Source organism: Thamnophis sirtalis, unplaced genomic scaffold (assembly GCF_051295495.1).
Source record: "Thamnophis sirtalis isolate CommonGarterSnake01/CBP01778 unplaced genomic scaffold, rThaSir2_p1.2 scaffold_1, whole genome shotgun sequence".
NCBI lineage: Eukaryota > Metazoa > Chordata > Lepidosauria > Squamata > Natricidae > Thamnophis > Thamnophis sirtalis.
In genome coordinates this window covers 148,338,234-148,450,925 of record NW_028261381.1, presented here as the reverse complement: position 1 = coordinate 148,450,925, position 112,692 = coordinate 148,338,234, and the positions used below count along the sequence as shown (strand labels likewise).

Below are 112,692 nucleotides of genomic sequence, written 5' to 3'. Positions count from 1 at the left end.
AAATCAAATAATAAATAAATATAGTAAATACATTTATCTTCCTGCACCAGAGTTATGAATGAATGGCCTGGGAATATCCCCACCAACCATTGGAAACTCTTTCAGCATTCTGAAAGGACAATAGACTTAAAGCTTCCTTGCTTCCAAAAATAAGACTGGCATCCATCATCTATGTTAATTATTTCCTTATGAATCTCATTAAGGCCACATCCCCACATTGCCCCTATTTCTGCTTAAAGATGCTCTACTAACCATTTTTAAAGGTGAAGTCTTCATGACACAACTTCTTTCCTTCCTAGCCCATAGCTGGAGGTGAATTTTTGGAATTTTTTGACTGGGGCAAAAATTCCTTGATTAGACTACTGTTTTTGTTGGGTTGCTTGCATATCAAGGGGGACTGTTTAATCCCTGCAATCTTTTTCATCTTCTCCCTTTATAAGCAGGGGTGGGCTTCAAAAATTGCAGCAATGGGTTCGCTGCCCCATTGCTGAGTGTGCACGGCCATGGTAGATATGGCATAGTTGGCTTCCTGCACCACGTCGGGGGAGTTTTGTGCCCTCCCCGGGCACTGGAGGCTTTCCTAGAGCCTCCGGAAGGGCAAAAGCTGCTTCCCCTGGGCTCCAAAGGCCCTCCGGAGTCTGGAAACAGGCCCGCTTCCAGACTCCCAGAATCCTTGGTAGACCCATTTTCTCCCCCCCCCCCAATGTCTCCGCACGGGCCCTGCACTTACCTGACATGATGACTCCTGGGAGGTGAGGGGAGGGTGGGCATGGCCATCCAGTGGTGGCATTTCAGGGGTCACCAAACTGGGCAGAATCCTAGCTAGAGGATCGCCTGAACCCGTGAAAACCCCAAGCAGCACACCCCTGATTATAAGGCTTGCTGCAAATACAATATATGATGCTTGTGGCAATCAGGGTGATGATACAGCAGGAGCTGGGATCTCTTCAATTATGACTACTTTCAGCTTGCCCATATATAAAATAAAATGACCCTGCCAACAGGCAAGCCACTTTGCAGGGCAATGCTATGATAATATATTTGCAACCTGATAATGAAAATACTGCCCAACGGCAAGCTGTCTCATATTCTGAGAAGCATAAGGCTGAATCCCCCTCTGCCAAAAGCACAGGAAAAAGAGCCACATATTTATTGCTTTAAATAACATGTGCTGGTTGTAAAGGCTCACATTTAGAAAATAAAGGTTTAAAAGGAGATCTAAATAATCATAACTCCATAACTTTCTTTCTTGGTTCTTCATTTCCAATCCTGCATGTTGCTTCTGCATCAGTCCACCTGCCATTCCATCTGCAGAAACACACAAAACACCAAACAGAAGGAGAAACTCCTGGCTGACAGCCAATTCTCAACTCAGTCATCCAACAACAGTTCAAAGTTGCATCGGTCTCGTAAAAGTGACTTATGACCGATACTCATACTTATGACTGTCACAGCACCATGGTCACATTATCACAATTCATGCACTTGGCAACCAGCTCATTTTTAGGACCGTTTGCAACCTGCAACCACATGACCATGATTTGCTACCTTTTTTGCTGGTTCCCAGCAAAAACGTCCATTGGGGAAGCTGGATTTGTTTAACAAATCATGTGATTTATTTCATGGCCAACATCATTTGTCATAAAGTCAGGTCCAACTCAACTTATTATGGAAATTCTGGTCCTAATTGTGGTCATAAGTTGAGAACTACTTGTGGGGTGGGCTTTTCTTACTTAAACGGTCCCATGTGATCCCCAAAAGGGGAGAGAAAATAACTGTGATATAAGGAGTAGTGGTTGGTAAGAGCCCTGCTTCATGGTAAAGCAGAAGTCAAAATCCCCACCAGCTGTGAACTGGCCCCTGAGAGATGGTTAAACCCATTGCTGAGGCCATCTGTCAAAGCTTGCCTTCTCCTCCAAACTCACCCCACATTACTTCAGTGGTGGGTTCCTACCAGTTCAGACTAGTTTGGCTGAACCGGTAGTGGTATGGCAGCCTGGGTCGCTGGAACCGGCAGTGATCCAGGCCTGCCACACCTCGAGCCCATTCCCAGTTCTTCTTCTGCTGTCGCTGGCATGTTCCTGTGCATGCGCAAAACAGTTTTCAGTCAAATGGGCACACACACAAGCGAAGTAAGCAGTGTGTGAGAAAAACGCCCTCTCAGCGAATCAGTAGCAAACTGGTTAGGAACGCACCACTGCCTTATTTGTTATGTCTTGCCCCATAGTAAACTGTGAGATCAGCACTATTTTGTTACTCCGACAAAATTTAAAGTGGTTATGGGGGCTGAACAAATCACTACTGGCTTAATGTCTATGGAGATTCTCAGTCATCCAGGTCATGGTTGTCCCAAAGGTGCTTTTTTCAAAGGCAACTGGTCTTTCTTTGCTTGAAGATGTTTTGCTTCTCATCCAAGAAGCAGCTGCTGCTGAAGGAGGAGGAGGAGGAGGAGGAGGAGGAGGAGGAGGAGGAGGAGGAGGAGGAGGAGGAGGAGGAGGAGGAGGAGAAGAAGAAGAAGAAGAAGAAGAAGAAGAAGAAGAAGAAGAAGAAGAAGAAGAAGAAGAAGAAGAAGAAGAAGAAGAAGAAGAAGAAGAAGAAGAAGAAGTCCAACTGCCTCTGGAAAAAGCACCTTTGGGACACCGCTGGAATACTTTGTTGCCTGGTAGACTGGAGAAAAGTCATTAAACTGGCTGTCTGGAGAAGCCCTACATCTTCAGAAGGTGCTTCCCTTTTTCCACTTTCAGTTCTCATTTCCCATCATGACTCCTTCACCATTTTCTCTCTTGAATATTACCTCCTCCTTCTTGTACATTACTTGGCCGTACAATTATTCATTCCTTTCTCTGAGAGCTTTTACTGTTCACCTTTTTACATTAACTGCTTAGTCACATCCTTGCATGATTTACACCCTTAACCTCCTAAAATAGTGGAAACAGTCGACATCGATGCTATTTTACTCAGACGATGCTGTGTACTTTATTACAGTCACCAATTGGTCTCAGGAGAATATTGAGTACTATGCTGTTAAAAATAATCTTATGATTAATTATCAAAAGACAAAGACTGTAATATTTGCAAAAGACCCTAGGGCACTATAACTGAGTAAGTTAATTGCTTGAAATATCTGGGAGTAGCATTCATGATTCAGGCAAGGAGGCTGAAAAGGTCATGGAGGCAGCATAGGGAAGGGCTACAGCAGAGGTGGTATTCAGCAGGGTCTGACAGTTCTGGAGAATTGGTAGTGGAAACTTTAAGTAGTTCGGAGAATCGGTAAATACCACCTCTGACTGGCCCCTCCCCCATCTATTGTTTGCCTCCCAAGTCCCAGCTGATTGGGAGGAAATGGGGATTTTGCAGTAACCTTCCCCTGCCATGCCTACCAAGCCACGCCCACCAAGGTCCAAGCCACACCACACCCACAAAGCCATGCCCACAGAACCAGTAGCAAAAAAAAATGAATCCCACCATTGGGCTACAGTTACGTTCAGACCATTGGTGGGTTTCAAAAAATTTTCGAACCTACTCTGTGGCCTCCTTTGTGGGAGTGGCTTGCCAGCCATGTGACCTGGTGGGAGTGGCTTGCTGGCCATGTGTTTTCTTTCTTTCTCTCTCTCTCTCTCTCTCTCTCTCTCTCTCTCCTTCATTTTGTCTCTCTGTCCCTTTTTCCTTTTTTTCTTTCATCTCTCACTTTTTCTTTTTTCTTTTTTCTTTTTTCTTTTTTTCTTTTTTTCTTTCTTCCTTTCTTTCTCTTTCTCTCTCTGTGTGAGTCTGTCTGTGTGTGTGTGTGTGTGTGTGTGCATGTGTGTGTGTGTGTGTATGTGAGTGGTGGGTTTCAAAAAAATTTGGAACCTCTTCTATAGGTGTGGCCTGCTTTCTGGTGGAATCTACCGAACTGGTGTGAACTGGTAGGAACCCACCTCTGGTTCAGACTCAAAAGAAGCCAGTTTCCTGCTTATTGTCATCTATGCTCCTTATTGTCATCAAAGCGTTTCATGCTATTTTTAAAATCATCTCTTATATGGAGTATAATTTGGTCCCTATTCAAATAATTCTTCTCTAGAAGCCATACATTCCAAATGGCAGGTTTCCACGCACCTCTTTAATGTTGCCTTTATATAAAAGGGAGACTTGGGAAGAACTTTCATTTTTTATTGAAGCTTAAATGCTCTTCCATGGAATTTCTGCTGAATTTCAATACTGCTGACTTAATTCTCACTTCAGTTGTTGTTATTTTTTTCTGTTTCTCTTAACTTTTCTCTCTCAAGACTTCATATTTTAAAAATTATGAAAGCCTCCCCCCCCAAAAAAAAAACCTATTGAGTGTATGGGTTATATTTATCAATATTTACCATATTAAAATGTTAAATTGATTCAATTGCTTCTCACAAATAATTGAAAAGATTTTAATATTACATCACTTTTCAACATAGACTGGTAAATAATTTTGATTTTGAGACTCACCCACACACTCAAGAGGGAGATCCTAGGCACATACTTTAAGAAACACTAGTTTCTTAAGAAGAAACACCAGAAACACTTTAAGAACACTATGATCAGGGGCCCTTAAATCAGGGGTCTCCAACCTTGGCAACTTTAAGCCTGGTGGACTTCAACTCCCAGAATTCCCCAGCCAGATTTGCTGGCTGGGGAATTCTGGGAGTTGAAGTCCACCAGGCTTAAAATTACCAAGGTTGGAGACCCCTGCCTTAAATTATACATTCTGGACCCTGAATGACAAAATGCTGTAAGTGAAACCTTTTCTCTAATCCTGGAGACTGAATCTAAGACTACTCCAGCTAAATATCTTACTACACTGATACTGTCTCACCATCAAGGAATCTTCTTTCAGTTTAATATTATTTCATTTGCTCTGGTAGAGGGCAAATATAATAGTACCTGCCTCCGTGGTTTAATAGGAATGAAATTGTTGGACATGCTCAGCTATATGATGGAAAAGCCGGGGTGGCGCAATGGTTAAAATGTGTTTGATCATAACTGGCTGAAGATTGACTCAGCCTTCTGTCCTTCCAAGATTGGTAAAATTGAGGACCCAGATTGTTGGGGGCAATATTCTGATTCTGTAAACTGCTTAGAGAGTGTCTGTAGCACAACAGACTTTCTATGCTCCTTTTAGTAAAATTTCCAAACCACCAAGATTGTTTCTCACTGATGTGAATGAGGACAGGCAGCCTGCTGTAATGTGATAAAATTGTGCACAATGCCACGTAGAGCATAGCAATAGATAATGAGAAAATACCAGTAAAATTTCTTTCTTTTTCCAGTTGCAGTTGCTTTTTAATATATTGTCCAAGCATGTTTTGTGCATTTTCTCCTTATGATTGCATGCATTTTGTCCAGTATAGCTTCTTAGAAGCAATATTACCTATATAATGCATTTCATATCCCAATTCCAGCACTCTTCTGTTTCTTCCTTAACATGCCTAGTTTTTTGCATATTTTTTTTATCTAAGAACTGTACCAGAAAATTTGGAGAAGTGAGTATTGGTAGTATTGGAAGATTTGCAAATATTCCCAATATATGTTACCTAACTCTACTCTAACATAGCCACCCAAAGACAGCTGACTCTGAAGCAGTTGAGAGGCTGCTCCTACAGTGAGGCGTGACTCTGGGTGCAGCTAGTGTTCCAGGGGTGAATGCTAGGGGTCTTCCACCTGGATGAGAGTTGGTGGAGTGCTGACTGAATCTGCCCTCCCTCCAGCTGTCCAATGACAGGGTTCAGTTTAGGAGGGAGGATGCATGTGTAGGAGGGGGAATGGAGGCATGGGAGACATCTTGGCACTGAGAGACAGAACTACAGAATGATACGGAATCCCTTCCTCCTTCACCTGCCGTAGCTCTGAGGAGAGTTAGGAGGAGGGGCAAGTTCACCTTGCGAGCTCTTGAGAAGACAACACATATAGAGGTGATTGTCATGGGATGTTATAGTAGTCAGAGTGCAGGCCTGTCAGGGTTCCAAGAAACACCCTCAATGAAATAAAACTCCAAGGCCTGAAGTTCCTCAAAGTTCCAATTTATTAGAGATATCATGTTGGCACATCTGGAAAAACCTGAATCTGAAAGTTTCCAGGTTTTCACCACCCTGTTGAATGTTCACATCCCTGCTCCACACCCACAAGTTCCTCACATAGTGCAATCAATTCTTCGAACTCGACTGGAGACAATCCCCAGTCATTCCCATTCAGGTGCAGGCAAATGTCCTTGACTTCCAGTGCAAGGAATGTTGTTATGGCTATGTTTCCACTAATCCAACAAAAAAAACCTCCCAATTTCCCAGGCTAAAATATGTAGCAGTCAGGAAGCAAAAAGGAAAAAATGGCTTCTAAATCTGACAAGGCCATTACAGAGGAAGAGGCCTTTGATGTGTAGTACCGGTGGCTTGTTCTGGCCCTCTTAACTCCCTCCCAGCCCTCGGACATCATATGTATTCTTTGAAGTCCTGCTTCTATGAATGCCAGATCAGGCAATAATAAGGCTCCCCTCATCCAAATCTTATTGAAGATGAGCAAGTATCACCAAGACCTGGATGACTCCAGATGAGGGGTGGGTCCCGTCTCAGAGATGTGCCCTTCTGAGTTGGTACAAACAAAGCCCTGGGTCAGGGGAAGTGGAATGACAGTAATCATCCAAGAATCTCTTCTGGCCTTTGGAGGCCTTTCTCCCCAGGTTTCCAACCATGAAACCCTGTTCCCGATCATCTAGGAGTGTTTCTACTGTACCAGCCTCCCTGTGGCATAGCAACCTCCCTGCCAGAACTGCTGGAGTCCATTTTGGGACTGGTAGTGAGGTTTCCCCAGGCTTATGGTCCTGGGGGACTTCAATCTTCCATCCCTGGGCTTGGCCTCAGAAACAGCCCAGAAGTTCATTGCAGCCACGGACCTATCCCAGATCATCTTAGGTCCAACTCTGAACTGTGTTCTGACACTAGATATGACTTGTGGAGCAATGGCAACATGATCTATTGTGGACCTTTGGTTTCCACACTGTCATGGTCAGATCATGCCCTGCTGTCCTTCATATTCTCTTATGCCACCAACCCCCTTTGGCAGGAGGTTGGGCCCATTTAGGTGGTCTGCACCCAGCGACTAATGGGCCTGATTGGGTTCCAGAGGAAATTGAAGGAAATTCTGGAGACCTTATCTGCATGGTCCTGCCAAAGATCTGTAATGTCCTGGAATCAATGGGGGTCAAGGCTTTGGACAGGATCATGTCTTTTTAGCGTCTCTTAGCCCATCACTTCTGACCAGGAGTGGGTTTCAACCGGTTTGTGGCAGTCCCCGCGAACTGGTTGGTCGGCGAACCCAGAAGTAAGTAACTTCCGGGAACGGCGAAGGGCCCGCCCGCCCGTCCGCGCTCCTTACCGGTCTTTGAAGGCTTATGCGCTTCCACGCAGGCGCATGGCACATACCTCGCCTGCACGATTCTCCACGAGCAGCTGGATGGTACAAAATTGGCCAAGTGTTCCATCTCTCAGGCTGGGGGGTCAAACAGTACGCCCCTCAGACAGGGTACGCAATTTGGGAGTCCTCCTGGACCCACAGCTGACTTTTGAACACCATTTGTCAGCTGTGACCAGGGGGGCATTTGCCCAGGTTCGCCTGGTGCACCAGTTGCGTCCCTACCTGAACCGGGAGGCCCTCACTACAGTCACTCGCGCCCTTGTGACCTCTAGACTGGACTACTGCAATGTGCTCTACATGGGGCAGCCCTTGAAGAGCATTCGGCAACTTCAGCTTGTCCAGAATGCAGCCGCGCGAGCGATCGTGGGTGCACCTCGGTTCACCCATGTAACACCTATCCTCCGCGAGCTGCACTGGCTGCCTATTGGTTTCCGGATACGCTTCAAGACGCTAGTCGTCACTTATAAAGCCCTTCATGGTATTGGACCTGGGTACTTGAGAGACCACCTGCTGCCAATTACCTCCACCAGACCGATTAGATCCCACAGAGTAGGCCTCCTCCGAATTCCATCCGCTGGCCATTGTCGACTGGCGACTACCCGGAGGAGAGCCTTCTCTGTGGCTGCTCCAACCCTCTGGAACGAACTCCCCGTGGAGATTCGCACCCTCACCACCCTCCAGGCCTTCCGCAAAGCCCTTAAAACCTGGCTGTTCCGACAGGCCTGGGGCTAAAGAACCGAGCCCCTATCTCGAATGGTATGATTGTTGCGCTTTTTAAATTATGTATTGTTTTGTGTTGTTGTCAAATTGTCTGTATCCCCCTTCCCTTGTTTGAGTTGTGAGCCGCCCTGAGTCCCCCTAGGGGGAAAAGGGCGGCATACAAATGAAATAAACATTCAAACATTCAAACATTCAAACATACAGCGCCTGCGCGAGTCTCCGTGAGCAGCTGGAGCATTGCGCAGGTGCTAAGACGCGTGCGTGAACTGCGCGCGTGCACAAGGACGCCGCCGGCCCCGTTCCAACTGAACCAGTTGGAACGGGATTAGCAACCCACCCCTGCTTCTGACCCTCCCTGTGGTTCATGGAGGAGCTTCATATTATGAAAAGGGTTAAGGGTTACTTAGTGTGCTGTTGCAGGAAAATGCGAGATGACTGACCAGATACAACTTGGTGCTGCTATTAAGGTCCACCTTGTAGCAGTAGGAGTGGCAATACATCACTATTTCTCCACTCTTGTTCCATCTGCAAAAGGTTGCCCAACTATGCAGAATATGATAGCAAGGCTGTTTTTGGGGGGCCTAGGTTGGTTCATGTTCCACCACTGTTCCTCTGCTGTTCCATTACATTGGCTTCTGGTTTACTTCTGGGTCCAATTCAAGGTGTTTGTTATCACCTTTAAAGCCCTTCATGGTATGAGTCTAGGCTATATGGACTATTTCATCCCAATGGTATTAGCCCAACCTACTTGGGCCAGCAGAAAGGGCATACCGTGGACCCTCTCAGGAATTCCACATTGCAGGATCCAGGAGAAAAGGTTCCACCACAAAACCGCGGACGACAAAATCGCGGTCGATGAAAGCGCGTATGTGACGTCATCACAACGCGACGAAAAAGATCGAAAAATGTAAAAATAAAGCGAAAACCTTACCCTAACCCCCCCAAACCTAACCCTAAACCTAACCCTAAACCTAACCGTTAACGTAACGAAAAACGTAACGCTAACCCTTAACCTAACGCTAAACATAACGGTAACGCTGTAAACCTAACCCTAACCCTTAACCTAACCCTAACCCTTAACCTAACCCTTACCTTTATGTGAATCGGCTTGCTGTAATTTAATTTTTATTAATTTTTATTTCAATTTTTCGATCTTTTTCGTTGCGTTGTGATGACGTCACATACACGATTTCGTCGACCGCGCTTTTGTGGAATGCGGTTTTGACGGGTCACGGGAGAAAAGCCTTTCTGGTCATGGCTTCTGCCCTTTGGACTATACTGAGGTGAGATCCACACTCACCCTCCTGACCTTCTGTAAGACTCTAGTGACCTAACTCTATAAGTTAGTCTGGGGTGCCAATGGGGGAGGTATCACTCTGGAGGTGGCTACTAGATTAGGAGAAGACCCCACCTCTCCCCATGATCTTCATGCTTCCTTCTCCTCCCCATCTTTTAATGATAAATTTTTATTACTATTGTTGTTGTTTATATTTATTGTTTTATCCCTTTTAATGTTTACTAGTTTTAATGTTTGTAAGCCACTCAGAGCCACCTCTAGATGAGATGGGTGGAGTGTGTGTGTGTGTGTGTATGTGTGTGTGTAAACTGTAATCACATGATCCTTATCTGGAATTAAATCCCATTACATCGAATAGACCTTTTTTTTTTCACATTAATATCTATAAAAAATTGGGTCATTTTCCTGATTACAATTTTTTTGGACCATGTTTTGCTTGCTTGCTTGCTTGCTTGCTTGCTTGCTTGCTTGCTTGCTTGTTTATTTATTTATTTATTTATTTAACATTATTTGTAATCACCACAATTGCAACCACCCAAAACAAGAAAGCAAATAATATAATCAAATATGTCTCATAAAAAGTGTCCCATGCTTTGATAGAGATCATCATCATCATCCATCTTTATATTTTACTGGCCCTAAATTGGTTTCAATTACAATATATTGTTGATAGGTTGACCTGCTATGGCAAGTGTAGAAATAGAATATTAAACCCGAAATCAAAATTGCAGATTAAGAATTGTTCTCACATCCATCAGATCCTTTTGTGGTTGAATGATGTAATTGTCTATGTCCTTTAAATATCTGGTTCTAATCAGAAGGGAGAAGCTTGAATTATTCCTTTTTTTTAAAAAATGCTCATGTAGGAATCCTTACAAAGGACTGCTTTAATAGTTTTCTATAGCAAACTATTCCCTTTATTACATGCTTCAGCAAAATTGCATCAGGTTTAATCTCATTTTCACCGATAAAATTGTTTATACATAATCCATCTGTAACCAATGACTAAATATGGTCACCTGCAAATCACAAGGCTATGCCATATTTCTAATAAAAAATAAACAATTGGAGGAGTGGGAGGAAACAAGAGTGTAGTTGATCTGTGAAAAAAAACAAGTAATAATTAGTCACAAACATGACTAGAAAATAAATATAATGTTATTACAATATCCATTACTTCAATCCTCCATTATCCATTACTTCAATCCTTTCATGCAGTTCTTGAAAATCTTGGGTATGGTCTCCAAAGCTAAGCTCTAAATTGCTGCTCAATTGTAAATTTTACTGTGACAGAAGGAAGAAAATATGTAAAACAGAGAAGAATAATCCATTAATTGAATTTAATTTTGCCCTGGTTTTGCCTTGAATATTGTGCTTAAGTGTAATACAAGGTGAATAAGGTTCTCAATCCCAAACAGGAATTTACTTCTAAAAAAGATACTTGATGAAGGAAAACAGAGCAGGTATCTGGGTGTATTCTGAATCCCTCCTTGGGAGAAGAAATGGGTAAAAAAAATAACTCTTTTTCATGAATATGCATAGAATAAGCATATATATATATATATATATATTGTCTGGAAACCATTTAAAGTTGGGGCCTATTTCTGACAATTACAAGTACGATACAAGTACATCAAACTCTCCGAGATGTCAAAAATTATGGCAAAGCCCAATCTTTGCTATAAATACATTTGGAAGCTTACTGGCAGGCAGAAGCATGAGGCTGTCTTTTTGAGATCATGACTTCCAAGAACTTCCAAGATTCTTGGAATGAGTTGCACTCTGGATTTAAAACTCTTTGGATGGAGACCTCACAGCATAAGAGTCTCTCCACAGAATATGCTTCTTTTTCTGAAACCCAGACTTAGTGCTGTGATTCCCTCTTTTGAAAACAGGAGATAATTATTTGATGCTTAGTTCAAGCTTTATTTGTAAATATTTGTAGGAAACATGCCGGGCAAGCTGTGCAAATTTGGGGGAAACCACAATTAAAACAATTCAATCATTTTTTTAAAAAAGAATGCGTACAAATGTTATTAACTATATATTACTTGGACCAATCATGTTGCTTGGCTTGTATTGTTGACTGCCCAACGTATTTCAGAATCTAATTTATGGGATGATTTCTTCTGTCTAGAAAATGTTAGCAGTAATGAGGGGTATTTTATCTTGTCAAAAAATGATTTGGCTAAAACAGCTTTAAACTACTCAATAACATCAGAAATGGAAGCAGCATAAAGTAATCCAGTTACTTGGGAAACTTCGGATTTAGTAGTAAGTGTCTTATTTTATGCTTGAATGAGTAATCAAAACTGTCTCGTTTTCTGCAGTATTGATAACAAGCATAAAGGCAAGCTCCAGCTGTATAAGAAAGGATAATAGTTTATTACTTCCCCCTTATTGTCAGAAAATCAACAGCATTTCACAGATTATCTAAGGGACAGCCTCCTTTAATTTGTTGTTTTAACACATGGTTCTTGAGCTCAGTGTTTAGGTGAAAAAAATTATACTATCTATTTTATGCACACCTAGTTTTTGATAAAAGAAAAAGTGACTGTCAACATTCTCTGAAATCACAACAGCTATATCCAAGCAATCTAAGGTAATTCAGATGTTATCTCTTTCTCAATTATTTTTTTCTATTACATGTGGATAGACAGTAACCTGCAAAAAAATATCTGACCTTAAGAATTGCAATCATGCCCGCATTGTATCTCTGCTCTTAGAACACCTCAGTCCCAGAATATATTAGCACTGGGATCATGTTGATTATGGGACGAATTTCTAAGAAAACTTGGTTTTCTTTCTTGCCTTTCTTGAAGGCACAAGACAACCGTGCCAAATATTCTCAGCCCCAATCACAAAATAGCAAGAAGACTTTGGTTCACCATTACTTCCAGGCTGGTAGAAGCTACTTTATTTGTCTTCTGGACCTTCTTATCTAAAATAATGATTATAACCATGAGAAAACCCTGCCATTACCATACTGCTTCTCTAAAGTCACCAATTTGTAAATAAACCAGCAGTAATGGTAAAAATGACACTTATCCTGATGAAACTTCCTAACCAGCGGTGGGATTCACTTACCTTCCCTACTAGTTCGCAAATGTGAGTCCATGTGCACTTTGCACCACATCTGCGCATGCACACTGCCTTCTGTGTATGCGCAGTGCTTGTGCATTATATCGAGGCGGGTGGGCAGAGCCTCCTGCAGCTGGCACTACAGGTACACCCGAACCAGAGAGAACCGGCTGAATACCAGCTCTATTCCTAACTGTAATAAGGAGTAAAGGTGATAGAATCAGGGAGAAATAGTTACGACAACTAAAGGCTCAGAAAAACATTACTTTTTTTCAGCTTTAATCCACTTTTTTTCTCTCTCTTTATTTTTTTGGTCAACTGTAGATTAGTGAAGCTGTACTTCTTGCAATGTATTTCTTCTGAAGAGTCTGCCTTTGTTCTTTTTTCTTTTCTCCCTATGCAGTTTTCAGATATCTTTAGGGTATGAATAGCTTTTTTCAGTTTGTTAAATACGGTGCCAGTCCTCAATTTCACTAAGTGTTTTTATGGAGCACTTGGTGGTTCACACTCCTTCTGTGCCCCACCCCATCTTCAAGCTGTCCCTCTGTGAGCATATTTAATTAGTTTTTAAGAGCTGCTAAAAAAAGAAGCTAATGATATACTTTGGCAGAGGAGAGAAACAGGAGCAAATGCGAAAGGAAGAAGTGTCTCTTTTCTTCGCACTCTTCCTGCTTCTTGAAGTGATATTTTCTTCTTCGGTGTGCAAAACCTATTAGTCTCCATCTGCAATATTTGATGGAACTTTTTTCTCCATATTTTAAAAGTTTTATTTTCATCAGCATAACCTGGGTTTATTACATGGCTGTTTATTGTAAATATTTATATTTACTTCTTACCCCTTACTTTAAAATTTATGAAGCAGTTTGTTAGGAATATAATCTAACGGTTGGGTTAGCAATATATAAATCATGTAACAATGCTGTACCTGTTTCTTTAAATCATACTGTAAAATGTGATTGGTTGTTGTTTCCTCAATTGGCCATAAGAAGGCGCCACAATGACTGTTAGCTCTCTATTTGTTAGATGCTGGGCTGATCTGATCTGAGTGTTTTAGAAGCTCGCTGTTAGAAAGTGCCGTGAGCTATTGTAAGTTTTGCAACTGCTAGCAAACTTTGCATACTGAACTGATTATATGATACTGGAGTCCACATACACACACACACACAAATTATTTATAAAAAAACAAATTACAATTACTTACAAATAATTTTTAATTCCTCCCCTCTGCCCCCTCCCTCCGACCCACATACCTTCCAGCTGTGTCAACTCTCCTCTTGTCCACCATGATGAAAATGTAAAAAGAAAAAGGCAAGAGCTGCTCTAGGCTAGCCAGGCTAGGATAGTTGCTGCTAGAGGCACCACGTGAATGGCTTTGCTTAACTGTTTAAAAAAAGTCTCTAAACAAAGTGCCCTCAGCAGGAGGAGGCAGGAGAATCATGTGCCTCCTTTGCATAAGGAATTTTTCGCCTTTTAACCCTTGCTTAACTCTGAGCAAGGGTTAAAAGGTGAAAAATTCCTTATGCAAAGGAGGCCCATAGTTCTCTCGCCTCCCTCTGCAGTTAGCACTAAGCAGACTCAGAGTCATCCACTGTGACTCTGGAGTCTAGCAGCAGCTACCTTAGTCTTTTTCCTTTTAATGTTTCTTTTCTTTTCCTCATGACACTGGTGAGGCCCCGCCTCCCCTGCCTCCCCTGACTGCACGTCCCTGTACTGGACTATGTTATTTGGATTATCCCTTAACTGAAAGACATTGATGACTGACTGTCTTATCCGTGTATGACTTGGACTGTTTGATGGACTCTGACACCTCTTTTTCCACGAAAGTAAAAGCCTATTTAAACTGCAGTGTCTCTTTATGCTGGTTTGTGTATTCTCCAACACAACTCTCACAACGCTTCTCTGAACGCACTTGCCCTCCCAATGGGGAGCCTACCTAACAAGGTTGATAAAATATTATATATCTTTTAGATGCATATGTATTTGGTGGTTGTGCCTGTCCTATGAAACATCACATCACTGAGCTCCAACTTACTGGCCTTGACCAAGGCTTGAAAAGCAGGTTCTTGACCCAGGTACTGGCCCAAGGTATGAATGAACCCATCCTATGAAGCTTAAGAGGATAATTGTGCCTGGCATCTCTTGTGACACTATTTTTTATGTGTAGTTTTGGTGATCTTTTGTTTACTTGTTTTTAATATAATATTAGCTGTCCAGAATTGCAAATAAGATTTATTATTAGCATTTATTATTAGCAGCATATAGATTGATTGATTAATCAAACAAACAAATAAATATATGCTTACCAAAGCATATAATAAAAACAGAATTAAAATGAAATAAAAGCAAAATGGATTCAAATAGACTACAAACATATATCGGTACTGAGATGTTAATGGTTGGGGAAGATCTCAAATGTGTAAGGGAACCTTCTCCTTGTTATATTGATTGTTGCTTGTTTATAACTTTCAGCTCCTAATATGGCATTTAAAATAATAAAAATATATAGCAATTACATAAATTATTTTTATTATTTTAAATGCCATATTTGAGTCATATAACTGAAAGATGATTCTAAGATTTGATAGATAGAGAGATAAAATAGATAAATAGTGTTTGGGTCTGGAATATCATATTTTCTATTTATTTTTCCAAGGACTCAATTTATTTACAATAGCGTCCCAGCCTGACACTTGTGAATGGGAAAATCTCCATAATGGGAGCTTCAGTCCAACACAAAGAATGGAAAAATTGAATCTACAGCTTTGTTTGAAAGGCTAAAAATGTACCTTACCATTTCTAGATTTCAACCAATAGAGAATCTGTACTTCCAATGAAATAGAACAGCTTAAAGCAGTTATAAATGAGTAAATCACATCATTCTGTTTTACCTCTATGAAGAATATTCATTATATTGTTGCCGTTTTTTATGTTACCTTTGCCTATAGGAAGAGATGTGAATCTACCCATGTGAATCTACCCATATTGTATTAATTTTAAATTGTTTCTTTATTTTAACTCCTTATTTTAACTTGTTTCTGTAAGCCACCCGGAGTCCTATGGGATTGGGCAGCATAAAAATTTATTAAAAGTTAAAGTTAAAGTTAATTGTGGTGAACACTTGGTTAAGCAATCACAATGAACAAAATGTGGTTTGCCCATAGGCCACCCTATTATTTACCATTTATTTTTCCACCCTATATTTTCCCTAATAGATTGTTGACATGGGTGTGTTCTTTTTTTGTTAGTGATGCCATCTAGTTCATTGGTTTCGTTTGTTAGCATTTGACCAGGCTGGTTGGAGACTATGAGAGCTGTTGCTCATCATATTTGAAGCATATTACTTTGGGGAAGCTACCCTATAGCTGTGCATTTGAGATTATTCAATTTTGTCTTTAAAACTTATTTCATCTTGTACCAGCTATGACTTCCACAGCTGAATGTGTAGGGATTGACAGGCACAGTTGGCTGCATGTAGTCCACTCCTGATTGCCCAAATCTTTTAATTAGGTCACTAATCCAACACTGAACATCACTGGTTCAAACACTGCAATGGGAACAGGGCTTCTTCAATCCATTTGAAAGGGCAAGGATATTAAGAATGAGCCTAGTTTCAATCAGTGAAGAATCTTTCAAATATAGGGTCTTAGCTATAGGGAGAGGAAAATCTTTATCTGTTTCAGGATGTTGTATTTTCTTGGACGACTTCCCTCCCCAGGCGGTGTATAGATGGTAAACCAACTATCTCCATGCTTTCATCTTGCATTAATACTGTTCTGGGCAGTGCCCCTTTTTAGATCTATAAAAAACTGAAATAGATTTTGGAGGAGAGCAATGAGGATATTTAGTGGTATGGAAACACAAATCTAATGAAAAAAGGAAGTGATATGTTTAGTCATGGGAAGAGAACATTGCAGGAGAGAGATTAGAGTTTACTTCAAGTAACATATATTCTATCTCTGTTTTGAAAAAAAAACTAATTTCAGGGGGTGGATTTTGGACAGAAAAAATTAAGTGATGTGTAATCCAAGCCAAACTAATGGTTATGGCAATGAAAAAAAACCACCTTAGAAGCAAGTAATAGTTACAACTTTGGATTTAATTCTTTGTTAAATTAAACAATGACTTCTTTAACCTTGATTTGTTGAATAAACTACCACAAACGGATTCACACCAGGGGTGGTATTCACTTACTTTCCCTACCAGTTCACAAATATGAGCATGCACACTTCCGTGCATGCGCACGGGCTTCTGCACATGCACTTTTGGTGGAAAAAAGGGCCTAAATGGGATACCATAGAGCTGACATAGGTAGGCGGGGCTGCCCATGATTTCCACCCACAATTTCCATTCGGGAAAACCAGTCCAAACTGGTAGAATACCACCTCTGGTTCTCACATACAGCTAATCCATAAACAATGGCTGACAAACCATAGGTGCTTGATTTACAGATCATACAGTAGTAAAACAAAGTGTAGTTTGGTTTTGGCTCAGGGATGTTAAATTAGCCCCACCCATTGGATCAACAATCCACTACTATACCACATATAAAGGAAAATGCTTGTGATGTAAATGTTTGGTTGTCTTTCCACACCGGTAAAGAAAAAAAAATTCTACACAAGAATTCATTCAGGCTGATTTAGAGGTTCATCACTTCAAGGGACAATTAAAATGGCACAGCCATACTTAATGCATGCTTCATTCTTGCATAAATTCACACAATACCCTATTTTAAACCACCATTATTCTCAGAGTTGCCTTTCTTATTGAGTTTGCTTTGCATCCGTATATATGTGTGGGTGGGTGGGTGGGAAGGGAATAGACCTATTGAAAAGAACACCAAGGCAAAGCTTTGGCCATTAAAATCTTAAATGAAACTGTTCTAATCAAATACTTGGTTCAAATTTCCTATTAGCCTGAATGGCATATAACTTCATTCTTCTGAGCCAACAGAAAAGAAAATTTGATGTTACTTGACATAAGTAAAGGCACATTTGCTTTATGATCACCAAAAGGTCAGGAACATTTTGTGATTACAAGAAATTGCATCTATTACAAGCTGTAGATTCACTAACTGCAAATGTGACATGCGCTCAGAAGATCACTAGAGGGTTTTGTTTTGAGGTTTTGTTTTTTTTTTGCTGCTGGGACTTTTTGAAGCTGGGAGCAGTAAGCTTTTCAACAGGTTTCAAGAAGTATTGAAGGACAATAATATTTGGTGAGAAAAACTATGAAGGTGCTTTTCAATGCCTTAATATATAGGAAAAAGACTTTTTAGTTTTCTCAAGGATTTGGGAGAGTAGGAAGCCATGGAGAACTGTCCCTTTGTCCATTAAGTTTATCTCATCAGAGCAGTTTTTCTCAACCTTGGTACTTGAAGACGTGTGGATTCCAACTCCCAGAATTCCTGTACCACTCGTACTAAGCTGGGGGATTCTGGGAGCTGAAGTCCACCCATCTTCAGGTTGCCAGAATTGAAGAACATTTCAACAGGGTTTAGTCTGACAATGTTGGTCCTGTATGATCACAGACAGAGGTGTCTTCCATCACCTCCTACAAGAACATAAAGATTCCAGAGACTGAATTTGGAATTGCTGCCTATTGAGCACATGTCCTCTACCACTGAGGTGAAAGTTCTAATCCAGCTCAGAACTTAGTTATTCTTTCAGTAGAGGCCTAGTACTCAAGGCTAACAAAAGTTTAAAAAATAGAATTCAAAAAAATGTCAAAAACCAAAAACAATTAAGAATTTAAAAAGCTCTGATGAAAGAGATGCATTTTTCTTTTTTTCATTCCATAGCAAGAATAGTCCAAGTCAAAGAACTTACAATGGCTAAGACAGGTTGTATCCAAGACATAATTTTAAAGCTTTTGGTAAAGAAGCAAGCATCATATAGTATTGTAGTATACTGTAGTATATTGTTATATTATTATATTATATTATTATATTCACAGAACAGCTTATATTAATTGTAGTTTTCCAAAAGATTGTTGAGTTTTTAGCTACCATTTGCTTTCTATTCTTTACAGAATTACAACTCCCACATTTTTTGAGGGGAAAAATTACTCTTGAATCAAAATGGACTTTAGCCATGTGAATAGGTCCTTGATACAGTAAGTACCTTTGGGACTGGCTCTCTTTTTCTGCTCAGATAACTTTAACAATTGCTTCCTTTCACAATTTTTGAAATAAGAAAATGACCACCAGAGCATAAGTAGGTACATCAGCATGGTGTTTATTTGCCCTCCCCACCAAAGGGGCAGAGAACAGAATCAAAAATACTGTTAAAAACCGCACTATTATTAAACAATTAAATCAGACAGTCAAACCAGATAGTCATAAATTAAAAGGTAAATCCCATAGTACTCTAGAAAGGAAACCTATTGGTGGAGGGCAGGGACTAATCTTAAAAGTTTTCACATGCATCTGATGAGTGATCCACGAAAGTTTATGCAGCAGTAAATTGATTGGTTTTTAATGTCTGTAAAACCCTTACTTCAAAAGACACATTTTCCCTGTAGAACTTTCTAAAGCTAAGCAGGACACTTTTCTCAAACATTTATTATACAGTAGCACTGGAATCAAATTCTGGGCATTGCCCTAATTTAGGTCACAGTGGGGAGATTAAATGTTGAAATGATTCCCCAAAGTTTCTCATCCCAGAAAGTAAAATTTATTTATTTCATTTGATGCTCTCTTTTCTTACATGTAGAGTTGTGTTTTCTCTCTGTTTACATGGGTCTCTTTCCACATTAAAATACATACCGATGTGCAGCCTGAATTGATAACATCCCAGAAAGGGATTGTCACTTGATTTGCAGAATATATAATCTGGTCTGTACATATTTCAATGAACCATCCGATTCACTTTCCTTTGTCATATTACAGTATTTCATCTCTTTGCATCAGCAACTTTCAATTTAGCGTCTAGGCCCAGCTCCTGTTCTCATGGAAACAGTTTTCAGCAATAGGGCTTCAAATCAAAGGCAGATTTTTTTTAAAAAAATGAAAAATGATTTAGACATTAGCGCTGGTCATCTTTTTTTGGAAATCCAACCCCTGGCAGATGTTTTCCTGACTCTCATTTATTTGCCTACTTAATTAGTGATGCAAAATTTGAAGAGAGAAGTGGGCGAGCAGAAAATAAACAGTGCAGTTCAGTATCCCTAAGCTGGCAAATCCCAATTATATCAAACTAATGTCATGTTAGCTGAGAATGACCATCCTTCTAGACCAGTACACTCAGAGTGCCCTCAGTGGAGGAAAGCTGTTCTCCTTCATATAGATCTACTACTACCCTTAAGCCATTGTTTAAAGTGATGGAGTGGTTAAGGTGTTAGAGAAGGATATGAGTAATCCAGTTCATCTTCAGCCACAGATGTTGTCTTAGTGACTTGGGACTTGTTACTCTATCAACCCAACCCACCTCACAAGATTGTGGTTGAAGGGTTAGATCTGGAAGTTGGAGTGCTGTGACCTTAAACTTTCTAAAATATGGAAGATGCATGTAAAGAAATGTTATCTGCAAAAAAATATCTTTCTGTATAATAATGTGTTACATATTTGAGCCAGTGGTGGGTTGCAAATATTTTTGCTACCGGTTCGGGCACGCTTCCGCATGCGCTCCTTTGTGCCCACAACACTTCTGCACATGCACAGAAGTGTCTGGGAGGGATGTGTCTCCCACCGCCGCTACTACCGGTTTGGCCGAACCAGGCCAAACCGGAAGCAACTCACCACTGATGTGAACATATGCATTGCAAAACATACCGTATGCTCTGTGTCATATGATCAGAAGGGCGGCTTAGCATACGACAGATAGATATATGTATGTATAACACAAGCACACACATATTACACATATACATACAAAATACATACACACAAAACACACACATACCCACACAGACATAAATGGTCCCATTCAAACTGTCCAGGTTAAAATAATAATAATTAGTATATTTTTAGAACATCTAGTTGTAAAAATAATTAAAAAATAGGTTAAAAAATTGTGGGATTTCCAAATACAAACTGAAAAATTATTGGCTCATAAACCACCAGATTTAAACTTCAGTTGAAAAAGAAAAATGTGTGGATAATTGATGTGGAAATTTCATGGGATAGTAGTATGGAATATCATGAATTGGAGAAAATTGAAAAGTATCAAGATCTGAAAATTGAAGCTGAAAAATTATGGCAAAAACCAGCCCTGGTGATCCCAGTGGTTGTGGATGCCATAGCCAAAAAGCCAGAATGGCACTGAGAAAATCTGCACATTGACAAACTTTCCATCAATCAATTGCAAAGAGCCACATTGCTTGGAACCTCAAATATACCACAGGGATAAATTGAGACATCCCAGGTTCTTGGGGATAATTTGATGCACATGAACGCCAATACCCAGGTAAAGTATTGGCAGCTGTGGCTTCACATTGTTGTGAACCAATAATAATAATAATAATAATAATAATAATAATAATAATAATAATAATAATAATTTAACTCCGCCATTGCCGGTCCCAAGCCCGGATGAGAAAGGAGGAGGGTTGGGGTTAGGTTGGCATCTGGTCCCGTAAAAACAAACCCGCCAACCCATACAATATGGTGAAAAAAACAAATAAGAATCCCATACCGCATCGGTCGTCGCGCGGGTTAACAAGGGCCGCGGCGGATGTTGGGGTCCCTGGACATCCGTCGACAAGTGGGCTACAAGTGGACCAGCCAACAAAACGACAAAAATATAGTGCAGATGAAAACCGTGCCATAATGGCCTGTTACTACAACTCAGAGCCACAAAAAAGAGGTTATTTAAAGCGAATGTATGAATTATGGAAAGAACAATATCCAGATTCAAATGTTAGTGAACAACGACTAGCAGATCAAAGGCGATTTATTATACGGAATAAAGTGTTCAGTGAAATTGAACATGAGGAAATTCTGGCAAATTGCAAAACCCAAAAAACAATATCACAAGCGGAAATAACTGATATTCAAGACACAACTAAAGACATTATAGTAGAACTCCCAGAAGAAGCCCTAGGGGAGGAAATAACATCACCACCACTAGAACCAGTTATCACTGAACCAACTGATGAACTAACTCAAAAACAAAAAGAATTGAAGGATAAGATCATGGAGCATTTTCTGCTTAATGAGGAAAGGCAACGCTTACCATCACTAAAAACTGTGCCTAAGAAAATTTTGGCCCCTATCATGAAAATGATTAATGCAGTGTTTTCAACAATTGAACCGGGATCCATCTTGGAAACAAACCAGTTAATGTACAGCGCAGCTGTAATAGTCACTAATGAACTAGGCATTAAAATCAAAGTACCTAGTCACACAACAGAAAAAGCATCAAAGCCAAAGTGGAAAATCCGATTAGCACAAAAAATCAAAAAATTAAGGGCAGATGCTAGTAACTTAAAGAACATGCATGAGCAACGGCTTAAAAACAACAAAATCATAGATCGGCTAATCAGAAGATATAGATTGGATACAAGAAACATCAATGAAGCTGTAGAGATTGTAAAACAGCAGATAACAGCAACAGCTAGAAAAATTGAAAGATATGAGGCACGAATCATCCAATATAAACAAAATCAGCAATTTCGATCAGACCAACGGCGTTTTTATCAAAGTCTTAATGTGAATGGTGACACCAAAAGTGAAAAACCAGAAAAGCAGGCCACAGTTGAATTCTGGAAAGAATTGTGGGAAAATGCAAAGGACTACAACAAGGAAGCAAAGTGGATACATGACTTTGAGAAAAGCATTGGCAACAAACAAATGCAAGTATTAGAAATAACAACTGAGATGGTCAAAAATCGAGTTAAAAAGGTAAAGAATTGGACATCACCTGGAAAGGACCAATTACATGGTTTCTGGCTCAAATATCTGACCAGTTTACATGCAATATTGGCCAGGCAACTGAATGAAATTTTACAAAAGGGCCAAATTGATGAATGGTTGACAACTGGAAAAACATACTTGATTCAGAAAGATGCAACTAAAGGAACAACACCTGAAAACTACAGACCAATAACATGCTTGCCAACAACCTTCAAATTACTCACAGGCATTATTGCAGATAACATGATGGATTATTTGGAAACAAACAACATCTTGCCAGTAGAGCAAAAAGGCAACAAAAGAAGGAGCAGGGGCACAAAAGATCAGCTTCTAATTGATAAAATGATATTAGAAAATTGTAAGAACAGAAAAACGAACTTGAATATGGTCTGGATTGATTACAAAAAGGCATTTGACTCACTGCCACATAGTTGGATCATAAAATGCTTAGAAACAACTGGCATTAGCAAAAATATTACATCCTTTACTGAAAAGACGATGAAACAATGGAGAACTGAGTTGGCAGTAGGGAATGAGATCTACGGAATGGTTAATATCAAGCGAGGAATTTTCCAGGGTGATTCACTTTCACCTCTTCTCTTCATCATCGCAATGATCCCACTATCAGTAATCTTTAAAAAAATGAAATTAGGCTACCAAACAGCCAAAGAAGCTGAAAAAATTTCGCATTTACTATATATGGATGATTTGAAACTCTATGGCAAGTCAGAAATAGAAATCCAATCATTGACAAACACAGTCCGAGTATTCAGCACCGATATTTCAATGCAGTTTGGCATGGAAAAATGCGCCACTATATCCATAAAAAGGGGCAAAATCACTGCATGTGAGGGAATTGAAATGCCCAATGGCCAATTAATTAAATGCAAAGAAAATGAAGCCTACAAATACTTAGGCATTCTGCAGTTGGATAACATCAAGCATGGAGAAGTAAAAACTATTGTCAGGCGAGAGTACACCAACAGAGTTAGGAAAATTTTGAAATCTAAATTGAATGGTGGAAATACAATCAAGGCCATAAATACCTGGGCAATACCAGTTATAAGATACACAGCTGGTATAGTTAACTGGACACAAGCTGATTTGGACCTTTTGGACCGAAAAACCAGGAAACTAATGACAATGCACTACAGTTTACACCCACGTGGTGATACTGATAGACTATATCTGCCCCGAAAATCAGGTGGCAGAGGATTATTACAAGTGAAGCAAACAGTTGAAGAAGAAAAACATGCACTGGCTGATTATTTAAAAGAAAGTCAAGAACATCTATTAATTGAAGTAAAGAACAAAAAACTACTGAAGGCCCAACAGACGAAACAAGAATACAGAAAAGATGTGATAAAATCAAGAATGGAGAGTTGGCAGAACAAAGCACTGCATGGCCAATTTCTGGAAAAAATAAAAGATAAAGTGGACAGTGAACAAACTTGGTTATGGTTAACAACAGGCACATTAAAGAAAGAAACAGAGTAATTAATCCTGGCTGCGCAAGAACAAGCTATCCGCACAAATGCCATTAAGGCCAAAATCGAAAAATCCTCTGATGATGCCAAATGCAGACTTTGCAAAGAAGCTGATGAAACTGTTGATCACATACTCAGCTGCTGTAAAAAAATCGCGCAGACTGATTATAAATTGCGGCACAATTCAGTAGCACAAATGATCCATTGGAATTTGTGCAAAAATTTTAATATTAAAACAGCAACAAACTGGTGGGAACATCAGCCTGAAAAAGTCACCGAAAATCAGATGGTCAAGATCTTGTGGGATTTCCGTATACAAACGGACAAAATACTGGCGCATAATACACCAGACATCACACTGGTTGAGAAAAACAAGGTTACAATCATAGATATTGCAATACCAGGTGATAGCAGGGTCGCCGAGAAGGAACATGAAAAAATCGCAAAATACCAGGACTTAAAAATCGAAATTCAACGACTATGGCACAAACCAGCAGTGGTAATTCCAGTGGTAATTGGCACACTGGGTGCTATTCCAAAAGCACTGGAATTACATTTAAAACAGTTAAAAATTGACAAAATCACCATCAGTCAAATGCAAAAAGCCGCACTGCTTGGATCTGCACGCATATTACGAAAATACGTTACGACATCCTAGGCCCCTGGGTGGGGCCCGACTAGTAACCAATGCCAAATCCGGCTAAACAACTGGCCGCTGTGATACAATTGTATAATAATAATATAATAATATATTCCAGGTGATGCTAGGATCAAGGGAAAAAACAATGGCATGACAAAGAAACAACAATGGCCCACCAGAATATCTGCAAGAAATATCATTTCTCTGCAAGCAAATATTGGTGGGATCACAAAATAGATAAAGTATTAGAAAATGAAGAAACTAAAGTGGTTCTGAGACTTTAGAATGCAAACAGACAACCACCTGCCACATAACATCCCAGACTTAACAACTCTTGATAAGAAAGACAAAAAGATCTGGAGTGGAGATTTCAGTAACTGAAGGCAGCAGAATAGAACTGGAGAAAATCACAAAATATGAGGAGCCAGAAATAGACGAGAATGATTGTGTGAAAGAAAGCAAAGATAATAATAACAGTAATAGGCCCTTTGGGTGCAATTGAGAATTACATGAAGTGCCACTTGAACACCATTGGCATGAATAAAATCACTATCAGTCAATTGAAAAAAACTGATTTATTTATTCCAAAGACCTGGGATATGAGATAGGCAGATGTTGTTTGATAATATTAAAGATATTGTCACAATATGTAAGCAGTTTGCTTTAATGTCATCAAACAACATCTGCTTATCCCAGGTTCTTGGAAACTCAATGGGTGGACAAAAATGCCAAATCTAATCTAATCACTTGGCAGTCTATACAACCAAACATACTAATAATAATATTCAGAAAGCTCTCCTGCAGGCAGAAGCACAAATGTGTGTGTGTGTTTTTTTTTACATAATTGCTTTCTAGTATTCTTTGGGCTGGAAAGAATAGGGTTCGTGGTACTTCTGGAAGTTCAGAATGTTCTCCATGCATTATTTTAGAAATCCTGACTATAAAGTTGTAAAGAGTTATTAGCAGATGGCACATGTGTAGACTATGGGGGTAAGATTTTATGTGAATTCCTTGAAATGTGAAATGTCAACATTGTATTCTTTGTCCCATTTCATTTGGAATAAATCCTATTGTCGTCAGTGGCACTCACTCCTATATAATCATGCCTCGGAATGTGATGTGAAACACTAGTATATCTATGCCTATTCATCCAATACAGCCAGGAGTTACCAAAAAAAAGTACATGGGGGCTACAATGCTGGTATGATTCACTCCCTCCATTGAGCAATAGATGGCTAATCAGAGAACTGTTGCTCTTTTTTAATGTGATTTTTAAACGCCCATGCAATCAATTGCTTATGACTGGACACTGATCTTAACATTTGCAGAGTATTTGCTCTGCGTATGAAGATGTTACATGGTGCAAAGCACAGTCATGCAGAGGAAATGCTAGGCATGAAAGGGTAACATAACTTTTCCCTGGCATGTGTAGGCGAATTGCATGAAGCAGTAGCCATTATGGGGGTGCATTCATGCTGCATTTCTAGTGTGCTTCTAGAGCTGCATTTAGAACTGGAAACTTTCTGAGTCCTGGAGAGCTTGCATGTGTCCAGTTCTGAATGAGTTCAATACTTGAGCTCTTTCTAAAGTAGTACTGGAAGATCCAGTGTGGCTAATAAAAGACTATATTGCTGCTGGCTTTTTTGCTTTTAATTCTTTATAATATTATTATTCATTGCACAGTCGACCAGATGTTCAGTCTGGGTTTGGCATTTTTGTCTACCTATCGTCCTTACCAAGGCTCTGGGATAGGCAAATCTGAGTGTTTGATGGTATTATTATTATTATTCAATTGTATCACAGTGGCCAGTTGTTTCACCGGATTTGGCATTGGTTACTAATCGGGCCCCACCCAGGGGCCTAGGACGTCATAACGTATTTTCGTAATATGTGTGCAGATCCAAGCAGTGCGGCTTTTTGCATTTGACTGATGGTGATTTTGTCAATTTTTAACTGTTTTAAATGTAATTCCAGTGCTTTTGGTATAGCACCCAATGTGCCAATTACCACTGGAATTACCACTGCTGGTTTGTGCCATAGTCGTTGAATTTCGATTTTTAATGGTATTTTGCAATTTTTTCATGTTCCTTCTCGGCGACCCTGCTATCACCTGGTATTGCGATGTCTATGATTGTGACCTTATTTTTTTCAACCAGTGTGATGTCTGGTGTATTATGCGCCAATATTTTGTCCGTTTGTATACGGAAATCCCACAAGATCTTGACCATCTGATTTTCGGTGACTTTTTCAGGCTGATGTTCCCACCAGTTTGTTGCTGTTTTAATATTATAATTTTTGCACAAATTCCAATGGATCATTTGCGCTACTGAATTGTGCCGCAATTTATAATCAGTCTGTGCGATTTTTTTACAGCAGCTGAGTATGTGATCAACAGTTTCATCAGCTTCTTTGCAAAGTCTGCATTTGGCATCATCAGAGGATTTTTCGATTTTGGCCTTAATGGCATTTGTGCGGATAGCTTGTTCTTGCGCAGCCAGGATTAGTGATTCTGTTTCTTTCAGTTATTTCTGCTTGTGATATTGTTTTTTTGGTTTTGCAATTTGCCTGAATTTCCTCTAGTTCAACTTCACAAAACACGTTATTCCGTATAATAAATCGCCTTTGATCTGCTAGTCGTTGTTCACTAACATTTGAATCTGGATATTGTTGTTTCCCTAATTCATACATTCGCTTTAAATAGCCTCTTTTTTCTGGCTCTGAGTTGTAGTAACAGGCCATTATGGCACGGTTTTCATCTGCACTATATTTTTGTCGTTTTGTTGGCTGGTCCACTTGTAGCCCACTTGTCGACGGATGTCCAGGGACCCCAACATCCGCCGCGGCCCTTGTTAACCCGCGCGACGACCGATGCGGTATGGAATTCTTATTCGTTTTTTTCACCATATTGTATGGGTTGGCGGGTTTTTTTTTTATGGGACCAGATGCCAACCTGACCCCAACCCTCCTCCTTTCTCATCCAGGCTTGGGACCGGCAACGGCGGAGTTTGGGACCGGCAACGGCAGAGTTTATTATTATTAATAATAATAATTATTTATTATTATTATTTATTATTATTATTATTATACAATTGTATCACAGCAGCCAGTTGTTTTATTATTATTATTATTATTATTATTATTATTATTATTATTATTATTATTATTATTATTATATAGTAAAGCTATACTCTGAATGTAATTAATAAATAGTGAACTTTCCAAGAAAGAGAATTATATGTAAAGAAAAGAAACCTGCAAGAAAATGCTTGCATTTTTTCCCTTAAGAATTCCAATCAAGCCAACTCTCCCCTCCTTTCTTTCTTTCCCTCTTGACTGCCATACTTCATCCTCACTGATGGTTCCATGGTAGTTTCCTTTTCCTTTGTTCTCCCCGCTTATATGGAGAGGCTTTCTGGAAATCTTGCTCACTAATATAGGATCAAAGATTGAATGAAAGGTGGTTTTAAAAAGTGATTGGACAACCATTTGTCTGAAATGGTATAGGTCAGGGCCTTCTGCTTAAGCAAGAGATTGGACTAAAAGACCACCAAGGTCTCTTCCAATTCTGTTATTCTGTTTTTTTCTCATGAGATCCTACAGGATTTCTCAGTTTATCGCCCCCCCTCCTCTCCCAATATTAAGGTGGAATGAAGCAAGGATTTCAATCCAACAGTGCTTAATGCTCCTTTTATCTTGCTTTCACTATATCAAATTTCTAAATGCTACTACTGGATAGAGATGCTGAGCTTTTGTTCCAGAATTCTTAGCTTTAATATTTTAGATTGTATTTCATGCAGTTATTTTAACCCTAACAACTTTGATGGCTTTGTGTAAGTTGTCTTGAAACTAAGTGAGGAAGAAAACAATACACATCTTAAAGTGACATCATGAAATGAAACCGTGGGGGTGAAATGCAGAAAACACACAGATTAGTGGATCTCAAATTAGTGGACTTCAGGAATACAAAGAATGCATGTAGAGTCCTTGGTGCTCTCTAAACCTGGTTGCTTGCTTGCAGATATTTCATTATTCAACTAGGTAACATCATCAGTGCTACCATGTTTCCCTGAAAATAAGACCAGGTCTTATATTAATTTTTGCTCCAAAAGTTGAATTAGGGCTTATTTTCTGGATAGGATTTTTTTTTCAAGGGAATACAGTACTATATGTGTCTGTTTGGCTGATGAACTTAACTAGGATTTATTGGGGGATAGGGCTTATGTTATGAGCATCCTGAAAAATCATGCTAGTGCTTATTTTCCAGTTGGGTATTATTTTAGGGGAAACACAGTGGTAAGTGTTGGATTTACTCCCTGTTTACAGTATATGCAATAGCCTGCCCTTGGTGAGGGTTTTCTCATTGGTAGTTTCTTGGTTAGGGTATTGTTTTCTGTTTGCTTGTCTGGTATTAATCTCTGCTTATGGGAGGGTGGAGTATTGGACAGAATGTATCCTGATCTTTTTCTTTCATTCCTTTATTCCTATAAATGAAAAAAAAATAGTATCAAGCAACTGGAAAGAACTGTCTGGCACTCAGGCAAATCATCCCTCAACAGACTCATAGAGACAAATCACGTTTACCAACCATTCAACCAAGCTCAGAGAACATCAAGGATCCCATCAAAAAGAGCATCTCTTTGACTGAAATCCAAAGCGGCTTATCTCAACCTGATATCCAGTGGGCATGTTGAAACACATGTTAGGCAACATGGCATTATCCAATATATCTAAAGATGTGAATGGGGAAGGAAGGGTGTGTTGGATAGTGGATATCAAATAAAACATTCAGTCTGGATTTGTTTTCCAGATTCCTGCAAGGTTATCTACGAAGTACTTGTAGACCTATTTGAACTATCATCTCTAAAATGAAGGATGGTTGCAGTTCTTCCACTGCAGCAGCCATTAGCCATGGATTTGTGAAGCCATTCCTATACCTTAATGCAGGGGTGTCCAAACTTGGGAACATTAAGACTTGTGGACTTCAACTCCCAGAATTCCCCAGCCAGCCATGCTGAGTTAAAGTCCACAAGTCTTAAAGTTCCCAGGTTTGGAAACCTTAATGAATGAAGCTAGATATTTATCCAGGAATAAAAGAAGTTTGTTTTCAATCCTGCCCTCCCTTTTCCTCCCCCCTCCACTGTTAGACAGAAGGCCAGGTGTCAGCTTGTATTTCAACCTATTTTCAGGTGCTGGGGATTTATCATAGGCTGTTCCCAAGGAACTATTTCTTTTGCGTGATTAATCACCAAGTTTATATTCTAAAGATCAAGGGCAGGAGCCCAGCCTCACCAGCTGTCCTCCGATTTCTGTTCCATGGATTATTTTGCTCAGCACTAACTATCCAAAGATAATCCCTGTCTTTCCTATTACAAGAGCACCATCTACTGTTATCACATTGACAGACTAATATTATTTCAATATTTTTTTTTAAAGTAAGATTATGTATATTCCAGAGCAACTCTCAGTTATTCAACTGTTGAAGAGGCAGGGTAGAAGTTCACAATGCCTGTCTAAAAGGTCAAAGGTAATCCTAAAAGTTCTGGGAATAAGACAGGAGGCACAATTTTCTTCCCTGTGCAGTGAAAGACTTTCTATACCATTCTGAAAAGTCAACCTTCTTTTCCTCTGTTTCATTCTGTTAGTATTCTGTCATTTTTACTGAACATCTTTATGGCTCCAATTATCTGTATATATTCTTTTTTGATGGCCTCTCTCTCTTTCTATATCTTATTATTATTTTTTAAATACTGAGAAATATGTAGGGAATTGGACTAAGGATTCCCCAAGTACCTTCCAAGATACGTGTTCCATCAGTCTATATATCTCCTGTCCCATATTGTTTTTTCCTTCAATTGGAAATTGTTCCTGGGATTGTTAATTTTATTATTTCCTTAGCTATTAGAGTTACTTGAGCTCCTTTCTTTACTAACTTCTCCTGCCATGGGTTCCTACATATGACTGCTCTGACTTTATTAATGTCTGCTTTCTTGAAGTGCAGAATATGCATTCAACTATATTCACACTGAATTTCCTTTAAAATCAAGAATATGATATTGCTCTTTTCACCCAATGTTATGCTAAATTCCACTTCCTTAAGTGGATTTTCCTTATTGGCTAGCATCTGATTAAGAACAGCTAATCCAGAATGTTACCAGCAATAAAAATTTGGAGTTTTCTGGAAAGAACATGCTTTGCAGACATTTGCTCCTGTGGGGATATTAGAATAATTAAAATCCCCTCCACCAATCAAAATGACTTCATGCCTTTTTGGAAGATATGAAGTTTTATATTATTTATTTATTTATTTATTTATTTATTTATTTATTTATTTATTTATTTATTTATTTAATCTGTACTTTTTAATTAATTTTTTATATTAATTATTTTGAAAAACATAAATCATTACTTATATTTCCACTTACTTGGGTGGGCATTAGTAGTCACCAGTACTAACCATTTTTCTTCATTCTTCTGTTTACTTTAACCCACCTGAATTCTATAACTTTCACAACCTCAACAACTTCTAAGATTGGTGGACTTCAACTCCCAGAATTCCCTGACTCTCTATCAAATGTACTATTAGTATATTTTGCAACACCATTTCCTTTCTGTTGCTTCTGTTTCTTTTGAATATAATGTATTCCTCACTTGCTACATTCTAGTTGTAGAAGTCATCCCATGAGTCTCCCTTATAGCTATCCAATTATATTTCCTTCTCGTTCTAGAGGTTGATGTTAGACAATGAGAGTGTAAACCTCCTGGACTCATGGCTTATTCTTGAAAAGCAGGTGACTGCCATGATTAAAATAGCTTTTGCACATCTTTCAGTTGTGCCCATTCCTGGCCAAGGTTACTTATGCCCACACACTCTCCTAATTCGGCTACTACAATGTGCTTTACATGAGGCTGCACTTGAATCATATGCAGAAACTGCAGCTGGTACAGAATCAGATTCACTTAACAATCATGTGCTAATTTAACAACTGCAGTGATTAACTTAACAACTCTGGCAAGAAAGGCTATAAAATGGGATAAAATGTACTTAACAAATTTCTCACTTAGCGACAGAAATTCAGGGCTCAATTGTGGTGGTAAGTCAAGGACTACTTGTAAAGGCTTCTATTTCTTCCATGTTTGTAAAGGCCCCATTTTCTATGGCAGTGATGGCTAACCTTTTCTGTGCCCAAAGCACATATCCGAACCCCCAAAATGCAATGTGCACTGCCCCCCATGCATGTGCCCCACCCCTGCATATGCACCCCCACTGCACGCATACCCCACATATGGCCCCCTGTGCATGCGTGCACCCCATATGCGCCCAGCAACCCTGCTCCTGCATGGCAGAGACCCAAAGACCAGCTGGCTGGCAGCATGTGCAGTGGAACTGAACTGGGGCAATGGCTTCCGTGCCCACGGAAGAGGTTCTATGGTATGGGAAGGTAACATTAATATCTGACCAAGCATTCTCTCTGCCTCCCAACTTTATAAATTCTTGTATTTTAAAAAATACACTACTATAATCAAAATAATTCTAATTAATTTTATTTCACAATTAATCAGCTAAACACTGTCCCAATATTAAATCAAGAAGCAAAAAGTTAACCAACAATTGGATCGATGCTTTTAAAAAGACATTGAGCTCTGCCTCTGTTTTTCTTGGCTGTGTCCCTCTTCCTCTTTTATGTTATGCAAAAACAAAACAAATGTTTAGCGACTGAATCCCTAAATCGAATGATTGCAACAATCTACTGATAATGTTGGCTATTGACCCAAAGGTATGCGTTGATAGAAACTGCTCAAAAACGTAACACGGTTGCATCAGGACATTATTTGATGACACAATATTAGATTCTAGTATCATGGGAGACTTTGCACTGTTTTTTCATGAATAGAATATAACTTACAGCTGAGGAATTTAGGGCAGTCGGACAATCAGCGCACTTGAATCAGCCTGAAATTTTGACCAAGCACACGCCTTTCTCTGCGTGAGCACAGAAGAAGTAGGAGAGCTTCCTGGGTGTGTCAGGTCTTAAGTTCCTTCCTGAAGACCAGGAGGATCAAGGCCATACAGACCTTGAGGCAGAAGTGGTATGCTGCCAGTCCCCAATGATTCAGGCAAACTGGAAGTGGCGGCTGCGCATGCCCAGATGCGTGCACGCTCCCGCTACCAAACCAGTAGTGAAGAGAAGAGGATACCATTACTGCCTTGAGGGTAATACTGTTACATAGTTGGGTAACAAGTCAACATCTTATCTGAAATTGGAGTCTTTGAAAAACACAACCTGCTGTGGTTAATTTGAAACAGAATAACAACTTTTGAAGTAAACATCACTGAGTCTGCAGTGACGGAGGAAGAATTTTGCCTGGGCTCATGTCTGTAATATAAATTATGATTTAACATTCCACCTGAAATGGTCTGTAGCGATAATTTATTTGGTGAATATTTGGCTATATCCATCCAGTAACTGATAAACACTTTTCAGCCAACTAATTTAGGTTGCCTCAAAACTACTTAACTCTTCATTGAGAACTAGATTGCACACAAACCTCCATTTCAACTGAAAACTTCTAATTATTCAAATACTCAAACCTGCCCTTTAATCATTTAGAATGGATGTCAAACTGGGGGTCCATGGGTCAGATGCATCACACACAGGCCATGCCCACCCTACCCCCACGAAGGGAAAAAAACATCACGATATGTCACATGATGACAACATGATGCTGCGAGTTTGACACCTGTGATTTAGATGGATAAGGTTGGACTAAATGGCCTCATCTATCCAATCATCACTCTAAATCAACCTGTAAAATACTGCAGTGCAGAAACAAGTAACCAGCCCTTCAAGTACCCAACTTAACTCAAATCAAATCAAGTTTATTACAGTCAAAGAGCAGCTACTCAACTATTGATATTCCTTTTCTGTTGAAATGTCGATTTGTAAACTTAACTGCTCTTTCTGAATCATTTCCAGCCCTTTAAAAGAGTCAAGATGACCTCAAACTTAGTCTCTCCTGAGATTGTTCCTGAATTGTTAAAATGCATTTGATATTAATAGATAGCTTTGTTCATTCAGCTATCCTCAGATGCTCATAGGTAAAATAATTATACTTTGCTGCATGCCTAGTCATTGTAAAGATAATTTGAGGGTGCAAAGTGGGAGAGGCAGATATGGATTTCTGACAAAGCATGGCATTTGTATCTATCGTTCATACACAATGAATATATTATATTCATGTATGACTAATCCACAGAATTCAAACATTTTGGCCCAATATTTTAGTTATATTTAGGTCTGGAATCCTTGCTTATTAGACTGTGATGTGCACATAGACCATTTGTTTATTTTCTTTTATCTCACTTTGATAAACAGATGAAAAAAATAAAATGTGAATAACTCAACATAATATTTAAGCTTTAATCCTTTTCCAAAGAAATAAGGCAGTGTTATCAAACTTTAAATCAATACTTCAATGAGTTACTTATGTAGACCTTGTTAGGCATAAGAAGACCAAGATTCTAAGTGTATCTCTGTTTTAGGCTTCCCATCCTAGTTTATTTAGCTGATCTGAATGAGCAGAAACAAGTAAAACAAATTCTTCCTCATAACGAGTTTAATAAAGCAGACTTCTTAACTTAAATATGCAAGCACGGGTTTTGTGTAATTCTGCAATAATCATTGCTGTCTAGCAGCTTTCCCCAGATTACTGCTCTACAACAGTAGTGGGATTCAAATATTTTTACTACCGGTTCTGTGGGCATGGCTTGGTGGGCATGGCTTGGTGGGCGTGGCAGAGGAAGGATACTGCAAAATCCCCATTTCCTCCCTATCAGCTGTACTCGGGAGGCAGAGAATAGAGGTGGTATTTACAGGTTCTCCGAACCACTCAAAATTTCCACTACCAGTTCTCCAGAACTGGTCAGAACCTGCTGAATACCTCCTCTGGTCTACAAGTGCTATTTTCATCATCCATATGGTCAATGGCCATTCTGTTTGGCCTGGATAGGAGTTATAAGGCAACAGCTCTAGGAAAATTATCTTTCCCTCCCATATAAATCAGTTATTAATGGGTTTACACATTTTATTAAATGACTAGGTGGCTTGTGGGATTCTTTTTTAATATGTAGCATCATATCAGCCACAGTGATTAGTAAAGTTTTGTTAACATTTGTATGGATACACTGGGGTTTATTTAATAAACCTGGTTAACCCAATTACCATTACCATATTTATGGGCTAGGCTTATTTCTCTGATCAGAGACAAGATACAATCTTCCAGTCATTGATAGAACCAAAAACAATGTATCGGAAGGCAAAGGGGGAAAAAACATCTGTGCAAGTATCAACCAAGTGAATTTTGATTCATTATTTCCCCCCTCAAATACTGGTTGAAATATCCAAAATGCCATTTAGGAACTGTGTTTCTAAAGAGAAAGGTGAAAACCTAAATAACAAATGGTAGATCCAAGGTACAGATCTGCCATCCTCCAAATAAGTTATTCTCATTTGGTAGAATAACTTCACTTATGTTTACATGCGATTAAAACCTGTTTAAAGGCCTTCCTGTGGAGTCATTATGGTTTTGTGGAAGATCCCTAAAGATTCTAACTTTCAATATTAGAATTCTGAAAATACTTGTTTGCAGAAGAGAGAACATTTTACAAACTCTGTCTTATTAGGTTCTACTTAAGGAGTTTCAGCATCAAACTAAACGAGGATGGAGCCTTCCCCATTTTGTATTTTGTCACTGCAAAAGATTTAGTTGTTACATTTCTATTTGGGAGCCTCTTAAACACAGGCTTCTAGCTCCCAAACCACTAATTAGTCCCAACCAAGGAAAATAAGAATACAGAAATGGGGGCAAAACATTCAGGGGATGTATAAGATTGTCCAATCAAGGATTGACAATAGAAACCACTGAAAGGCCAAGGGTACATATAGAGCAAGGGTGTCAAACCAGATTTCATTGAGGGCCACATCAAGGTTGTGTTTGACTTCAGGGGGCCAGGGATAGTGGCGACTACGGGGGACATGGCCAGGTTGCGCATGGCCAAGTTGATATAACTCATTTCAGGGGTGCCTGTGGCAGCCCGAATACTCTGCCAGTGAAGAGAGGCTCCCTATCTCCATTTTCAGCTGGGATGGCCTCCTGCAATCCTCTGCCAGCGAAAACAGAGCTCAAGAAGGCCACACATGGCCCTTGTGAGTTCTATTTTTGGCCAGGACGGCCTCCTGCAACCTCCTGACAGTGAAATGGAGCACTTGCAGAGGCACTGCAGGCCAGTCCTTTAATGTTTCCAGGATGGCCTGGCACAACAGGCTATAGCTAAGCATCCTGTGATCCAGATCCAGCCCGCAGGGCTTTGACATCCCTGATGTAGAGGTAGTCCTTAGCCTAAAACCATTTGTTTAGTGACCATTTGAAGTTATTCCTGCACTGGAAAAAAAGTGATTTATGGTCATTTCTCATACTTATGATTGTTGCAGTATTCCCATCATGTCACATAATCAACATTTGGATATTTGGCAACTGGCATGTATTATGATGGTTGCAGGGTCCTAGGGTAATATATCACATTTTGTGACCTTCTGAGAGGCAAAGTCAGTGAGGAAGCCAGATTCACTTAACAACCCCGTTACTAACTTAACAACTGCAGTGATTTGCTTAAAAACAGTGGCAATAACAGTCATAAATGGAGCAAAACTCACTGAATTTGCTTAGCTGAATTTGGACTCAATTGGAGTCATATGATGAAGGCTACCTGTATGTGTCCAGATCTATTGCAGCCTGATTGCTTTTAGGAAGAAACTTAACAGCCATCATCAAATTATGCTGCTGTGAGCAGTTTTCCCCCCTACAATGCAGATAGACTTGACAACTGCCATGGATACTATTATCAAATTATCAAGTGTTGATTCATGCCCAGCACTTTCCTCTTGCTTGTATCATGAAGAAATGTCAAATAGTTGCTTTAAAAAAAGCCTATCTAAGGGACCCTGACTTATCATGAAACTCTGAATAGGGTTCCACCTGCTTAATTGATTAATATCCTTAGTCTCAAGAAACTGAAAGTGATTTACACAGAGCTCTATTCTTTCTTCATTTATCCCCATAAAAGACCAGTGGTCATCAGCAGGGTGAGATGTGTGGGTCAGACAGAAAACATGACAACCATCCATCAAGGAAACTTGCTCCTTTTGTACTTGTGATGTTGCACACTTAAAGAAAAGAATGGGGGCTTCAATCTTGCTCAGTTGACCCCCACTGATACTGCTGCCTGTGGTACAGGTTAGGTGGAGAGTGTTTGTTCAGAATCACCCAGTGAAATTCCTTAGTTAAGTGCATTCAAATCTGGTTATGCCCAGTCCTGGTCCAAACACTTATCCACTACTAGAGCATAAAGTCCTGGCTTTTCTTACTGCTTAAAATGGGAGACCATTAGGAAATCAGAGAGCTGTAAACTAGACTAGGTAATTAAAAATACATACTGTACTGTAACAGCAAAAGGCACTGTAATACCAAAGCCTATGTTTGCCATTACAGTACATCCTCCTGGGATATTGCCAAAGGAAGTTATATACAGAAATCCATACCAATCACCAGTAATTAAATCAATAATTAAACTCAAAGGACGCTTTATTTAAGTGAAAGTAACTTTTCCCTAGTATTTTCAAATAACGATTACGCAGGCAGACACAAGCAGACACACTACACAGAGTGTGGGGGAGAGAGATAGACAGACAGACAGAATTCTGGGAAATTCTGAAGTCCTTTTTCTTCAAAACAAGTTGTGCAATCCGATCCCACAAGTGGTAAATTTTATGCAATCTGCTCCCGAAGAACTGAAGCCTGCCGCTTTCAAATGATGCCCCCCCCCCAAAACATCTGTAACCAGCTCGTTTACTTCTACGTTAAAAGGGGCTCAAGAGACAAACAGACTCTTCTAGGAAGAATCCGCTTCTCCTCCCTAGGCTTTTTCCTCAGCCCGCTTTTTCACGAGGGGAACGATCGCTCCACCTACTCAGGAGGAGCAGGAGGCGACGGGAATCGACTGGGGGGAGGACGACGCCTCCTGGATCGCTCGTAGAAAGGGGTGGACCGGGACCTTCGTGTGCGCGCGCGCCGGCGAAGTGAGTTCCTGCTAGTCTGGGTCCATCTCCTCCTCTTTCTCCTCCCCCTGGCGGAAGGCGGGGAGGGGGGGGGACCGCGGAGAGCGTCCCGGGTTGGCTGTCCGAGGGAAAGTCGCGCCCCGGGAGTGCAGTGCAAAGTTTGTAGCCACGTGGGTAGCACGCGGAAGGAGGAGGGTCCCGGGGGGTTTTGAACTCCTTCCTGACACCATCGGAGCCTCTTTGAGCGCAAGACCTGCTGTTATCAGGAGACTCGCCATGCCTTCCGCGGAGATCATCAGTGGGAAAACCGTTTCCGCGTAAGTTCCCTCCATCGCCTCGGTGCACAAGATTGTGGGGATGGAGATTCACGCTGATATGTGTATCTTTTTCTGCAAAAAAAAAAAAAAGGAAAGGGGGGCAGCGGGAGACTTTCCACATTCGGCAGGGCGGCAGCACAGTAAACATGACACGTGGGGTATACCTGGGCTGTTATCTAGTACATAGGTATGATGAAGAACATGCTTATCAGAACAATAAAATAAATCCTAAGAATCCTAACCTTACAGTCCAGTCTAACGCGGTGTGGATCCTATATTAATAGCAATAGCAATAGCAGTTAGGCTTATATACCGCTTCATAGGGCTTTCAGCCCTCTCTAAGCGGTTTACAGAGTCAGCATATTGCCCCCAACAACAATCCGGGTCCTCATTTTACCCACCTCGGAAGGATGGAAGGCTGAGTCAACCCTGAGCCGGTGAGATTTGAACAGCTGAACTGCAGAACTGCAGTCAGCTGAAGTAGCCTGCAGTGCTGCATTTAACCACTGCGCCACCTTGGCTCTTATATTGATCTCTACTTGGAGGTAAATCCCATTGAATTCAATGAGATTGCCTGCAGATATTTCTCAAAAAGAGGCTGTGGGGATCAGCACTTGCATTAACTCTGCTTTATCTGTTTTGCTCATCCAACAGACAAATCTGTTCGCAATATTATTTTGTGGATGACTTTCTCAAAGGCACATTAAGACATTTGTCCCTATGGAACAGTTAACTCAACTAGCCACATTTTGTGGGTGTCATGTCATTCCAGCACCCACCTAGCTATGAAATTTGTTAGAGGACGCTGACATAGTTGGCTGTGTTCTCACAAATCATTGCACCATAAACTAGCCAACCACATTTAAGTTGATCTATCAACCTAGCCTGCTTTGGATTAATGATGTATGTTGCCATTTCATAAAATTGTGTGTGTGGAGAGGGGGTCATGCATTACTCTAGTATATGGTCTATCAAAATTACAATATGCCACTTTGATTATACAAGTGACTTAGAATAGAATAAAAGAGTTGGTAGGGACTTTGGAGGTCTTCTAGTAGTCCAACCTCTTGCTCAGGCAAGAAGCCCTACACCACTTCAGACAAATGGTTGTCCAACATCTTCTTAAAAACTTCCAGTGTTGGAGCATTCATAGCTTCTGGAGGCAAGTTGTTCTACTGATTAATTGTTCTAACTCTCAGGAAATTTCTCCTTAGTTCTAAGTTGCTTCTCTCCTTGATTAGTTTCCACTCATTGCTCCTTGTCCTGCCTTTGGGTGCTTTGGAGAATAGCTTGACCCTCTTTGTGGCAATCCCTGAGATATTGGAGCACTGCTATCATGTCACCCCTAGTCCTTCTTTTCATTAAACTGGACATACCCAGTTCCTGCAACCGCCCTTCATATGTTTTAGCCTTCAGGCCTCTAATTTCTTCTGTAAGGATTCCTCCTTTTTTTCCCCCTCTGTAAAAATGCCCTAGAATGAAAGGTAACTGAAGCAGCATTAAAATTACAAGGTAGCTAATTTGCTACTCCTGTCTCTCCTGGGGGTAGAACTGTACCTCCTAACCACAGCAAGGGAGGCAAGATTTCAACAGGCACTTGAATCTTGGTATTTGGGAAAACTGCATCCAGTTCGTATTAAAGGCACACCACCTCTAATAAGAAAGGGGTGGAGTGAAAGTGTCATGGTATTAAAGGAAAAATTGGTAAAAAATCATGCCTAGATTTGCATATAACTTAAAGAGTTCTAATAAGTAAGCATGTTTTTTTTTAAATTTGTATAAGTGTGTGCTTTGTGGTTGGTGCCATCTTGGAAGAATTGTTTCCTCCTGTTTGGAAGCTGAGCGGGTTTCTTCTAGGATGGGACTTGTCAACTGTGATTGGTTGCGCGAAAGGGTTTCATAGAAAATCACAGCACAAGTTTTTAATATTACCTTATCCCTAAATCTAGAAAGTTTTGCACAGGAGATATGAACTGACAGATGACCTGCCAGGTAATGGAAACAGGCCTGTTTTTTCTTTCTCACCAGTTCCTGTGCCTTTAATGGTTGGGCAGTTAGGCATTGCCTACTTTCTCATTCCAAATTGTGATTGTGCTCCTCCTCTGTTCCTTGGAAGAGAACATCTAATTATTGTGCAAGTTTGTTCTATTACACGGATTCGGTTGGGAGGTTGCTTGCATAAGCAGCTTCTGGCAGGAGTTAACCCATATAGGTTTTGCTCTGGTGCTAAACTGCCAGGTTCACAGAATTTTGATGCTTTCCTATCATACTATAATTGCTAGAGGTCCATTAAAAAAAGAAAGCTGCAGCTGTCCAAGTTGGATGTCAGGGATATACTTGATCTTTGAATAACAAAAGGAACATACCACATTGTAGGTAGCAATTCTGGGCAGACTTTATTTGAGCTCAAAAAAACTACACTAAACAAGTTAGTATTTAGGTAGGAGAGCACCAGGAAATCCCAGGACTATGGGCTGGACTGGAAGTTGAAAAACCATCTGGAAGAAGATAATGGCAACTTCTCCTGCTTGCCAAAAAAAACCAAATGGGCATGTGAACAGGTTTTTTTTTAATTTGGTAGAATATATGCTGCTGTATGTATGCAGGTTGTTTTGTTTTTGTGCCTTTAAGTCAGTATCGATTCCTGGATGACTGCCTGAACAAGTCCATGCAGTGTTCCTGGCAAGATCTTCCAGAAATAGTTTGCCATTGTCTCCTTCCTAGGGCTGAGAGAGGAGACTGGCTCAAGGTCACCCAGCTGACCTCATGACTAAGGCAGAACTAGTTCATCCAGCTTCCTTCCTCAATTACCCACTACGCAGACTGGCTCTCAGATATGTATATAAACAAATTGGACTTTTAAGAGTATGGTTTCTGCATTCTCTCAAAATTTCTTAATAGCACACTTCTAAATAAAGCTACGCATAGTAGGTGCATCATTTTTTATTGTTTTCAAAAGACTAATGGAAGCTTTTCCAGCCCAGATCAATTCCTATATAGATGGTGCTTAATTCCTAGATAGCCATGTAATCATGCGCATCAAGAGAGGTCATCAAATGTGCTATCATTCTCATAGGTGCCATTTTGAGGGAACATCCATCCAGCTTTGGACTAAGTTTTGAAACCGTGGGAAGGCGGAACCTATCGAGTCTTTTTCTGAAGGGTATCTTTGATTTGCTATCCTTCCTTATTGCTTATGAACTCAGAGTTCTGTGATTGATTAACATTTTATATCTTGATCTTGAAATTATACATATGATACAAAATGTTTGCTGACTTTTGAAATCCGTTCACTTTTTTAATGCAGAGGTAGAGAATCTTTACTTCTTTATGTGATGTTGAACTCCCAGGTCTATTGGCTGCGTTGGCTTGGGCCAAGAGAATTTAGACCAGCAACATCAGAAAGATTGCAAATTTCAGATCTCTGCTTTTAAAATCTGTATAGGTGTCTAGTTGGCAAAGGTCCCAGTTTTGTTTTAAATAAATCACACTTAGAAATACATCAAGAGAAGCTTTATCATTTCATGCAGCACAATTTCTGCACACAACCAGAAATAGTGTTAAGAAAACCAACTCTGCTACTTTAGGGTTTCTTGGATTTTGACTACCGATAGGATTACCGAGTTTTCACGTTTTTTTTCCCTATCTTACATAAGACATATAAGGACTACAGTTTTGTACAGTTGGTAAAAAATCTATAAAGTTATCTCATTTCAGTATAATTGAAAATGGAATTACCTTTATAAGGCAGTGTACATGCCAATATGATGCTCTTTGCTGCTCTTATTTATTTGTTTGTTTGTTTATATTCTACCTTCATTATTTTTACAAATAATTCATAGTCCATGATCTTTCCTTTTCCTTACCTGGCTCCCTTGTAGATTCATTAATTCATTCAAAACTGGATGCCCCACCAGCCACATGCATACTGTCAGATATTTTCTTAGAAAACAAAAGATGATGGGTTCAATGCAGTTCAGTGTTTTGTGTAGAAGCATGCTTGCCTTTTCATTGAAAAAACAAAGATAAATTGGACTAATAAAGAACATTCTCAGAAACTGAAAAATGGTGCATTTTGCCTTCTAGTAAAGTGGGTAACTCCAGTAAAGTTGCAAATAACATATTCTCAGCATTCCAGGTATGCTCACAATCCTATAAATTGGGATTCTGTTTCCCACAATGCATCAATTATAGGAACTCCTATTGTTTTCCATTATTAGATTACTGGAAAATAAGATTGAGTCCATCTATTGTGCTAAACCAGGGGTAACCCTAATCTTAAACTATTCTTTGCAATATTTTGATTAGGCCAAATCAGTCCATAATCAGTTGACTAATAGGAAACCATTAGTCTATTGCCTTATTTGTTTGAATGGGCTTTCATAGATCAGACATATAGAGCCGAGGTGGCACAGTGGTTAAATGCAGCACTGCAGGCTACTTCAGCTGACTGCAGTTCTGCAGTTCGGCTGTTCAAATCTCACTGGCTCAGGGTTGACTCAGCCTTCCATCCTTCCGAGGTGGGTAAAATGAGGACCCGGATTGTTGTTGGGGGCAATTTGCTGACTCTGTAAACCGCTTAGAGAGGGCTGAAAGCCCTATGAAGCGGTATATAAGTCTAACTGCTATTGCTATAATCAATAGAACTTTAATATTGCTCGATGTTGCATCAAATCCAGCTGTTTTTGTCATAGGAATTGTAGGGTGAAAACATCACATATGCTCCTCTGTTGGACTATAGCTTCTTCATTCTAACTCACTGGTTCTGTTGCCTGAAGTTTATGAAAGTATGTTCGGTATCTCTGGAGGCTTTATATGGCCCATCCCTACTGTGGGGGAAAAGAGTGACCAGTAAATTATTGACAAATCCAAGAAATGCAGCTGTGTTAGTCTGTTGCAAGAAATGACTGGTTGCACCCCAAAGAGAAGCTGTTTTATTATGACAAACATTTCTGAACTGTCTATGTTGCCAGGCTACAACTTAGTAGCTATTTTTAAAGTTTCCAAATTGTGTTGATTTGGGAGTTGAACCTAAAAGAGGAAGCTGGAGAATAAAAATAAATATTCTCCTTCTTTTAGACCTCAAGAGGGTGTTGAAGAACAACAGAATTGGAAAAGTTACTGTGTGAGAATGTTTCAGATAGATTTCATAAAGGGAGGGCTGTAGATACTGATATATCTATCCCTCCCAAATTTTTTGTGGTAGGATATCACGAGTTTAGAATTCACAAGGCTCATATGCAACTGATTAAACAGCACTTAACAGTATGTATGACTAGGCTATCTGTGAAATTCAAGGGAAATTTTCTGTTCTTTACATGTTGCGTGGAATTTTCCTTTCTAGCTGAATTGGCACTTGAAGCAGAATCTGCTCTCTTACTGACCTTTGGAATTGAAAGCTGTTGCAAACATTTAACACGACCTATATTGGAAAAAACAGAATAAATTTCAGCTATTGTGGAATAGTAGATTGCTTTGTTCTTGGGCTTGGGATGAGTGGAGAGTAAATCCTTTCTCAGCCCCGGAACTCACTGGGCAATCTTCAAGCAGCATTATTTTAAGTCACAGATTGTGCTAAATCATGATTTGTTTAGCCACTGGTTTTTCAATAAGCCGCATTTGGCTACATTCTGGCATACTTTAACAGAAAAAGATATCTATGATGCTCTTTATTATAGAAAACTACACAACGCAATGAGTATTGGGTCTTTGAGAGATTTTTCATTACCTAAATAAAGCTTTTCCAATGATGTTGGCTGTAGGAAACTGGCAGGAAGCGCTGGAAATCACAAACATGTGATTGCAGCAATGTGGCAATACTTGAAGCAACCCCAAATTTGCTGTGGGTCTCAAATTTGGGACACATTTCTGTAAGTTACCCCATTTGAGGAATGTTGATTCAAAAATTATTGCCCAGTGATACACCATTGTGTCCAATTGAAGATTGCAATCAAACAAGAAATAGTAGTAGTACATAGATTGCAAGATACTATAGTAACCTAAGCCCCGTGCCCACCAGGCTCCTTATCCCAGTTAGTTTTTCTTTCTTTCCTTTTTACGTTAGGGAGGGAATCTGGCACTATTAGTGCCAGCCAACCTCTATTTTCAAGATCTCTTATGGGCACCATAGGGTTTTTTAGAACATGAAAATGATAAGTGGCTTGTAAGCATTGCTTAGTTTGGATGGGAGCCTATCTGCCCAGGAAAAGAACAAAGGTAAGCAGAATCAGGAGGGATTGTCCTAAAAGAGGAGAACTGGAGAGAATGGCAGCTAGAATTGTTAATTTCTCATTTTTAACTTCTTAGATGCCTCAGGAAAACCATGAAAGATGCTCAGCAATTATTTGGAAGAGAATTCAAAATTCTAAAAGTGTCCAGTGGTCAGAAAGTTTTGGGGTCCCCTCTTCATCAATCATATTGGCTATGTTCAAACAATTTGCTAAACTGAAATTAAACTAACCTATTGTGGCTTACTGTGGTGTGTGAATCCCATCACTGAACTCGTTAATATTCTTATAAGAAGAAAAGAATAATAATTGCAGTGTAATAAATTATTTAAATTAGGAGTTTTAAGATGTAATAAACCCATTGGGCAAAATGGCATTAACTACATTTATTTCATTGTGAATCTGGACTTCTTAAACTGAAGTCTACATATTTAAATAACTAAACAGTTTTTTATTTGCCACTTACAGGGATTCTGTGGCGAAAATCTCATACCCTTTCCCTTTTTGTTCATTTGGGAACATAAATTAGGGATGTTAAATTAATTTGCTTGATTGGCAAATTAATTTCATCAGGCCCTTAGGACTTCATTTTAAAATCTCTTTACATTTATGAAGCAGAAGGCAGTAACAGAAATGTTGCTATTTAGTACATATGAGGGGAAAAAACATTTGGGTAACAAAACCTATTTTATGATCCTCGACCACAATGAAGCCCAAACTTTCTGCTGACAAGACATTTGTTAAGTGAGTTTTGCCCCACTTTACCACCTTTCTTGCCATGGCTGTTAAATGAATCACTGCAGTTGTGAGTAACGTGTTTGTTAAGTGAATCTGGCCTCCCCATTGACTTTGCTTGTTAGAAGGTCGCAAAAGGTGATCATGTGACTCTGGGACACCACAACTGTTGTAAATATGAACCAGTTGCCAAACATTCAAACTTTGATCACGTGATCATGGGGATCCTGCAATGGTCGTAGGTGTGAAAAATGGTCATAAGTCACTTTTCTCAGTGCTGTGTAGCTTTCAACAATCACTAAATGAACAGTTGTGAGTTGTGGACTACCAATATTAGAAGTAGCTGGGAATTAGCTCTTAGCAAGCTGAAATGGATGTGATGGAATTCGTGGAGTGGGATTTGGTGAAATATTAACTGATAAAACAGATGTCCATGCTACTTAGCTCTTTTATCCAGTGGAAATTACTAAATCTATTTGGTCAGTAAGAGTTGAAACTGGTTTGATGACACATAATCAATAAACTAAATATTGTGAAATTAAAGCCAACAGAGATGTTAATTTCTTACAGGGCTATCTCAAATGTTACCTTGAAAAACAAGTATTTGTAATATTAGGAAATGTTTAAGGAGATCATGGGTAAAATACCTTCTTTTGATTCATCCAAAATCACTCCCTCTTGTCAGTTGATTCTCTCTCTCTCTCTCTCTCTCTCTCTCTCCCTCCCTCCCTCCCTCCCTCTCCCTCTGTGTGTGTGTGTGTACACGTGTACACACACTTAATTTTTAGTTTCAACAGTGAAAAGTAAGAAAATACCACAGTAAGACAAAGATAACTAGAAATCAAATACTTCCAGGAAAAAGTGAGGAAAATTTAGCTAATAGAAAAAAAAATCACTAAAAGAGTATCATGTGGAAAGATCAAGACTCAAAGAGATCTACTGTGTGAGCTCTGAACTGCTGCTTCTCACTCTCAAAGCTGAGAAAAGAATGGCCAAAAGTCCATTGACTCCAAAGGATGAAGAGGAAAAGTATAAGGAGTTCAAGCCAATCGTCCATATTGGGTTTAATTTTTGTGTTCTTGAGCAGGCAAATCTATGTATAAACATGATTTCTTTTGGGACTAATTACACAGCTTCCTTTAGTATGTCAAGTCTCTGAAATTTCTGCTTTTGAGTGCAGGATGCAACTTTACGAATGCAGAGTTGACTTATCATTGTACTTGGGTGAACTCTGACATAGGCCTTGTTTAAGCAGCATCAAACATCTCAGACCTCTTTTCCGAATCCCTGCTAGTAACATTTTATGATATTTGGAAAGCTGCTTTCTCACACCTTGACAGCTATTTAATTAAACAGTAACTTGTTTCTTTTGTTGTATACAAAGTGGTTTGGGGAGAGGGTTGATATTAGATATTAGATTTGTATTTTGCAAAACATGGTTTATGATTTTGCATCACAAATAAACTCAGCCAATTCTAGCTCAGGGAAAAATAATGGTTAAGCAGAACCTGGCTTAATGTCTGTAGCAGGTAATTTATTAAGTTCTACTGGTCTTTCAAAGAAAGTTAAGGGGAAAAAAATGTTATTTGCAGTTGCACTCTGGGTTCACCAGGTGGCACTGAAAGGTGTTAATTTTACTGGAGTAGAGTGTATGGGAGTAAATGATGTATAGTAGCAACTGGTTTGTCAGTTTCATTTTCTTCTTCAATTTGACTTTTCTCTAAACCAGACCTGGGCATTTTACAGCCCCTGGCCCTTTGGCTGCCTGGCCCTTTGGCTGTCCCTGTGCAATCAGGGCAATCAGAAATTAGAATAAGATATAACATTTATTCTTACCAGTAGCAGGTAATAAAAACCATATAGTTTGCAATTTTTTATAAAGCAATAAAATTAATATTGAGCAGAATTAAGTTCAGCATATAGGTTTGACCCTCTACAACAATCCCAGTTTTTCATGGGAAAATCAATTGCCCACCCCTGCTCTAAACTAAATATTTCCACCTAATAATTAAACGTAAGAAATACTGTTGCATAATGTTTTGTACAAGAAAAATATTGATGGTTGGCGTGTGAAACCAGTCCTGTAAGGCAGAGACTCAAACCCCAGTTGTTGTTAAAAGTTTAAAACTCATTTGGGTCTGTCAGTTACCTCTTATTGCATTGCATTACAAAGTGACAAAATTAGTGGACCAGAGGAATGTTATCAATATAATTTACTTGGACTTCAGTAAGGCATTTGATAAAGTAGACCATAACCTACTACTAGATAAAATAGGAAAATGTGGGTCCAAATGGATTCGTAACTGGCTGACCAACCACACTCAATGCGTATTCCTCAATGGAACTGCACTCATTGTGTAGTCCTCAATGGAACTGCATCTATCGTACATGGAGGGAAGTATGCAGTGGAGTACCCCAAGGCTCTGTTTTAGGGATAGATGGGGAACTCATTTGCAGATGATACCAAGCCAGCAGGAATAGCCAATACTCCGGAAGATAGGCATAACATGGCAGAGAGACTTGAATATTGGGCACTATATAACAAAATGAAATTCAATGGTGAAAAAAGTAAGGCTCTACATTTAGACAAGAAAAACGAAATGCAAAGGTACAGTATAGGTGGTACCTTGCTCAACAGTAGTAACTGTGAAAGGGATCTTGGAGTCCTAGTGGACAACCATTTAAATATGAGCCAGCAGTGTGCAGCAGCTGCCAAAAAAGCCAACACAGTTCTAGGCTGCATAAACAGAGGGATAGAATCAAGATCACGTGAAGTGCTAATACCACTTTATAATGCCTCGGTAAGGCCACATTTGGAATACTGCATCCAGTTTTGGGCGCCACGATGTAAAAAAGGTGGAGATTCTAGAAAGAGTGCAGACAAGAACAACAAAGATGATTAGGGGACTGGAGACTAAAACTTATGAAGAATGGCTGAAGGAACTGGGTATGTCTAGTTTAATGAAAAGAAGAACTAGAGGAGATAGCATGATAGCAGTGTTCCAATATCTCAGAGAAGATATAGTCAAGCTATTCTCCAAAGCAAACTGAGGGCAGAACAAGAAGCAATGGGTGGGAAGTAATCAAGGAGAAAAGCAACTTAGAATTAAGAAGAAATTTCCTGACCTTTAAAACAATTAATCAGTGGAACAGCTTGCCTCCAGAAGTTGTGAATGCTCCAACATTGGAAGTCTTTAAGAAGGTGTTGAATATCCATTTGTCTGAAGTGCTGCAGGGTTTCCTGCCTAATCAGGGGTTGGACTAGAAGACCTCCAAGGTCTCTTCCAACTCTGTTATTCTGTTATTTTCCCCATAGGATAATATGTAATTTTGTAAAATCAAGAGACATATATTGCAATCATAAATAGTGACAGTAATATTTTGTTGATGTTTCTTGTGAAACTGTCTCAGATCCAGTTCATACATTGTTCATGAAGGGTCCTTGGTGCTCTCTGAGCTTGGTTTTTTTCCTTGCAGATGTTTCATTAGCCAAACTAGGTAACATCATCAGTGCTAGTAAGGAGTGGGGTTTGCTCTCAGTTTATAGTCTACTGGCTTGTCTGGCAGAGTTGGTGGGGGTGGTCTTAAAGATTCTTTTTGCTGTTGTTTGCTGTTGACTTGTTTGGCAGTTCCTTGATTGGGGTATTGTTTACTTGATTGATGTTAATCCTGAAGTTGATCTATGCTCATCTGGGTGCTGATTGTAGATGGGGAGGTTGTGTTCCCTTTTTGGCTTGTTAATTGTCTCTCTTGACAAACCCCACTCCTTACTAGCAATGATGATATTACCTACATTACCCACATTGGGTAATGAAACATCCTCATTTCAACCCTGAGCTACAAATATTCTCCTTTATTGATACATTTGTCAGTTGGCCACTAAACACATCAGTTTTAAAAACTGCCTTTAATAATTTTCCTTGTTAGACTTCACCTCATTTTAGGCAACTGCATACCTTCACAACTGCACTGTTGACTCACACCATTGATGAGTGGCATTTCATGACATTTTATGAGCAAAGAAAAGAAAGTTGTTCAATCATCTTTACTAATTGATGGATTTCTTCTCCTTTCTTTGGTCAGCAGCACAGTCTTCCACATTTGTGGAATTGGGGATTAAAAACGGGAAAACTAAATGGTGCAAATTTAAATCTTGGGGTTATCTTTGGAACTAGATCCCACTTCCAATTAATCTACTATTAATTGTTAATGTTTACTTTCTCTTTCCCACCTGTTCTTTCTAGCCAAGTAAGGGAACGACTGAAGAACCAAGTTGCAGAAATGAAAGCAAAAGCTCCTGGTTTCAGGCCAGGCCTTGCTATTCTGCAGGTAAGGACTATATATATATATACATATTGTCAAACTGTAGAGTCAAGCCAAACATATACAGGTAGTCTTTGACTTATGACCACAATTGGCAATGGAACCTCTTCCCCTAAGTGCGGTGGTAAGTGAGTCACACCCAATATTGCAATCTTTATGTTGGAGTTGTTAAGCAGATCACTAGGGTTGTTAAGCAAACCACATGGTTGCTAGTAAGTCTGCTTTCCCCCTTAGACTTCGTTTGCCAAAACCTGGCTAGGAAAGTCACAAATGCCAATCCAGTGAACCCAGGACACTTGAACAATTGTAAATACATGCCAAGCACCTGAATTTTGATTATGTGATGATGCAACAATCATAACTGTGAGGACCAAATATAAGTTGCTTTTCTTGATTGTAACCTGGACACTAAATGAATAGTTCATGGATAAATCGAGGACTATCTGTAATAGTTTTGGTGCATTGTTGTTTTATAGCACCTTAGTTGGGGCTGTCTCATTCATTTCCATAGTCCTTACAGTCAATAATCTTTTTTGTTCTGTGAAGGGTCAACATAACAGCAAATTGTTGACAACACAATTTAACATGTATGTGAACAGTGAAAACTTTATAAGGAATGGCAGCTGCATCCAGAGAGACAATTTTTCTGGAAGTACACAAACTGAATTCAAAGGAGAAAAAGATACTGCAGAGCATGCAGGGGTTCTCATGTAGCATCTGGCAGCAACTCCTTGAACTGCTGGGATTATACTGTAGCCACAAAAACACCGACATGATTCCAGTAAAAGCTGCATCTATTTTAAAAGTTGCCAAGATATGCTACGTGAATGCTCCAAAGTGCCTTTTCCCCCTTTGAATTCAATGCTGTGCACTCCCTTAGTGCCATCTCTTGAATTTTAGATGCAGTTTAAAACAGGAGAAAGTATCCAAAAAGCCTTTCATGATGCCAAACATTTTATTTCTGTTTCTTTTATCTTGTATTTTTGTTACTTGGATGTGTCTGTAAAGTCAGAGTGAGCTTAGTTTGAGGAAGACATTGTGTTATACATTACTAGCACACTTGTAAAATTTCATATTAGCAGAAAAGGCAGATTAAATATGAATATATTCATATTTAGAGTGAAGGTTTTAAAGTCTGCCAGATTCCAGCTAAGCATACTAAAAATCTCCTCTGTTGACTGGGAGGAATTATGTAAGAAAGAACGAAGTCTGTATCTTCAGAGGCAGATACAAGATCCCAGTTGAGCTAGTGCCGCAGTGAAAATATAATTTTACATATTGAATCAGATTGAGAGAAAACTTTATGCCAGGGCTGTCAAATTTGTGGCCTTCAGGCTGGATGCGTCACACACTGGCCACACCCACACCCACACCCGGTTTAGCAAAGGGGAAAAAGTCACAATGTCAGACCTGGAAGCCATCTTTTATCTTTGGGGCTTCAGGCCTGCCACATTTTCTACTGTGGGAAAATGGGAGGGGGGATTATACAGAGTGTGGGTGATTATATAGCTATAATAACATTCTTTCTCAGAAAGTCAAGGTCATCTGGCCGTGCACCTTTGATGAAGTGATTGGGAGGCATTTCCTGTTTGGTTTGGCCTGATTGGGCCATGTGATGGACATGTGGGTGCTGGGCAGGAACCTGACCTTTCTTTTGGGCGGGGAAAACCTGGAAACTTTCAGATTCGGGTTTTCCCAGATGTGCCAATATGACACCTCTAATAAAATGAAACTTTGCGGAAACTCACGCCTCGGAGTCTTCTTTCATTAGGGGTGTTACTTGGATCCCTGATACACAATATATCACATGATGATGCCATGACAATGCAAGTTTGATACTCCTGCTTTAGGCAATATGTGTAGTGGTTGAGGCACTGGCTTATAAATCAGGAGATTGTGAGTTCTAGTCCCACTTTAGGCATGAAGACAACTGAGTGACATTGAACCACTCTTTCTCTCACTCTCACAACCCAACCCACCTCACAGGATGGTTGTTGTGTGAAAAATAGGGAGAAGAAGGAGTATTAACTATGCTCATTGCCTTGTTGCTGATAAAGTATTAAAGGTAGAATAAAAATGTAATAAAGAGATAACCAAGAAATTTGCTTAGGTAGAAACATTACCATTTTTATGAGGTTAATAACACATGTTATTCGTTACATTGTACTGTACATAAAATTGTTTTCTAGCCACCACTAAAGTAGCAGACTAAGATGAAAAAGTATTTCGGAGCAGTAAAACATATTATTAATATCATTTTGTTCTGTTTTGGTAATATCCAACTTCTTGGAAAAGTAAAAAAAAATGATCTAGGATAAAGAAATATATCTTAGAATTGTGCCAAAGATTTTAACGTCATGATCAGAACCCTTCAACTTTGAAACGCTTTCTGTAAATTTAGTCTTCAATAGCATGCATAAAAGGATGAAAGGCCTATAACAGTGGTCCCCAACTTTTGAGGCTTGGTGGCTCAGCAAGGGAGGGGGAGAACTGGCTTACGCAAATTGAGCTGCAGGCGTACACTGGCCAGCCGATCATGTGGCCCAATTCTGTTCAGGCTGGCCACAGCCTGGTAGTGGCCACGGCCCAGGGGTTGGGGAGCACTGGCCTATAAAATAATCTGATTTATTTCCCCCAAAGGTTGGTGACCGGGATGATTCAAATCTCTACATTAGCATGAAGCTGAAGGCTGCCGCTGAGGTAATTCTGCTTTTCATAGCATTAGATTCAATGAAACATTTTGTTCCTATCTGTGAACTTAACTTCAAGTAGAGAAGTTGCGATACATAGTTTCCAATTGTGAAGTGTAATGGTAACCATAACTTTTCTTGTTAGGATTAATGGATACTCAATTACAAAAGAGTAGTGGAAGATTAGTTTTATATCTGATTGCTGCTACCCACAATGGAGGAATGGTTGGTGAAGATGACAAAACTAGCAGAGATGGCAGCATTATTTGATTAGCGAAAGAGCAATAACTACATTTATTAGTGACTGGAAACCTCTTTTGCTGAAAAAAGAAGAAAAAAATTACGGGTTTGAAGACTAAAAAGGGCAGCTTATGGAAAGAAGGAAAATGTGATGTGAATTTAGATAGATGGTACATATAAAATTATAATCATTACCAAGGAGATGGGAAATTGTTCCTGTAGTAGTAGAAACTCTGCAAGTTCTTCCCTTCTGGTGGAAAGACGTTGCAACAATTGTCTTCTTCAGCTGTACAAAGTTAGGATAGGTGTATGTTATGGAGGACTGTTATGGTAACCAAGAATAATTTGCCAATTTGCACAGGGGCAAATGCTTAATTAAAGCTACAGGAAAGAAGTACACATACATATACAGGTAGATATCTATATACATATAAATATAAAAACGTGTTTTTATTTCTGTTTCAAGACCAGAATTGAACACATGATTAGTTCTTATTTTCCCCACACTGTACTGCGGTGACAGATGATGAAACTCTTGCTTTGCAGTGTGTCAAGAAAGTTGCCTGGTCGCCTAGACAACCTAGGAATACATTTTCCTGGCTTTGCCAATGAACATAATATACCTTTCTTGAACTCTGCCTAAGGAATGTTATAAAGCTTGCAAAATGAGACTGTTTAACCTTCCTCTGGCCGTGTCTCAGTTCATAAACTCTGTCATTCATTTGGAATTTTGTTTTCTCAGATCGGGATCAATGCCAATCACATCAAGCTGCCAGGCACTGCTACAGAAGCTGAGGTAATCCAGTTCATTTTAAGACATGTCTGCATCAGCTGTATGTGATCAGATCAGCCTCACCTGATATTATGTCTTCTGTTGCCCCTTGGAAATCGGTATCCTGAACCACTATTGAAATGATTGCTTTCTTTCTAACATTAGCTACCTTCGGTGTCTATAATTTAACATTTTTTAATTTGGGAATGTCTTAAAAAAATTACCAGGCAGAAACAATGACTAAAAATAGCATGTCATGTCAAATCATGGTTTTCTATTTATGTACTCTTGAATAAACCATGGTTGGCTACTGTGGACATGAACTCAATCATAAAGCTTATGTGTGCTGCTTTGTTTTTAAATGGTTCAGTTAGTTAAAAATAATACATGAAAAGATACAATACCAACCTAAAGAAACTCTAATAGATTCCAGGATTATCATTAGGTGGATGGCTACAAGTCTGGATATTGTTCAGAAGTATACTTACTGTTTTAGGGAAAGAAAAAAAAAGCAATGATAAACTTAAATGACAGAGAATACTTAATAGGCAAAAGCTGGTGGCAAGGAATAATTCATTTATAATCTCATTAATAATTCTGCTCTCCATAACAACCATATTTCAAGAGATTCCAAATGTGAGCTGGGAAGGTTGGGATCATTATTATAACCTATGAAATGTTTAAAAACCGTAGCTGGGTTGACATAACCTACTAAGTTGCACCAAAGACAAATTCCTTGTGTGTCCAATCACACTTGGCCAATAAAGAATTCTATTCTATTCTAAGTTTTTGTTTGACTTTGGTTTAGTGCAAGCACATCCAACCCATGATCCACAGGATGCCTGTGACCCTGGACAGCTAGTAATCTGGCCCCACAAAATTGTAAATGTTTAACATTATGTGATTTATATACATTAACTATGGTATATTATATATTTTATAAGAGGCCCAAGCAATTCCTCTTCATTTAATGTAGCCCAGGCAAGGCAAAAGTTTGGACACCCATGGTTTAGCACATAGGTGTCAAACTCGATTTTATTGTGGGCCTCATCAGGGTTGTGTTTGACCTCGGGGGCCAGAGTAGCATGGCCAGTTTGATGTCACTTGTGTTGGGGGTGTCTGTCATGGACCGTCTGCCAGCAAAAATGACCTTCTGATCTCTACTTTCAGCCACGATGGCCCCCTGCCATTTTCACTGGCAGAGAGTGGCAGGAGGCCATCGCAGCCAAAAACAGAGCCTGGGAGGACCACATGCTCCATTTTCACTGGCAGAGGCACCACGGGCCAGTCCTTTGCTATTTCTAGGGTGGCCCTGCAGGCCAGATCTAAGCATCCCACAGGCCGGATCAGGCCCCCGGGCCTTGAGTTTGACACCCCTGGTTTAGCAGGTTGTATAATTAGCCCTAACGCTGCATTTGGATACATTCATAATTATGAGGTAATGTTGAAAATAATTCCAGTTTGTTAGAGCTGGTAAGTATTTCTGTGCCCCTTACCCAATCACTCATGCTTGACGCCTCCTGGCAGCAGGAGTGATTGAAGAAATCAGGAAACCTCTTCTGTGGTTTATCAACATTGCCTCTGAACTGGCTTGTTTCCCATCTTTTCACCATTCCTATTAACTTGCAGGTGCTCAAATGCATTAACAATTTGAATGAAGACCCTGCCATCCATGGGTTTATAGTGCAATTGCCTCTGGATACAAATAAGCCCATCAACACAGAGAAAATAACCAATGCTGTGGCACCCGAGAAAGACGTCGATGGGTATGATTGTTTAAAAAAAAAGCATGTTAATTTACTTGGGGATAAAACTCTCTTGTTGAGAGTTATAATCCCAAAGCATCTGGAGAACAAGTTGGGCAAGGAATACATGAAAGCAGTGATTTTTCAAACTTGGCAACTTTAAGATATGTGGACTTCAACATGAAATGCCAGCTGGGAAATTCTGGGAGTTGAAGTCCTCACATCTTAAAGTGGTCAAGTTGGGAAAACATTATCCTAAAGAAAAGCAAAATAATTGTCTTTAGAAGTGGCTGCTTTTAAAAGTGTCCGTTCGCTAGTATATGTGTTAGGTTTCCATTTTGCTTTTATTCTCAAAGGAAGAAAACTTCCCTAGTATAAGTAAATATTCAGGCATAAGATCACCAAAAGTTAAGCTTTAATAACTTCTGTTTGCCATTGCCTTCTTCCTTGAGCTGAAAGAGAATGATTGGCTTTGTGACTTTGTCCTAAGATGGGACTAGAAATATCTCACCTAGTTTCTAGCCTGGTACCTTAATCATTATGGCAAACTGGCTGTTATTAAATTGCAATGGAGATAGATTTTTTTTATTAATCACCATATTTTGTTATGAACACAGAGCCAAAAAAGTTACATTAAAGTAAGTTAGACTATCAGTCTATCTAATTCAGTGATATGAGCATTTAGTATAGGAAGTCCTTGACTTACAATCACAATTGCGCCCACAATTTCTGTTGCTAAGTGAGACACTTGTTAAGTGAGTTTTGCCCCATTTTACGACCTTTCTTGCCCCTTTTGTTAAGTGAATCATTGCAGTTGTTAAGTTAGTAACATGATTTTTAAGTGAATTTGGCTTCCCCATTGATTTTGCTTGCCAGAAGGTCATATGACCTATAACTCCAAGACACTGCAACCATTATAAATACAAGTCAGTTGCCAAGTGTCTGAATTTTGATCATGGGAGCCATGGTAATGCCGCAAAGTGTGAAAAATGGTCAAAAGTCATCCTTTTCAGTGCTGTTGTAACTTGAACTAAGCGAACTATTGTAAGTCAAGGACTACCTGTAATCCACAAGGTGAAAAATGGTCAAAAGTCATCCTTTTCAGTGCTGTTGTAACTTGAACTAAGCGAACTATTGTAAGTCAAGGACTACCTGTAATCCACAAGGTTTCTTGTAGTTCCTCCCCTACAAAAGTTTAGATAGGCATAAAAAATTCAGAGCCATCTACAAAAGTTTAGACGGAAAGATAAAATTTCAAGGACTGCTGTTTTGCTTTTTCCCTCTTTAGCTTGAGCAGTATAAATGCAGGGAAGCTGTCACGTGGGGACCTCAGCAACTGCTTCATTCCTTGCACACCCAAAGGATGCATGGAACTTATCAGGCAAACAGGTGAGCAAGGAAAGGAGGGGTCTTGATTCACAAGAGACAGGGATACGCTTTAGGTACCATGAGTGATTATGGGTGGAAAAGGAATAAAACGAAACACAGACATAAACACTTGAGTGGCAACTCACTTGATGCCTTATCATAAATGGCAACTTAGCTCTAGTGAAGAGAAATATTCCCTCTTTAAATGGGATAGGCAGTTCAGAAATGTGAAAATTAAATAAAATGTTGGAAGAAGTATGTCAGAACATTCAAAGACACTCTGCCTTAATTAATTCATATAAATGGGGCTGGAAAAACTCTACTGCACTTTTCAAGGTTCTGAATTTACATCAAAGAGACCTTAGTGAAATCTCTGTAGTTCTTGTTTCTTTGATCTTGCCCAACTGCATGGAGCTTAACATATACAAGCCTTAATAAAAGCATGATTCGGGGGCTTGGGGGTTATTTTTTGTAAGCCATTGTAGGCTGAACAGAGGACAGCTTTTGTGATGTGAATGCAAATTTTGGGTTCTGCATTTCAGGTGTTCAAGTAGCAGGCAAAAAAGCAGTAGTGATTGGGCGCAGTAAGATCGTTGGGGCTCCTATGCATGACTTGCTGCTTTGGAACCATGCAACTGTGACCACTTGCCATTCCAAGACTGCATCACTGGCTGATGAAGTAAGGCAGGAAAACTGCGGCTATAATGATTCTGGGATTTAGCCTATGCAAAGTTTGTGTTCTGCCAGGGAATGCATCAATCTTCTCTCCCCATCAGGATCCTCTTTCCGGATGGTTATAGTTCAGCAAATGCACAGGATTTCTTAATAGGACAGGCGATCATGGGAAGTAAATGTAATTCCATACTAAAGTATATGCCTCTATATGAAAAATCCCAGGAAAATCTGTAATTTCCTCTTGGAAAGAATACTGGGAAGTAGCAGACCTCAATTTGCAGTATAGGATTCCTTCTTTAAAGTCTATGTTAAAGTAGGCACTTGATCAAAACTACCAGTGCTTTATATTTGGATAGTGATTTTCCAGCTCAACATAGAAACAGGAAGAAAAGTCTGCAAAAACAAATACGGCCATGTTGTATATTGGTCTGTGCAGATTCACAAGAAGCCAGTTTTGCACGAACAATTATTAAGATCTCTAGTCAAAGAAGTACAGAATTTGGGGTGGGGGGGACATGTACACTGTGTGTACAATTATTAGGCAAGTTGTATTTTGGAGGATTAATTGTATTATTGAACAACTATAGAGATCTCGGTCAATCCAAAATGTTAATAAACCTCAAACCTGAATATTTAAGAAAGTAAAAGTGAGCTTTTGGCTTTATTAGGAGAATATCTATGTGTGAACAATTATTGGGCAACTATTAGTGTGCAGAATTAGTATGCAACTAAATAAAAAATGAAAATTTGCCCATCTCACTCATTTATTTGCATCTGTTAAAGTGAGAATAATAACTCAAAATGTACAAATGAACATTTCTGACATTTCAAACAAAAAAATCTTATGGGAAGATAGCCTGTCAAAAACAATATTCAAGGATTTTCCCTGCTATACTATACTTTTTTTAGACAGGGAGGGAATGCTCTTGTTGATTTGCATGTGTGTTCTAAAAAGATGAACTTTTGCTGATAGGTGGAATATCTGATAATTGCAAAATGTTGGGGAAACGATTCCTGTATTGATGTTTATGTCTGAGAAGGAAGCCACATGTTGCTCAACACAAATACATGCATGCACGCACATGCACACACACACACATTCCTATTTTAATTAACTAAAAGGATTTATATTCATATTATAAGACATTGTTAAATAGATAAATCACTTTAAAGAGGGGAAGGCACAGCAGGAAAGAAAGAGAACAAATTTAATGATCAAAGTTTCTTCATGAAAGTAGGTTAATACAAATTGTGCTTGCAGGTCAGTAAAGCAGATATCCTGGTAGTTGCAGCTGGCAAAGCTGAGATGGTAAAAGGTGAATGGATCAAGCCAGGTTCAGTAGTGATCGACTGTGGAATCAATCACATTCCAGGTAACATTGAAAAATGACTTTGAAAAACTGTTAGTAAACATATGTTAATTAGCATAGAGGTAGGAGAAAATGATTACATTCATTAGTGGTTCAGTCAGGTAATTACAGATCTTACAGCATTTTTCAGAGTATAAGATGCTCTGAAGTATAAGACGCACCCAGCTTTTGGGGAGGAAAACAAGGGATATCTGCCTCCCAGCAATTTGCCTCCTTGCAACAAACAGCAAACAGTACAGACAATATACACTGTTTGTAGTGTTATATTTCAGACTATACTTGTACAAATGCTGTTAAAATTGATGTGCTTTCTGGAAGTATAGTTATTCTCTGCTATTTAAAAAAAGATACAATAGCACTGGGCCTCTTCAGATCAAGCATTTATTTTAAAAAGCTTCTTCATTTTGTTAAGCTGTCTAGAACAATAATAAAGCAGTGTTTAAAAAACAAGTCTACTAATTTGAACATTCTATAGGCATTTATAATTATTGATTTACCTCCTTGCAGCAAACAGCCTGATTAGCACAAGAAAAAAAAATCTGCCTCCCAGTAATTTGCTATATGGAGCAAACAGCAAGTTTCACTTTCAATTTCTCCAGATCATCAGGGGTTTCAGGCTGCAGGGATTACTATAGTTTGTTGCAGCCCCTGTTTGCTGCAAGGAGGTAAATTGCTGGGAGGCAGAAGCCAAAGGGTGGGGGATGATGGGTGGGTGGGGTTACATACAGTGTATAAGATGCACCCAAATTTTCACCCTCTGGTGTGTGTGAAAAAAGGTGTATCTTATACTCCCAAAAATATGGTAATTTGGAAGTAGATCTCACTATCTCTGAAGTCTTGGGGAGGGGGAGGTAGAATGGGGAGATTAGGGTTTAGGAAGTGAAGAAGAGGAAATAAAATAAAATTATGCTGCAGGAACCTGAAAATAGTGGTGTTTAAGTATATAGCCATTTGATCTCTTAGAGGTAGAGATTGTTATATTGGCAATTTGTCCTAATAAATATCCCTGTAGAGTTCAATTTGTTGTCTCACAGTCAAATATAGAAATACTAGGTCAGGCATAGCAATGGTGCCTTCCAGACATTGGAAGTATTCTGAACGCCAGATGGATGAGATTTTATATAAGATGTAATCGAAAACATCCAGAAGATACCAGGTTGCCAGACCTTCTACCTCATGGTACATAAAGTAGTTTAATATAATCTCTAAAGGAATTCCAACATCAATGTAGTAGCAACAATACAAGCAGCTTCATGGTCCTCTGCTTCTAAATAACAGTTATTTAAAAAGATAATAACTGCACAGCTCTTCCAGAAGAGTACCTGTCCATTTGTCCATCTATCTCCTGAAAGTCTGTTCAAAGTGTTTGTTTGTGTGTGGATGGATGGATGGATAGATAAACACAGACATGGAAGAAATGCAATGCTAGGAAGGAATGTATACCCTATTTTTCGGAGTATAAGATGCACCAGAGTATAAGATTTTGAAGAGGCAATTTTTTTAAAAAAGTTTTTGTGCACTCTGCAAACCTCCTGAAAACGGCCCCGTTTTTTTCAAAAGCTTGTAGAGTGCTCCTGGGGGTAGGGCCCCCAAAACGAGCAAAAAACAGCCCGTTCTCACTCATTTCTACCCTCCCCAGCCCAGGAGCTCTTTGAAAGCCTCCTAAAGGCTATGCATGGCCATTTTGGTGAAGGGGCGGGGTTTCGGGAGGCAAAAAAATGCTGTATTCAGTGTATAAGATGCATCCAGATTTTCAGTGTCTTTTTTGAGGGAAAAAGGTGAGTCTTATACTCCGAAAAAACTGGCACATTAATCTTTTCTGTATCATTGCAGAATGGAATCCAAGAAAGAACGAACAGCAACTTTTAGTGTGTCTCTCATAGTATTTCTATTTATGTATGATTTTTACACCCTTCCCTTTCTCCAAGGAACTCTGCAACTATATTCACAAATGGTTTGTTGAAAAATTCAGATTTGGCTAAGTTTAGACAATGCAGTAAGCAAGCCATATATCATGGTTCACGGTAGTAAGCCAAAACCAAACAAACTATGAATAACTTTTAGCCAAGGAATGGTTCAGTTGGATAGACAATCTCATTAGGATTTTGAATGAAATCATTATTTCCTTGCTGAGAAATTAATTAATAAACCAGAGATTGGTTGCATAAGGTTCCTCGTTATTAAAGTGGAGCTTCTCTACCCATCTGCTCTCCAGTTTAAGAAACTAAGGATTAGTCACACCTGTCAAACAGTTGCTATCCTCCTACTTGCTGCACTTCTATAAAGGTTGCTTTTATAAGTGATCTATCTTTTAATTGCACTTAACTAATCAAAGGGTTAAATAAAGATACTCATTTTCTTAGCAATTGCGGCTCACTTCATTATCTGCCTTTCAAGATGAGGAAAAAGTCCATAAGGTACAACACTAGCTAGCTGATTCATTTCTCAAGAAGACCCCAGTTGGCTCATTTCCATATTGGAAGGGGGGAAGATGTTGAATTTGAACTTGCAGTAAGCTAAGGCTCATGGGCCACACATGGCTCTTCATGATGATGATGAAGACCAACCTGTCTTCAAAGAAAAATCAGAAAGTCCAGTTGCTTCTTGGTTATCCCTCTTGGATAACCATTCCCTGGATGACTGAGAATCTCCATAGACATTTAAGATGTGTAAAACATTTTTTTCTTGAAAACAGGTGTAGAACAGTATTAAGGCCTTAAAAATGTACATGTTGGTTCCTCAGATCATTTTCAACCCCCCAGAATAAAGACGTAAGCCAGGAGTGAAATGCTACTGGTTTGGGTCAGTTCGCCTGAAACAATAGTAAAAAATGTTACTGGTTCACAAAACCAGTAGTAAAAAATACTAAAAAAACAAAAACCAATACCGACTATCGCACGTTGCATAGCTTTTGAACTTTTTAAAAACTTTTAAAGCATTTTTTAACTACAGGTTTTCTGGAAACGTTGGTATGTGGGAGGTCCATTTTTGCTCCCAGCAAGGTTCCCTGAGGCATCCTAGGCCAAAAATGGGGGGGGCTGCTAAGAGAGAGAGAGAGAGAAAGAAAGAAACAAAGAAAGAAAAAAGGGAGAGAGGGGGGAGGGAGGGAAAAAGGAGAGGAAGGAAGGACCACAAACCTGGCACTAGAAGCAGCTTCAGAGGATAATCCAGGGTTGGAAGGGACCTGGAGGTCATCTAGTCCAACCCTGCTCCAGCAGGACATTGTTAAAGTGAGTGTCTGTCTTTTGATCTCCCACTTACATGACTACATAACCATGCCCACCTAGTCACATGAACACACCAAGCCACGACCATCAAGCCACGCCCACAGAACCGGTAGTAAAAACAAATTAGATTTCACCACTGATGTAGGCTCTCCCCACTCCCTGGGGCACAAAGCCTTGGCCTAATGTCTGCTTCAGACTTCCCAAGGACATTTGCTGTATCTTTCAGCATTCAATGTTCCGGCAAGACATTGATGTCAAAGGAAAGTGTTTTGGTGGGAGTGATGCTGACAGGCAGAATGTCACACCAGCCATTAGGGTATTATTCTTAAATATGTGGTAAGCAGCTAGCAACCTGGTTGTGAAAAAATTGAGGCTCCCATTAAATCCCTGCCATTAGTTTGAGAACTGCTGCTATGGAGATCCAGGCTACTTTTGTGAAGCTTCAAGAGGCAGCTGTAATTATTTAGAGCCTTTTGTTTGGTGTCTTATTGAGGTAACCATATAAAAGAATCCCATGCCAGGACTGAACCATGATTAAAAACAATAGAAAAAGTGCTTTGGGGTAAAGTCATTTACATAGATCTGGTATGAAATTATGATAATATTAAAATCTATTTATTGAACAGCAGGTACTGTATGTGCTTGTGATTTTTTTTTTAGAGTAACGTGCTTTATAGTTCTCTGCTAATTAGTTTCTAAGAAAGAAGAAAATCACCTCCAACATTTTAATTTGCCTTCCCTTGCCATTAGGGACTTGTTTCTAATTTGTATTCCTTTAGTTTCTTTCAATGAAATCCAAGAATTCTGTGGAATCCAGGATATTTCATTATATGTCTTTGTAATGTGCGGTAAAGAAATGCTGCTCTCTGCTGCACAGTAGTTTTTGCAGGGTGCAATCTGAGTTGGTCATAGGGACTAAAAGTTTATTCTTGCAAGTTTTTGGACTTTTACTGAAGCCCATCCTTAAGCAACTTCTCTTTACTGGAATATGTAAGGATGGATTCCAGCATGAATACAAAAGCTCAGAAAATTTTTGGTCCTAGTGACTGACCCATATTGGATCCTGTAACATTATACTGGGACACACCTTCAGTCATGATAATTTTTTTTCTATTCTCACTTATTCTTCTTTAGCATCTGTGGCTGGTGGAACAAGTAAAAGTGCCAAGAGTATCACTTCCCATCTTAGTGCAATTACAAAACTAATTGTCTTCCAAACAATTGTGCCCAGTTGCCTGAAGCAGTAAAGATGTTTTTAATAAATGCAAAAGTTACCTTCTGTACTGTTGAAACTAAAAAGTTCCTTTTTAAAACCTTCCCAATCCTGATGAAAAAGTACCTTTAGTAAACCTGCTGAAATCTTAAGTTAAACATTATTTTGAAATGCCAATTCCACTATATTAGAACAGGATTATTGTTCCTCTCCCATCTTTTCTTTCCTACAGTAATCTGGAAACTTTTAGTTTTCTGACAGATGCTTAAGTATCTCCATTTGCAATGATGAGACATGCATGACATTGAGAGCAAATCTTGGTTCTTGAAGAAAGCTATTGTTTTTCAGAATTCTACCCTCAAGCCTGGATCAGTCATGTTTATTCACAAGCATGCTAACAAAGCAGTTTTTAAACAAATCTGAAAGAGGAGGACTAGCTGAGAATGTGTTAACCCAGCAATGCCAAGAGGAATATTGGTGTAGAGGAAGATTTTGTCATTGCAAGCTAACCCAAAGCTTTATTTTCTGTTGCCTCTCATAGGAGTGATATGTTTCCTCCAGTGTTTTCTTATCTCTCCTTCACAGATAGCACAAAGGCCAGTGGGAAAAGGGTTGTTGGAGATGTAGCTTATGCTTCAGCAAAGGAGAGAGCAGCCTATATCACCCCTGTACCTGGTGGGGTTGGACCAATGACTGTTGCAATGCTGATGCAGGTGAGTACCTCGCTTTGGGGAACAGCCTTTTTTCACTTTCCACTGAGTTTCTGTGTGCAGATGCCTAGCAGTGCTCTCTGTTTCATCCCACACAGCTTTAAATCCTCTAGTTTTCCCAGAGTTCCTTTAGATCATGGCCAATCTTTCTCCTAAGGTTCTACATGCAGTATAATTAGGGATAATAATAATCCTCCAGTGAGACATTAACTTGACATGGTTGGGCGGGCGGGGGGAGGGGGGCTTGCATACTCCAAGGAGGATGAGAGCTACGCTAGAGGTTTAACTAAACTGCACAAGTCTCATCAGAGGAGCTAGATGAAGAGTCTCTGGGTGAAAGGTGAGTGGCTGGCCGTCCCCAGCTCTCGAGGGAGCTCTCGAGGAAGGAGGTAGTGATGAGGCCCATGGCTCGCTTCCCTTCATCCTTCCTCCAAGAACTGCAGCTGAGACAGGTGATATGGTGAGACATAATTTACCAAAACCCTTATTGGATGGGTAGTCACCCAGGTCCTCAAGGACCACAGTAGATATTTCTATGTATTTCTTATTTACCTGGTGATAAATAAGCTCAGGACGCGGTGGCTCAGTGGCTAAGATGGTGAGCTTGTCAATCAGAAAGGTCGGCAATTTGGCTGTTCAAATCCCTAGTGCCGTGTAAAGGAGTGAACTCCTGTTACTTGTCCCAACTTCTGCCAACCTAACAGTTCGAAAGCATGTAAAAATGCAAGTAGAAATATAGGGACCACCTTGGTGGGAAGGTAACAGCGTTCCATGCACCTTTGGCATTTAGTTATGCCAGCCACATGACCACGGAGACGTCTTCAGACAGCAATGGCTCTTCAGCTTTGAAACGGAGATGAGCACAGCCCCCTAGAGTCGGGAACGTATGTGTGTGAGGAACCTTTACCTTTAAGCTCAGGACTGTTGCTGAACAACTAATACCAGCTCCTGCAGGACTATCCATCGCAAATAAACAAACACTGAAAACAAGAAATAATGATCTGCTACTACAAATTAAATCCAGTGAGAAAGGATATTTTAAAATAATGCACCAGTTCTGGAAAGAACAACATCCAGAATCAGAAATAAACAAACCAACTAATGTACAGCACTGCTGTAGCTATAATTGAATAGCTTTGATGCAAAATCAACAAACAAAATAAAAGCCAAACAGTGCATCACCCAAATGAAAATCAGGCTGGAAAATAAGACAGCCTGCTAAAGATCAGATGCAAGCAAGCTAGAATGGATGAAAGAAAAGTTGAAGAACATGAAGAATGAATAATACCTGATCAAGCAATATCACTTAGAAACAAGGACAATTGTGACTCATTGCACAATCAGCCAGATATTCAGACTGGAATTTGCATTTTTGTCCCTCTATCAAGTCTTTCCCAGGGACCTGGGATAGGCAAATATGAATGTTAAAAGTATCATCTCATGATGTAAAGCTGCCTTCTGCAACTGATTGATGGTGATTTTGCCAATGCTGGTGGTGTTCAGCTCAGAGATCCTATATGGAAAAACGCACCTGAAATAGAATTGCTGTTCAACACTGTCCATATAAACAGCCAAGATGATTTTGGAAAATTGAAAGAGAAGGAAGACCAACTTGCATGTAGCTTTATTGATTACAGTAAAGCTTTCAGTTCCGTGCCGCATGATTGGATAAGGCATCTGATGCCTGGCTTGCATTAATGACATCACAGGAAACTGCAGCTACAGGATCACAATTTCTGACATTCCCTGCTGGCTTTCCACAAACAAAATCAATGGAGAAGCTAGAAACTGTTCCCACTTCAGCCCTTTTTTTCCCCACTCACCTGCGCTTTTCTTTGCAATGATTGAAAAAAATACTCTCTATTTTCTGCTTTTCTTAAACAATAATTAAAGGCATCTCACTAAAACTTTAATAAGTATTATTACTCCTCTTTTTTTTCTTCCAGGTTATAAGTAGAATGCATAACATCTTCTTTGCTCATTTTATTTACAAGCCACCTTTTGAATGTATTTGGTTTTTCGGATGTGTTTGACTGATCTAAAGTTACTCAGGGAGTTTTGAGACTGAATAAGAATTTGAATCCAGATGTTCAATGCAATAATATTAAAAGAAAATAGAAACAGTGAATAATATAACCCACTATATCTCAGATGAACAATAAATAGCACTTATATGACATTAAACTGGTGCCGTCCAGATTTATTTATTTTCCAAATGTAAAATATAAACTTTTAGAGACTGGTCCTACAACACCTCAAGTTCTGTCTTCCACTAAATTTCGATTAACACCAGTTTGCTTATAGAAGCAACAGGTCGACGAGACACCATCGCCACTGCTCTACATATTGCACTGAGCCACCTTGAGAAATCTGGGAATTATGTCAGAATGCTTTTTATAGACTATAGCTCGGCCTTTAACACCATCTTACCAGGCGTTCTCATTGAAAAGCTGACTGACCTGAATTTCCCTCCCCTCACTTGTGAATGGATCAAAGACTCCCTGATGGATTGTCCACAAACAGTAAGGGTTGGGTCCTTTACATCTTCCACGCTAAAGCTCAGCACAGGCTCCACTCAGGGCTGTGTGCTCAGCCCATACCTCTACTCGCTGTATACACGTGACTGCATATCCTCTGATCTATCCAACATCATAATAAAGTTTGCAGATGACACAACTGTGCTGGGTCTCATAACTGGAGGGGACGAGTCAGCATACAGGGAAGAAGTCCAGAAGGTATCCGTATTGTGTTCAAAAAACAACTTACATCTAAATACTAGTAAGACAAAGGAGATGGTGCTAGATTTCCGGAAGCACAGAGAGTCACCTGCCCCACTGTATATTGAGGGGGGCTGTGTGGAGAGGGTTTCCTCTTTTAAATTCTTGGGAGTGCTTATTAGTCCAGATATCACCTGGAAAACAACACATTCCTGGTGATTGGCAAGGCCCAACAGTATCCTGCGAAAACATCAGGTGGAACAACGATTGATGACCTCTTTCTATCGGTCCACAATAGAAAATGTCCTCACATATTCCATTATAGTATGGTATGATGGTTTAACTACTGCGGACAGGAAGGCACTACAGAGAGTGATCAATTTGGCACAAGTAACCATTGGTTGCCCTCTAACACCACTGGATGACATCGCCAGGTCTCGCTGCTTTAGCAGAGTAAGGAAGATAGAGATGATTCACACCCTGGTCAATGTCTCTTCGCACTTCTACCATCGGGCAGAAGATGTCAAAGCAAAGCCAGCTGAACAAATAGGTTTTAAAATAGTTTCTATCCTTGGGCTGTCAGACTCTTAAACACAACCACAATCACTCCACGCACACGTGGAAACGTATGTTTAGTTTTCTCTTTTTTCTTTTCCCCTAACTTGCATTGGGATTATTCCTTTGGGATTTATGTTGTTTGTATTTGTTGTCATGGATTGCACCAGTGAGGCTAAAACCAATTTCATTGTATTTATTTTATACAATGACAGTAAAGACTATACTACTATACTATACCAGCCCCACCTGCTAAAATGCCCAGCTAGCGCAGAGCATCAAGTCTTCTTAAATCTTACCACTGTAACGCAACTGAAAAGCGCAAGTTGAGGAAGTTTGGGTTAAACTGAGAAAAAGAAGATAATAAGGCTACTTTGCAGTGTGTATCACAACAAATTAAAGCCCTGGACAAGCAATATAGTTAGAATCTTGATGTGTATTTAGGAAGTTATGCAGAAGTAGGTTTCTGAAGAGTAAATATAAATTGTGCACCAAAAATGCAAATGACTTACACATATATTTACCTAATTCTGTATTTAAAGGATATAGAGCGCTTCCTGCCTTTTACAGATTATTTTGTGCAACTTAAATTTTCTAAACAAGACAAAACAGATAGATTATTGGTTACAGTAATTAATTTTTATTTTGTTTTCTTTTTTAAAACACCAATTCAGAGTACAGTAGAAAGTGCTCAACGTTTTCTTGAGACGTATCAACCTGGCAAGTGGAATATTCAGTATAAGCTGCTCACTCCTGTAACTCCTGTTCCAAGGTAAGAAAGAAGTAATAAAATTAGTCTAGAAAGGGTATGAATGGAAGTCTATATTTGTCCCTTGCTGTGTCCCAGTGAGACAGAGAGCAGGAGAAAACTTGTATAGCCTCTATTGGAGTTTCTGCTGGTATAGAGAAAATGGACATCAGGGAAAGTAAAAGCAATAGCACATTCATTCAAGTATTATAACATAGAATATTTCTTTTCATATCATGCCTTTCTTATGTCTCCTTCAGAGCACTCTATTCTGTGCATATTTTCTTCTCTTATCCAACATACTCTCTCAAGTACTGGAAAGTTCTAGGAATGTCAGTTGTCTTTGGGTTTTTGTTTTGGTTTTTTGTGCTCTCATTTTTTTTCCTAAATGCATTTTTGTGCTTCAATTGCCACTGCTGATTATACAGCTATTGACATTTGGAGGAAGAGTAGCTGTGGATTGTGAGGCTGCAGAAGTAGAAGTAGCTGTGGGCTGCAGAAAACTGGACTTGTTTGTTGAAATGGGTAGGAAAGCAAGAACATCCTGAAGAAAGATTTTCACCCATCCTTCTTCCTGCTTTATGGTTTTCCAAACTTTGGGGAAGTTTTCACGTAGAAAAGCATTCAGAAAGCCTGCACTTTCAAGGTTCAAAGAGAAGGGGCAAATTTAGGTGTGACTTGTATATTCCCAGTACTTAATGAGAGATTGGAATGCCATCTTCTCCTTTCTCAATATAACTGTTATTTTTCAGTGACATTGAAGTTTCACGCTCATGTACTCCTAAGCCCATTGGTGAGCTGGCCAGAGAAATTGGCTTGATTTCAGATGAAGTAGAGTTGTATGGTCAATGCAAAGCCAAAATCTCACTGTCAACACTGAAGCGTCTTAAAGATCAACCAGATGGAAAATACATTGTAGTAACAGGGTAAGTTGCCTTAAATTATTTCTACACCCTGATAAACTAGCAGGGTTGGGGTCTTTCTTAACTGACTTGGGGAAAGAATAACAGGTCCCCATGAAAAGTCTATAAAAGCATTTACAATCATTGAAAGTCTTTAGCATTCAAAGATTCCTTAAATACCGTATTTTTTGGAGTATAAGTCGCACCAGAGTATAAGACGCACCAAGATTTTGAAGAGGTAAATGAAAGAAAAAAGTTTTTGCACTCTGCAGGCCTCCAAAAAATGGCCCATTTTTCATGAAAATGGGCCTGTTTGTGGTCAAAAAAAGGGCATGCATAGCCTTCAGGAGGCTTGTAGAGTGCTCCTCAGGGAGGGGGGGCAAAAATGAGCAAAACCCTCATTTTTTGCTCATTTTTGCCCTCACCAGCCCCCAGGAGCACTCTGGAAGCATGACCATTTTTGCAAGGGGGTGGGGTTTTGGGAGGCCAAAAATGCTGTATTGAGTGTATAAGACACACCCAGATTTTCACCCTATTTTTTGAGGGGAAAAGGTGTGTCTTATACTCCAAAAAATACGGTAGCTAACATAGTTTTAAAATACTATACACCAAAGCATAGCACTAGTATATACCAAGGGTGAAATTGGTCCCCAAGGAGACAAAATATTAAAAATATCAATTTGTCAAGTCCAGAATACAATCTGAACATAAATCAATGAAAATTTTCCCAAAATGTTGAGAAGGGCAAATTTAGGAGAACACTCATCTGATGTTTAATTAAACATTTATAATTATACCATTACAGAAAATGTTCTGTCCCTTTAAACTGAGCAAGCATGTACAAAAAGACCTTCTAATGGCCAAGTTACTCTCTCTTAACATATTGTAATTAAGTGAATTGTGCCTTTATCTCTTTTTTAAAGGTATTCTTATTTGTTTTTTTCTAGCATAACTCCCACACCACTGGGGGAAGGGAAGAGTACAACAACTGTAGGGCTGGTTCAAGCTTTGGGTGCACACCTTGGTCAGAATGCCTTTGCCTGTGTCCGCCAACCTTCTCAAGGGCCTACTTTTGGAATTAAAGGTACAGATTGTGTCAGCCCTTCTTCATTCAAAAATCAGGAAAGAAAACCACAGGACTCCATTGGTAGAAATCAAGTGTACTTTTACTAATTATAAATGAATAGAAACGAAGCTAAGCGAAGTCTGATTATTTAGGCGCGAAAGTGAATAATATATTGTATAATTCATTCCCCTCCCCTTGGCATCCCTGCACAGTCCAATCATAATTCTCCCAATTGTCAGGTGTGAGATAACTTCGAAAGGCATCACCAGGATGGAATGCTGGTTCCGTTGGCCTTGGCAGGAAACACTCCTCCACCTGCACAGTAAGGTGGACAGTTCAAAATCTAGAATCTTCCTCCAGCACAACAATGAGTCCCCTCCCAAATACCATGCCCCCCTCCCCATTTCAATGGCAGCCGAAGCAGCAGGCTGACAGATTGCAACATTCCACGCCAGAGGCAAAGCTGTAGCTTGCCAGTTGTATACAATTTACAATGGATTCAAATTCAGTCCAAGGCATCTCCATTGAAGTAGTTAGCAGATGATAAGAAAAACTTTGACCTGTGTTTCTGGATACCCATTGCAATGTGGCATTGTGCTAAGAGGTTAATTGGTTGAATGAAGGAAGACAAACAGCAAACGTATTCAACCTAGTGTCTCTGATATCCTGTGTTTCTACAGATTGGTAGATTTGGTTTGTTTACTCACCCCCCACTCCAAAAGCATTTGTGCTGGTAATCTCCAATCTTTGGTAAACACCAAACAAAAAGTTTGCTTACTTTTATTCTGCTGGTTGAATAAACTTTGGTAGGCTCTGAGGGAAATATTGATTATCCTTGTTTAATGACTGCCACTTTTAGAAACCATTCAGTTTGAATGCTGATATAAAAAATAACTTTGTAAGATTTAAGACCTTTGCAGGTCTGTAAAGCTGAGGAAAGCTGAAGTAAGATCATAGGCCCAGTCACAGTTTCACTTAATGACCTATTCACTTAATAGTAAATTAATAACTGAGTTACTAGTCCCAATTGTGATTGCTAAATGAGGACTACCTGTAAGAAGTTGGCTAGAATGCACAAGCAGAGGATATTAGCAGAAACATCTGTAGAATTTTCACTATCATGATAATACCCATTATTTAAGTGTAATGTTTTAGCATGGTGATATTAAGATTATAGACAAGTACTTGACCTATTTTTATTACTGTTAATAGAATGTGAGAAGGTACAATCACTTGACTTTGGTCCTTGCTAAAGATAATGTATCAATTTTAAAATAAGTAGGGTTTTTTCTTCCAATGAATAACTGTTAAACCCTTTAAAATTCACAATTTGATGCATTGCATTATGTTTTATATTCCCCATTAGGTGGTGCAGCTGGAGGTGGCTATTCTCAAGTTATTCCTATGGAAGAAGTAAACTTCAAATTTATTCCTTTATAAATACACTGGGTGTTCATCTCTTATATGTGTATTCCAGGATGTCAAAACCTATTTGTTCAGAAATTTAGAGTGATGGGAATTCTTTTCCCTGATATTATATGGAGAGAATCTGTGTGATTTGATCCTGATGTATGATTCCCAATAGTCATAGGCATTCAGCTTGGGGATAGATATTATTTCTAGTTCTTGTCAGTTCTGCATGCATTTAATCGTAGATCCATTCAACTATGAACAACATTTTTGAACTAATTGCAAAATTTAGAGAAATGTATAATCAGGATAACTGTTCCAATCTCTGTGTGCATTCAGATATTAGAAATTAAATTAGTTTGTTTAAACATGTGGAACAAATTAAATTCTCCTCATATACCAGCTTTGCTGTAGATGAACAATTTTGGGGCTTATTAGAGAAATGCTTTTTATATTAGATGTATTGTAAATTATAACATTGGAGGGTTTTCCCCCCAAAACATTTGGGCCACAAGTTAAGGAACTGCAGTAATCCTACTTTATAAAGCACTAACACTTTGTAACACTTGCCACTTAAAGTGTGGCAAGTCAAGTAAACTGATCTGGCATATTAAAGGGAAAATAATTTTTGTACACACTTATAGAATTGGCTGTCACAAGGCACCTGATTTAGAAAATTAGGCAGATTCAGGGAGTATCTTCAGGGTGTGGTCTCAAAAGTCAAAGTAGCCATCATGATGTGATTGAAGTTCTCTGCCTGTTTTTATGTACTTTGGGAGATGCTTCAACAAAATCATCACAATCATCTTAGAATTAGATTAACAGAGTTGGAAAAGACCTTGTAGGTGATCTAGTCCAATCCCCACCCCCTCCGCCCAAGCAGGAGACCCTATACCATTTCTGACAAATGGCAGTCTTCCTGAAAGCCTTCAGTGATGAACTCCCACAACTTCTTAAAGCAAGCTATTCCAGCTGCTTGATTGTTCTCACTGTCAGAAAAATTCTCCTTATTTCTAGGTTGAATCTCTCCTTGATCAGTTTCCATCCATTCCTTGTCTGGCCTTCAGGTGCCTTAGAAAATAGCTTGACCCCTTCCTCTCTGTGGCAGCCTCTCAAATATTGGAACACTGCTTTCATGGCTCCCCTGGTCCTTCTCTTCATTAGACTAGCCATATCCTGTAAACATTCTTCATATGTTTTAGTCTCCAGTCTCCTAATTATCCTGGTTGCTCTTTGAACTTTTTCTACATCTTTTTAATAGTGTGGTGACCAGTACTCTAGATGTGGTCTCACTAAGGCTTTATAGAGTGGTATTAGTACCTCCCTTGATCTTGATTGTATCCCTCTCTTAATGCAATTTAGGATTGCATTGGCTTTTTTGGCTGCCACTGTACACTGCTGGCTCATATTTAACTTGTTGTCCACTAAGACTCCAAGATCTTTCTCATAGTTACTGCTATTAAACCTGGTTTCACCCAGTCTATATGTGTACCTTTGGTTTTTCTTGCCTAAGTGTACGAATTTACTTTTCTCTACATTGATTTTCATTTTGTTAGCTAGGACTCAGTGTTCAAGTCTGTCAAGATCCATATGGATCTTGAGCCTATCTTCTAGGGTGTTAGCTATTCCTGTCAGCTTAGTATTATCTGCAAATTTGGTAAGTTCCCCTTCTATTTCCTCATCTAAGTCATTTATGAAGATATTGAAGAGTACTGGGCCTAAGACAGAATCTTGTGGTACTCCACTGCTTATTTCCCTCCATGTAGACGTAGACCTATTAAGGACTACTTCTTGAGTTCGGTTTGTCAACCAGTTACCTAATCCATCTAGTGATGATGCTATCTATCCCACTTTTTTCTAGCTTACCAAGAAGTAGGTTGTGGTTTACTTCGTTGAATGTCTTGCTGTAGTCTAAGTATACTATGTCCACAGTATTTTGCTGGTCTACTAATTTAGTTACTATGTTGAAGAATGAAATAAGATTGTTTTGGCATGATCTGTTTTTAACAAACCCTTTTCAACTTCTTTGACCATACTTTGAAGGACAATTCTGGAAAAATGAAGGGGAAAAAGGCTACCAGCCTCCTAGCTATGACAATTAAAAGAAGCATTGGCATGTCTGCTGGTTTAGGAAAGAAACCAAATTTATAACTAATTCTCTTAATGCTTTATCTATTCCTAAATAATCAAATTCCAGATGTCTTCAATAACAACTACAAGAATTTCCTGCCAGTTGCTTGGGAGGTTGACATAAGTTTTAGTGGCAACAAATTTCATTGTGTTTTATAATTTTAAACTGTTAAGTGTCTTAATTGTAATATATTTTTAATTGTAAGCTGTTCAAATTCATTAACTGAGATAGGTGGCTATAAAAATTGAATGAGTGAATGAATAAATCTCAGTAGCTTAGAAGCAACTGAAGGCTGGATATCATCCTAGGGTGGAAAAATTGTTCAGTGGCTGGGGAGAAAATTATTTTTCTCCCTTCAGAAAGTTCTACCAAAAAAAATGTAGGAGAAGGCCCCTTTTTTTCTCTGCGAAGGCATTTGTGTATCAGAGAACTACCGTCTCTCATGACTCTAGAAACAGCACTGAATCTTATAGTCTTGATTTGGTGACTTAATTAGATTTAGTCAAAGGTTTGAGATAATGGTTGGGATATTTTCCCGTGCTTTCTTTTTTCCTGCAGTTTAATCTCCATCTCACGGGTGACATCCATGCTATTACTGCTGCCAATAACTTGGTTGCTGCTGCTATTGATGCCCGCATCTTCCATGAGGCTACACAGTCCGATCAGGTAATTTGATGCAATTAATGACTCTCTCTTCTAGTGTGCTTTGTGCACAGTTTGTTTAGCTGAGATTTATTGTGTGCCGATAAATCCTTAATTACATGCTTTGTTCTTAAAGGCACTCTATTCACGATTGGTTCCTTCAGTTGACGGTGTTAGGAATTTCTCTGATGTCCAGATTCGGAGACTACAGGTGAGCTTGCTTGCAATCTCCAGTCTGTTTGTACTTCTCAGAGTATCTTCAATGCTCACAAACATAGGATTTGACATAGTAATAGCATTTAGACTTATATACCACTTCACAGTGTTTTATAGCCCTCTCTAAGCGGTTTACAGAGTCAGCATATTTCCCCCAACAATTTGGCTCCTCATTTTACCCACCTCAGAAGGATGGAAGTCTGAGTCAACCTTGAGCCTGGTGAGATTTAATCTGCCAAATTGCAGGCAGCCAGCAGGAAGCAGAAGTAGCCTGCAGTACAGCACTCTGACCATGGCTCAGTATTCAAAGGAATACTACAGCCTCTGTTGAAATAATTCAGAGTTTTATGTTTTTCAATATAGAAAAATGTGCTCTAGTTTAATATGTCTTCCTTGAGGCTGAACAAGGTCTACTCAAAGTATGATGCAAAGGCAAAGCAATGTTAAAGAATCATAATTCATATCAGACAGTAACACTGATTTCATACGAAATCAAGCTTTACAAGGATGACCCCATATTTTATCCTTCAGGTATTTCCGGGAGTTTATTTTGGTTTTGCTCATATTGTGATTGCCTGGGAAGCTATAATACTATTTTTCCCAGTGTTGCTGATTACTCCTCATAATGTTCCTCCACGTTCTTCTTGAGAAATTGATAATGATGACTTCTCCATTCCAGTTGCCCACCATAAATGGCCAAAGATTGCTACCAGTACATACCTAGTATGATGGCCAATGCCTCCGGGCTCCAATGTGGTATGATCTAAATCAGATGTGATAGATGCATAGCTACAACCCTGACCTTTTCTGGATGCTTTGCCCAGGGATACACATCCTTTCCTGGGCTAAGGGTGCATTTGGCCTTTAAATGGTATGCTGGGCATAGCTTTATAAAACATAATTGATGGGCAGGATAAAAACTAAAGCTGATTTAATTTGGTTTACATTTCATTAAAATAAATATAGTTAATGCAATTACTCTTCAGTCACTTATTTAATTCTATTCCCCTTTTCTCACATTAAAAGCTACAATTTGATAACAATTTTGAAGGTTCTATGCAGGCCATACCCAAGCCTTTTGAGTATTCAGGTTGGATTCCATTGTTGTAGCTGTTCTTCTTTTACCTTTGCACTGTGTTACAGACAGTGCAAGACACGTGCATTCATTAAAAGAATTTTAGGGGAGGGTGGGTGTTCTCTGCCTATGATTTTGCTGATACTGAGGGAGCAAAATAAAAATTGAGAATTCTGCTCATTGATCTCTTGAGGGTGATGCTGTTTTCTTAAAATTGTTGCTGATTTTAGTGAATAATTGCACTAAAGACAATTACTGAACTCTAATTTTAACCAGATAGGTTAAAACCAGATAGGTTTTTGCATTTCAGCTGCATCCCTTTATGTTATTTGCAAAAAAAGGCTTTTTAACTACTTTGCTTAAAGACTAGTTTCCTGTAACTTGTCAATGTCTTTCTCTCTCTTTCTCTCTCTTTCTCTTTCTCTCATTTCCTTCCTCAGAGATTACATATTATGAAAATGGACCCAGCAACTTTGACAAATGATGAAATAAGCAAATTTGTGAGATTGGATATCGATCCAGATAGCATAACATGGCAACGAGGTATTGCAGCACAAGTAACCTCCAGGAGAAAAGGAGAAAAGCTGTTTGGAAGAAAGATGATTCTGTCTATGGGGGATACAGATTAAAGTCTAAACAAGGAATAAATACCTGCTGAGTCCTTCGCTCTTAATTTTTAGGATCCATTTAGTCTGGGACAATTTTAATAATTAAGAGGCAGGTGCTGTGTTCACCCAGGACTGCATTGCCAGCAGTAGGGATTTCTTTCTCCAGAGTAAAAGGCTTCAGTCATTGCTTCCTCCCCATAGGTGATCTATCAGTGCCATTTTTCTCTTTGGGGCAGGAAATTCTGGTTTTTATGCATTAGTAGGAGGATTTGCATTTAGCTTAATGCAGTCAGAATTTGCTTTTGAAAGAAACCTAAGACTGTGCTGAATATTACAGCATAGAAGCAGGAGTTATGCAGTTAATTGTCTCTTTTCCTTCATTTTGTCATGTTCCTCTTAGGAGTTCATGAGTTCATTGTGTTATCTATGCTATTGTTAGAGTAGTTATCTAAATTTTCACTTGGTATGAAATATGTGTTGGCCATTTGGATTTTTGGTCAACGTGATTCTCCCTTTTCCTTTTGACAACCATTTTCCTCAAGGCATATAACTAAGGGGGTTGGTTATTTTATTTTTACTTACTGTAAGTATGTAATCTGCTTGGACAGCTTTCATTATCAGATAGATTAAAACATTAAAATATTCATAATAAATCCATTACTTAACTTATTAATCATCAGATAATTCATTTATAGACTTTCTTGTAAGTTGAACTATTACAGCATAGTAGTTCAATTTATTTGGTGTATTCCTTTTCAGGTCCCCCCAAAGAGTGTATGCTCTTTGTTCTCTGAACATGTTGAGTCTTCATTGGGCTATTTTTGGAATGTAAAATGATCTTTGACAGTCATTATCACTCAAGTTCACCTGCCCTGACCAGAATTCCACTACTGTTGCACAATGCTACAAGGTGTAGAAAATTGTGCAGATAGAGGTCTTGGTGCTCCAAGAGCTTGGCCGTTTATTTGCAGATATTTCATTCCTTAACTAGGTAACATCATCAGTGCTGCACTGATGATGTTAACTAGTTCAGTAATAAAACATTTACAAGCAAACAGTCAAGCTCAGAGAGCACCAGGTACTGCACAATTCAATCCTGAACTACATATATTCTCTTCTATTAGAACTATTCAAATTTGATCCAATTAGTCACTTCCTCTGCAGCAGAGGAGAGGAGGTTGCTATGGTCTCTCTACATGAACTCCTTCTCTGAATTTGTTCTCCAATCTTGTGTTCCTGTGGAGTTGCTACTGGGCTGATCATAGTTTTGAGGTAACTTTCAGCCTGCTGCCTTTTGTTTGGGTCACAGTAAGTGGTTCCACTTTTGAGCCACTGTACGTTATTGTTTCACAGATCAGTGTGCTAAGAGACATTATAAGAAATTAAAGTCAAGGTCTTCCTGGATTTTGCTGCTGAACGTTGCCTAGAATGTCAGGAAACAAAATAGAGTAAAGGTAGACTGGACGGGCTCTTTTGATGCCAAATTTATAGCTCTTGATTAATCTTGCAATTAGACTCTTATTAACTTGTTTTTAATCTTAACTAGTAGAGCTTTGTACTTATGGGAGTGAAGTATTTGTCTGCTATTCATTAAGGAAGTGCAAGGTTGTTGTTGTTGTTTTGATTCTGTGAGCATGAAAAATAATGATGATGGTGGTAATGATGATGATGATGCTTTATGGTAGTGTTTCATGGTTGGCTGGAGGATTCTGGGAGTTGGAAGTCCATGCATCTTAAAGATGTCATGGTGGAGAAACACTACATTAATGAATCTACTCATTAAACCTAATGTGATTCCAAAGCAGTGGCACCTTCTTTGGAGCTCTGGGATATTGTAAAGGTGGAGCTTCTTTAATAAATAGCAGAATAACATAATGCTGTTATTCCAAAGCATTTTCAAGCTTTCTTGTCTAGGAATAGTCTGTGAAGAAATGATTTAAGCAGTTCTCTATAGACGTTAACCATGCAGAGATGCACGGTAGTCCTTATTTAATCCTTACATCCATTAAAAAACTGCAGGTCATTCTGCAAGTCAATGAAACTTTCCAAATGTAGCCTATTAATCAGCATCATGTTGAGAACATATTATGGTTCTTTCCACACTTGCTCACAATCTCATGTTAGCTTACTTTTTCCCAATGTTTCCAAGGGGAATTTAATTTTATACCGTTTCCTAGTAAATGAGATATGAAACATAATCTCAAAAGACTGATTTTGGATTTTTGTTTATCCTACAACTAGTATTCCATATAAAGTTTATACATAGAAAACACTCTATAGCTATTTTCTTGGTATCAAAATTGCTTAAGCAAAAAAGTAGCTATGTATTTCCTCCTTCCTGTGGAATTCCTGCTGTCAAATAAAACGATCAGTGCAAATAGAAAAGAGCAAATTACAGAAGACTATTGACAAGTCAGTTTATCTTTCAGGCATCTTTCAATGGTCCTGAAAATATAGATCGCCCTTCTGCAATTGTGTGTGCTGAACTTCAGTTTTCATCACTCCTGGATATTAGGAGATGATGGCATTTAAAGTTCAGCATACATGAAGGCTGGTGAAGATTGATTTATGCAAATTCTGTTTCCCATTGCTTGTTTTGAGATTTTCTTGGGTGACTTGAAATAACAGTCTATAAAATCATGAGTATATTTAAAATATGAATAACCGTGGTTTGTTGCTCAAAGTGTTGGCCTATGATTGGGAGATCTAGGTTTACCTTCGGTCATAGAAGTTCACCAAGTGACTCTGCTTTAGCCCAACCAACTTCACAAGTTGCTACCTGGGGCTTAAAATCAAAGGAGATGTCAAGGGAAGTCGTGGCATGACAAAACCACGCTCGACTAAAGCGCGCCCGATTAAACCGCGTCGCTGACGTCATCAACAGGGCGACAACAGCGAGCGCGGAGAAAGAAGGGCGCTTTAAATAGCGCTTTGAAAGCAAGCCGATTCAAGTTAAGTTAAGGGTTAGGGTTAGGTTAAGGGTTAGGGTTAGGTTTAGGGTTAGGTTAAGGGTTAGGATTAGGTTTAGCATTAGGTTAAGGGTTAGGTTTAGGGTTAGGTTTAGGATTAGGTTTAGGATTAGGTTTAGGATTAGGTTTAGGGGGGTTAGGTTTAGGTTTAGGTGTTAATTTTAGGTTTAGCGTTTACAGCGTGCTTTTTTTCTCTGTGCTGTTGTCGCGCTGTGATGACGTCAGCTACGCGGTTTCATCGAGCGCCCTTTAGTCAAACGCGGTTTTGTGGTGGAACCAAGGGAAGTCACCTTAAACCTTTGGAGAAATGGCCAGACATCTATATAATAAAGAGGTTTAAAAAATCAAAATCTTGTGGGTTGCAATGTTAGCGATTTATTTCTCATAGCCTTTATTCTAATGACTTACCTTTGTGAGATAACTTGGATGGAATTAATGGTTTTAAATGTACATGTATAAAATGTTGCTAAATTCCCCATGTTCACCCTTTGTCTTCCCACCTTCTTTTATGTAGTACTGGATACAAACGACAGGTTTCTGCGAACCATTACAATTGGGCAGTCTCCATCTGAGAAGGGATACACACGCACAGTAAGTGTCCTTTCGCTCAGATTCTTTTAGAATAGCAGGCATTTTTATCCCAACTGAGGGCTGATTTTGAGCTAAGGGTTTGTGCATCTTTCTCTGTTTTCTGGATGTACCCATGCCCATATTGCCTCCGTTTTGAGGGCTGCTACTACTAATGAGAGTGATTGTGTGAAGAAACTTGGCATATCTGAGAAATTCTCTTTGAGTTTTAGCCCTTTTGTGTACAGAATGACAGCATTCTTAAAATGCCCTAACCTGACATTGCTAAAAAGGCTACCATCCGCCTGGTGCTGTTCAAATGATCAATGACTGCTGTTAGATCAGGTGAATGGATGAGGCAGACTCAGGCTTCAGTAACAACAGCTCTTTATTAAGTGACAACTATGTACAATCCAGCAAAGACTCTGTCTGGCAGCAGCCCTTTTATAGGGAGCTGTCAGACCCTTCGACCAATCAGATTTGAATACTGTTCCCGCCAGAACAGAGGACCTTGGTGGAAACTACTATACTGATTGTCAGCATATAACAACTGCTAATTAGGAGATCTGGGAAGTGTACTTTTGAACAGCCAGACAGCACCAAATTTGGAAAAGGCTACCACAGATGCTTAGACCTGATTCTGTTTCTAGATTATTGTGACTCCATAATTATGGGCATTCTGTCTTGTCTATGTCTTTTTAAATCAAATACTCCAGTCGTGTTCAGTTATGTCTATTTCTGATCTTGCTTGCTTTTTTTCTTCCTTGCAGGCCCATTTTGACATTGCAGTAGCTAGTGAGATCATGGCAGTTTTAGCACTCACAAACGGCCTGGAGGATATGAGAGAACGCCTGGGGAAAATGGTGGTCGCTTCCAGCAAGAAAGGAGTTCCAATCACCACAGAAGATCTGGTAACTGAACATGATTCTCTTTGGAAGAAAATGCAACTCTGGAAGACACAGTTCACACATTTCTGAGATTATATGTGCTTTAACTATGACAGAAGTAGACAGCTTCAGTCATATCAAGCAGTGTATGTTGATGGCCAGGATTCCTAAAAAGCTACGTTCAGTGGTCTTTGTCTGATTCAGGATTTCTAAATGTGTATCTAGTAAATAATTTTTAATATTGATCTTGAAAATTGAGACATTTTCCCAAATTTCTGGCAATAGAGTTTGAAAGCATGGAACAAACTGGATTCTAAGTAAAGCTTAAACACGACCAGCTGAATTTGCCTTTCATGACCTACTTTTAGGCAACAAAAACTGAGAAAATGGCTCGTCATGATTATAAAAAGTAGGTTTATTAGCTTGAAATGCCATAAACCTAAAAAATGTGCAAGAACTGATACTTAAATATTTTTCCTACTTATTTCCTTAGGGAGTGAGCGGTGCCCTGGCAGTTTTGATGAAAGATGCTATTAAGCCCAATCTCATGCAGACTTTGGAAGTAAGTATAGTTTGTGCAGATGCTTTTTGTTGAAAATAGGGATGTACATTAAAATACATTCCAGTGGTTCTATTCTATTCCAGTGGTTTACATGGATTACTGCATCATCACCATTGTCATTAGAGGCTTCTGCTGATTGTCAGATAAAAGGGAAAACAGCAATATGATATCTGTAGGATCTATGGCACATAAGACCTCCCCAGTAGTATCCATAGGATCCAAAACTACCATATTTTTGGAGTATAAGACGCGCCAGAGTATCAGACACGCCAAGATTTTGAAGAGGCAAATTTTTAAAAAAAGGTTTTGCACAAAAATGGGCCTGTTTTTTCTCATAAAAAGGGCATGCATAGCCTTTAGGAGGCTTATAGAGTGCTCCTGGGCAGCTTGTGGGGCAGAAAGGCCCATTTCTGCTCATTTTTACCCTCTCCAGCCCCCAGGAGCACTCTGGAAGTCTCCTAAAGGCTATGCATGGTCATTTTTGCAAAGGGGCGGGATTTCAGAAGGCCCAAAATGCTGTATTTGGTGTATAAGATGCACCCAGATTTTCAGCCTCTTTTTTGAGGGAAAAATACGGTAAATGTAAAATAATGTTGGCAATTAAATAGGCTTTTAGCTGTTTTACAAAAATGCATTTAAATTTAAAAAAAAAACTGGTAAAATTGTGACATTTTGCATAATTCTTCCTCCTAATTTCAGAGGCCAGCATCTCACACGTTTTTGAGACATGGAAGTTTATAAGATGCAGTGTTCTCCTGAGATTTGAGAATTTTTGAGAATTTATTGTACTGTTTGCTAGAATTTTGGATTAAATCATTGGTTTATTTATAACGCCAGCTATATCAGCTTCTAAGATTCTGTGTAGCATAGGGGATGATGATTTGTGTTTTGCAGCCTTCCTTTTGGACATTTCTTTGTAATTTAAGGGAATGATTTTTATCATTTATTATGAATGCTGTTCATTTTAAAGAGTAAGAGAGGTCTGTGTATCGGCTAATATTTTTTTAGATTTCTTTTTTTTACAAAATCTTCCCATGTCTCATACAATTGGCTGCTCGGTCCTGTTTCTTTACTCTTCCCACATTGCCATCCACTGTGGAATTCATTCTCCTGGATCACTAGAATGGCTTTAAAAGGGATTAGATAAATGTATGGAGGATGGGTTTTCCAAAGCTCATTTGTCTTGAAGTTTAGTGTTATTTCTGGATTGGGGTCTGTTTGCCTCCAAATACCAATTGCAGGGTGGAAATGAGATGAAAAACTTTCCTGCATCTTCTACTTCTGAGCACACCTGAGGCATTTGGTTTGCAATTTTGAGAAACAAAAGTGTGAACTAGGATTGGTGCTATTCTTGTCCTGCAGCACTTTTTTCATGTTCCTGACTGTATTACTTCATTCTGCTTAATCACCATTTTTTAGCTGTTTTCTTTCTTTCGAGTAAACTACCTTGGGAAGCATTTATTTGAGAGGCTAATACATAAAATGAGCCTGTTTTCCTCAGCTTTGTTTTTTTTCTGACTTACAAGTTCTTTCACAAAGTTGTTATCTTTGTATCAGGAATTTTTCCCACTTCCGTTAGACTTTCGGCAGCTTTTTGCATCTCCTCCTAATTTCAGGTGCCAGTGTCTTCTGTTTCTTGCACCAATAAACCAAAAAGCACCAACATCTTTTGCTTGTCAAAGAATTGCTACTTATTTTCATACGTTGGCGCCTCATAGGGCTTTTGCCCTCATTCTTTCACCCACCCCTCTAAAATTATTTATGGCACAACCCTAACACCACATTTCATCTTTCTTTCATCCCAAAAATAGTATTATTGTTTCTTCTGTCCTGCTCTCCCTCCTATGTGTTTCTTCCTGTCGGCTTTTAAATATTTTGGATGAGTAAAACTTGTATTAAAAAGAGAGTGAGCAAGCAAGAGCTCCCTATTCCTTCTCAGTGTTGGTCCATATGATTGGGTCTTGTGGTGTATAAGGTGATTACTTTTTGTATGATATGTTCTGATTTGCCTTGCAGAGTTTTAGCTAAAGGCAAAATTCAGGTATGTTTCAACACTTTCTTTTAGATATCATTGGTCTCTTTTTTTAAAAGGAAGACCATATAAATGCAGGGAGTTTATAGACTTGCAAAGTAGATACCATTTGGGGAGTCCCTGAAGACTCCCCCCCCAAACGTATTTGGGTTTTACCAGAAATGTTGGAGAACTTGTTGGAGAAATATTGGAGAAGATTCCACTAGACTGAATGTATTTTGCTACAATGTCCACATGCTATTCATGATATTAGGTTACTTCCCTTGTGATGCATTTTTTTTTGCCTTCCAGATGCTGTACAATTTTACAGTCCTGTGTATGCTTTTCTATATGAATAACTTTTACTGAGTGCAGCAATATGTCCTTCTAAATACTGGAAGGATATGTTTGTTTGGTGTAGTTTAGATGACATGCTAATTTTCCTTCCTTCTTTCCTTCCTTCCTCTTTTCTTTCTTTCTTTCTTTTTTCTTTCTTTCTTTCCTCTGTTTCTATTCATATCTCTCAGGGTAATCCAGTGTTTGTCCATGCTGGTCCATTTGCTAACATTGCTCATGGGAACTCATCTGTCCTGGCAGACAAGATTGCCCTGAAAATCGTTGGCAAGGATGGGTTTGTTGGTAAGTCTCTTTTCACCTTCAGGCCTGGGTTTTTTTATACAATACATGGTATACGATGCAGTGACTACTATTAGTTTAAAGATTGGGAAGGCAAATGCATTAGAAACTGCTCTCTCAAGAGCCATTAGTCACAAGGGTTGTAGAATTCTCTATGTTCAGAATATCTCTGAGGCACAGCAGGAAATTGCTACTCCTATATATGTCTTATTGGACTCTGTAGAAGCTGAGCACTAAGGGGGAATTGCTGGATTGCTTAATCCAGCAATCGGGCTCTTCTGATATTCTTATCACCTATTTTAAAAGAAAGAATGGGATTGGATGTGCAAAGTAACTGAATTAGAGAGTTAAAAAGAAACATTGATTTTCTCAGCTAAATAAAGTAGATGAACTACAATAGATACTGTGAATAAAAGTAAAAGAACACTCATTGTTATAAGTTAACAAAAGATTTTCTGAGAGAAAAAAAATGACATGAAGTCTGTCCTACCTTTTTTTCCTGGAATATCTGCTTTTTTAAAAAATTCCTTAGGCTGGAGAAAGTCTCATCTAATTACTGACATGTTTTGCATAATTATTACTTAGCATGATATTTGTTCAGTTACCATCTTGGAAGGGTTCTTGCTATACTATTCACTCTAAAAATACTCACAATTCAGACAAAAGGAAGTTATAGTCGTGAGATGCCTATGACAGGAGATCTGCAGAGATGTAAACTTATCTATTAGCATTGCTGTTTTCTTAGCTGTTCTCTCTCCTAGCTTGTGTAGATTGTTGCTAGAGCTGTGCAATTAGGAGGAAAAGGAAGGAGAGACATTCCTGTTCCTAGTCCAGTGTTTCTCAACCTTGGCAACTGGAAGATGTCCGGACTTCAACTCTCAGAATTCCCCAGCCAGCGAATGCTGGCTGGGGAATTCTGGGAGTTGAAGTCCGGACATCTTCCAGTTGCCAAGGTTGAGAAACACTGTCCTAGTCTTTCTTTGCTTCTCTGAGCATTTTGCTAATCTGCTGCTGCTCTTCATTTTTAAATTATAAACCTCCAGTCATGTCATCTTAATCATTTAAGCAATTCCAGAATGTAATTTATAAGAATAATGCAATGCAAAAAAAAGAAAGCAGATTGTACATAATAATGAATTTCATTATTCTGCATGCAGTGACTGAAGCTGGCTTCGGCGCTGATATTGGCATGGAAAAATTCTTCGACATCAAGTGTCGGTATTCCGGTTTGCAGCCTCATGTGGTAGTCTTGGTTGCCACCATCCGAGCTCTGAAAATGCATGGTGGAGGACCGACGGTATGTGCTGATCCTCATCTTAGGGAATTCAGGATGTCATGATTGATGCTGGGCTCAACTAATAGTACCAAATTCTATTGGCTAGATTTGCCATCAGCAACCTTGAAAGATTTACTCCCCATTATTTCTTTGATAGATGAAGATAATAACTGCCAGATTTCTTGGCATATTGCCCTGTTACCTGATAACCTGAGTGGGCCAATGCAGTCATCTTCAGAGACCCTTTGAAGGCACAGCCAAGTATCCCTATCAAATGAAGTAGCTGGAGTTGGAGAAAAAAAATCTCAGTTTTAGGGCTCTCCTTTGAAATGCCTTCTCCAATGATGCCTAGATTTCTGGTGCCCAGATTTGTGCTAGGGAAAAATTGTCTTTTCCAGATGTTATAATTCTGCATTTAGTTGGAATTTTAACCCAGTTCTAGACTAGAATATTTCATTTTATGTTTTCTGTGCTATGTGGTTGTCCTATTGGTTATCTTTTTGTAGTGGCTTTAAAAATGTCTAATGGTTTAATAATGCTGTCTTCAACCCAGAGAACTTCAGTTATTTTGGAAGATCAGAGGTAATAATCATTGCTTGCTAGTGATAGTGGTCCCAGATCATTTCAGTAATTTCTTAAACCTCATATTTTCACCTTTTTTCTTCTCACTGGTTATTTGTCGTGTGAGTGTGTGTATGTATAAAATTAAAAAACAGCTTTCACCAGTGCATTCTGATAATGGCAATGCATAATGCATATTTTGATCCCCATTTTTTCCATCCTCTTTGTATTCCTGGAGCCTGCCAAACAGGCAGATTAAATTGCAGCAGGGGAGCATATTGTGATATGACAGAGGATACAATAGAAGACGGAGGTCTTCTAGTGTTGTGATGGGGAAGACTATGTACATAGGATTTTCTAATTTCTATAGCCTAACACCTGGAGTAAATTGCATTTTTAGGGTCAAAAAGCTACCTAGCAGAATGTACAGAAACAGAAATGAATCATAATGAAACTTGGTGCCTTGTGGTTCCTCAAGGTGATGCTTTCATGCTCTTCTCCAGACAGGATAGAACTTCAGAATTGCTTGCTGCTTTTAGAGCGTGGCTTGTTTCATGCATAAAAGAGAACTTGTGTTTAATACTAGCGATATGGTTGGATGAAATAAGCATTTTTTGAATTTGACCGGAATAACTGTTCTATATCATGATTCCCAGTTCAGAAGATACTGTACTACACACTATTTTTAAGGGAAGCAGAAAGTGACATGTTTTTTCTAGCCCATAGCAAGGAGAGAAAAATTTCATATAATGAATGCTAAATTTTGGGGTCCTATGGTAGATTTGCTTAGAAAATTGTTGCCATGGGAGATTTGCCTATTCACAAAATGGCTGCCACAATCACAAAACACTCACTTACCAGAAGCAAATTAACCTCCTAGGATGCTCTCTACTGTCCCAGTGGGACTTTTTGCAGACCAAATGCATTCCTATAAATAATAGTAAGGCTGCAGCTGGTGTTTTGCTTTGCTCTTTATTGTCAGTCACTAGAAATGAAGCCTACAAGAAAAGATTTCTTTCTCTTCTATGTGGCAGATTAGCAATCAGTTTCAGAGACCAGATGGCCACAGACACCAGGCTAAAAGAGTAGGGTGTCATGCACAAATAACCAGGAACAGTATTTGAGTTCAGAGCATTAAGAGTTTATTCTGCCACCTATAACAAAGAATCTGAGCAACTAACACCCAAGCTAAATTGGTGCTAGATGAAGGTCAGCAGAATTCAGTGGGCTGGAGTTGGGTCTCTTGTGCTATTATTCTAAACGAATGGCACACTTAACCCCACCCTTCAGATCAGTCTGCTAATCTCCTACAAGAGAGCCCATCAACTTCTGCAAAGAGATGGCATTACAACATAATCTATTTAAATTATTAGAACAGACTGAATGGCCTTCAGAGACTATAGCCTTCTGTTTATGTCAGCAGAATATACCAAGAAGGACACTGTTCTGCTGTCCAAGTGATATGAGAGAGCAACTCCCAGTTCCTAAAAGACCTGATCCTCCTGTCTTGAAGTTCAGTACATACCAGTCCAGGGTTGTTATCAGTATAGGCCTAGAAATTGCACTGGGCAACTCCTGAATATGGATATTCCAGATTTAGCTGTAGAGATCAACTTGGATCCAGGGTGAGCTGCCACATTAAGATAGATGAGTCGGTTTGAAGGAAAGAGAGAAATATGTGACACGAACAATAGGGATCCCTGAACTCTCAGACTTCCAACAAGCAAGACAGAAGAGAGGGCTAGCAGTAAATATGACATATAAACAGACAACTTCCTTATTTTCCATTCGACTGAATAAGACAAGTGGCATTATTTCCTTTGGAAAACTTTCTCTCAGATCTAGCAATTTACCGTTTCCCTGCATGGGACTTGTCATTAGCACTTAGGACTTTAATAACTAACTCCTTCAAGCCCATTAGACAAATTTTCATTACTATGCATTATTCTTATCTTGAAAACAGCCTTTTAGTAATCCTAGCTTTTTATATGATGTTTGGGAACTAGGGTTGATCTCAGAAAGGATCTATATATTTTCTACCAAATCAAGATGATTCTAAGACTAGTTTCATTTAGCACAATTTCTCAACTATTTCCTAGTCACAGATCAGCCCAGGGAAGATATCTGGTCCAAGCTGGATCTGTTCAGGACTTAGAGAATTTACCTCAAATTCATTAGAGAAGCAAAAGACAACAGTCTGTTTCTTCCACAAAACAGAATCAGGGAAGATTAATTTCTGCTCCATGATATATGACTGGTTGGAGAATACTTTGCCTTGCCACATTGGCCCACTGTGGAAATACTGTTAAGAGTGTTTCTGTTGGCTTTATCTATGATGACTGAGAATGGTAATATGCTTTAATTGTGAAATATGTTTCTGCTTATCAGACATTTTTAGGAAGAGGGTAACCAGATGGCCCTAGGGCTAAGATGAGACTTAGTTAATTGTATTCTTATGCTAACTATTGCACTCTGATGATTGTAATAGTTAGGGGAGGAGATTTTGCTGCATTCAAATTCTTTTTCTTGGTCATATATTGAATTGAAATTATACATTCTAAATTGTTATATAAATTCAAACAAGAAATAATGGTAATTTGAATACCCATAAAGCAGATGGGGAAGATATTCTATTAGAATTACAGGTATGCACTCTAAAAGAATTTCATAATTCTTTCCCAAGCTCCATTCATGAAGAAATCTGCTAATAAATTTTGGGAATACAAAAATATAAAATTGAGATACCAGGAGAATATTTTTTTTGTTCCTTGATTGTCTTGTTCTTAATATTTTCAGGTTATGGCTGGAGTCCCCTTGCCCAAAGAATACATTGTGGAGGTAATAATTGTGCTTTTGATTGTGTTTTGAATGTATATTTAATTTTTTTAGTTTATTTTTCTAGATTCTTGTCTTCAGATTCATTGTCAGATATTATGTTACTATTTCGATAACGATAACAAACCAACCTTTCAGATAACTCCTTGCCCAAAAAATAAAACCCAAAGCAATCTCAATACAGCTCCTATTGTTGTTCTCTCTCCCTCCCTCTCTCTCTCTCGCTCCTCCCCCTCTCACCCCCCCCCCCTCTCTCACACACAGACACAAAATTCAGTTGGTGAATTAGGGCATCAGGCTGGAAACTAGAAGACCATGACGTCTAGTCCCTATGCTAGTCATAATACCAAATGAGTGACTTTGGACCAGTCATATCATGGGAATTAAGTTCTATGCTTGCACAAGCACAGAACTCATTAAAGAACTAGCATGGCTTTTCTGACTGGCCTTTGGAGACTGGCATCTATATTTGACTTCCCATCTAATAAATTGTGGGCAATTATTTACTTTAATTATTTGTTTGCTTTTTTAAAAAAACTTACTGTTTTGATTTGATTTGTAAAGCATCTTGAGATGTGCAATTGTGGTGGTATAAAAAGTTGAACAACTTATTGATTCAATAAGCTATGGTTTACTGATGTGAAATTATGGTTCAGAATTCTCTATTTTGTAATTTCCAGATCATCCCTCAATTATGCGCGCAACATTCAGCAGCAAACTTTTTTCACAGGAGATGGTTGTAACTTTGACAACCTGTTTCTTCTATCTTCCCATTCCCCTGAAACTGGATTCAGGTTATCTATGAAAATTCATACCATTGTAACCTACGGAGCACTATCAGTACTCCAGATTGATAAGTGTATGTGGCCTTTTCAGCTACCTGGATTTCCTTCCTGAATCGAACTGATTATTTGCATTGGCTTCATTTATGTGATAACCTTGTGATTTGGTCAGCATTTAAGTCTACTTTCCTTCCACCTTAGCAGTTCAAGGGCTTTATTTTTCATGCTATTATCTATTCCTTTTGTAACCCCTTTCCTGCTGTGTTTGTGTACTTAAAGTATTAAGTGGAGAGGAATGAATTTCAAACAGCAGACTGAAACCAAGGCCAAAGCTTTATCTCTCTATGGACAAAATTTTGAGCAGGGAAAAAGACAACACAAACTAAGCTTTTTTTATTTTATTTTTTTGCAAAACAATTGATGAAAGAAATGTCCTTCTGGGTTCAGCTCCAAGTGGGGAAAAAGACACTGGAGACATGGAGGCTGCTTGGAAAGATGGTTTATTGTTGGACAGGGCCACATGGCTTGAGCCCTGAACAGAAAAGGTGATCACATGCTTCAATGTTGGTGGAGAAGAAGAGAAGGGCTGAGGGAGGGGCTTGCTAGGCTTTTTATTACCTGTTCAGTCCCACCTCTCTGTTTCCTGTTCCTGTGTAAGAAATGTATTCTGATTGTTTGTCAGACTCCCATGAGGCCATGCAGGGGCTACTCTCTAGGCTGTGTTTTGAATCCAGGTATGGATGAGTTCTCAGATGCCATGTGGTCAGTTGAGTAAAGTTCCAACATTCCTTCCCCCTGCAGCTGCAGTGGAGAAGTCTTTATTATGTAAAGGGGACTAGTCTGGCCTTCTCAATGGCCCATTAACAGTGGGGATGGGCAGGAAGCTACAGGCAACTATTCTGTCTTTTAAAATATGTTCCTTTCTTTTCACATCCAGAGAAATATTCTGCCTTTTCAATATTTCCTAGGATATTTCATTTTTCTGGGAGAGGGCTGGATGATAACTTCCCACACAATCATGCCAGTGGTAGCATAAAAAAAGTAAGGAGACTTTGGGAAGTTTGGTAGAGAAACTCAAGACTCAACTCAGGTACCCATGCCTGATGGGTACCACAATAAGGAATGAACTTGTCCAACTAGGCGCCTGCCAGATTAGTTGGATTGGAGTCTACACTGTTGTCAAGGTGGAATTTCTTAACTGGTATCAACAGGTAGTCCTTGACTTATGAACACAATTATGCCAAATATGCTATGTGAGACATCTGTTAAGTGAATTTTGCCCCATTTTATGATCTTTCTTGCCACCATTGTTAAGTGAATCACTGTAGTTGTTAAGTTACTAGCATAGTCGTTAAGTGAATCTGGCTTCCTCCTTGACTTTGCTTGTCAGAGGGTTGCAAAAGGGGATCCCATAATCCTGGGACATTGCAACCATCACAAATATAAATCCATTGCCAAGTTCCACATTTTGATCATGTCACGACATGATGATGCTACAACAGTCAATATGTGTGAAAAATGGTCACTTCTTTCAGTGCTGTTGTAACTTTGAAGAGTCACTAAACAAACTATTGTTAAGTCAAGAACCATTTATATAAATACTGTGGGGTAGAAAACAGGAGTTTAAAATAGCAGTTGATGTATAAGTGTCACTACAAAGCACAATAAGGAGCTGCATGGATCCTGCTCCCAGCTCCTTGCTGTCCCCAAAACCCCTGAGTTTGTCCCACTTTTCTTGGAGGCATGGCTTTCTGCTATTTTGCTATATAAATGCAAATACCCTAAGTATTACATCCAAATGTATTTGTTATGACGTTTCTCTTCATAGGAAGCTAAGTTATTATTAAAAGGCAGAAAAAGGTAAAAATACTAAGTCAGAAAAACTAAAGATAAGGAGATAAGGAAATATGGGGAATGAAATACAACTAAATCTTGTTTACATTGAGAGCATTCACTGTGCCTCTCCATATGGTTCTATATTTGCAAACCATCCTTCTGCCACATCTGTTTATAAAATATATATTAGACAGAAGAATCTTAAAACTGCTAAAGGCTTGCACATTTGATCAAGGGCAATTTTTATGTGATTTTAAACATTTATTACATCAGCAGTACTCATCTGAAGACGCTTCTAGCTATTTTAAAGAAGGATCTTCAACAATCCATGGAGCTTTGTTAAATCTCCATCCTGCAAAAGCAAAGTCTCTTCAACAGAGAATTGGATAATGTGGGGCCCTCTAGTTGAAAATGGAGAATTGTCTTCACCTTCTCCCCCCCCCCCCTTTGTGCCATTCTTCTTCTTAAAAGATGCTTTCTTTCTTTTTTTGTAGTTTCTTAAATGAAACTACTTTGCAGTTGAATGCAAACAGTCTTTTGTTAAAATTGATCCAAATTATCCTGTTTATTTCTCTTCAGTCTGTCTTTTTTTCCTTTTATTGTGAATCAAAAAATGAAGTTTGTAAAATAATGTAGATTATGCACACACACACATTTCATTTTCATTCCAGCTTTCTTTAACATTCTGCAGCTGATTGCCAGGAGACACTTATCATTTGTTCCTTCTCTGAACTAATCCCTTGAATTCTCTTTGTCATGTATAGAATATTCCACTTCTGGAAAAAGGTTGTAGTAACCTGCGCAAGCAAATCGAAAATGCCAGAATTTTTGGTGTTCCAGTAGTGGTGGCAGTCAATGCATTCAAGTAAGTACAACATGGTCCATAGTACAACAAAATTCACAGTTCGGGGTGGATGCCATCTACCTATGTTCTTTAAAATGTACTCAACAAGAAAGGGCTCAAGACATAAATTATTGGATAAGGCTAGAACATTAAATTTGATTTAATTGAAGTTTGACTTAAATGTAAATCACAACAAATACATTTGACATGATTATTCTTCATATATTCAGTAATTTTCTCATTTGTTCACATTAAAAGTACACTTCACTGGCAGCTTTTAGAAATGCTCTCGGTACTTCAACAATGCAGGAAAACGGGGTAGTAAAATCTAAGGCAGAAGAGATGGACTGTTATCACTCTACATTGCAGGAAACCAGAAGTTTCCTGCACGTCCTCATTTTTCAAAATCAATGCAGATAAAATATTAACATATGTTAGTTTTGGGCAAACACTACAATCTTTTCTAAGGTCTATTGAGCGAGGAAGCCTCATTAACGAAGTGTTCCCCTCAGATCAGATTTTCAGAAACCTGGTTCACACATACAGGTAGCTGAGTGGGTGGTGATTTGAAATGTGGTAAATATTCGCATGTCAGATCGCTTGTAGGGGTAAATAGAATATATCTTCTACCTCCCTCCCAAGCCATCTGTTGGTCTTTCTTGCATGTGTTTTTGTGTTATTTGTATACAAATGTAATATTCACATTTTTATAGTTCAGGGTTTTTACTATAGTTGTGAGCTACCCAGAGTTGTGGGCGACCATGCATTTTTTTTAATAAAGTAAATAAAATGTACAGATTTGGGTAACAAGAGATTTGCTGCAAGAAGACTATTCTCTTTATGTTGCATCTCCATTTCATCCTTGAAAAAAATCTAAGTGCCCTGGCTTATCAGGCAAGGTTTTTTCATGCTTGCCAGATGATTTGAGGGAGGTGATCTCAGAATGTCATGAAGATGAAATGTTTAATGATTTGCAGCAAACATTAACAGAATAAAAATTAAGCCTTCCCCAGCTTCTCTTACTTCAATTAAGGAATACTTCATGTTATTCATCTTCTGCTCAGTGTAGCTGAATTGCTTCTATGGTTTTTACTCCAAAAATCCCGTCCTTCTAGATTCAATTCCTCAAGCCCAACATACCCAACACACTTTTGCACCTCCTTATGGTGGTGACCCCTTTGTGTAGAGAAGGCAGAAGCAGGCAAACAATTGCATGTGTTGTTCTGTAATAAAAGAGAAGGACAAATCTGGAATATCAATCTCAACTAAAGAAGCTTAAGCAGCCCTTTTCTCCTACAGGAAATAGTTCCTTTGTTTCCCACCTGGCATCCCTGTTTGAGGGAATGGCTCAGTTCTCCATCCCACCTTGAAGGGTTTAGGGAGTTTTACAGGGCTGAAAAGTACAGCAGGACTCCCAGCCATATTTTGCTTTCTTTCTACCCTGCCCATATAGCTTTTACTCAGTCTGAACATATTCACTCCCTAATGTTGAATACTTAATTCTCAAGGAAGTTGGTGTTTTTCTTTCACTATGATCTTCACCAAGATTAAACATTTGGCATAATTGTTTTTCCCTTTGTCAAATTCATCTCTTTCATTTTGAATGTTTGTTTGTTTAATTAATATAACCACCTGCTTGGTTGGTAGTTCAATGCTAGTAGCAAGGGTTAAAAATACCCAGTACAAAGAAGATGGGATGGGATGGGATGGGATGGGATAGAATAGAATAGAATAGAATAGAATAGAATAGAATAGAATAGCATTATTGTCCAACTGTGATTGGAAACACAAGGAATTTGTCTCTGGTGCACAACTTCTCAGTGTATATACAAATAACAAGTGATATATCATAGATAATGAATAAAAGTATTCATAAATATAATAAACTTCAATAAAATAAAATATGTTAATTTAAACCAAATGAATTAGCTAAACCAAATCTGGAAACTATAACAAAAAGACTACAACTACAGTTTATCAAGATGAGGCTCCAATAACAAAATTTTGCAAGTTTATCTGTAGCTTCTTCCCCCCGCCTCCTTTTACTAAGTCTGAGTCTCTTTCTTGTGCTGTCCTTTCCTGCTTAACACATGCTACTTCCGGATCTGTTATTTTTCTTAATGGCTTCTGCAACATTATCTCCATGGCTCTCTAGAGAAGTGCACAATTCCTGTATAGCCACCTCGGCTATCTTTTTGGCTCCATGCCTAAAGAAGAACCAGCATCTTTTTAAAGGACAACAGTGGCAGACCAACTGAATGTTAATGATGAATCAGCTATGGTTAGCTTTAACCATAATTATCACAATCTCAAAACTAACCGTGGCTGGCAGTAATTTTAGTCCTTGGATTCTACTGAAGTTCAGTAGTACTGAAACTGGAAAGATGCTTTGTACAGCACAGGAGGCAGGACATTTCCAGTATATAATTGTAACATTTGAAAGGTTAAGTATTGGTATATTGGCATTCTAATAGAAAGCCTGGTAATCTTTCCCTTTGCAGATCAGATACAGAGGCAGAACTACAGCTGGTCATCCGGATGGCTAAGGAAGCTGGTGCTTTGGATGCTGTCAAATGCACCCACTGGGCTGATGGGGGTAAAGGAGCTGTGGCATTAGCAGAAGCTGTGCAGAGGGCATCACAGGCCCCAAGCCATTTCCAGTTCTTGTACAATGTGGAGGTAAGGCTTTGTTTTGAATCTTAGATATATTTTAGGAGAAATGAAATGCTAAGGAAGGAAATGCGAAACTAATAGATGGAAATTATGGCTTGTTTTCTAACTTTGTATAAAAAGGAATGGGTTCCCTATGAGATGGATTGGCTGGCTGATTGTATTAATGCATAGATGCTAATGCGATTCAGCATTTGAAAGGAAGACAATTTCTTTTACAAATGATTTACAATATGGGGGAAAATGACAATACAGTAATAGAAGAAGATGATTTCTTTTTTTTCTTCCCTGCCTTGGGGCTGGATGTCATTTTAAATGTATCATTTCAAGTAATTAGAGCAGTTGGCAGAAATCAGTGTTTTTGCCTTAAGATTATTCCTGTTCTACAGTATCCATCACTGAAAGATTTGTCCCTTCAGCTGGAGTCAACTTTAGCTCCAAAATCATAATGAAGGGGTAAGGAAAATGTGATAATCCTATTAAAAATAAGATTGTGAATAGCAAAGGAAATTTGAGGCTCACAGCTTAAAAACTGTGAAATATGTTAATAGAGGCTGAAAAAAATTAGCTGGGTAAAAATCTGGGATGAAGACAACTCCCTGGGGAAAAATCCTTTTACTTATCTAGGTTCTACAGTGCCCTGTTTTATTTACTGGGCTTCTCTGGAAGGAAATGCAGTATTTAAATTAATAATTTCAGAAAGTAGAGAATATTGAGCAGAGTATTGGGATTACGACAACAGGACCAGATCTGTGGGATTATCACAGCTGGTTACAGAAATATTTGTCTTGGCTTCCATGGGGATAATAGCTGAACCAGATTTATAAATGCAGACAAGTATCCTGGCTCTCTTCAACTAAATCTAATTCAGGTTTCATGGTCTTTGACTCAGCAGCACAATCAAATTATTTTCCAACCTCGTCTGCAGCTGTTCCCAGTGGCCAGAACTTGATTTTTATGTTCAAGAGGAAAATAATATAGTTTTAAAACTTAGTGTCTTGATGATTGATGAGTTGAAAGAATACTTAAACTCACTTGAAATCAAGCTGTTTTAGCTGTCATTAAGTTTCCGTCCACATGTTTTTCTTTCTTACCAGCCCTGAATTTTAGTGTCCTGCACAAATTTGAAACTTCCTTGTCATTCCTGTCAGGTTTCTTGATATTTCCTCTTCTTTTATGGAGGGTTTTGAGAGACTTATTCAATGGAAAAGCATAGAGAAAGAGTTATAATTTTAAAATGCTTTGTCTAATTGTGACTTATAATTGTATGAAGCTACATTTTACATGTATTCATGTGTATGTCACACTGTGCATTTTATTATTCCCCACTCTCTGGGGAAAAAGGCAATCTCAATAAGTATGAAGAATTGCCATCCCTTAGTAGTAGTAGAGAAACAGACCCCAAAGGCCCTGGGGATGAGAGATCTTTCCTCCCAGAATCTATGGGTATCTCCCTTTTGTGCTAAGCTATGGTTGGTTTAACTACAGATTGTTGAATAAAGTACACTAAGTCATAACCAGCACACCATGTTACAGCTTTGACTCTTGCTCAGTCAGGAAAGAGAAAGCAATAGCAATAGCAGTTAGACTTATATACTGCTTCATAGGGCTTTCAGCCCTCTCTAAGCGGTTTACAGAGTCAGCATATTGCCCCCAACAATAATCCGGGTCCTCATTTTACCCACCTCGGAAGAATGGAAGGCTGAGTCAACCCTGAGCCGGTGAGATTTGAACAGCCGAACTGCAGAACTGCAGTCAGTTGTAGTAGCCTGCAGTGCTGCATTTAACCACTGCGCCACCTCGGCTCTATGTGTCATGCTTTCATGGGTTTGTGTGGTAATTGTCACCCTACAATTGTATCCAATTGGGCTACTCATGGTTGATTATCAGCAGTGGTGGAATACATACCGGGGCGTACCGGTGCCTGCTGGGAGCACTAGGTACTGTTCCAGTATGGTGCTCCTGAGGCCCACCCGCCTGCCTGTGCTCCTTACCTGTATTTGAGCTGTTCGGGGCTTCCGCGCATGGTGCTGGAGTGTCAAGGGCAGTAATTACGCATGCGTGGAGGCACCTATGTGATGCTCCGCTGCGTAGCTGGAGTGTCAAGGGCAGAAATTATGCATGCGCGCACATGTGCACATGTGCTGCATACGTTCATGTGGTGGACGCCCAGCCCCCTTGCACCATACCAGTTGCAATGGGATCCAGAACCCACCACTGGTTATCAGGTATCAATCTAGTCCCCAATACAGCAATGATACCCTTATCTGCTAAAGTAGCAATACTTCCTCCATGCAAAATATATGGATGCTGAGTCTGATAACAGAGAATATTTGTAGTTCAGAGGTGGACTGTGGGGTCCTTAGTATTCTTTGAGCTTAGTTGTTTTCTTTTCTTTCATTATCCAATTAGGTAATAGCAATAGCAATAGCAGTAGACTTATATACCGCTTCATAGGCCTTTCAGGCCTCTCTAAGCGGTTTACAGAGAGTCAGCATATTGCCCCCAACAATCTGGGTCCTCATTTTACCCACCTCGGAAGGATGGAAGGCTGAGTCAACCCTGAGCCGGTGAGATTTGAACCGCTGACCTGCTGATCTAGCAGTAGCCTGCAGTGCTGCATTTAACCACTGCACCACCTTGGCTCTTAATATTTCTCTATTAATAGTAATAATATTGATAATACTGATTTGTAATATTTCCAGTGCTAGAAGGGAGTGAGGTTTCCTCTTTTTGTATATATTAGTGGCTTTTCTTGTTGGTATAGGTGGGAATGTTCTTCATGGTTTCTTGATTAGGCTGTTGTTTAGTGTTAGCTTGTTTGTCTGAGTTGGCATCCTTTGATTGGGATATTGTTCACTTCTTGAGTGTTGGTCTAATATTAATCTTGATGTTAATCTCTGTTTATCAGGCTATTTATTGCTGGCAAGGAGGTGGTTGGGGTTTTATTACTGTTTTGGCTTTTTTAATTATTTCTTTTGAATGGTATGTAGATGTTTATCTCTATGTGCCTGTTGATGGCTGATTTGTCTGAGTGCCAAGCTTCCAGGAAGGGTCAATTTCATGTGGCAGTGAAAAAACCGAAGCAAACTGGGGGACTCGGTTATGTGTGCTTCAAACATGTCACTCCTCCTACAACTTATGCCCATACAGATAGTCCTCACGTACAACTACAAGTGAGCCCAAAATTTATGTTGTTGAGAAATTTGTTAAGTGAGTTTTGCCCAGTGGTGAAATTCAATTGTTTTTACTACGGGTTCTGTGGGCGTGGCAGGGGAAGGATACTGCAAAATCTCCATTTCCTCCTCACTCTGGGACCCGTCAGAGGAGGTATTTGCCAGTTCTCTGAACTACTCAAATTTTCTGCTACTGGTTCTCCAGAACCTGTGAGAACCTGCTGAATTTCACCCCTGGTTTTGCCCCATTTTACAACTTTTCTTGCCACATTTGTTAAGTGATTCATTGCATTTGTTAAGTTAGTAACATGGTTGTTACGTGAAACTGGTTTTCCCATTGACTTTGCTTGTCAGAAGGTCAAAAAAGGCAATCGCATGACCCTGGGTCACTGCAACCCTCATAAATGTGAGTCAGTTGTCCAGCAGCCAAATGTAAATCACATGCCCATGGGGATGCTGAAGTGGTCATAAGTTGAAAAATGGTCATAAGTCACTTTTTTCAATGCTGTTGAAAGTTTGAACAGTCACTAAGTGAACTGCTGTGAGTCGAGGACCATCTGTATAATTCACATATCATGCTAAATCATAGTTGGTGGTGATTGAGTGTGATGCCTGAACCAAGCCATAGCTACTTATTCCCAGTAAGCCATAATGTTGCTTGGTTTTGGTTGAGCATGATATTTCAGCCTAGTGACTGTCCATGTCAATAGCTATGCGGGGGGGGAGGTAGTTTCTAATAACTCTGAGAATGGCCATATAAAATCCATATTATTTGTATATGTAGAATACATTCTGCTATAAGGAAGCTTTTGTGTGGTGGCATCAGATCTCTCTTGTAATCCATATTACATTCTCTCTGAAGAAATGCCTAGAAATAGCGATTTCCTTTCTGTGAAACTGGACTGGTATACTCTGCTCCAAGCTAATTGATTTTCCCAAGCCCCTGATTGTGTTGAGATTTTCATATCAATTTAGGAATTTGGGGAACTGCAAATCCAAACATATCCGGGTAGTAGCAGATTGGAGAATTCTGGCCAAGATTGTCTGCTTCCAAACTTCCTATTTTCCTGTTGCAATTATATTGAAGTACATTTTCTGATGAAAAAAATATGGTTGGTGAAACTGCAGTGATTTTCTATAGTCCAAAGGGTTGCTGTGTCTTAATTCAGTATGTTGTGAGAATGGAAGAAACTCTCCCTGACATGTTTTCTCCTTTTTCATGTCCATAGCTGCCAGTTGTAGAGAAGATCAGAATTATTGCACAGAAGATCTATGGAGCAAATGACATTGAACTGCTGCCAGAAGCCCAGTTTAAAATCATTCAATATACCAAACAGGTACACCTACAGGCATCCTATGCCTGGGCTAAATTTAATGCACCTTGTGATTTTTATCTGGATATGCAGGCAGAATTGGGCATAACTACATTTTTTAAGAAGTAAAACTAGCGCAAAAGCCTTTAGAAAACTTTCCTTTTTGAAGAAAAGACTTCTTTCAGCATTTTGACCTGGCTTTAATACAGCACTTCCATGAGATGATAGTCAACATTTCTTGTTACAAAAGTGTAGGAGAGATTTAACAGAGAGATTAACAGTGTTGGGTGGACCTTGTAGGTCATCTAGTCCAACCCCCTGTCTAAGCAGGAGACCCTACAGCATTTCTGACAGATGACAGTCCAGATTCTCTTGATTAATTATGTATTACATATGTCACACAAACAATTTTATATGAATTCATACGGAAGCATTCTTTCTACAGTATGTGCTCTACAAGAATTGTTCTTCTTAATTTCCTGTGGATCCATTTAAAATGCATTTTGCACTTTTCAAATTTGGCAGTGTCAATGGATCTTTAGTTTACTGGATATCCCAAAGTGTGTGAAGGGCCTCATTTCTTGCTTAAAATGACATCTGTGGTGGCATTTTTTCCTGGTTGCCATATATATATTTGATGCTGGACTGATCTATCTAGAAAATGCTTTATATATTCAGTACCAGGAGCACCCCTATTAATGTTAAAACTAAAGATCCTGTGATTGATAGAGATAATCTAACAGATGAATCAATTTGTGATGCAAAGGATCTGCTTAAACCAAGAAAGGCTAGAACCAAATGAATGTGACTTTGTATAATTTGGTAACTTTTTTCTGGCACGCTCTTCAAGTGATGTCCTTTCTTTTGCAATCATTGTCTCTTTTCTGTTTGTCATCTAGGGATTTGGAAACCTGCCCATCTGCATGGCTAAAACCCATTTGTCATTGTCTCATGACCCAGAGCAGAAAGGAGTGCCCACCGGATTCATCTTACCCATAAGAGATATCCGAGCCAGCGTGGGTGCAGGATTCCTTTATCCCTTAGTAGGAACAGTAAGTGTCACAGTTTGGAAGTCTTGAATTAATATAAATTTGATTCAATTGGGTTAGTACTGGATTATTTGGCTTCAAGCACGCTCTATTTTTAAAAAATACTGCATTAAATTATATACAATTACTCATATATATCAATTATAAATTAATATTTCAGGTCCAGTAGGCAGTTTGGTACATGTAGGAACCATGTTGGCCACCTCTGAAATAAATGGCATTCATTTGCTGACTTTTTATTCATTGATTTGTTCTTGGAGTGTGTTCCTTATGATTAAGGAACTCTTTCTTTCCTTCAGCGTGTTTTGTATGATTTTTTAAAATAGATTTCTACTAAGCACAGTTCTTCTATAGCATTTCTGAATCTAGATTAGCTTCTCATGTGTTATGGGGAATATCACTGGCTTAGGGTCAAGAAAAGACGGAAGGAAAGACCAGAAAAAGAAACACATTTTCTTTCCAAGTTACATTTTTCAGCCCCCAAAAATGTTCTTTGGTATAAATAGAAAAGCACATATTGTAGCAATGTTCAGAGGAGTAAAACATTTTGTCTTGTGTAGGCATCTTCAATTTGAATGACTTGAGTTTTAATTAAAACTTGAGTCTTCTATACAATTCAATCCATAGTACTAGCTGATTTTTAGTCTTCTCTATGAAACCAAATGATAATAAACAAGGCTGAGAATTTAAGAAGCAGATTACTTAACAAAATCATGCTGCTTATGCTAATAAGATAAGCCAGAGCATAGTAGTAGGAAGTCTCATTTGCAGTTAAAGCAGAAATGAGTACCTTACAGGCTATATGTAGTCCTCAGATACATTTTGGTATCTCTCTGTATATGGCCTTGAGAGTTTACTGGAATTTATTTATTTATTTATTTGGTGCCTCTTGTGAGTGTTGACTCCTGAACAAGCCCATGCAGTTTTCTTAGCAAGATTTTTTGGAAGGAGTTTGCCATTGCCTGTTTCCTAGGGCTGAGAAAGTGTGACTTGCCCAATGTCACTCAGTGGCTAGGGTAAGACTAGAACTCACAATCTGTCAGTTTCTAGCCTGCTACCTTAACTACTACACCAGACTGACTGTATCTCCTGCTAATATTCAGAGGAGTCTTTTGGGTGAAAAGAATATGTGCACTGGAACAAAGAAAAACTGCTCCCCTCCCATCTGGCCCATGGGGTGCTTAAGTCTGGAAGTAGCAAAGGACTGGCCCGTGGTGCCTCTGGCAGCCAAAATGGGCCGTGAGAGGGCCGTGTGTGGTTCCCCCACTCCCTATTTTGGCCAGCAAAGTGCTACAGGAGAGCTGTTGTCCTGTCTCCCCCTTCCCCGGCCCATGGAGGAGAACTACAGTGCTGGTCCAGCTCTCAAAGAAATCCAGTTTGACACCACAGCTATCGAACGTTGTTGATTCCACTTTGGAAGTCTATGGGGGCAGTTAAAGAAAAATGCTAGTGCAGCCAAAAGATATGGAATGAGATTGTAATTTTGCCAAGATCCATAAGGCACAGGTAGTTCTCAACTTAGTCCACAATTGGGACCAGAATTTCCATTGCTAAGCAAGGCAGTTTTTTAGTGAGTCATGCCTGTTTTTATTACCGTTTTTGCCACGGTTGTTAAAATGAATCGCTTAATAGTTGCGGAGTGAATCATGTGGTTGTTAAGCAAACCCAGCTTCCCCCATTGGCTTTGCTTATCAGAAGCTGACTGGAAAGGTTGCAAATGATGATCACATGATACCGAGACACTGCAACCATTGGTTGGTGCAAGCCTGGATTTTGAACATCTGACTATAGGGATGTCATGGCCAATTGTAAGTCACTTTTTCAGTACCGTTGTACCTGAACAGTCACTAAATGAATGCTTTTAAGTCAAGGACCTCCTATACAAAGATCTGATGGCTCCTAAAACCGTACTTACAAAACTGCTGCCTCATGTAACAGTCACTAAAATGTCTTTCTTGTACCCAATGGAGAGATTGAAATAAGCATCCCACCTTGGGTTTAAAATTTAAAACTGGACAGGTTTCTAGAAAAAGTAATATAGGGTTAATAGTTACTGGATTTCCTTTCTAGTTTAACTTTTAAGAGAAAGGGGAAAGAGCAGGGCATACAGTAGAAGGTCTCATGTTGCAAGGAAAAGATTTATGTAGGAAAACACCGTAGTGCTCCTTCTCTAAGAATTGGTCAGACCATTAACATGTTTATATTCTATTCATATGTCCCATATTCAGTGGGTACAAACCATTGTAGCCTTAGCCAATACAGGAATGATAATTTCAAGTTTAATGAAATGTTTGAGATAGAACAAATGTATTTTGAAAGTAAATGGTTTTTTTTTTCTTGTTGAAAGGATTAAATTAGTCCTAGGTATAGTCTATAAATCCAATAAAAAGGGGGTTATGTGGAGGATTTGTTCCTGCTGCTTCTTTTTATACCTGTTTATTTTACATAAAAAAATTGTTAGGTCATTTGTCTGCCTAGTCTGTGAGCGTTTTATAGCAACTTCTCACAGATTTATAGCTCTAAGTGATACAGGCTGCTGCTGAGGTCTGCAACGGTGATCATCCTAACCTTCTATTAACTATCACATTGGCTGCCTGCAAAAGTACCATTCAGAATTCAAGTGTCAAAATCCTGGCTTTTGTGGTCCAGTAAATGGAATTCTGGAAATGATAGGTCTGGAAAGAAAAAACTCAGGGTAGGAATACCTCATTCCTAGATTGCATTTACCATGAGAGCTTCACCAAAAGCCAAAATTACTAAACGTAGATTATTTAAAATGAATTTTTATGCTGTGGTAAGAACAAGTAGGATAGGTTTTTAAGGCGAAATGAGCAGGAGTAATAGAACTAATCAATTCAGATTTCTCACTTGAAGAACAAATAACCAAGCTCAAATTATCATATGCCATGATTTAGCTCTCTGGAAAAGGCTCTAACACTAGGAAAAGTGGAAAGAAAAAGGACAACTAGCTGCGACTTTTCAGAACAAACCCAATAGTAGTTTGACTGATGTACTCAGCCTTCCCTGGAAAGTATCTCACTAATCGGTGGATGGTGCTAATAAAACTTACACCTTGGGGGGGGGGGGGGGGTGTGCACCAAAGCAAATTATGATGTAATGATGAAATAACTACATAGACATAGATGTGCGTTGTGTGTGGATAACATTTTCCAGATGCAGTGAATTCCAGATCAAAGAAGTTGAATTTTTCTGCTGGGCTTCCTTTTCAGAATAAAACAAGGGTTCCAGGGAGCTCAAGATACAAGCCAGGAAGGAAGTGTTTAGATTCTTGGCCCCATGACCAAGTAATTTTGGAATATGTATTTCAGACCAGTTGTTTCTTCATTCCAGATGAGCACAATGCCAGGACTTCCTACCAGGCCTTGTTTCTATGACATTGATCTGGATCCTGTGACTGGACAAGTAAATGGACTATTCTAAGACAAATCAACAACCAAAAGTAAGTATTTGAGAACATCAGTAGATGTTGCTTTACTCTGTGAACCAAGAATTTGCAGACTTTTGAGAGGATTTGGGCTAATAAGTACTTTCACAAAACATCTGCCATGGCTAATCATCAGACAGTCATTTATTAAAAAGCAATCAGTGATCTGTACCACCTTCTCTTTTGGGACAAGTGCAGACAGATGGATGCACAAGCAAAACACAAAGCTGAAGCCACCCCCTCATTTTGTTTCCAAGGATGGTAGTGAGCTTAATGTGGGATCCAGAGGCATTGCTGGACACTACTGTTAAGTTTGAAGTCAATGCTTCGTACCAGGTTCCTTGAGTTTCTCTTCACTAGACTTGCTTTCTAGTCTATAGCAATAGCAATAGCAATAGTTAGACTTATATACCGCTTCATAGGGCTTTCAGCCCTCTCTAAGGGGTTTGCAGAGTCAGCATATTGCCCCCAACAATACGGGTCCTCATTTTACCCACCTCGGAAGGATGGAAGGCTGAGTCAACCCTGAGCCGGTGAGATTTGAACAGCCGAACTGCCGAACTAGCAATCAGCTGAAGTAGCCTGCAGTGCTGCACTCTAACCACTGCACCACCTCAGCTCATAGTCTGATTATCATTCTTGTTCCCCTCCAGTTTCAGTTTTTTTCTTAGTCCTTCTTAAGGCATAGAGCCCAGAACTGTACGGAGTGCTCGAGGTGAGATGTGCAGAATTAAGCATTCTATAAATTTCATCCTCTTTATATAATTTTATTTTTGTTTTCTAAGATAAATCTTTTATTCAAGTCATTACTACTGAAAAGAAGAGGCCTCAAGGACTGATTTTTTTTTCTTGGCATCCAACTCTGTCTCCAATCTGATGAGGGAAAACTGGCTGAGTATGAGTTATATTGAACACTGCCTGAATACAAATTTCAAGCTTGCTATGTATATCTATTAAACTATTATGCCATCCAGCCCATATTTAACTATCTTGCTGATCATTAACTCCTTTCTGACAATCCAGATATACTATGTCTACAGTATTCTTATAATTTCTTAAGGTTAATTAAAAAACAATACATGTCGATATTGCAAAACCTGTCCTTGACAAATCCATGTTTTTATGGTGCTTGCATATCCATTTTTTATGATCTGCTCTAAAATCTTTCTAAATATTGATGTGGCTTGACTGGTTTGTAGTTTACTGCCACTTCTTTTTTTCTCTTTTTGAACATTGGGCTGATATTTGTTCTACTCCAGTCGTCTGTCACTCCATCAGTTTTCTAAGATTTCTCAAAAGGTTTCATTCAGACCATGATTTCATTCTTTCCCTGTTCTAGGATGCAGTTTATTTTCCCCTGGAGATCATGTTTCTGTCAGACATGAACATCAGTGCTGCCACTCTATTTTTCTCAGTGGAATACATTTTTGCTAGGGTGGCAGTGTGTGGGGGGAACTGGGGTCGAAGAAGACTGAACCAAAATAAAATTAAAATAGTTCTTCCATTTCTTTGTTATCTCTCAGCTGTTATCTTCCCTGAATAATTTGAAATAGTAAATCTTTTCTTTTTATTTAGAATATATCTAAATACACCTTGTAAAATTACGGTATTCCTTTCATTCTTCACTAATGTCAGGAAATTCTGAGTTTTTAACTTTCATGAAACCAGCTCTGCAGTCTCATATTACCTACTTTCTATCCTTCCTTCGTGATTTTGTTCCCCTTTCCATTTCCTATTATGTATTCTTTTTTTCAGGCCCTCGCTAGTTGTTTTGTGCAGCCACATTCATTAAAATCATTTGCTATATTTGCAGTTAATATCCCCTTCTTTAGGAATTTGCACCCACCCTGAGTTCTTTTTCCCATTAGCTTCTGCTGATCTGGAATGCTACTTAACTTGGTTCTGCATTTATTAAAACAGTTTGTTAAGTCCAGGATACATATTTTGTCTCTTCTCAATTTTTGTTTCTTCTAGACTCAAGCATTAAAGCATCAGGGTCACTCTTCCAATATCGTGCTTCTTCCTTTTTCTCAGCTAAGGGTTTTTTGTTTGCCAGCATCAAATCAAGACTAGCTCATGCATTCCTCCAAGTTTTGAAGGAGAAAGTACATCAGGAATTTCTGAAAGGACTATGTTTGCAAAAAATGTGTCTCCAAACATATGCCAGTATAAGTTGAGTTGATAAGTTAGTTCAGCAGCAAAAGTAGTTCAAACAATATGAAGAATTATTATTTTATGAAGTGGAAAAGAGAATTTATATTGCATTTTGGGCAATTTGTGGCTTCCTCTTTGGGGGAGGAAGGTCTAAAAAATCATATTACTGAGCTTTGGTGACACCTGTTCAAGAAAAAGCATGCAATTTCCCATTTTTTCCAGTGAGAAAATTACAGAAAAGTCAGTCTTCGTTTAGATCTAATCACACTCAAAAATCACTTTTCAATCTGGCTTCTTTCAACAAAACAAGGGGGGGAAAACAATGGAAGTCTCAGCCATATCAACTCAGTAGAAATAAAAATATGAGCCTTGGCTATCAAAAGCTCATCTGTCTCTCCAATATCATGATATATTGGTAATCTTTTCTTTGATATTCATTGGTGTAAGATATGAGCTATTGATCAATGTGGATCCTCCAAGTTTTATATTAAGGGAGATGTAAAATAATTTGTGGACAACATGTGGAAATGTTTTCCTTTTTTATTTCCAGATGTTGAATGAATTATGTTATCATTGATTTTGAGAGCATAACAGATGCTATAATAAAGATGGCTCTTTATTTTGTATGATTCATTAATTATGACTTCCACTTTTGTTACACAAGTAATTTCTTTTCTTTTGCAGATATTGGGGAAACTTATTTTGACAAAAGTTGAATAAGCTCTCCATGGTTCCTAGAAGTCTTTGGAAACAATTTAAACTTTTTTAAAAAACACATCTTAATACTGTACTTTTAAACCGTGGTATGCTTTTTAGTTGTGGCAAATGAAAGTCTATATTTTTAACAATGGCACATTTTTAAAGAAGTTCACCTGTATTCCTTATTAAAAAAATATGGCTTTTACCTCGGATTCAACGTGATTAAATAAAATTTAATAATGAATCATACAACTTTTATTAAGTCTATTACATTTACACGTGAGTTAACAACTAAACAAAAACATAGCTGTTACATAGGCATTGCAACAGGCACTACCATGGAATATATACCCATGAATTGCATCTTGCCATGTTAGGATAAAATCTAAAGTTAATCCTCATTTGAATCCATGCACTGAAATAAGCAGAGTTAAGTCCCATCATTTTTAATAGGTTTGATCACATAGATCCAAGACTGGATTTCTCACAAAGAAAGTAAACTACAGGTTTTAAATACATTTTTGTTTAAAAAATATTTTGTTCTGTTTAAAATCTGGTGGGTTAGTGAAAGCACATTTTCTGATCAAAGACTTTAATTTTAAATTCACTAATTAATCACTTATACTTTCCTATTTAGTTTATGCTACATACTAATTTCTATTTTTAAAAGAAATAGTTTAACCAAACCAATTTGACCATTTTAATGCTTAATTTTGGTAGTGTTATATGAGCTATGCAGAGAGGACACCACCTCTCTTTGCTACTTACAAAAATCTCTTGTATATTTCTTCATCCTTCCTGAGATTTTTCCTATTTATTCATTATTTAGATTTGCATAGCCAGCACTTTAAAAGATAGCCTCAAGATCTAGAAGGGACTATCCAACAAAATGCAATTCAGTGGTGGGAAAAGTAAGGTTTTACATACTTAGACAAGAAAAACAAATGCCCAGATATAGAATGGGAGGTACCTGGCTCAACAGCAGTAACTGTGAGAGGAAACTAGGAGTCAACCACTTAAATAATCAGCAGTGTCCTACAGCTGCCAAAAAAAGCCAATGCAGTCCTAGGCTGCATCAATAGGGGGATAGTATCAAGATCATGTGAAGTCTTAGTACCACTTTTATATTGCTTTGGTAAGACCAGACTTGGAATACTGCATCCAGAAGTTGAAGCTCTAGAAAGAGTGCAGAGAAGAGCAACAAAGTTTATTAGGGAGCTGGAAGTTAAAAGTATACGATGAATGGTTATAGGAACTGGGTATGTCTAGTCTAACAAAGAGAAAGATTATAAGTGACATGATAGCAATCTTCCAATATTTGATGGGTTATCACAGAGAAGAAGGGTCAACCAATTCTCCAAAGCACCTGAGGGCAGGACAAGAAGTAACAGATGGAAGCTTATCAAAGAGAAATCCAACCTAGAATTAAGGAGAAACAATGAATCATTGGAATGGCTTGCCTCCAGAAGGGGTGAGTGTTCCATCACTGGAGGTTTTAAAGAAGGAATTGGACAACCATTGTCTGGAATCGTATAGAGTCTTCTGCTTGAACAGGAAGTTGGACTAGAAGATCTTCAGGGTCCCTTCCTCCCTCTTATTCTGTTAACTTGATCGTGATTATAAGCAATGTACGAAATAACAATAAAGCACAATACATAAAACCCAAACCAAAAAGCAGGGGGAACAACATATGGCATAGCTAACACAGAAAGTACACTCCAGGTGTATATATCCTGACTCATCCCAGAACTTAGGGAAATACACAGGTTTTCAAGGATTGTTTAAGGAACTGCAGTATCAGAACAGTTTTAAGTGATATGGGGGATGCTATTCCAGGGGGCAGGCACAGAAGGATATGATCAGACATCAGATGATGGTGCCAAATGGATGGAACCCAAAGCATGTTAACTCTGCTGGATCTTACAAGATAGCAGAAATGATGGGAGAGGGGCAGATAGATACTTTGGAAAATAACTCTACACATGGTCTGTCCAGTTACATAGATTTTGATAGTGGGTCTGGAAAATTCTTGCTTTTAAGGCCCTCTAGGATTTTTGGCCTTCTACATATGTTCAGGAAGAGGTTTGATCATGCCCAGCCATAATAATAATAATAGCTAACTATGGTGGGACCTGTAAGCCCACAGAAACATTTGGCTGGATATAGTACACGTTTTGAACCTCTTGCTGACCCTCTTGCTATTTTTGTTCACTTATTATAGACAACTTTGGACAGGTCTGATTTAAAAAACAATCTGATGTCAGTCCAAAAACTTTGCATTTGATGCGGTGTTGGTTTATATTTATGGGGAGATGGTAACATTCTCAAAAGACTTAGAAGATGGGGGGATTCCTCTGGATGGTGTTTGAATAGCCCCAAAGAAATTATTCTGACCGAGGCTCCCCAAGAGCATGAAGCAACTTCCTTGTCCCAACAAAAACCCCTTTTATTAATTTACTGTGAATTCTGCTCATTCACATCAGGCAAAGTCTTTCAAAGGAGGATTTATAGTTACAGACCTTATCTGGCTGGGAGAGCTGACAGGTCAATATCTACAGAACTTGGCAAGGAGTCTTGGAGAATCACAACCTGTGAACTAATGGTCTCCTGCAAACTCTACTCCCCTTTCGCTCCTCTTATTTCCTCTGGAAGGGGCCATTCCTCATCTGGCCTTACTCCCAAGTCGACCCCTGTTCTTTAGTTGTTCCCTTCGTCTGGCAACTCTGCACATGCGCACACTAGGAACAAGCTCAGCTTCTCGTCTGCCTCACTGATGTCTGACTCTGAAAATAGCTGATAACTGGCATAAGGCTCTGGCCCCCTCTCTCCCCCTCTCTGACACAGAGCCCTCCAGGATTGGCCCATGTTCCTCCCCAATCTCTTCACTGTCCAAATCTGCCAGCTCCACTGGCTGCTGGTGGGCCACAACATAAATTGATTTTATTCTGTTTTTTGCATTTATTTTTCTAAATGAAATACAATAGCAAAATATTCCATAGTACTATGGAGATTCTCAGTCATCCGGGGGTCACGGTTGTCCCAAAAGTGCTTTTTCCAAAGGCAACTGGACTTTCTGGTTTTTCTTTGAAGACGTTTTGCTTCTCATCCAAGAAGCTTCTTCAGCTATGAATGGATGGTGGGGAATGGAAGGATACTCCTACATAAACCAGTACATCAATGCTGGTTGTCAACAGATTCATTTGCACTATCATAGATCATATTCTGACTTTGTGTCCATTCTGTGAACACTCCTGAAAGGAGGCCAACCTTTGTTGCCTTAGCTTCAATGAGCAGATTCCTTAAAAGAACAGCAACATTTGGAGTATTGTTCTTCCAAGCTTGTGCAGAATCCTGAAGAAAGTAGGCTTCTTTTAACAAATAGGAGAAGACTGCTAGGCTAGGCAAGATCCAAACCAATTCTTCTGAATCACTTTTGAAATATGGATAGCCCTACCCATATGCCCATGTACATACAAATTACTTTCGAATGTCTAAATTAAATATATATTTGCTGCCAGATTTGTAATTAAGAGAAATAAACTGGTGTCCTTGAAAAGCTCTTGAGCACACTTGTGATTAATGTAGAGGAATTTGGTGAGTTTCATTACTTTTCTGGGCAGAGCTTCCGGGTATTTGAGGGGGGAGGATGATAAGGGGGGAGATTTTATCTGCAATGCACCACAATGGCTGGATTAAAAGTGAAATCCTTTGTTTTGAAGAGGTTTTGATGAAAAGGAAGGCAAAAGAGCCAAATATGCCATATTTTGATGCCTTTTTGGATTCATATTTATTGCACCACTCATCCTTTAAAGAGATTGTTAATGATATCTTGCACGCCCTCTTTTTCTAAACCAGGGGTGTCCAAACTTGGGAACTTTAAGACTTGTGGACTTCAACTCCCAGAATTCTAAACTGTTCAAAACTCATTTCTATATAGCTTAGCCTCTCTTTCCCTAACTTGGTGCTTCCTGGGTATGTCTAACAAGTACCCCAAGGCCTAGGTAGACAGACAAGGCTAAGACCATTTTGCATAATTTGAGTTCTTGGCATCACCAATTTAAAAGTCTAAATAATGCATTATAGAAAAGCATTTTTGAATGGTTTCCCAGAGAATTGTGGCTTGACACAGCAAACAGTCGTGATTAGATAAATACGCAAATGAGGTTTAAGATTGTTTTATACAGTACTGAACTCAGTACTGAAACATTCTTCCTTCACTTTTGTCCTTCCATCTTTTGACACAATTTTTTGATAATTTGATCTAGCATCTGATTTTAGGTAGAAAGCTTCCTTTTTTTCTTTGATAGTTTGCAAAGTACTATTTGTTGCATATCATCTCACTTCCCCATGGTGTCTTAAACAGCCATATGGATTAGTAGCCACACAGTTGCTTATTGAATGGCAGCCATATTACTATTTTAAGAAGCAGATCTGTGAATCTTTTTGCAGGCTACGCATTACAGCTGTACATGAATTTGGAGGGCTTGTATCCTAAACAACCCTGGAAGAACCAAGACTGGCTGCAGCTTCGTGTTCAGTTTGCGGCCAAGCTTTTTTTTTTTTTTTTAATAATAATAATAATACAAACTAATGCCATGAAAGCAAAGATACAAAAATCCACTGACAATCCAAATTGCCGACTTTGCAACAACAAAGTTGAAACTGTTTTTTTTTTTTGGAAAAAAAAGAAAAAAATGAAAGAAAAGAAAAAAATGAAAAAAATGAAATAAAGAAAAAGAGAAAAACAATTGAAACACTTGAGCAGCAAAATTGCACAAACTGAGTACAAAGCTAGACATGACCGAGTTGCTAAATTAATCCACTGGTCATTATGTAAAAAATATGACTTACCTGTATCCAAAAAGTCATGGGAGCACAAAGTGGAAAAAGTTACCAAAAATGAGAAGGTGAAGATCTTGTGGGACTTTCGCATACAGACGGATTGTCATTTGGAACACAACACGCCAGATATAATGGTTGTAGAGGGCAGAAATGTACAATTTATTGACATCACGGTACCAGGTCAAAGTCAAAGAAGGTCAGAGTCAAAGAAAAAGAACTGGAAAAAATCACAAAATATTGCGACCTGGCCATCGAAACTACCCAGTTATGGATGAAACATGTAACAGTGATACCCATTGTCACCGAGACACTTGGTACCATGTCCAAGAATTTCATAAGATACATCAACAAATTGCAGCTTCCTGCAATAACACCAGCGGAACTGCAAAAAAACTGTGCTACTCGGAACATTGTATATTTTAAGAAGGTACTTGGTTTATACCTAGGTCGCTGGCAGCAGCCCATATCATCCATTAGCACCAGTCAATGGTATTGGCGATGCATTTTTGAATGTTCAGTTGACTGAGAGTCATGTTTAATGAATAAAGTATAATAATAATAATGTATTGGCTGTCACAGGAAGGAGTCCTTGTGAGAAGGATAGGCTCACTATATATAACTAACTGTTGAGATGTCAGAAATTCCTGTAGCAATTATTTGATTGTTTAAGTGTAAAGAGTTCCAAAGTAGCGCATGTTCCCTTTGGATCTTTTAAAACATATTCAAATAATATAGTCGATGCTTGTAGAGAATTCAAGGCGAGGAAGCCAGCTAGTTTGATGGTTTCTTAACATAGTAATTCGTCATCCTGTAATAGAATGGCTCACGTGCCATGAGGAATAAATCATGGAGGCTCTTGGCAAACAGCCACCAGCAAGTTTCTTGTTCTACGTCTACATGATTTATTGCTCTGCCTTTGGAAGTCGGCAAACACTCTCGCTCACTGAAGCCTAATCAGTGCCATTTTTTTCACGTCTCTGCCTCAGCTGTGATCCAAATGATTCAGTCATGTCTGATACAAAGACTTAAGGCTGAATTCTGTCCTTATAGAAGCCTATATAAAATCACAATTTGATGATATCCTAGAGGTCATCTGTCTCAACACCCTGCTCAGGGCAGGATTCACACGTATCTTTGACAGATAAACTTCCAGGCATTGTCTGAAGCTCTCTAGGGAAGGAGAACCCACAGTTGGTACAGTCAAAAAGTTCTTGATGTCTAGGCTGAACTTCATTCCATTTGGTTTTAACCATACTTTGTCGCTGCATGAATCCTTGTTGCATTTGAAAAAAGACACAAGGAACCGGGCTTCTCTTGGGGAAGGATGTCAGGCATTTTGGTTCTCCCAGGTGCAGCAGGTGATATGAAACTGAAAGGCTTATTGCAGTCATTAACTAGCACAAAGGAAATCTACTGTATATATGAATATGCAAAGCAGAATTGATAATATCAGAATCTGTTGCTAGATTGTGTCCAATTCTTTGGGACCCCGTGAATCATAGCACACAAGGCTCCTCTGTTCTACTCTGACTCCCAAAGATTGCCCAGATTCATGTTCATTGGCTCCATGGCATTATTTAACCATCTCATCATTTGTGTTCCCCGCCCCCTTCTCCCATTTGCCTTCAATCAGATCAGAATTGCAACATTAGGCATAGATAGATGGATGGATGGATGGATGGATGGATGGATGGATGGATAGATAGATGATAGATAGATACACACACACACACACACACACACACACACCATACACTCACACACACACAAACAATGTTAACTAAAACCAGCATTAAACACAGAGAATTCTAAGAAGCTTGCTTCAGCTACAGGAGTGACAAAAGAGGAATGGAATTAAAATTAATAATCGGAACAGTGATGTATAAACACTAAAATAGTAGCATGAAATCACTATTTCTTAATTATCCATTGCCTGATACCACACAAAACCTGGCTACCTTGCAGGTTATTTCAGGATAAATGTCAGAGAACAGAAATTGCATAGATTGTCAGTTGGGGCATCCTATTTTGCGGTTCAGGGATGTGATAATCAGGTGCTATGAAAAACCTACCCCAGAGAATTGCTACATGATCTGACATAAATTATCCTCTTTAGAATTTTCAATAAGAAGGTAGTCTTCCACACTGTAAAAGGTCCGTGTGTGGTATGTGTGCTTGTGTGTGTGTGTGAGGGGGGGTGGTGGTGGTAGTAAGAGTGACATTAAAAATAAAGAATGCTAGGGAAAATGGGGTTAACAAGTTCTAAGCAGTTATTTTTTTTAAGATGCAT

General features: G+C 39.0%; 1 protein-coding gene across 2 annotated transcripts; it reads left to right on the top strand.

The window, feature by feature from the left end:
- The first annotated feature begins 37,755 nt into the window (after positions 1-37,755).
- Positions 37,756-110,125, top strand: MTHFD1 (methylenetetrahydrofolate dehydrogenase, cyclohydrolase and formyltetrahydrofolate synthetase 1). Of its 2 annotated transcripts, none has more exons than XM_087727361.1 (28): positions 37,756-37,923; positions 49,130-49,214; positions 51,849-51,908; positions 52,881-52,934; positions 54,540-54,676; positions 55,944-56,044; positions 56,566-56,702; positions 57,960-58,071; positions 63,094-63,221; positions 67,165-67,262; positions 67,991-68,164; positions 69,088-69,224; positions 70,573-70,619; positions 73,306-73,413; positions 73,526-73,600; positions 75,121-75,223; positions 78,772-78,848; positions 79,595-79,735; positions 80,205-80,273; positions 82,812-82,923; positions 84,078-84,217; positions 87,554-87,595; positions 90,975-91,075; positions 93,556-93,733; positions 98,130-98,237; positions 99,113-99,265; positions 102,614-102,722; positions 110,010-110,125. In XM_087727361.1, exons 1-27 carry the CDS (start codon positions 37,883-37,885, stop codon positions 102,701-102,703), a joined length of 2,808 nt encoding a protein of 935 aa, XP_087583487.1. In that variant the 5' UTR covers positions 37,756-37,882; the 3' UTR covers positions 102,704-102,722; positions 110,010-110,125. The 2 variants fall into 2 exon arrangements, with proteins under 2 accessions (XP_087583487.1, XP_087583482.1); XM_087727356.1 differs by lacking the exon at positions 110,010-110,125 and adding an exon at positions 105,546-105,812 and having other exon boundaries at positions 37,759-37,923.
- The last annotated feature ends 2,567 nt before the right edge of the window (positions 110,126-112,692 follow it).

Coding starts and splice junctions, on each gene's coding strand:
- MTHFD1 (XM_087727361.1), top strand. CDS start 37,883: ATGCCTTCCGCGGAGATCATCAGTGGGAAAACCGTTTCCGC. Junction 37,924..49,129: donor AGTGGGAAAACCGTTTCCGC/GTAAGTTCCCTC, acceptor TGTTCTTTCTAG/CCAAGTAAGGGAACGACTGA. Junction 68,165..69,087: donor AAATACATTGTAGTAACAGG/GTAAGTTGCCTT, acceptor GTTTTTTTCTAG/CATAACTCCCACACCACTGG.